Below are 132251 nucleotides of genomic sequence, written 5' to 3'. Positions count from 1 at the left end.
GCCCACGTCATACTGTGAAAGAGGCATTATGAGCGCTGGGAAAAGAAGCCAGATGACGTCCGTTTTACTTTTCTCCTCTATTTCCCCTACAACTTATCATACTGACAAGGTTAAAGTTACTCCACCTTCAAAATTGCACATGTACTTAGGCGATGGCCAGCGTTTTATCAGCGGGACATAGAATGCCTCCCCGCTCCCCCATCCAATCTGATTTGTTTGCTCTGCCTTTCATCTTGTCTTTCATCTTGTTTATTTTGCGCCCCCGCTGGCTTTTTCTTTTTCCTCCTCCTCATTTTTCGTTTCTCGGCAGGTCTCTCCAGGCACTGCTGTGTTTTCCATTTTGGCCGCAGAGTTCATGATTTGTTGATAGGAAAGGCCGGCGGAGGTCTCGGAGGGCTGGTGAGACAAAAGCTGCTTTTCAGCTCTCGTGGCTGATATCTGGCTGCGGGGATGCGGGGCCATGCTGGACTAGGACTGTGGGGGAGGGTGGCGGAATAGAGGGGACGGAGGTGTAAATGACTTTACCTGCTGAGGAGGCTGGCACCGGTTCCTGTTACACATGCAGCGGGTGGGCTGTCGTTTTTTTTGTTATTTGGCTTGTGGACTTTAACTTAATCTGAAGCCTGATGTTATTTTGAGATTTTAACTTACTAACTAAAAAGTAATTGTCCTTTTTCTTTCCAGCAAACAGCTTACAAGTTGGTGACAGAATATATGTGTGTGTGTGTGTGTGTGTGTGTGTGTGTGTGGGTGTGTGTGAAAGAGCGAGAGAAAGACAGAGACAGAAGCTGCTCCAAGTCCAGGTGAATTTAAGGGTTTTTTTTTCCTCCTTTAAGGGCAGCTGGGAGTATTTTCCCCTTCATTTAGCCAACCACGAAATAAACCCACATGATGCCAGATGTGACAGAAGGGGTGCACCCTACCCGCTCACTGTGAACACACACAGAACACAAATATAGATGGGAGTCCGTGTAATCAAGTACGAGATATGAGCGAGAGTGTTTGTCCATATCACTGTATATGCTTCCAAGTCCAAGGCGGAACCGTATCGCTGTGAATATCACCCCCATTCAAATGGGCGCCAGGTGAAGCCAACAGATGGTGCAGCTATCAAAGTCTTCTTCTGATGAGGTTTGTAATACCATTTAGGCCTGAAAGCACCTGAAGGTATTTCGAGGCTGGTTCTTTTCGAACTACTGAGAAGCTGGATAGATAAACAACCTTGCATTTTTAGTTGTTTTCCTGTGTTGCGGTTTACGCAAGCAGAGCTATGATACATCAATCCATTTTAATTGGATTTATTTTCTTGTATTTGTGGGGCAGATAGCTATGACATTTATTTGTTGTGCCAATTTGCTTTAGGTATGGTCCCCACAAGACAGCGACCCAAACAAACTAATGATTCATCAGATAATAGCTGCGATATCAAATTGTACTGTGCTGATTGATATTTGCATGTTATTTTAAGTTACTGTTGGCAGATAATTTGAAGGTACCTCCTGTGCCAGTTAAGATGCCAAAGTCAAATTAGAATTATATAAATATATATTTTTTTATTTATTTTATTTTTTTTAAATGCCACACATATTAAATAGCCAACATGGCTACCCATGAGAAATGCACTTGCCAGTTGTCACATTGGCCCTACCTTTGGCCCAGAGCCGATCTATATCCTCCTTTATTTTCCACACACATCTCAGTGCACTTTAAAACCACAGGCTGCTAATTGCTTTCACATTATATCGCAGCTGAGGGGAATTTGGTGGCTTTCCAAGACCACCTCAGTGACGCAGGCTACGCTCGCATGCAAGCACAACCGATAATCCCACGTCTCCTGCATTACAGGGCTCAAGACTAACTTCTAAAAGTGGTTGCCAGGCATCAGCTTTTGGTTGCCGAAGCTAAAAATATCATTGCCGTTTTAAGTCACCTTAAATTTGGAGTAATTAAGATACTATGCAGTTATGTCAGCTTCATAAAGAATATGTGACGTTAAAGAATGTTTGAAAGCTTTATAACAGTAACCGACGAAATACTTTGTAGTTAGTGTTTTGTCTGATATTTTTACAGAATTTGAATCTTCAGAGGGGAAAAAACACAAGTCAAGACAGACAAGAGCTGTGATAACACCAACTCCTCTGGTCACACTCGGCCTAATCACCCTTATAGCCCGTCTCTCTTACACCCACATGTGCTCACCACACTGACAACAATACTGTTTTTACATCAAAATTACCAAGGTTCCCCGTAAACCCGCTAAAAATAGGTGATTGACTCCTTTCCCATTGCCAGGAGCAATGCCATTTTTTTCTGGTGAGTCACGTTCGATGTCATAAACACATCTGAAAAGGGCGTGTCATGGTTCCAGTTTGATCGGGAACGTAACAGTAGAGAAACCAAAACCAAAAAATAAAAGGCTTTTGAGCTGTTCGTAAAGAATTGGATCGTTCATGAATGTCCCAAGCCCAAAGTAGAAGCAACATGAAGCACCGTCAGCATGGAGTCACGGTCGGTGCCGCACCAGTCCTTCGGCAGCCGCTCTCCGGGAGACGGTCCTCCGTTTCGGGGACCGGCTTGGGGCGATGCTGGAATGACTCAGAGCCCGGCAGGGAGCGGTGAGGCGGTGAGGCGATCCCCACACTTAAAACGTTTCATGGTCCCCCCGGAAAAAAAGTAAATAACTTCGATTTTGAATTCTAAATGGGATATGAAATGATGGAATGGCACACGGATATTCCTGTCTATTTATGCACCAGCGTCGGGAACTTCAACGTACTACACATAAGGCCGGTAAAGAAGCCAAAATTAGCGGGTCGACCCGGATGTCCTGTTCACATCAGACCTGGTTGGAGATGGAGCCAATAAATACCCATGTCTATTGCAGGGTCATTTTACCTGGGACTGAGACCCGGGTTTTTCCGTTCCCACTGATGACAAATGGCGGATGTAAGCGGTGTTACAGGGTTTTCGGTGCAGTGAGAAAGGGGTATAAGCGTCTCAACAGTCCTGTTTGTCCCCTCATTGTAAACAATGGTGAATTCTAATTTGCATCTTTCCATTTAAAAGTAGCTCTTCACCAGATGAGGCCTGAGCCATGCTCAACATTAATGCTGTGTTGTCTACAAAGATAACAATTGGTTTTTGTATTGCAACGGCTATATGTTGATAAATTTGACTAAATTAACAGGGAAAAAAGACTAAAACTAAAGACATTTCCTGTATATTTTTGTTTTAGTTAGTTTTGTAAGTACACAATATCCTTTCAGTTGGTTTATAATTTTCTGTCTAGTTTTAACTAAAATATGTTTTCACATCTAGTTTCAGTTTTTAGTTTCGTATAAGTGTAAAGGGATGCAAACACATGGATGGTGAAAAAAGTTCTGAAAGGTCTACTTATCGTGGTAGCCCATGGTTTTCCGGGTTCCAGTGAACGCATCACTTCCGATACGCATTAGTTTTCCTAGCCCGTGAACCTAGAAGCGATTTGGAGCACTTTCAACTAGAAACTAGAGCCGTTTCCGCCTCTAGTTCTAACATAATATCAGAGAACGAGTCCACTAGATAATTGATTGCGGATGGCGTCGTTCTCTCGGACTGATAATAAAAATAAAACCAAATTGAAGTGTGAAAAAGCGCATTTGCCGAAAAGTGAGCTGCTTGCATCCCTGTTATAACCTTGCTTTACCGCCGTCCACTGTGAACGACTCCTTGGCTGACAGTGCTGTCAGCAGCCCAGCAGGAGAGACGCTCCGCGGTGCGCTGAGATTTTATAACTCAACTATGAGCAGGACGCACACTTTTACTTTCTGACTGTGTGGGTGTTTTCACATCACAGATGACGAAGAAGGGCATTAAAGTGTTAGTGAGTCTTACAGGTAAAACATGAGATCCATGTAGGCTAATATAGGAATCAGGTACAGCCCTATAAAATACTAAGATCGGACATTAATCTTCCAAAGTGTTACTGTAAATGAGCCTATAATAAGTGCATAGAACAAACATTACCGCCTACATGCCTGATCAGTCCTGTAGCTTCTCAGTCGCACTAAATCAGATTGGCCTCCGAAGACTTGATAAATGTCCTCTTTAGCCCCTTTCCCCACATTGAATCCGTAACGTTACTGGATTAAAAAAAACAAAATCTGGCAAAGGCAGGTCATTCCCACATTGGCCTCCTTTAAGGAAAGGTTTCGTATGGAGTCTGTTCCCACATAGATGACTAACGGATAAATTATGTCATGCTTGCGCAAGAGGTGTCTAATGTCACGCAAGACCAGATAACAGAATCAGTTTTGTATTTAGAACAGCACTTCGCTCAACGCCTCCACGCCCCTCAAGGATGGTCTTGTTCCCTCCACTGACAGAGCCCGGGACCCAATAACCCTAACCCAATGTTATTAAATTTGTGTGATCATTTTCAACCTGTTCTACACTCCCTGCCCCCGGAGAAGGAATTTTATCCATCTGTTCTACCTCTCCCTGTCCCCTCACTCCCTCCAGCTCCGCGCTGCAGCCGGCAGGCACATGTTTGCCCGCCCTACATGCAGTCCTTTTCATTGGCCCATAGTAGAGCAGAACACAAGTACAGAACACAAGCACAGAAGTACAGCAGTGTATTGGTCCTTTAGCAGCAAATCTCAAGCAAGCCTCAAAAAAAACCTTGCAGTGTTCTTTGGCCAACACATTTATTTTGAGTTGCATATAAAGAAAGTGGTCCAATCCTGTTTCTTTCAACTAAATAACATTGCCAAAATCAAATCTGTACTTTCCTTTTACGATCTGGAGAAAGTCATTCTTGTTTTTGTCTCTTCCCGTCTTGATTACTGTATTGCGCTGTTCACCACAAGTCGCTCTTCTGTGTCTCGGCTCCAGCTAGTCCAAGATGTGACCGCTAGACTTGTAACTTAGGCGCAATGCAGGTCACACATCACTCCAGTGTTGGCCGCCCTACATTGGTTACCCATCGACTGCAGCATTAAATTTTAAAAATTATTATAATCACTTACAAAGCATTACACGGGCTGGCCCCTCCCTACATTTCAGAACTTTTGTGTTCCCTGTCTTCAGTGAGATCTGAGGCCTTCTTATTGTCACAAAATCTAGGCTAAAAACCAAGGGTGACGGAGCCTTTGCTGTTACAGCTCCCACTCTCTGGAACCCTCTTCCCGCAGTTATAAAAAATAAAATAAAAAATCTGAATTTGTGGACATATTTAAGAAGCTGTCAAAAACCCACCTCTATCGTAAGAACTTTGTCTTGTAATATGTGTTTTTCTTTCAGTGCAATGTTTTTATATTGCTATTTTTTATATTTCTGTTTCAAACTTTGTTTTTGATTACAATTTTTATTAATGTCTATATTGTATAGCACCTTGTAAGTCTGGTTTTGAAAGGCGCTTTTTTAATAAATGTACTCACTTACTAACTCTAAAAGACATGTCTAGGGTCTGAGTGTCATTTTTTAGAAGAAAAATAATTTAATTTAAGTAGGGCTGCCGCCTGAAAGTCAAGGAGTCGGAAACCCATCAGTTGACTGAGATTTTCAAGTCGTGCAGTCATGGGGTTTTTTTGGAATTCAATGTGCATTACAATAACAGGATGAAACAGAAGCTTACGAAATGCACAAGGATATAATTCCAATGGGGAAATATAAATAAGGGGAATCATGAATATATTTTTATTTGTGTGAACCGTGCCGTTTTGCGTCCGGATGCGGCTCTTCGCCCCAATCGCCGTTCCCTGTTCCTCCAAATAAAACAACTAAAAACAGTGTGGGGACGGGGCACGGAGGAACGCCGCACCACTCATAGACTCATTAAGATATTTTCTGCACATATCGCATGGAGAGGGTGTGATAGGGGAGAGAGTCACAGAGGAAGTGTCCCCATTACGCACGCTTTCGTTCCATACACACTTGTCTCGTTCCATAGGGAGACGTAAAATAAAACAACCTACTTATAAAATAAAAACATACTGCTTTGCCTTGCCGATCGCAGGCACCCCCATCAGTGGCACGCGCATCTTCAGCACCGTCCGAGTGGGAGACAGGTGCGCAAAATGAACCCCAATCCCTCCCACTCCTTGCCACCCTCAAATAGTAGAATATTCGCATTGAACAGCCGAATCCAATTCGACTGACAAATTTCAGAGAGTCAGAGTCAGATACAGCCCTCAATTTAAGAATATAAAGACCTGTCTTCGTAGAGACCGGACATGTTTTGGTTTCTCTTCTTTGCAGCCGAGCTCCACGGTTCGGACTCAACATTTTTCTGAATGTTTTTTTTTCCTTCCTGATAACAATTATATATTTTTTATATTTGTACGAAACAAATATTCATAAAAACCCGCTATTTGTGCTTCATTTAGATTTGGCTCCACCCCTATTATTATGGCAATGTTACTGCATACACACACACTGCATTAACAGCAGTAGCGGCATTTTCCCCAGGTCCAGAGTGGGAACGTTTACGGAATGACTTTTACGGAACATCGAGACCGGACCCTTTCCTACATGACGAATATTATGGAACATTGCCAGTAGATTTACAGCTTTCAGAGCAAGTTGAAAGGGGCTTTTCTTTTTCGTTCAGGTTCTTCTGATTCTTTGTCAGTTGAATCAATTGGCACATTTGTTTGTGTCAAACAACTTAATTTGTCCCTTGTTTGCCATCGTCACTAAACAGGTGCCTGCGTGCACCGGTGCGTGTGTAAGTAAATACACCAATGCATGTGCAGATTTCTGCTTCCAACTGTAACATCATTATATAAATATCACCTGAGACTAGCAGTAGGGAAACCAACTTAAAATGTTATCAAACGGGACAGACTAAATATTGTTAATAAACTAGAGAACTGTTGTTTTATTGTTTCACTCCTGTGTTTTAAATGAGGGAGGTTTACTTGTCTGCTGTGTTCCTCCTGGAGCACAGAGAGAAAGTGAGAGTTGTTAGCAGCAGCCATTTTTAGTAAATAGGCGAATCAGTCAGAACAGGCGATTGCTCAGTAATTTGTTGGTTGGTGATGTGGGCCAGGGGCACACCGTTAACCTACACAACACTAATATGAACAAAGGACCATGTCCTTTCTCCACACACAAGACGGTGAGTTAGCATGGCAGCTGGCTACAGCTAAATCAGTTTTAAATTAAGAGAATAAGTGGGACTAACAAGCCCTGTGCACGGTGGGGACAGAGGGTCACAGCTGCACGGCACTGGTACAGGACACACAGACAGCTGAGGCAACAAACACAAACACTGATAGAACAGAACATGCTTCAGGATATCGCTGGATTGGCACCACTAACTTTTCATAACAAACCTTCTGCTTTATTTGGACGTTCCATGGCTACGGAGAGGGGGAAAGGAAGGGGTCAAGAGAGGGATGGAGGAGTGAACAACAGAAAAGAAGAACGCTCAGACAAACGCCCGCCGGTCTGAAAGTAGTCCAAACAATCGAACAGCGCCGGCCAAGCAACGATCCCACGAGCCGCACTCTTCATACAGCGATGAATCACAGCCACAGCGCTTTGGCCCACCAGAAATTGTATGCAATGGACCGCTCCAAATCAGTGCACAGACAGACCACGTCAGAAATAATAAGCCTTCATGCCTATAACAAGGAATGGAGGCGTTCTCATCCACTCTGCTCTAGGAGCTGATTATTTATCATACATCTCCAGGAACAAAACTCCATCGCACAACACATGTGCATGTACACGGTTGCTCATGACCTCGCTGAGAGGTTGAAAAATTTTCAAATACGAAACCGCAACGGTGGTAAAAGTTTAATGGAAAATGACGGGCATTCTTTCTGACAAGAGGGGTGAAATGAAGGTTGAGACAGCAGTTCACTTTCTAAAGGCGAATGCCCTGTTATGGTGAGACTTGTGAGACTCACCATAAAAAAATATTCTAATAATAATGTTAATAATATAATATTTTGGGAATGACTATCGGTGCCTTCATAAGAGATTTACGTACAATAAATATTTTAGAAACAATCATTAATAATGTGGATATATAGCCAAGTAGGTAGAGGCATTGATTAGAACAGCTAGAACAGTCTGACATTCAGAAAATTGCATGACTTTACTGTAACGCAGCCTTAAAGACAACATTTAAATACGTCATGATATTACTATAACCAAAATCCCAAATGTCACGACCCTGCGGCCCCTCCTAGATTAGTTGTAATCGTTTACCTCTTTATAACTACCAGTAACCTCAACACTGTTGTACTGCACAGTGTTAAAGTATGTAATGCATGGATTTGTCATGGCTGTTTTGGCATGGGAGTATTTGTACTTCGTCAAGTGATGTCGTCTCTGTTATCAGCGTCTGCTGTGGTGGCTGGCCAAAGCATTCAGGGAGGCAATGGGGTCCTATAAACAGAAAAGGGTTCCAGAGAGGTAAAGAGCCCTCATGGGCCGAGCTTAGCCCCGCTGTAGCAGCCACAAAGAGGTTAAGCAAACAGGCGGTGGGATCACGCGGGCCTAAGCCTCTTATACAAACCCCTCCGAGAAGCAGATCATTGATTTCTGATAGAGGGATGAGGGTGGAGAGGTGTTGAGGACGGAGGGCCAGTACTCTGCTGCGTACATTCCCCTTCCTGGATTTTCCTTTTTTCCCCTGGGCCTTGGACAATTGTGTTTTTGTATGAGCTTTCATACTCATTATTTTAATTTTTTTTTACTCACCCTCGTGTTCTTTTATCCCCCCATTTCCCATGTGGATTTGTGATTGACACGACTGGTTGGGGGTTATATTTAAACTGATGTCAGCTAAACGACTCCAGGAAAAATATTTTCACATCACATAGCACAGATGCTCAGTCTCTGTGGCCAACTCCCCACTTCTTCCGCTAACAGTCAGTGAGCGATGCTGTTTCATTCACGGCCCCGACGAAAGCAATGCCATTCGAGAAAGGAGATTAGTGTGGACAGAGAGAGGAGGATGCGGAAGGGCAAGAGAGAGAGAGTTATGGGGGTGCAGGGGAGAAGAACGGGAGTGAGTGTGTGAGAGGAGAGGGATGTTGGCGCACACCGGTCACAACCGCACCAATACGTAAACATAAGCTTGGGACGATTCCAGGAGGGGGGGAGAGAAAAAAAAAAAAAAAAAAGTGCCACCTTTGCTAAACATCTAGAGGGAAATTAAATAACTGTCTAAAGTGGAAATATGAATGGAGGGATTGGTGGGGGCTGAAATTATTCAACTCAATTTTCCCCTCAATACTCGTATCATTCTTGCTCAGATAGAGAGGGAATCCGCAGAGAGGAGAGCACTTCATTACACATCCCGCAGATTAAATGTATGAATCCGTGGCCAGAAAAGCCCCTGTTGACAGGACTTCTTCAGTTTCCCTGCGTGAGATAACCGTCACAGATGACCCTTTATTTTGCTATTGTTGATTGTTTCTGCATCACTTAACTGAGTCTCTTGAAAGAATACAGACCTTAAATTACCATTGATTTGACAGGATAGGGTAAACGTCAGTATGACTATTCTGTGCCCTTCCGTTGGCGTTACGCTACATTCTGCCGCCATACCCACAGCCACTCAGACATCAAACAAATGCCACGGCACTCCCTCAGAAGCTCTTCTGGTCTTTGGCTAACACATCTGCACAGCCAGGAGGATATAAAATGGTGCGTGCCATCGTGTACAGTTAAGAGGTTGTAGCAATACACCTGGACTTTACATCACGCCGTTGAAAATCATTTTTAATTTCACTGCGTCTTAACTGTTACGTCTGAGCAGTTGTGACAACACTGCCCGTTTTCTCTATTGCCCTTCTTTGTCTCGTGCAAGGGTAGCGGTTTCTCCGTTTGGAACATAGCTGGGCAGGCGGCTCACCAGTCGTGGTTGGCTTGGATGGACGTTTGGCGAACAATCCCCGTGAATTAGCCCCAGTGAGACCTCTTAATGTTGCATTCCTCTGCCGGTGTGGTCGACGCAGAATTAGAATGGCGAGAGAAGACCTTTACATGTCAGCTGGGAAAGAAAGCTCCCAAATGTTCATTGAAGTCAAGTGGAGATATGAGCAGTAGCCAGTTTATATTAATGTTCTTCGGAGGCTTCTCATTTTGGGGCAATTTATGGAGTTGGTTTGTCAATTGTAGACTAAACTTTTAGATTTACCAAGACAGATAGACAGACAGAGATATAGACTGAGGCCCCAACTTGTAATACCAAGCTTGGGGAGACTCCCTAACGGGTTTGTCTTTGAAGTCCAAAAACAGTCAAAGAAAGCTGCATGCTTGTCTGACTAAAAAGTTATGATATATGATATGCTGCTGTAATACCAGCGGTTCAATTATTTAACACACATTAGTTTGGTTTAGCTGCGATTACGTCACTGTTACAACTCCTGAAACAGAAGCAGCATGTTAGACGAGAGCGATATCTTCGGCTACCGCCATTGCCGTGCTAAAGCAGGACGTCTGTCACAACACGGAGAAAAGAACCAACGCAATCTCAAGTGGTCCGCCCCCCTCCCCTCGCCAACACAATGCTAAAAACTAGACGACTGAGGCGAGAGGCAGTCTCTCGTCGTTCTTTCAGTCTTTTCTTTGTGAATGAAGTGGCTGGGCAAACAGTGGCTGCTGGTTAATGGAGGGCCAGTGGTGGGAACAATCTGACAAAGCCCCTGGTTAAACAAACAGGACGAGTCTGGCTCGTGGCGGGACGGCAGTGCAGCGAACGGATGCTGGAGTCTATGGCTCCCTGAACAATGATCCTCACATTCATCTAAAGAGACTGGGCAAGGGTCGATGCACTTCGAATTTAGTCGATTCTCATTATGAAAAAGTAAAACTGCAACTGAACATTACCCCCCCCCCCCCCCAGTATTTAAATAAGAATGCAGTCATATTTACTTGTGTTGAAAAATCTGTTGCTCCTATGTGCAATTATGCTTGTATTTCTTTTATTTTAAGTCCGGTAAAATGATCAGCAACCAATTTCCCCCAGTACAAAAACAGCATTCATTCACCTTTCTGGTTGCAGTTGTCTTTTTTATTACAGCCATAAACTACACCAAGTAAGACTCAGCAGGGCTTGGATTTTGTGGAGAAAGTGGATAAAGACACAGAGGAAAGAACAGAAATGCTGTATTTTAAGGAGTGAGTCACTGTAGAAAAATTAAAAATAAATATAAAAACAATAAAATTGCCTTTAAAAAAATATAAATAAAAGAAAGCAATACAAAAAACTGCCTTTCGGTTGAAACAGTACAGTTTGTGTATTCATCTATCCATCTCTATCCATTGTTTATCCTTATTTTGTTGATACTTGATAAGGAAGTTTTTTGTGTATTGTATTTTTTTCCAGTTCTTACAAAACTGTGTGGTGTATTTGGTGGTCCAAGTGGGCTTGTTAAACCAGCGGCTTAGACTTAAACCCATTTAGAGGAACTAATCTTCAAAAGGCTGAAGAATTCCTTGACTCGGGAGTACAATGGGATTATAGTTTCTATGGCTACTGATCGTAATTATCAAGCAATAAAAAAGCCATATGGAGCCAAACACACTTCTCTGTATGCTAAACACACCGCGGAAGGTTCACAGAATGTTCGATGAAAAGGCAATCAGAATTGAGCCCTGACCAGCAGAGCGAGCACACACACACACACACGCACGCACGCACGCACGCGCGCCTCGTAAAAATCCATTTCCTACATCCAAAAACCTCTGTTTTAATAATTTTGTGAGCAAGCACATCCGTCCGTCTGTCCGTCCCCCCCCCGCTGGTTTCCACATTAGGCAGCAATGTACAGGGCAAAGTAGTGTCTCTATATCATTTGAGTTGGAGCAAACGCATGAGGAAGGAAAACAACAGTTTAACAGAAAAATAAATAACTGAATAAAGCCTCGCTTTGAACAGCCGTGGGAAAAAAATAAAAAAAACACGACCGTGAAAACTACATGTGATGACACGCTATTACCAACTGTTGAAAGATAAGTTTATACAAATCCGTCAATGGAACTGATGCTGCATTGCTTTCCTTTTGTAACTAGAGGACTGTGGGAGAAAATTAGCGCCAGGCAGATAAATGTAGTGGTGACAATATACATACAAGTAGTTTGCCAATATTAAAACTAAATATATCGATCAGTAATCGCTCACAACGGAACAATTGTCTGTGGAAAACGACTGTAATACGTGTTGCAACAGCAACTCAAGTCAATGGATTACATCGATGACAGCGATATTTAAATAAAAATAATGTAAACCAACCAAAGTACCACCAAAGAGAGGTAGAGGGACAGTATGCGATGCACTTGCAGAAGACAAAATGAAAGCCTCGAGACAAAGATATGGAAGCCATCCCAGCCACGAGAAAAACAGGCGAGAGGAGAAGCTTCTCGGGGATGACCGTTTGACTTATTGGCTGACAGTGACAACAACACCGCCATAACTAAGAGAATCCACACTCCTAACTCTTTGGATGAAGGATAACAATTCTCCACTGCAGCCCAAAACACAATACAATTCTAAGAATACTAATGACAGGAGCGGTTTCCCTTGGACATCTGGCTGTGGTCTTCTTATAGCAGTAAAAATATTACAAGAACCATGAACATGTAGTTACTAGTTAACTACTTCACTACCTACTTCATACAGAGAGAAACCTGACACCTGTGTAGGGGAGTGCTAATGATGTTAAAACAAATCCAAGCATTGGCCGATAAGTTGTGCGTGGTTTTTTTTTTTGTTTTTTTTTTTTCAAAAATAAATATTAATCTTTTTTGGCTGAGAAGTCCATAAAAGGTGGAAGTATTTATTAGCTCGGACGGAGTTTTCCAGGCACAAAGACCCGATTGTGGGCGGAGAGAGGGATCAGCCTGTCTGCGTGTGCAGGGGTTTCTGAAGTCCTTAATGCAATGCAAACAGGGTTTGAAAAGATTTACACTGACACGTACGGGGAGTTTAAAAAGCCATGTTTCATCCCAAGTCGCCTTTAACTGAAACGCAGCACGGCCTCCTCGTGTTAAAGTCATGGGGGGGGGGGGGGGGGGGGGGGTAGTAATTTGATTTTTTTTTTGCCTCTCATGAAATGTAGTGCTCCTTTATTCCCTATAGCATGATATTAAGCCATGCCAAGTCCTTAAGGGAAATCATTATTGTTATGTTACGTTGCATCACATTACGTCAATTAGCATTACGATGCGTTTGTCCTTGGTGACTATCATTCCATTTGTGAGTCGTAGTTATGTGCGGCTTATTCCATTACAGTCATTCAAATGCCACTCTGTCATCAACACACTCACTTCGAACTTATAGCAAAAGAGCCATTGTATATTAACTATACACTAGAGAACAAACAAAGTTTTATCTTTCATTGAGAAGTATAAAAACAATTATATTGTTACATAGGCTTGGGCCCATAGAGTAGAATAGATATATTATATTTTAGTTGGATACATAATGAACAGATTCATAAGTACCAAAGAAGATGATTGACCAAAATAAATATCGACCACGAAGGGAAACAATCTTACATAAACAAGTCAGGTTTTTTATGCAGTGCACTCCCCCTCCCATCAAAAGTCATTCACATCATTCATCATCCACAGACTTGCTTTGCATTTCCTATACCCAGAACTGAAGCCAGTGTTGTGATTTACTGTACACTGTGCACATTTATTTTACTTTCCTTTAGAGAAGCCAGAGCTCCTTCGCTGACAGTAAATTGCCGGAAAAGAGTTTTTCATGCTTGGTCTCGGTTTGCAATGGCAGAAACTTTATCAGATGTCTCAAAGGAGGATCTGAGTGAACTTCACAGAGCCCTTGATGAATCTGCACCACCCTGAGAAAGCCTGACTGGGAAAACAAGCTATATACGGAGAAGTAATACAGAGGAATTTTTCCTAAATTTCCTTCCAACCACCAAGTCAATGAAAGTTTAAACGCCATTTACAGCAATACACTTATTGGGGATAGAGACTCTCCACCTTGTCATTTCTGTGGTGCCAAATTATATAATTCTGCTAAAAGAAACCATTCAATGATAGCAGTTATCACTTAAATAGTGCATTTTCCATGTTTTAAATTTAAAAAGGATAGTGGCAAGAATTTAGCCCGACACACTGTTGGGAGACTGAGCAAATCATATATTGCCTGCTTATTGCTACTGTGGATAAAATCTCAACAAAGTTACCAGTGACTATATAGCAATTCAACAATTAACACACGGCATCCCCAAAACAGTTTGCCCTCGGCAGTGCTGTGCCCACACGGAAATCCGGAAAACACATGTGCTTAATAACAAATGGGAAGTGGGTAATTGCTGACGCCTGACATGGTTTACATACTGGCGTTTTGTGACAAAGCAGAATTGGGACACATGATTTATTGCCATGTTCTGATTGAACGAGGGAACTTTAGATTTTCACACGCTCAACATGGACTCAAGACTGTCACAAGAAAGCCTCCATCACTCAACTTTAGGAATAAATAAATGTATAAATAAAGACCATACATCGCACACATATAGTTCCTGCCACATTCTTCAGAGTCGGCCGAAATCTTTCAGTGACCTGTGTTATTGGCGAAAAACAGAGCAGAGCCATCTATTTGTAACGCTGGCCTAACAGTTTCCAGGGCTCCTTCATAAAACGGTCATTCACAAAATGATGCCTTTCCTTTAGGTTACAATTAACACTTATAATCCTGCTTTTAGACAACATTGTGTATAAAATAAACTAGGCTTGCATGTACGCACAATTTATTCCCTTAAAATGAAGGGCTATCAAGAACCTGCGTGTAACAGCAGAGATCCCACCTTTTCACTCCCACAAGTGTTTCTTCTTACGAGAGGTTTAATAAAAGTTGGACATTTCCCACTGTGCTGGATGGAATGCTTTGGAGCAGAGAGAGACGTACAAGCTACTACAGACTATGGCCAGACGTACTGAGGGTCAGCCCCCCCACTCCCAGAGGTAAAGTGCCTTTAGTGTCAACAGTGTGTCTTGCCGAAATCCGTACTGAGGCAGTTCCTCCCGACATGATTTATAGCCTTCCTGACTGTTACTAAAACTCAAAATGCACCGTTAAACAGATTACACTTTTAGCTGATTCAGAAACTCCAGAAAACGTCAAACGAAGACAAGAAAGGTAGTAGCTGGCGTGCCTTCTCTTTCATCACGTGTTTTTGACGAGTGTACATTTTGTTACACTCATAATTCCGGCCATATCACAAGAAAAAGAAAAAGGAAACAGAAAAAGAAATCAGAGGGCAGAAAGGGGCGTGACGCACCTAATGCAAAGAGGTATCTCACGCCACCTGGAGCTGCACTCAATCAGAGGCCAACCCCAAGCTGTTGGCTGATCAGTCAGGCATACGGCAGCAAAAGAGCAACAATTTGGAAACTTGAATGAGTGTTCCCTATAGTTTCCTTCGAGAAACGTTTTTTTATTTTAAACACTAGGAGACTTCATCCTTTGCCTTTACATGTTTGATTATGATGCAATCTGCCCAGCCCCCCTCAAAAACAAAACACGGGACAGGGTAAATCATCAAGAGACACTTCCTTGAACTACCTCATCAGTAATAAACCTGAGCTGTTAAATTATTTTATTACCCTGCCCATAACTGTAAGTGCTGAAACAACTTGAATCTCAGATTCTATCTGTAAATCATAGATTAAAGAGCAGAAAATAAGTCAAACTGCCTTGGCTAACGGCATAGACAATTTATTTACTCTTTAAAGGCACAAGGCGTATGACAGGGGATTGAGCTGCTTCCACCGAGTCTTCCTATCCAGATATGAAATAGTTATTAGGGCTTGGCTCCATCCCACCCCACATCATATCATCAAACTCATCGAGGCCAGTATTGCGGATTAAAATTCCAACTCCATTCCTCCAGAAAAAAAAAAAAAAAAAAAAAAAGGTTGATACCAAAAGAGCTATAGAGAGGAGAAAAAATGTAAAGTGAAACAATTAGGGCCATGCCAGAAGGTCTTTCCTCCACATAGGCCCTGGAGCCCACACCTCAGCTGTAAATAACAGCCACAAGCATTTAGGGAGGACCAAGGTAATCCAAACAAACCCTGAGAAATCATCCAGAAAATAATTCATCATTAGCCATCTGGGAAAGGAGTCAGTTTCTAACATGCTGTAAACCTATGAACCCAGGAGAACCTAGACCCACTCCCTGACCATACTTATCCATGTCCGTATGATTGCATATGCTTATATTATTCATCCTGTACGGAATAGCCCATCTGTGTTTTTGTTTATACGCACAAGTCTATACGAGCAACCACCCCGCATTGGCCCCTGGCATGGCCCTCTCATTTGCCCTGTGCATAGAACACACGCTGTTTTATTCTGTATATTTCAAGGTAAAAGCAATATATCCCGCAGTGGTGTTGATTACGCCTCCATCAAGACTACGTCAATAAATAAAAGAAAACGTCATTGATCAACAACTTGCAAAATGGACGGAGTGACCGTTCAACGCGGAACTCAAACGTCGTCCACACATGTTTGTGTTGGTTTTTTTGGGGTTTTTTTTTTTTTGTTTGTTTTTTTAAGTTAACGTGAGCGTGACCACGGTGAGCCAGCTCAGAGAGCTTCGGTTATCCATCAATGGAGATTTAAGCCTCCGCTGTCGTCGTCCCCCCCCCCCGCTGAACGGCTCCCTTGAGACGACAATATAAAAAACAAAATAAGATCATCTCCAAAACAAAGAGTGCGTGCGTGCGTGACAGCGGGAGCGCCGTCTTCGCGGGGACGCTCGTTGCCGGCGACCGCGTCCGCCCTCACGGGGGGTGAGCGGACCGGGGGTTGAAAGCGGGAGTCTTAATACTTTTTATTTTCTCCCCAACTCCCTCCCTCCCTCCCTCCCTCCCGCTTACCTGTGCTCGTCCCCAGTACGGCCTGGAGCCACAGGACGGTCCACAGAGCTCTGGCTCCACATCTCTCTGCTGCCCGGGTGGGACGCATTCCTCCGGCTGGACGCTTGACCCGAGTCCGCCTTCACATCCACACACACGTGGAAGAAAAAAGAAGAAGGAGGAGGAGGAGGAGGAGGAGGAGGGGAAAAAAAACAAACCAAAAACGAATTCTTTAAAAACGAAAACAAAAACTCCGCGGTGTCGGTGTTAGAGATATCCAGCCCGAGGTCCTTTTGTTGTTGTTTGTGTGTTTTGTTTTTGTTTTGTTTGGTTGTGGCGGGGACAAGCAGCTCTCCTCCTCCTTCCAGCGGCGCCCTGCTCCTCTCCTCGCCAGGCTAGAGCCCCTTCTCCCTCCCGCTACGACGCGCCGGAGCCGGAGCCGGGGCCGGAGCGCGCCGCCAGCTGGCGCTCATTAGGGAGCCACGCGGCGCCGCCGTCCGGCGGGTGGAGGTACTGCTCCGGCCGCGGGGGCCTTTCCTTTGTCGTTGTTGTTGTTGTTGTTGTTGTTGTCGTCGTTGTTGTTGTTGTTGATGAGGGTAAACAGCGACGATCCCGACGGCAACGGACACAGCATGCCGGGGAACACACATTCGATGTCTTCCCACCCCCCCCCCCCCCCCCCCCCCCCGAAAAGTGATCAACTAGAGAAAAGTATCAAATATGGGATTTTATGCGTTTGCCTTTCAGTTGTTTCGACTCAAAGCGTAGAAGCCAGCGTCATAATGCAATTGTAGATAAAACACATTGAAAGTCTGATACTTATGAGGTAAAGCTAAAAATCAAACACAGGCTTAATATCAAATATGGGATTTTATGCGTTTGCCTTTCAGTTGTTTCGACTCAAAGCGTAGAAGCCAGCGTCATAATGCAATTGTAGATCAAACACATTGAATGTCTGATACTTGTGCGGTAAAGCTAAAAATCAAACACGGGCTTAATATCAAATATGGGATTTTATGCGTTTGCCTTTCAGTTGTTTCGACTCAAAGTGTAGAAGCCAGCGTCATAATGCAATTGTAGATCAAACACATTGAATGTCTGATACTTGTGCGGTAAAGCTAAAAATCAAACACGGGCTTGATATCAAATTTGGGATTTTTCAACAACAGGCTACCGCTTTAGTGATGAATATTCCGTTATCATTAGTTTACATACCGACGTGTATGCAAAACTAATATGGGTAATCTGTTTCATTGGCTATGTACACTAAAATGGTACTGGATTGTATAGTATTGTAAATGATCCAAACTCACGCAGGGTCTTTTTGCATGCTGTGGCCTCTTCCAGCCTTAAAGGTGCATGGAATATTATTTGGAATTATTAAGCGTCTGCCAATAGAATGACATTTACTAGTTAGCTTCCCGATGTTTTGGTCTTTTTTTTTTTTTTTTGCACGTATTGTGTATTGAAGACGTAAAAAAAAAAAGTCTGTCTGTGCCTGATTCCAATTGCTGTTTTTTTTTTTTCCGGAAACAATGGTGGCTCTCTGAAGACTCCACACAGTTCTGCGCACGAAACGATCTGTATTTGTCCAAGTGCCGTGCTTCCAGGGGCGCTAACAATGAACAATGGCCTTTAAAGAGACTGTGTGCACTCCACCTTTCGGGGTGAACTCTGAACCCTCAACATGAAGTCGGTGTCATCGGTCGGGTGTCTCGGGCCCCCCGCGTACGCCGACACAGCCCCTCCCGTTAAAAAGAAACATCGCCATTTGAAGTCTGCCTGGAGGAGAGCTACAGAGGGTTGAGAGAGGGAGGGAGAGAGAGCGAGAGAGAGGCTGGGGGCCAGAGTGTTTGTCCGCTCCTCTGCTGGCACAGGGAATGTTCAGCACTTGAAACCTTTTATCTCGGCTCCTTATCAGGCCCTGGACACGAGGCCCCTTGGTCCCCCGGGGCCCCTGATCAAAACCTTCCTCCTGTCTGCATGCCGAAGCACCCCTGCTGCTGCTGGCCTAGGCTGCCTATACATAGCAAGAGTGTGTGTGTGTGTGTGTGTGTGTGTGTGTGTGTGTGTGTGTGTGTGTGTGTGTGTGTGTGTGTGTGCGCCCGTGCGTGTGCGTGTGTGCGTGTGCAGTATGGGACTAAATAAATCTCTGAAATGATCGTTGGCTATGTCCAACGTGGGGAAGTTTTTCATCTCAGTCATTGCTCTTACCGGCGGCAAATTTCAAATTTCTGGCTTTTTCAGTTTTTTTCCCTCTAATAAACGCTAATGATAATAATAATAATAATTCCTTGCCAACGCCCCCCGTTCGGCCATTAGGGGGTGGTTGCTCAACCGCACAACGGAGTAATTATGAGAGCTGAGCGATCTGTGGCAGCACACCCCGATCACTGCCCAAATCGAATAAAACGTTTTGTTTTTAAAACAGTCCGTTGCCAGTCTGTGCACTGTAAGTCAGCACAGACTGATCATCGGTCTGATCGTCATTTGCTGATGATGATCATGTGGTCAATGTGATGGTGATTTGCCCGTGCCAGGCAACCTCCTTCCCACACATTCTCTGCAACCAGGTCTTTTTCGCCTCCCTCGTCAAAAGGGAGGACGCAAATGACCGCTCACTCTCATTGGCGTGTTGAGCTGTCAATCAGCCTGCCAGGAGCGCGCAACTGGTAAACGGTCCTGACTGCGCAATTACGTCCCTGTCTGGCAATGTGTCTTTTCAACAAAGACATTATAGCCGAAACTTGATGAGTTGTATACGCTCGAGGCATTGATTCGTTCAGCGCTGCCTCTGATAGCTCCAGTTCACGACACCCCTTTGTCTGTTTTCACTCTGTTTGCCTGGGGAATGTAAACGATGACAACACCGGCGTGTGAGAGGAAACGGAAGTATTCGTAAACTAGTTCCCGGGCTGGCCAAGGTCCAGAGAAGCTATCTGGGACCTATCTGGTCAAGCCTACTTTCCAGGCGATTCGAAGGAGTATTTGATGTTTTTGGGGGGTGATATTGGCTCTCGTCCCAAAATGGATAAGGGGTCCACCGCTGTTGGCCACTCGCGCACACTCATACATCATTGCCATGGAACGTCATTGTTTAACACATTAAAACAAAGTTGCGTCCTTCTAACTCGTCCTAGTGTGTGTTGGAGTCCTCTTCCACTAAAATACGCTCAAAGCACAGAAAGTTGGAAGTATTTGTGCGAGTGTGCGTGTGTGCGTGCGTATGTGTGTGTGCGTGTGTGTGCGGGAGAGACGATACCCAAGCATAATGTTTCAATTAAAACAACAAAGGGATTGTGTTTTTGCAAACGACATCCTCATCACACAGAGAGACGATCCAAACTGACCGGCTCCTAATAGCTGTCGAATCAGATGAAATTATTCTGGACTGATTGCGATTCAGAGATGTACGCGAGGGGTGATGTACACCATATGCCAGCTTTGCTTTTTCATCGCTCTTTTTTCATTTGGTTTTGAATTTGACCATATGTTGTCTGTTTTCTCTGTATTTAGGGGGTCTCAAGGCTGGGGGGGGCGTTCAGATGGGGGTCTATAGCTTGAAAGGCTGAAAGCACATACATACATAGAGCGCAGATCAAGTAATAGCAATATTTATGACGTAGGCCTTAACTCCCTCCCCCCGCCCCCATCGGGTTTTCTTTCTTGGTTCGTCGGAAAAGTGGGAGACGATTACTAAAACTGCAACCATGCGCAGCCAAACTCATCTGGGGGGGGGGGGGCGGGGCCGGAGGGTCCCGAAAGGTCTCTTTTGAAGCCCGCGTCCCTCAGGCTTTTCTGCCGTGCCCACAACAGATGCAGACGGACTCCAGCTCCTCGTCAATTTGATCACAGGATCTCAGCCGGTAGAGAAGCAAAAAAGAAAAAAAAAAAGAGGGGGCTGACAGAGACAATGGGCTTTTCCAAAAAAAGAGTGGCCCTGTCACCCACCACCCCCCCCCCCGTCTCTATCTGCAATATTCTCCAGGGGACGCCAATCACAACATCTGTCCGGTCGCCTGTTCATCCCGCCATGCCGCTGGGAAATGTGTTAGCACTTTACGCGTTCTCCAAATCAGCGGGGAAACGTGGGACGGTTTTTCGCCACAATTCGAGATATCATTTTAAATGGCTGACACAGAGTTGTGACCTCACAGCAACAGCACCCGCTTCCACGCACACACCTCCCCCTCCCCACCCACAGTGTTGCTTCTATTCCTCTCAAGCATCCCTGCATCAAATCCTGTGTAAATTTAAATAAACAATTAAAAACATTGTGTAACGCTAAATGCTGAATTGGTCGGTTTCAGTTTAGTTCAGTTACAGTTCTGGTCTCCATTCGATGTATGACATTTGAAAGTGTTGTGATATCCCCGCAGCAGCGATTCGTTTCTGGAGAGCAATGCCGACCGTTAATCGATCCCAGACATCGATCCAGTTTTTTTTTCCGTCCACATTTGGTTAACTGAAAAAAAAAAAAGGAAAGGGAAAAAAAAAGCGCCATTTTTTTGGTCTTCACGTTGCCACATGAAATGTGGTTGTTGATCCACATTTGATTAAAAATTAAACAGTGGGGTTTGACCGGTAGAAAGCGGTGCGTGCCTCCGGGGTCGGGTGGTGTATTACTTCTGGGTGGTCTTTTTTTTGCGAAGCGTTTTGTCAAACCCTGTGAATATAGAAACATCGGTGTCTGACGGACAGCTTCAAACTATCTCCTGATGTGGACGTAAGAGAAGTTAACTTGGAAAGCCGGACGCGGGCTTGGCTAAAACAACCTCCATTTCTTTTTCAAGGACTACTTTACAGCACATGAATAACTGGTATTTTATAGGAAACGTTGGTATCAAATTTTTGAGTCAAGACAATCCAAAAAAGAAACACCCCTGTACAATGACCTGGATATTTAAGTGGGGACTCCCTGAGATGATTTTGTTTGTTTGTCGCAGGGATACACTCACAGGTGAGTGAATCACTCTTCTCACTCAAAAGATTTGAATCGTTCGCGAATGTCACACGATCACGGAGCCAGAAGAGGCCGTTTTCTCTGGAATATCGCACTTAAATGGTTTAAATAAAAACCGTGCATTCATATAAAAGTTGTTTTTTCTTTTCATTTATAAATTGCATATATTTATATTGTATTGTATTGCAGGTAAATCGGTGCATCTGTTGTGGCTCAATTCCGTAATGTGGCTTTGGCCTTTCGTATTTTCCGTTTATGCGGTTGTGTTTTTCGTGTTTGCAAAGCGTTTTGGTATGCAGTCCGTGCGACACGTCTGGATTTGCAGCGTGTTTTCGAAATGCTGCGCATGTGTTACAGTATGTTCTGTCATATCAGTGAAGATGTATTCTTTATTTGCTTGTGTGTTGTCTATTTCCAAGTGTCTCTTAAGTCGCAGTTATGTTGTGGCTTTTGCATTTGTGTTTTATCTACTGTATTTGCATTTGTTTCAAGTTGCAGTGCACTAACTGCAACCGCCATAACTGAAATACATTGAATCACTGCAAGCTAAATAAGCGTGGGATAAATATCAAATATGGAATTTTTTTTAAAAGGAAATAATCATACGGGTTGCCACTTTAACCGATTGCAAAACCTTTTTCAAAAATACGTCTCATAAGCAAGTATCGGCCAACTGAGCCAGTGATAGCGTCTGTTTTAGTTTATGCCTTGTGACTCTTCTTTTTGTTTACGCTAAATGAAAACAACAGCTCCCTTCGCTCATCGACCACATTAAGGAAAATATGCATTTGACTATAAATACAAACAGTTTAAATCTTCAGTGCCCCCCGGTTGATATCCTCACAATAGAGGGCTTAAAAGTGTCTCTTTTACAACTACACCCCAGAGGGTGAGCGACAGCCAGACGGAAAAAGAAGAACGGAATGAGTGGACGAGAGCACGGAGCCGTGTGTGGACGTGATCCAGCCTCTGCTCTGTTCTGTTCAGCCGTGCGGTCAGACAACAATCCCATTCATCTCTACACAAACACACACATATACACCCCCCCCCCCCCCCCTCGCCCCCAGCTTTACAAGGCCAATGATCATCCTGAACACTTCAACTACAGAGCAGGGGAGGAGGGGGGGGGGATGGATTTAATGGTAGTTTTACATGTCTTTTTTTTCCCCCCTGCCTTGTCAACCTCTTGTACATTGTCAAGAACCTTGTTATGACTCATTCATGGCTCGTTTCTGTTACACAGCAGATAATAGCGCCACCGCACCGTTTGGTTTTAGCCCGGGATCTGACTAATGCTTGTTAAGACCGAACAGACCAAATGCATTTCTCAGTTGAGGGGTCATTCGTTTTCATTTGGATTTCTTTGATTCTACTGTTTTAACGGTTACAGCTGTCTACAGACAATTTCCTTGGTGGAGCTTGTACTCTATCAGTTATATACATAAACAATACAATGAAGTGTGTAAAGTGTGACCAGTGAATATATTTGACTTTACCTGCATAAAGTATAATATATTTGAATATATTTCCTCTACCTGTGCCTCTGAAGCGGTACTTTATTCCACTAAGCTCCAAGCCTACCATGAAAAATAGCATAAAAATGCAATGTTCTCTGCAAAGGACCTGTCCCACCCAGTGACCCCACTTATCAACACAACTTGTTACAACAGCCCATGAAGGAGATTCTCCTGAGAGTTTGTTCTGAAGGAGATGTTTTTGCAATATCCTTTTGCTGTCTGTAAACAGAGCAGAGAGACAACCATGTGACACCAACAGCCAATCGCATAGCAGGAGCGGCACTCTCCAGCCGGCAGCACGCAGTGGGGTGAGGCCACCAGGAACACCAACTTGAACTCAAACTGGCCCTCCTCCCACCCCGAGCCGCCACGGCCCCCGCCCCCACAAAAGGAGAGAGTTAAAGAAATAATCTGCGATTATTCTCTCGGAGAGAGCCCCTCGGTCAGCTTGAAACGTCCCTGCATATACTCAAGGAGTGCAGATTCGGGAACTTTGGAAACCTGTAATACATACTTAACGTGACTAAACTGGACCCTGTGTATTGCTGCCTGCAGCTATTTGTTATGATTACTATTAGGGGTCCGTTTTTATAATTTTTATTCACAGCCTTTTTCGGACTAAAGTATCTCAAACACGACAATGGCAGAACACATAGATATGGTTGAGTACTTGTTATAACCGGGATGTTTCAGATGACTTGTCGCTCAAGTTTGATCAATATCGATCTACATTTGGAGATTGTGATGACTGGGACTCAGCGTCGAGGCAGAGGGCTGCTTCCACGTATGACCACTTCAGCTTGTTGACCCCTCCTGGCCAGGATTTGTTCTCACTGGCAGACCTGCAAAACCATCAGCAACAGGATTCAACCATTTCAAGAGTGTTTTACTATGTAGATAGGAAGCGCAGACACTTCAGGCACGAGTGCTGCAACGAGACCCAGTGCATTCTGGGGGTTCTGACACAGTGGGAGAAGCTCACTAGACTGAATGGAGTTCTCTTCGGGGTCACCAGAGATCCACTGACAAAACACAAGTGGTTCCAATGTCTCCTGGTTGAGTCCCTGAAGTCACAGGTATTGTCTGGTGTTCATGACCTGGCTGGTCACCAGGGTCAGCCTCGCTCCGTCTCTCTTGCCTGTCAAAGGTTTTTCTGGTATGATATGGAGAAGGATGTACGCAGTCATGTACATAACTGCCACAGTTGTGTCCTCACCAAAACCCTGGAGCCCCTCTAGCCCCCTCTAGAGCATTAAGACCGCTGACCCTCTGGAGCTTGTATGCATTGACTTCTTGTCAGCCGAGGATAGTAACAACAAGTCTGTGGATGTGCTGGTGATCACTGACCATTAATCAAATTAGCACATGCTTTCCCCTGCCAGGACCAGAGGGCGAATAAGGTGGCTAAGAAGCTCTGGGACAACTTGTTCTGTGTATACGGCTCGGCTTCCCTCAGCGCCCGCACTCTGACCAGGGTGTGAACTTTGAGAGCGAGCTCATCGCTGAACTTCTGGAGCGGGCTGGCGTCAACAAGTCTCGGAGCACCCGCTACCATCCCATGGTGAACCACGGTACAGAGGGGTTCAACCGCAACATGTTTAGGCCTCTCTTCCAAACAGAAGTGGCCCCAAATTACCCAGACAATGACATTTGTCTATAGTTGTACGGCACATGAGACAACGGCCTTTCGCCATTCTACTTTATGTTTTGGAGGGTCCCTCAGCTGCTGGTTGACGTCCGATTCGAGAATGTCCTCTGTGACGAGACAGTGTGTCACTATGATGCCCATCTGAATTCTCTGGCGAACGACTTCCACTCTGCTATGCTCCTGGCTCAGAAGAACTCTGCTATTGAGCCGACGCACCAATCTGACCAGTACAACAAAAAGGTCAAGGGTCTGCCTCTCTCCATCGGTGACCAGGTTCTTGCGGCAAACAAGGGTGGCAGAGGAAAGGGTAAGCTTGCTGACAAATGAGAGCCAGTTGTTCACACAGTTGTGGCCTCCAAGCCTCTCCACATCTACAGGATCAGGGAACGAGACAGCACTGAGAAAGTGGTGCACTGGAATCTCCTGCTCCAGGTCAACTTTCTTCCCTTGTATGAGAGTCTGGATACCCTGGGCGTCAACAGCGTAACTGATGGTTGCCCCATGTTAAACTTACCTGAGGAAGAGGCGTCAGCAGTTGAAGCAGATTGTGGTGCAGTTGAGCCCTCTATGGCTGTTTTGCTCTCCTCTGCCAGCACAGGTAATGATGACCGTATGGCCTTGTGGATGCAAGAATAGTTCCCAGGGATCAGGATGCCACTGGCAGTCGTGACCTACCTTCTCAGATGATCTCTCCTGCATTGGATGGGCTTGCTGTTGATGGTGCTGGTACCCCCTTGTCCATCCTCCTCTCAGAGCCCCATGTGGCCCCAACAAGAGATCACCACACTTCAAGGTTTGGGAGGTTTATCAAGCCAGTCTTTAGGTTAATATGGCACAAGCAGAAACAGTTCTGGGCAATTCATCCAGAATCCGCTGTCATCCATGTTTGAGCTTATATGAAAGGTATTTCTTGGCATTACCTATGGCAAGTGAATAAGATTTTTTCTTGACAGCTATTGCTGAATGTTTGTTGTGTCAGGTGTGACATACTACCATTGTGATGTTTTTTTTCATTTATAAAAAAACGTATGGCCAAAGTATGTGTGGTGTCAATGGCACTTCTTGTCTATAGTGTTCACAGGGGCTTAGCTAACCTCTGAGTACTCTTTGTCGGGTGGCAAATATTGTCAAAGTATTGTGTTCTTGTTGCCAGTTTACAGTCTGTTATGGGCAAGTTTCATTTATGGTTCCATTGTTTGTGTAATTCTTGGGGGTGAGTGTAACAGGGTGTAATTACCCTTTAATTATAATTTCAGAAAATTGCCTTTTATTGCAGTTGTATTACCTGAAGTTTAGCTTTACAGCTGCTTTATATGCCTTTTTCTATTTGATTTTGTCCAGTGATTTAGCTCCACATTTCCTGTTCTCCCTCCCATAAGCCTACAGTTCCCCCCTGCCCTCTTCCCTTTTACACTGACCCTCTCGGGAAAAGGTGTGTGCATTTTCTTTCCCCCATTTCCTGATCCAGTCTTTAGTCATCTTACAGTTTGACATTGTTGATATTAGTTATTATGACTATATATTGACTATAAATTGTTTAATGGAACTGTCATGTAAAAAGCAATGCATAGATTGCAGTGTTTGGGTGCTACTGAGAAGATTGTCCTTTGATATGATACGCAAGCATGCACCTGATCTTCATACCCCCCATTTGCTTTGTATAGGAGTTGGAGAATTGTTTTATTGGCATTTTCTGAAAGGACACTGATTATTTTTTAATTTACCTCAAGCGATGTCTTTTATTTCTTTGATTTTGAACATTTTTGTGATTAAGTTGTATGTACGTAATGTATGAAGGTGTTCGTTCCACCTTGGTATACTGCTGTGAACAACAATGCAATGTCTGTTAAGCTGCTAAAAGTACTTTATCTTGCCCTTTTGAGCTGGCCCTCTCGGGAAGAGGTGTTGGAGAATTGTTTGATGGGCATTTTCTGAAAGGACACTGATTCTTTTTATTTAATTTCAGCTGCAAGCAATAACTGGACGTCGGATGTCCAGACTGAGATCCTTGGTCACGTCTTTCCTTGAATATCGCTAAAGAAAAAGAATACATAACGCACATTCAGCCGGTTACTCATGCTCTACCCAGGCTCTGTCCCTCGCCCAAACCAAACAGAGTATTTGCAGTAGGTGTGAAGACGTCGGACAATCTCTGGTTGTGTGCTACATGTGTGAAAGGGCAACTCGGGACAATGTCCAGACCTGATGATGTGTGAAAACAGCTCTAGACAGACAGCTTGAACTGGAGCTGCGTTTTAAGGAAACTTGGAAAACTGTAAGTTGTGCTGCATTTTCCAAAAATCTGGAAACTATAATCATTCAAAGAAGATGTTTTCGCACTGCAAGAAGTTTTTCTTTTGTGTCCGCACTGCGTCATCCAGGAACGATCATAATTCTTAAAACACCGTTCTTCAGGGATATTTAAACTGAACGCCAGAAGAGCAACATGCGGTGACGTAAGTGCACGTTGATTGGTCCAGATGTAAGTCCACAGTGTTTGAAACTTTTGTAAATAGTGCAAAGATTCAAAGAACACGGAAAACTTGAATACGTATCTATAACGACTAAACTGGACCCTGTGTATTGCTGCCTGCAGATATATTTATTATTATCATCATGATGATTATTATTATATAAAAACAAAAACAGACATTTCGTTTTTTTAATATAATAATAATAATAATAATAATAATAATAATATCTATCGATCTATCTATCTACTGTATCTATATCCATAGTAGTGTATATTATTTTGTACGTAGTATATGCGGTTTTGTTGCTCATGTTTTTTATTAACAATATTGTCTTCTGCTTACCACTCGGCCCTGTAGCATCCGACACAGACACAATTATTTGTTACAAATCAAAATAATGAACGCTACTCCGTACCTAGACGTTGTTTTTCCGTTTCTGCTTTGCCTTCCAGCTGTGTTCTTTCTTTGAGGACGTTTTAATGTCTTTGTCATGCTTCTGCCGTGTTCCTGTTCTACATGGGAGAGAGAGATCTACCGGCTGCTCCAGAAACACAGGGGATCTCCTGCCAAGCCTGGAGAAAGCCATTCGGACATTAATGGCGGCCGACCCAGGCCAGCTTAACGTAAGCTGTATTGTGATTACCTGACGTAATGACAGCCAATCCAAATACAACCTGTAAACCATTACCGTCCCAACTCTGTGCCATGCACCATGTCAGCATCGTAGTTTGAACAACGCAGCGTCCCCAAAAGTATTACACATTTTCCCCCTCCCGATTGTATTGGAGTTTTCGGAATTCTGCATCCCACCTGCCACAGTTTGTGTCTGTCAGCCGGCCTCAAAGGCACAATACGGGGGAAAAAAAACACAACAAAGAATGATTCACTACACGGAAGATTATAAATCTACATATGTTTCCCATCAAAATGGGATTTAAGCCACAGGAAAATTGTTTCTTTGCATATGCTTGTAAAATAAGGTGTATTTGAAGTTCCTGGACATTATCCATGTTGAAAAATACTTAGTTTCCCTATGAATGAATGAAACTTTTCAGATATCCATGAGAGACTACTGAAAAAGGTCTTTTTTCCCTTTCAACATTTGTTTTCGTTCAATAGCTTGCAGCAGGTAAAGGGTGTGTCGGTCAGTGTGAATGATATTGCCACATGTGACAGAAATTGGCAGAAAAATACCTCCAATCTGCGGTCCCGGGCAATTTTCCTTTCAGCCTTCATGTTCGGCGAGGAACGCGGCGCACATCCTGTGTGTGGGTGCACCTGATTTTCTAAGCCCCATTACCTAAATTGTCAGCAATTTAAGGTCCGGAGAGATCAGAGTCATGTCAAAAGAAAGTGAAATGACGTCAATCCACGAGCGGTGTGTAGTTTAGGAGAAAAAAAAGAAGCTCATTCGTTTAATATACAGGTGGTGGATAAAATGACAGAAACACCTAGATATGTATCAAGGAGCTAATAAGGAGTAGGGCCATGCCTCTCCTTCAGAACGGTTGCAATTCTCCTTGGAATGGTGTCGAAACAATTCCTGAACTGCATGCAATGGGATGTTGAGCTGGTCTTCAAGAAGAGAAGCCGCCAGACCTTGGAGGGATGAAGGAGGTCAAACTCCACTTTGCACTCTCTTCGCCCCTGAACTTCCCATAATGGTGCGATAAAGTTCCGATCAGGCGATTATGGAGGCCATGACAGACGGTTGGCCGCATCCTGGTGCTCCTGAAATCATTCTTTAATTTGTTCATTGTTCGTGTGGACGAGGGGGGCATCCTCATCCTGAAAAATGGAAACGTCACGAGGAAAAACGATGTTCCCACCACAGTGTGCACGTGGTGTAAAACGGTAATGGTACAAGGGCCATCGTGTTTAAGAGTTGCCAACAGATATTGTGGTTTGAAGGCGTCCTTTGGATTTTTCCAAACATAAACCAGTCTAGATTTATGAAATAGGTTGGGAGACTCATCAGACCATGTCACGTTTTCCCCATTGCTCAGAGGTCCTTGCACCAAGTTCCGAGTCTTTGTTTGTTTGTTTGGGCCTTGGATACAAGCGGTTTCCCAATGGTTGCCCTGCCATCAATTCCAGCTTTGTGACATGAGGTTTTTGTTGAGACTGGGTCACAGAGGTCCTGATTCTATGGCAATTTGTCCACCATCCTTTAGGATTCTGCGTCACGCGGTCCCTATATCTATCTATCCATCTATCTATACAGATGTTTTTTCCAAGTCTATTTATTTATTCAGCCTTGTGCAATTCTCCCAGAGCCCTGCTTACACTTAATAACTCTAATCCATTTATCAGGATTATGGTGGCTATCCCATTACACAAGCATACTTTCTTCACAATTCATCACTTTGCACTTGGCCGTGGGCCTGTGCCGGGTCTTTGGAGAGGCATTTACCTTTTTGGAAGCACTTTGGCCTGTTTTGCTGCTGGAGGCCAGGATCTCTATACATTTATCCACCTTACAGAATTCCCCCAGCAGAAAGGAACCATAATATATTTTGTCCCACTAATATCCCACATCTCACACTGGATTCCATATGCTTATGGTTCCAATCCAAATCTGTTAAAGCAATTATGTCCAACACACTGTGAAAAAAAGTGTGTGTTAATGTCCTTTTTTACTCTTGACATTCAATTCCTCACGTATCCTGACCTACAAAAAAAGAAAATAAACAATTCTATAACAGATTACAATGAGACGGGTTTTTTCAGAGCGCGTCTTTTATTCATGGTAGATATATTCGATCTCAAGGAAGTAGGTGTTGTTTGATGGTACAAGTCGTGAGGCTATTCAGTGAACTTTCAGGAAGGAAGGCACCAGGTCAGTAAAGGGTCTAGTCGGGACGGGGCGGTGGGGTGTGTGGGGTGAGGTTTCCCTTCGGTCGCTGACTTTTTGGCAATTTTTGGCAAATTCTCCGGTTACAAGCAAAGACCCGGAAGAATCCTGGATTCCGACTCAGTCAAACCAAACAGTGAAGCGGGAGGTGGGAGGGCGGCAGGTGGATCATGTGATTACGGTGGGGCCAGTGCGTCCGGTCGTCTCCTGGAGCTGAGAGACCTTCAGGGCGATGTCCACCAGGGGGGCCAGCATCACCTGCACACGGAGACCAAGGAGATTTATTAACTATATATCCGGGATTTCATTACGGTCCGAGAAAGCCTCCTTTCTGGGGAAATAAATGCTGAAGGCTACTTCTACAGTACGTCCATTGCATGAAGAATGAATTCCACGGCACTGTGACAACAGATTATGCCGTCTGAAGTCTTTCTAAGTGGAGGGGAATCAACAATTTCGGTATCGAGTAAACAGAACAAGTTACATAACCTCCGCAACGCAGCCAAAAGTTAGTGATCAGCTTGAAAACCTAGGAAAATCAAGTTCAAATTCACGTTTCTGTAGCTGTAGAGATCGCTTGGTTTGGTAGCGGGTGAGTTGGTTTCTACTGTTATAAACCGGGATAAAGCCTTGGATTTAGAAAAGACAGGCTTTGGTTTCAAAGATGAAGAGAACTCCTCCACTGTTTATGATGGTTTCGGTCATGTCCAAAAGCAATTCATCAGCAGGAGTTGCACAAACTACCCGCTGTTCCAAGACCTATTCATCCATCAAACATGACTTTCTTCTGGAATCATCAAGCTTTTTTATTTTTATTTTTTTTGAGAGAGAAAAAATAAAGTAGGCCTTCCAACATTTTTAACCTCTTCCGTCTTTTTACTTTTTCCCCCCACCCCTTTCATTTCTTATCACCTCCCTGTCCACGTCCGCATCAGTCAAAATGGCCTTTTAATGCTTTGATGCTGAATGTCAATAAAAAATAAATTACAAAAAAAAAAAAAAAAAAAAAAAAGCTTTTTATGAAGTGCCAAGTCAGAGCTCTTAATCTTATTCTCCCCTTGGTGACTATCTCCCCCCCCACACCCCCTTGAGCTCTGATAACTGGCCATAACTCAGGTCTCTCACACACACACACCAAATCCAATGTTCTGGAACACGTACCGGAGCCCTTCACACGCCTCCAACAGCTTTTTAAAAAATCTGTGTGAGGCAGGCCCCCGTTCCACTCGGACCGCAACGGGAATAGTAATTCTCTGCTTCCTGTGTGTGTGGGAGTTGTAGAGTGTCGTGTTTTAACTCGACGTGTTACAACTCACACACACACACACACACACACACACACACACACACACACACACACACACACACACACACACACACACACACACACACACACACACACACACACACACACACACACACACACACACACACACTCTCTCTCTCTGACGCCGCATATGCAGCCGGCTGTCAGCGCCAATTCTAATCCTGAGCTTTACCTGAATTAGAATTATGTTGGGAGAAACTAAATTGAGAGCTCTTCTATTTATCCTGGGACCATGCCACTTGCCTTTTTTATTTGATTTTTATCCCCCCACTAAAGGCAAACTTGGAAACGTGGAAATGATTGTCACTGTTTTGACATTTACTAATCTCCACTGATATGCCTGCAAAATATTACATTGGCATTTCCCACCATCAACTTGACAGAGGTTAACACAACACAGCGGCTCCCATCATTTTTGAGATTTGAGCGGGGAAAAAAACTCAAGGAAAATTTGGCTCTCATGAAGGTAAAATATCCTTGTCTTTGTCCGATGGATTTAAATGTTTTAAGTCAGTGCTGAGTGTGTAATAACCTGTGGGTCCTGGTAGATCTTCTCGGGGTCCTTCTCATAGCTATCTATGTAGAGCCTGATGGTGGCCCCGGCACTGCCCGTACCGCTGAGGCGGAAAATGATCCTGGAACCGTCCGAGAAGATGATCCTCAGGCCCTGAAAGAGATGGAGATGGATGGAGAGAGAGAAGATGGTTTTAAATATAGGTTAAAAAAAAAAAAAAAAAAAAAAAAAAAAGAGTGGAGGAGAATTTATTTAAAAATCATTGCTTTGATATTATGTAAATGTGTTCTTAAATATATGTTTATATTATGTAAATATAGGGTTTATATTATGTAAATATAAGGGAAAAAAATAGTGAAGGAGAATATTATAAAATCATTTATTTTCTATTATTTCAAAAAATATATATATTCTTTATAATATAATGTACATACAGGATTTAAATTAGGGTTTATATTATGTAAATATAGGGTAAAAAATCTATTAATTATTATTTTATATTATTACTAATTAATGAATACCAATTAGTCTTAAATTACAAAGTGACAATCACTCATTAAACATTTTGGATTTTAAACACTAAACGATCAACACTTTCTAAAAAACATATTTCCTCCCAATTTCCACTTTTAATTCTATTGAATGTAAACCACTCAGAACCTGCATTAATATATGATTTTATCGCCATACACTCCCTCACCTGGTTTTTGGACACGCTCCCGTCCACCGGGTCGGTGTAGGCAAAGTTGTCGGCGACGGCCACCTCATACGTCTTGCCGCCCGATGAGAGCTTCTTGCCCACGAAGGACGGCTCAAACATGGCCGTCTCCAGGCCCTTGATCATCTTGTTGGCGGCGTCAGAGTCGACCTCTTCATAATCGTACCTGTGAAGTGGATGCAGGTTGGAATGGACCAGCGTCAATGTTTTCTTTAACGGTTATAATCAGCACGCTATTAGGTCGACAATTGATTTTGTGTGTCATGACTATTGCAAGTATTGTTTATGATTTTGCTTTAAGAAAAAGCATTTCTTAGAAGAGGCCAAATTAGTAATGCCTTCCCACATGTTTCCAAGCGTACATACGTATTGCTTTTGCCATTTATGAATGAGGCCCAATTCCTTTGCATTTTTAATCATAAATAATTAACTGTTTAGTAATTCAAATAAATATAATAGTTACCCGTTAAATAATCAATCATCAGGTAACCATTAAATAAAAGATGGCCGCGCGTTTTTATGAATGACGCCAAAAACAATTAAAACATTTAATTATAACAAATATCTATATCTATATATATATCTATATATATATATATATATATATACATACACACACACACCTGTTTAATAATGAAATAATCAACTGTTAAATAACCATTAAATGATTGTAAAACTGTTTAGATATTGGTCAATTGAACTGCTCAATAATGCCCTATCAGTGTTCTCTTATCTCTTAACTCTAATCGGTAATTCAGGAATTTTGAATTTGAACAAAAATCCTTGGCAAATTAATAAGTTGTGGCACAGAATAGGCCAAAAAACACACTTTAGAGATGACTGTTTTTGTTCCCCAATGTACCGCAGAAAACTTGATAATAAGCATTAAGAGTCAGGGAGTCCGTTTTGCAGTTCCGTATTCCACCACCCGGTGGCGCTAACGCACAATCATTACATTGCCAGCCAGTCGGGGACTCCTGAAACTGTTGGTTTCGCCCCTCTGGAAGACTGAAGACTGACCTGGTGAAAAAGTTCCTGCCAAACTTCCGCCAGTGGTCTTTCATGATCTCTTCCACGCTCTGCTTCCTGACGGCCAGGATGGACAGCCAGGCGAGCACCGCCCACAGGCCGTCCTTCTCCCGGATGTGATCCGAGCCTGTTGAGTTGGCGGCGCGAGAAGAAGTGAAAGGTGGAGGAGGTGGATGAGTAGAGAGAAAGAAACTACGATGATTCGTTAAAAGCGTGTGAAAACACGTCTCAACGACCGCAACGTGTTGCCTAACTGACTTCCCCCAGTGGTGGGAAGCTAGTGTCTCTCTATTGGTGGTTCTTCAAAGAAGGTGGCGTGGGCGTTCTACAACATTATCAAAACTCAATTTTAAAGAGACCAGCCGTAGGAGCTGGCCGATGCGAACGGGACCAAAACAAAATTCACCAACCGGTGCCGAAGCTCTCCTCTCCGCACAGCGAGAGCTTGCCAGCGTCCATCAGGTTCCCAAAGAACTTCCAGCCGGTGGGGGTCTCATAAAGCTGCATCTGCAGGGCTTTGGCCACACTGGGACACACACACACACACACACACACACACACACACACACACACACACACACACACACACACACACACACACACACACACACACACACACACACACACACACACACACACACACACACCTTATATGATGATGATATGATCTACAGAACAGCTGTGATGCTTGTCATTTGGTCTTGGAAGCCCTGCAGCAGACACCGGTGAAGGGCCTACTCACTTGTCCAGGGCGCCGCTGGTGGGCATGCTGCGCGCCAGGCCTCTGACGCCCGTCTTCTGGAAGTAGGGGATGCTGGTGATGTTGGCGGCGATGACGGCCACCGAGTCCGACGGGTTGACGAAGAAGCCGTGCTTACCCAGCACCATGTTGCGATCCTGGGGGAGAGGAAGGAAGGGCGAGATGAAAGGATGAGGGATGACACGCACGTGTAATATTTTGAACATTCACACAAGCAGGCCCCTTGGAAGACAGTGGGAATAAAATAACTGTCCTGCTGGAGTGCCCTTGAGGAAGAAAAATGTATCGCTTCCAGATTCCGTGGGTGACGCGGTACCGACACTACACATAATTAATAATGACAACAACTTTAAGGCTGATAAAAGTTAAGGTTTAAGAAATGGTCAATTGTCAATTCAGTTTTTCCATAATGATAGTATGCAATGTACTATATATGTGACCCACCGCAGACTTTAGGGTCATTTGGCGGCTTTTGAGTTTTTTTTCCCCACATCATTTGAAAGTGGAGAATCAGGGTTTCCAAACAAGGTGTCACGTGTGCAAATCAAGCAAATATTTTTAAAGCGATGACTTGTTAATGACAAGGGTATGGCGAACCGCGATTCTGAAATAATCACCTCCAAAGTTTCACCCACACCAGGTTCATTCAGCCAGCTCCCAGAATGCAAATGGCGTTGGCAGACAAACAAAGCCTCGTGGCTTATTAACATAATGCTGAATGGGCCAATCACGAACAGCGTTGAACAGCGTCAACAACACAACACTATTTTTGTTTTTGAAAAAGCCTATATTTTACAGTAAGAATATACAAGTTTTATAAAAGTGGAATAGTTTTGGAGTTTAAAAGTACGGACAACCTAACAAAATTTTGAGTCTATCAATTATGAGTCTCGGAAAATCTGAAATCTGAAAATCTGCACCAACCTCACCAACTTCGTCACGTCATCAACGTCTGCCGTTGTAACAACGGGCGTATCGTCTCCTCCGGTGGCTCTTGAAAATATTCTGTTTCATTGCCACATTAAGTTTGAAATCCGCTGTTTGAAATGTTCTCCAAGTCGGGAGAAATATCAGATTCAGCAGCACTGTCGTTCTCCGCGTTGCTGTCGGAGAGCTGACCATCATCGTGGAAAATCAAGTCCAGTACGTGCTGCTAACACTGACTTGGATCCATCGCACTGGTCAGATTAAGGTCCGCGGTATGGTTTAGATCTTCCTCCACCCGCTTCTCGTAATCCATGACAACACAGAGTTTTCACAGACAAGTGAAACCGGATCCTCGTCTTGTTTACGGAAGTGACGTCAGAAATTCTCATTTGATGATACACGTTGGTACACGCCTCCTCCACAACGTTGTCTCCGTGCGTGTTTAAAAGTAGTACGATTTAAAGGTTTAAAAGGTTGAACTCTATCAAAACAATTTCAGATTGTGAATTCACATCACATGGAATGTGGATGAATGATCTTCACCTGGACGCTCACTTTAAAGGAAACGATCGATCGGCGTTATTCAGCGCTGTTCAGCATCTTGGTAAGTGAACTGCGTTTCCCCATGTAATCTAACGGGAATATTTAACTCCACGGTTTAATATTTTTCTACTATTTATAAATCAAACTCGGTTTTGAAAATATGTTGAGATAAAAAAACAATCTAGAAAAATCTCGTTTTCCTTCAAGAAAGGTTTGTTCTGCTGCGGTGGGTCCCACATTTGTTTCAAGCTCATGACATTCATGGTGTCATCCGGGCAAAGTCCACTTACACCGTCTCCGTCAAAGGCGGCGCCGAAGTCGTACTCCCCACCCTTCATGGTGTTGACCAGGTCGGCGGCGTAGGTCAGGTTGGGGTCGGGGTGGTGGCCCCCAAAGTCCTCCTTGGGGATGCAGTTGACGGCCGAGTTGGCGGGAGAGCCCAGCTCCTCGCAGACAATCTTCTTCACGTAAGGACCCACCACTAGACGGGAAGAAGGGCAAAGCGTCATTCCTCGCAGAGGCCGTTTGCGATAGAAGCCGGCAGGTGCGCAGGAGACTGCCGGGGGGGGGGCCCCGTACCTCCGTGCATGGCGTCCAGACGGACATTGATGCAGTTGGCTCCGGAGAGAAGCTCTTTGAGGGCGGCAAAGTCAAAGATGCCCCGCAGCATTTCAGCGTAGGCCTCCACGGAGTCCACGATCTCCACTGGGACAAAGAGAAGAGAAAAGTCAGAAAACTACAGATGAGACACAACACAGACATTTAAGTAAAACAACAACACAACACGGAGAACAACCCTTTAAAATACAAACTGGGTCAATAACTCAAACCCTGAGCACCTGCTTTCAGAACCTCACACACACACACGCACGCACGCACGCACGCACGCACGCACGCACGCACGCGCACACACACACGCACACGCACACGAGTCCCCAGAACTGTTTGGTCCAAAAAAGCCTGATGTCTCTCTTTCATTAGGAAAGAGGCTGTTGGCTACTTGCCAAATTTGCCAGACTCGCTTTTCCCGGGGGAAATGAGCCGTGCTCAAGCTAGTTGGTGGTACTGAATATCCGCGGCTGTAAATAGTCGCACATGTCTTAACATTAAAACAGCCATTGCATATGATTGCATTCGTTACTCCATAAAAGGTCAACCTTGTGCAGAGGACTGCATGGAAATGGAGATTTCCCAACAGGACACACACAAACCTTTATAAGTGATGAACGAGCAAACACAGGCAGACATTCAGTAAGCCCCCCCCCCCCCCCCCCCTTTAAAAAACGGCAAATTGCCTCCAGTGACATTTTCTAAATTCACACCAGTAAGATGTGAATAATTTGTCCTCTGACTCTCCTGCCCCCGCTGTACCTGTGAAGGGCTTGAAGGTGTCCACCTCGAAGGTCTGCTTGCCGATCTTGGACAGGTCCGCCTTCAGCTCTGGGCAGATGTGGAACTCCTGCAGGCTTTTGCTGATCTCAAAGATCTGGTTGGTGATGCCCTCCGGGGCCGGTCCTGGAGACACGGCGCAATGAGGGTTACTGGTTTTTTGCACCCCCACCACCCCAAAAAAAAAAAAAAAAATACGTCATTGCTGCTCCAGCTTTTAAGAGGAACCTAGTTCCAATAGTCCTTTGAGACACCAAAAAGTAGCCCTATGGCCATTTCTCAGTCACGTTCTTTCTCTCCCGACCACGGGCACAACACCCATGAGCTGCGTTTGTCTTGTGAACAGCTTCATCTCAAAGGGGCCTCACAAGCCGACACTCAAAAGACATCTAGCGCGACTCCCTGCTGTCGTGTCTTAACTCAACGTCCATTTACCTCCGCTGGAGATGTTGTACTTGATTCCAAAGTCCCCGTTGGGGCCTCCCGGGTTGTGGCTGGCAGTGAGAATGATGCCCCCCACCGCCTTGATCTTGCGGATCACGCAGGACACGGCCGGGGTGGACATGATGCCGTCCTGCCCGATCACCAGGCGGCCGATCTGAAGGAGGGACCAAGTCGGTCGAACACATCAATCAAAATGGACGAGAACAACAAAGAAGAAGGGATCGCCCAACGTGCTTGGCCAATGCTCAGACGACCTCTCCGATTGGATTAGATAGAATTATCATTATTCAGAAGTGGGCATGAACGAAAAAAAGAAAATGCATATTCCGTATTTTCACTGTTCATTTTGCATTGCTGAACCCTCTTGAGCCTGAAACAAGAGATAACACAGATTGCCCCAAAGGCCGACCTGTCCACAATGTCAATGTCCTTCCTACTCATGGAGGAGAGAAACACTTGATGAGAGAAACGCTTGATGTTACATCTGTAACATCTCCCAAATAGGAGCCTTTCTGTGTGGAGTTTGCGTGTTCTCCCCGTGCTCACATGGGGTTTCCTCCACCTACCATCAGTAAGGACCCCCCTCAAAAACATGCACACATCATGATCTGACCTGCGATGGACACTTGGTACCAGGTCCCCGGGCGCGTCAACGAATGCTGCCCACTGCTCCTGGCTGTGCCCCCGGAGGAAGGACAAGCCAGGATGGGAGAAATGCAGAGGCCTCATTTCACCGGCCACCACCCAAAGCATGTGCACAATTAAAGATTCTTCTTCTTCTATATACAGTCGAAAAAGTGAGAACGTAATTTTTTGGAGAACAGAATGCGGGGTTGCTGTTCATTTAAGTGATCGAAAGCAATCTCATCTCATACTAAAAGCACTTTAAATGCTGAGAGTGAATATGATATGTAGCTTTTCCAGCCGGTGTCATCTATTTGAGTCACCGTACTCCTTTTGGTTAGACCGTGATTGGAGGTCTGTGCACGTGAAGTTTCTTTTTTCCCCAACCTACTCTCATGTCTCTACTATAACTAAGAAGTGTTTAATTTCACCAATTTCCTCAAGACCAACTCTAATATCCGTTAGAAACCTTAACTAAACTGCAGTCAATCCAACTGTATTTATACAATAGCATACACGTAGATAAGAGCTGAATGTCAGTATTGTGTGAATGTTATTTATTTTTTACTATTCTCTTCTTTATCGGCCCGGGGACCAAATCTGGGTCGCTGGCCCTATCTTTGACACCCTGGATCTGAGTGATGTGTCCCTCTATTGGTCTTTGGACCGCACTGGACAGCCTTGGCCGAGGTTCAGAAAGGCCCCCTTTCTGCCCCCCACCCACACACACACACACACACACACACACACACACACACACACACACACACACACACACACACACACACACACACACAGCAAATCCCATTCGATCAGAGTACCCATGGGCATATATTGCATTATTTGCACATCTGAAAGACAGTCTGAACGTGACAGTGTGCACGTAGCACGGCACCGCCCCCCCTGACGGTCGCATACAGAGGCACTGGATCAGAACTTATTATGAAACGACACAATGCGACGGGACTTCCTCTTGGTACAGGTGGTGAAATGAGAACGAACCAAAAAAAAAAAAAAAAAAAGCAGCACTGGGTCACGGCACTGACGCCGCCATCATCATCATCATCATCATACATGGAGCCTGTGCACTTTCCCCCAAAAGATCAGTGCGGCCATTGCCTGGGGACCCCCCCCCCCCCCCAGTGACACCCGATCCCTAGCGACACCCTTCTCTCTCTTTTGAATCCACTGGACGACCTGGGGAACTAGTCCTTTTTGTCGTCGACGCAGCCTGTGTTATATCTATTCGAATGACTTGCTGCCGGGCACGGGGGGGGGGGGCAAGTCATCCCTGCAAAAGCACGGAGCTAAAGGTCAGGTGTGGATCGCCGCATTGCACAAGCAAACCTTAGACGTCAGTGGCAGCTGCACCAAAAATAAAAATAAAAAAAAGCAACTCGCTCTAAAGTTGCAAATATCTACAATTTGAACTCGGATCTCGCGTCGCGGTGAGGGGGGGGGGGGGGGTTCTTTTGACAGCCCGAGCGGTTGGGACGCTAAACGCCGGGCTAGCTGGGGGGGGGGGGGGGGGAGCGGCGGAACGCCCTGTCGCGGGTGAACGAACCCTCTCCTGTCCCACTCACCCCGTTGGCGGCGGCGATCTGCACGATCAGCTGCACGGCGTCCCTCATGAAGAAGCGGCCGTCGCCCCCCACCACCAGGGCGGCCTCCTGGCGCTCGGCGGCCGGGATGACGGCGATGGTGCTCTGGATGAAGTTCTCCGCATAGTGCTGCTGCTGCTGGAACACCGACACCCGCTTCCGCAGGCCGCTGGTGCCGGGCTTCTGGTCCGCGTACGGCTTGGTCTTCACCACCGTTACCTTCACCATTTTTATTATTATTATTATTATTTATTTTTTCACCCGCGTACGTGAAGCGCTGGACCGCCCGCGCCCCGTGTGGTCCGCGGGTGGGCCCGGCGGAGGAGGTCCGAGCGGCCGCCGCGTCCCGCACGGAGCCGTGCCCCCGTAGGGCCCCGCCCACTTAAAGGGGCAGCACGCGTATTTGAGGGCGTCCTCGGGTTCACTCGGGTCGGAGAGGACGCAGCGGAAACCTTGCGAGGACGCAACGCACAGCATTACATGACATGACATCACATGACATCACATTGCATTTAGCAGACGCTTTTATCCAAAGCGACTTACAATTGTTCAAACACCGACGGACGCAGCCATCAGGAGCAATGAGGGGTTAAGTGTCTTGCTCAAGGACACTGCAGCGTTGCTAGCAGGAGGAGGAGCCTGGGGTCCTGGGCCAGCGACCTTTGGGAAACGCCAGTGGGAGTTAGAATGACACTTGGGTTTAAATTGGGGTTTGGGTTTAAATTTTGGCACGTTACACACTGGACAATGAGGAGACGGAGCATTCATATTGGAATAGCATCGACTACGCAAATATGCGACTGCATTCTGTCGGGGGGGGGGATTTTCAACTTATGGGCTTCACATTCAAAGAGCAGTTTTCAATTTTTTTTTTTTTTTTAGAGGTTGGGCTGCATTTCAAAAGCCAAGAAAAAGAAAAAAGGCAAAATCACCTTCATCTTCTTCAAATTGCCTTGAGCAATTTTGAAAAGAAAAGGCTTGAACAAATACATTTGCGGATAGTATTCGCTCAGGTTGTGAAATTGTTGCCTTTGTGAAACAATGGAAGAGTCGAACAGTTGAGGCCTGTAATATTTGCTTTTTGCGTCATACTGTTTGACCACTGTCTTGAACAGAGCGAGGCTTTGCGTCATAATTTACAGTATACAGTAAATAATGATCTCTTTGTTTATCCATCTATGGCCTTATATAATCAGCCCAATATATATATATATTAAAAAAAAAATATATATATATATATATATACACACACACACATATATATAAATATATATACATACACACACACACATATAAATTGTACTGGATAGTCCATAGGGGAAAACATTAATTATGTAAAATTTCAAAGAAGACTTTGAAAGGCCTCTCCAGTCAACAGTAATTACTTTTGGAACAAGAAACATTTTTTCGTGCAACATTAATTATGTGTGGATTGCTCAGCTGCTCAGTGTTAGTAGGTTTAATGGTGTTCATCTACATACAATACAGTTTCATCCCTGAAACGCTTTAAGAGCTCGAGCAGCTCTCAGAGTTCGGCAGTGAACCAAGGCTTTTGTAATCAATTCACTGGCAATGAGAAAATAAGCTTTGCAGTTTAACTGCAAATTACAGTCTGGTAAGATCCATAAACCAGTCCAAATTGACAACATTTCTAAATCAAGAGATCCCTATTCAAAAGCAGCTCCAGGCTTTCCCTAACTAATACACACTTACTTCCCCCATTTATAGTTGCTACACATGCGTGTTGCAAAAGGAAGAGCAAACAGGAGCTCGGCAGATTACATACATCTCACATGTCATGTGACATTTAGCGTGGTTGTTCTACTGTTTCAGCAGAGAAGGTCAAAGGGCAAAAACATGGTGCGGGAGTTAAAAATAGGAGGTCATGCCTGCGCTCGCCGGGAAAGGCCAAGGGCGAATAAAGGTCAGGGCCGAGCGCAAGGCAGAAGAATGCGTTCGACTGCCAGAACGACGCTCTCCAGCCCAGGCACAGACACACACGGTGTCGCAAAGCTGTTTGACTATCTCTTAGGTTTAAAGCGAAAAGACTTGACTGTCCAGCCTGTTGGCAGAGGATCAAGGTGCTGATTTCATGGAGTTGTGCGTTGAAGGATTCCTGATATGTACGCCTTTCTCAAATGTGCTCCTCACAAAGCCCCTTGGTGTTTTTTTTCAGCTGTTTTACGGCAGCCACAGGCTCCATGAGCAAACAGTCTGCAACTAGACCCACGCTACAGCACCACTGAAGAGGAGCTAAAGCTTTAGATTAATTGTAATTAATTCTGCAGAAGTCATTAATATGTTGAAATTGATTTCTGGGTTGGTCTTTCTGGGTTGGTCCTGCTGGGTTATTCTGGCCTGATTGATTTTTTCAAGTTCGTTCATTGGAGTTTTGTTGTATTGTATTTATTTGTTTATTTATTTATATCCCTGTTATCTTATACATTTGTAAATATATCTGTTGTGAACACTACGGTATTTCAATTCCACTGTCTCTTCAGCAAAGTAATATTCATAGAAATATTTCTCATAGTTCCCTCATGAATAACTTTTTACATGTTTTACATTTAGAATGGTTGCATTCATGATTTGATGAATTCATTCATGATTGTATTCATTATTTGCTGATTTATTCTTAAGACTGGAAAAAACATAATAATCGGCCCTTTCATTTAGAAATTTCAACATTTCTCCTTAGTGTAAATACTAAGATAAAAAAAAAAAACAGCAATTCAGATTGGACACTGAAGAAAGCGAATGAAGAACAAAATTGCAATTTTTCAAAGCGGAAGTAATAATAAAAACAAGAAAATAACAAAATTCACTGATGAACAAGGTTTTATACAAGGCACACAACAAAACATTTAAATAACATTAAATGAACATGTCCCATAATAAAAAAGAAAATAGATCATGAATCCTTTCATTTGTTTGGCTACTACTAGCGCCAAAGTCATATCCAGGCATCAGACACGAGTGAACAGTTATTATGTAAATAAACGGGAAAACAGAGGCGCTCTTTTAAGACACAATTCCCAATAATAATAGTAATATTAGGAGTCCTGTGGGCTGGACCCCGAATAAATATAATGGCAATAGCACACATAATCTCCCAATATGCGCTACAACGGGTCTCAGAGTTGACTCATAAGTACGGCGTTTGAGCCTGGATGTGTGAATCTCAGTCTGGGCTCACTGGCAGGGCAGGATGCTCTCCACGCAGCAGTAGGTCCAGTCGTTCCTCTCGTTGATGGACAGGACGTGTTGACACACCTAGCGGACAGGACAGGCATGACGGCCAAAACATCCAAGAAAGTAACTCAATGTAGTACATTTTTTTAGAGTATTTTTCTACCCATAATTAAAGGTGTGGTGTGTAAAATGTTGTGTTATCTAGCTGTAAGGGTGCAACAAACTGGACCCCCCCCCCCCAACACACACACACACACACACACACACACACACACACATCCCTTTCCAATGACACGGGAGAAGCTACGGTGGCCGTCGAATGCTGCGAAAAAAAGCGAAAAACACAAAAGTCCCTCTCTTCCGTGGAAGCGTACCCGCTCCCTATATGGATACAAGGGGCTCTTTCTCAGGAAAACAAAAAAATTAAAGAATCTTCTTTTCATGGGATTATATACTAATTAAAACATACTTGTGAATATTATATTCCATTTCTGGAATACAGGAAGTCCGTCCTGTAAATTCTACACAGTGCACCTTTAAGTATGAGTAGATATATAGTGATTATAGTAGATATATTAAAAAAAATCCAGAAATCAGTGGTTTAGCAGAGTGTATAGATATGGGTTTTCACCTTAATATTGGATAGTTTACAGTACAGTATACTCATCTACCAGCCAAGAAGAAGGGAGTTAAATTATTTTGGCGTTAGCCCTGCTATTATGGTTCAGTGGGTATTAGGTATACCCAGCTCACAAATAATTACTACAGGTCTGGTATACATCAAAATGATATATAAATCAACATTTTTGAGTCGAGAGAACTAGAACAGACTTGTTAGTTTAGACCAGGGGTCGGCAACCCCCCGGCTCCGGAGCCGCATGCCGCTCTTTCATCCCTCTGCCGTGGCTCCCTGTGGCTTTGAGAAAATAATGTGAATAAATAATGGCTATTTAATTTAAATACATTTTATTCTATTTAGTTAATTCTTTCAATGTAATAGTTATGATTCTGGAGATTTAGGTGATCTTGTAACATTGAAATAAAATGTGTTTAAATATTTTGTCGACCAAAACATGCGTCGCACCTTGTATGCGTCACCTGTTGCCGACAGGATAAAACATAAACTAACATTTTTTTTGGCCCTTTTAATTAAAGTTGAATATTTCTAATTTTTCAAATCCACAAATAAGTGAAGGACCTGCATTTTGTATTTTATTTCAAACAAAAATTATACATGCCAGTATTCTTTTTTTTAAAGTCAAAAATAATTGTGTTTTGCTGTGTCAAGCACAGAAATAAAATGACAGTCCTTATCAGTTTATTGTTCTTTTATTTCATAAATGTGGCAAACTACAGTTCTTATATACATAGCATAAGTGTAATGAAACTATATATGCGGTGTTATCTTCATTATAGCGGTCAAATAGGTTTTGCGGCTCCAGGTGGGTTTTATTTGGCGGGAATCGCGCCCAAATGGCTCTTTTAATGCTGAAGGTTGCCGACCCCTGGTTTAGACAATTACATTTCTGATCCAATATTGCATAGCAGTTGTGTGCCACATCTCTATTTTTCTACTAATTCCCTTTAAACAGACAAAGAGCCTTTTCATAGAGGAAAGTTGTTGTTTTTTTTGATTGAAATTCCGTGATAGAGAGCAAGGATCGGAAGGGAAGTCCGGAGTTCCTCACCGTCTTGGTCTTGGCTGGAACCTCCACAGCGAACACACTCAGGCCCCGGCTGCTACAGCAGTTCCTGCTCTGCTCGTTGTTCACATGCACCGCCACTTTCTGGTTGGTCTGCAACACAAAGGTGGAGTATCTAGTCACGGAAATGTTTGGAATATGGCTTCAGGGATAACATTAGATATACTGTCTCCACAACATTGTATGAATATGTAATGTGGATGTTCATCTTTTTCTGCTAGTTAGACTTACTTCACAAAGCCATTCCTACAGGGGAGATCCTGTTGCTCAGAGAAGGAAAACTCAGGCTGCATATCAATTAAACCCTAAAACTAGTGAATTGAAGTCTGAGTTCACTTTACTGAGAGTGAATGTCTGGCAGGAATCCTCCGGCCATGCAATTATACAGGATACACAAACATTATCCAGCACTACAAAATATATACTGTCCATGTACATATGTCAACAAATGTGAGAAAATGTGAGATTTCCGAGTTCAAATTGAGCTCGGCACTTCTCCCACTAACTACATTCATCATCATCTGGATCATCTGGTCTGATTAAGAAGGAAAACAAAGGTGCAAGTGTTGAGCAATACTTGAAAAAGTAGTCAATTAAGCCATTCAACAGTGTATAAATATCCAGCCGACTACCCTGTTGGCTACGAGGGAGGATATCCTGTGCTCCCCACGGTAGGTGTAGACCAGGACGTTGTCGTGTCCCCTCAGGGCCCGGGGCTCGGCCGGCGAGGCCACGATGGACCTCTGCAGGGCCTGGTTCAGCAGCCGGGCGCCCGAGTCCAGGCTGAGCGGCTCCAGGGACGGCGGCACACCCTCGCAGTGGACGTCGATCTGGAACGGACAAGCCTGACGGCGGCGAGCCCGGCGGGATCAAACAGATTGTGGCGGTTAGTGCTAAGACAAGGGAAGCATGGAAGATTAATACATTTTTTGATTATGGATTTTACACAATATTAATAAACGGTATATCATATACTGTAGTGGTCTGGTAGTGTCCGGCATCATATTGTGAACAATTGTAGGTCATATATATTCCATCATTAACTTGAATGGAAGAATAGATAGATAGATAGATAGATAGATGGATAGATGGATAGATAGAAACAGTAGGTAGAAGACTGTTTCTGTAGCTTACATCAAAAACAATAGAGATAACAATAAAGTAATAGAATAAAAATGGAAAAAAATGGCAATATGCAATAGGCCTACGAATTAACAATAAAAAATATATTGAGAAATAAACTTTAAAAAAACAAAACAATTTCACAATGCATAAAAAAAAACTAAAAATTAACGAACAATAGCAATAAACGGAAAGATAAACAATAAAAATGGCAATCTTCAATAAACCTCTGTATTAGAATTAACTATAACAAAAATAGAGAAAATACATTAAAGGTATATGAAAAGAGAGTGATGTACATGGTTTGGTCAGGAAAATGGAATGAATACATTTCCGCATGCTTGAAACAATAAGAAAAAAAAAATGCAGAATTGTTTGAATTGCAAAACAACAAGATCTGAAGCTTTCATTATGTAACAACAGAGACATTATCGCCCTACAACCGGCCGAATCGTTTTGTTTGCGAGCGCTTACTTCCACCAGCTCCAGGGCGCGGTTGTAGCCCATGGCTTCCAGGGAGACCCACAGGTCCGTGGGGTCTCCGTCCTTCTCCGTGGCCTCCATCAGGTGGAGCTCCATGAAACCCTGCCGCGTCAGCTGGTTCTTCCTGGTGTCAAAGTTCTCTGCGGGAGGGGGACCGATCAGAAAGCCGGGTTGGGAAGACACAAATAACCCATCAGAGCTCTAAACACCTACACATAGGGAGGGATGTATATCCGGACCACAACAAAATGGCTTTTTAATAAGCTGTGAATCAAAAACACATTCAGTTTCACTCGTAAATATGTGTTTCAAGCCTTGTGCATAGCTGCTACGTTGGCCAAAGAGCGTTTCCACCATATTTACCGATGGTGGATGCGTTTTCTCTTTTGTTTTTCAAACACATCCTATCTAATCTCTGACCGTTTTCTATTTAAAAACACTGTTTGGTGACCACCTCCATCAGTTTTTATATACAACCTTTCTACCAGACAATACACATGTTGGTTCTTAGATTTGTTCTCAAAAGAAACAATGAGGGAAAATAACAGAAATTATCTATTATGTCAATGAAATAAGAAACTAACAACATTTTGCCAACATGGCGGTGGCATGGAGAGCTGTGTTACCTTTATTTCCTCACATGAATGGGAATAACTAAAGGAAATCAACACTCAGCAATGACCCAGGGATGCAAATCTTGGCATATCCAACCGTGACAGTAACAATTTCCTAAGGGGAACTTTTACCTTTACAAATGGCCCAGGCCTCCTTGTCGCACTTCTCTCCGCTGGTTCTCAGCTCAAAGAAGTTGTACTCCTCCAGACTGATCAAGCCGTTCCCGTCCAGGTCGATCACCTCAAAGATGTCGGACAGCGCCTCCCTGTGGTAGCAACACGGAGCAACATGTTACAGCTGGTCCATGCGTGTGGATGCGATTTCACAGTTGCAGCAGGAAGCTGGGGCAATGAACAGAGTTTCCAAATTGTGTTTGTTGTTTTTATGCTGACGATACTGACTGGCTCATTGGGATTTGTGAAAAAAAATTGAAAAATTGCATTGCTATATGTATATACTGTACATATATATACATATAGCACATGCTGGGTGTTCTGCATATGCTCAATAACACTCGACAAAGCTCATTTTTTTGGTTTGTGGGCCTACTGAGCCTAGAGTCCAAAACTGAACAGTTGGGTGTACAGTAAATACAATTATCGTTACAACTGCCCAAGTATCGTTAGTAAATACATTTATCGTTACAACTACCCAGGTATCGTCAATCCATAGATATATTTTGCCTGCACCTCTACAGACACACCTGAACTCCCTGGTGAGGTCCAGCTCTTCAGTGTCCCCTCCAGAAAGCAGCTGCACTGGTTTACTGGGCGGGCTCTTCCTGCTCCTCTTCCTCAGTCTGCAGCCGCTGGTGAAGGGCAGGAGATAGTAGGTCCCGGCGGCCATCTCTCCCTTCCACACACACTTCTGGGGTGATTTGGGGTGAGGAATGTCAGTTCTCTTGACTGTGGACCATGTAGCATACGTAGATGTAGATCAGATACCGACGCACACAGACGAACCTCTTTGTCTCTGGACTCCGTGAAGCCGACCAGACTGGACTCCTCTGGGGTTTCGGCGGAGGTCATGATGAACAGAGCCGTGTCCACTGTCATCCAGGGGGAAGACTTGTCTGGAAAACAGAAAAAAGAAAAAATTGAAGAAGACCACAATAACACACCGTTTTAGCTGCTGAACTACTTCACAGATCTCTTGTTTTTGTGTGAAAAAAACCCCCCAAAAATTCGAACTGGTTTAAATGTGATCATCAGTGCAAAAACTGGGCATTTGAACCCCTCACATGTTCAAAATCGAAAGAATTTGGATTTTTTTAAATATATGGACAAAACAAGGTTTTTTGAAAATGTGAATTCAAAATATTTAATCAAATATCTGGAAAAACATGAAAGAAATAATTGAAAAAGATTTAAAATGTAAATAATAAAAATAAAAGGAAGAATAAATGGCAGGATTACAGATTAAAAATACTGAAAACTAATACTCGAGACCATTTGACAATTAATATGAGAACCGATTTTGAGCTTATCCTGTGTCAGTTCAGGGCAAATTCTCTTCCTTTCAACAAAGGCACACTAGATTGTTAAAAACTAGAATGAAAGCACAGGGTTAGAACGCAACCGACTGCATTGTAACTTTATGAACTGTCAAGTGGCACTTTTAGTGGCACGGGAGATCACAGCGTCCTTACCGGAGCTGAGGCTGCGGGGTTGTATGGTGAGGTAGACCACCGTGGTTTGGGGCAGGTGAAGGACATACTGCAAAGAACTGGTGCTCCCGTCGTCCTCAAGGAAGAAACATCCCTTCATGCAGCTGTGATGCCACTCCTGCGACAACGCGGTCGGACAAAAAAAACCCCCAAAAAACGACATCAGTAAACATTCAAAAACACACGAGACAATCTAGATATCTCAAAATAATCTACAATGAACGTCATGTTGGGGCCGCGTGTTGTGGAAAAAAATGATCTTGAGGCTGGAATATTACTTCGATCCCTGACCAGATTTGCAGCGTGTCACAATGTTGTTATACTGCCTCATAACCGCTAGAGAGCACTGGTGTTCCTTTCCTGTTGAACGTGAAGCTGAAATAAATCAGATGGGAAATTAGTGTGCTTTCTACTTTGATGAACCGCTGGCTTTTCACTGTAACCGTACGCTTACACCGGGAAGCGATGGCTGTCGCTTGTGGGCATTCCCGTTCAACTCATCTGAGTAGTTACCTTAGCAGCGTATAAACAGATTAATGTGGACAGAGCTGCATTCATCTATCCAGATGCTGTTCGCAAATATATTTATTTTTCAGTGATGTGCTATTGGTGCATACGTTTGTACGTAACAGAAAGTTTCTAATGCAAAATAGTGTGCCGAGTCCAAAAAATAAAAATAATAATAATGATAATAATGCATATTTGGTTCACATCGGACCGAGCAGTTACATGCCACGCCTACTTCCTGTCTGTGCCGTGTTTTTGCCCAAACAAGTCCGTCAGTGGCGGCCATATTGTTTGGACTTTTGGAACCCCTTTGATAACTTTATACAATAAAGGTTCAAAGAATCCAACAGATCAGGTTTGATAAAAAAAAAATGGGTCAATGGCAGAGGAGAAAATAGAAAAAAATATGACTTTCATAAAAGGGAAAGTCTAAATATCTGAAGATCTACCCCTCTGGTTTTTTTTTGGGCACAGTTGGAGGCCACGACAAGCTGGATCATCAGACACTAAATTCATGATCGTATGAAAATCGGACGTGAGATATGGCCATGTGAAAAGTGGGATTCATGGAACAACACGCGCGCGCGCTCTATGACCGTCAAACGACTGGACCTGCGCAAAACAAATTGTATATCATGCAAAATAGTGCGGAGAGTCTAAAAAACCTTGTTTGGTTTACATCAAGACCTGCTGTGTTGAAGATGCTCTGACCCAGTCGTCCAGCCATCACAATTTGTCTTTTGTCAAAGTCACTCAGATCCTTACGCTTGCCCTTTTTTCCTGCTTCCAACACATCAACTTCAAGAACTGACTGTTCACTTGCTGCCTGATACAGTGGGGCAAAAAAGTATTTAGTCAGCCACCAATTGTGCAAGTTATCCCACTTAAAAAGATGAGCGAGGCCTGTTATTTTCATCATAGGTTCACCTCAACTATGAGAGACAAAATGAGAAAAAAAAAAATCCAAAAAATCACATTGTCTGATTTTTAAAGAATTTATTTGCAAATTATGGTGGAAAATAAGTATTTGGTCAATAACAAAAGTTCTCAATACTCAATCTCAATACTTTGTTATATACCCTTTGTTTGCAATGACAGAGGTCAAACGTTTTCTGTAAGTCTTAACAAGGTTTTCACACACTGTTGCTGGTATTTTGGTCCATTCCTCCATGCAGATCTCCTCTAGAGCAGTGATGTTTTGGGGCTGTCGCTGGGCAACACGGACTTTCAACTCCCTCCAAAGATTTTCTATGGGGTTGAGATCTGGAGACTGGCTAGGCCACTCCAGGACCTTGAAATGCTTCTTACGAAGCCACTCCTTCGTTGCCCGGGCGGTGTGTTTGGGATCACTGTCATGCTGAAAGACCCAGCCACGTTTCATCTTCAATGCCCTTGCTGATGGAAGGAGGTTTTCACTCAAAATCTCACGATACATGGCCCCATTCATTCTTTCCTTTACACGGATCAGTCGTCCTGGTCCCTTTGCAGAAAAACAGCCCCAAAGCATGATGTTTCCACCCCCATGCTTCACAGTAGGTATGGTGTCCTTTGGATGCAATGAACACCATGCTCAGCTTTCTTTCTCCTCCAAACACGACAAGTTGAGCTATTTTGGTTTCATCTGACCATATGACATTCTCCCAATCCTCTTCTGGATCATCCAAATGCTCTCACTGCAGGATTTGAGTAGTAGTGTGTTACTGATGGTAGCCTTTGTTACTTTGGTCCCAGCTCTCTGCAGGTCATTCACTAGGTCCCCCCGTGTGGTTCTGGGATGTTTGCTCACCCTTCTTGTGATCATTTTGACCCCACGGGGTGAGATCTGGCGTGGAGCCCCAGATCGAGGGAGATTATCAGTGGTCTTGTATGTCTTCCATTTTCTAATAATTGCTCCCACTGTTGATTTCTTCACAACAAGCTGCTTACCTGTTGCAGATTCAGTCTTCCCAGCCTGGTGCAGGTCTACAATTTGGTTTCTGGTGTCCTTTGACAGCTCTTTGGTCTTGGCCATAGTGGAGTTTGGAGTGTGACTGATGTTGTGGACAGGTGTCTTTTATACTAATAACGAGTTCAAACAGGTGCCATTAATACAGGTAAGGAGTGGAGGACAGAGGAGCCTCTTAAAGAAAAAGTTACAGGTCTGTGAAAGCCAGAAATCTTGCTTGTTTGTAGGTGACCAAATACTTATTTTACCGAGGAATTTACCAATTAAATTCATTAAAAATCCTACAATGTGATTTCCTGGATTCTTTCCCCCCATTCTGTCTCTCATAGTCGAATTGTACCTATGATGAAAATTACAGGCCTCTCTCATCTTTTTTTCTTTTTGCACAATTAGTGGCTGACTAAATACTTTTTTGCCTCACTGTATATCCCACCCCTTGACAGGTGCCACTGGAACCAGATGATCAATGTTATTCACTTCACCTCTCAGTTGTTGTAATGTTGTGGCTGATCGGCGTAAATCACCAAGGAACAAAGAAACAAAGTGCCATAAAAACGGAGGGTGTCACTCCTTCTGAGAAAGAAAAAAGCCATTTTCTCAAAAGTATTTATCTTGGGTGAAGAGAGGCATAAAATGCCAAAATAACAAACACAGCACTTCTGTGGTTTGTCCAGACAATATTAGATGACGAAAATTGCCGCGAGGCTGCATCCACTACTTAAAGGCCTGAGAAATAATGCCCCCGTTGAGAGGGGTCAGCTGGCGGGCTAATACAGACCGCTGTCGCCCTCACCGGCCGCAGTTCTGATTTACGACTCCATAGATGCACAACAACACATAGAGCTGACCACCAACACACACACACATTGCCCTGTGTTTGCAAAGTTCCACAGGCTTGAAATCCCAAACTCTTAATTGTGCTCATTCAAATTCTAGTTCTCTAATTCTAACAGAGCCCTAACAACCCATTATCTACGATAACTTTTCTTTCAATGGTATCCAGAAAACACCTCTTGCAGGGGATACACAATTTTTGTGTTTAGTATTCAACACAAGAATGTTACACCGCCATAAATGTGGTAACATTACTTCAGCAACACACACCTTCACACACACACACACACACACCTTCACACACACACACCTTCGCATGCACACACACACACAGACACACACACACAGACACACACACACACACACACACAGACACACACAGACACACACACACAAATTATCAGCCCTGGCCATGGCAATATAGCAGCCAATACAGTGTGGCAAACTCTCTGCCAGGGTAGTCTCTGGACACACATTATTTTTCCTCAATGACATGTGGCCCTTTCCAATCTCACCACAGCGCCTGTTTGTTAGAGATGGCAGGGGCAATTATTTTTCTTTATTTATTTACAGTTTTCTTTTTTTTCTTTTATTTTGCTGTAAAGAAAACCGGCCCAGGTTAAGCCTGGCCATCAAAGGGCCGGCTGACATGTTGGGTCCCTGCCGCATTCTGTTTCCCGTGATTGTCAAACAGTGACTCCGAAGCATTGGAAAGAGCTCAGGCAAATGAAGAACAGCTCCATCTGAATAGTATTGAAGTGTGCTAGCAGTGCTTACATCTTATTCTTATTAACATCTTATTTGGATTATTATTCCAGCCCCCAGGGCTGTAACCCTATTGTTTTTGTTCAGATTTTTCATTATTATTAATCTCCTTGGCATTTTTCCGGCTGAAAGTGTCTGCAACCACCAAACCCATTGACATAAATGAAGTGTCATTGGATTTGGTGCAGTTCAGATATTTTGCGATGCTGCATTCCATGGGAACTCGGAAAATTGTAATTTGGGTCGATAGGAAGTGATGGTGCGTTTCACGGGTACCCAGAAAACTGTAATTCTTGACGAAGGCGACTAACCTGGATCCTGTGCATTGCTGCCCTCAGCTATATATATATATATATATATATATATATATATATATATATATATATATATATATATATATACATACATTTACGTATATACACACACACCTACACACATATGTATACACACACATATACATACATATATATATACATATATACTAGCTACTGTGTTTAGTATAGGACATATTGTGTGTAATCACCGGGTGCGTTGCATTGACATTTCACTGCATATATGTATGAAAGTATGTATATGTATGTGACGAATAAACCTCTTGAATACATATATATATATATATATATATATATATATATATATATATATATATATATATATATATATATATATATATATATATATATATACACACACATATACACATACATACATACATATATGCATGCACACACACACACACACACACACACACACACACACACACACACACACACACACACACACACACACACACACACACACACACACACACACACACACACACACACACACTTTGAGTGCACCCCAACACCCTCCTGGTTGCATTCCTCTCCTTTCCTCCCTCATTTACTGCCATAACAACGATAGGAAGGGGCCACGTGACCAATTGTCGTCCAATGTTTATGTTTTTGTGTAAATGTTGTTTGTTTCTATGTTTAATTGTCTCACCCATGGTGATTCTCCCCCTCTTGGAGTAGTGATCAGTTGTTGTCTCACAGCAAGAAGGTCCTGGGTTCGATTCCCGCCTGGGGCGCTGTTGGCACCGTGCTCCGGCGGGTTATCTCCCAAATAGGAGCCTTTCTGTGTGGAGTTTGCATGTTCTCCCCGTGCTCACATGGGGTTTCCTCCACCTCACGTCAGTAAGGACCCCCCTCAAAAACATGCACCCATCATCGTCTGACCAGCGATGGACAATTATCACCTGGTCCCCGGGCGCGTCCACGTATGCCGCCCACTGCTCCTGGCTGTGCCCCCGGAGGAAGGACAAGCCAGGATGGGTCAAAAGCAGAGAATCCATTTCACCGGCCACCATCAAAAGCATGTGCATGTGTGTGTGTGTGCAAGCATGTGTTGTAGTGTGGTGTGTTGCGTGACTAATAAAGACTGTTTCTTCTTTCTTCTTCTTCTTTCTTTATAGACCCAAACATGGTGAAATAGTTCTCCAAAGAGGGGGGTTGTTGGTGGTTCTCGAAAACCAAAAACTGTGCTCCTGTCATCTTATAGGTCATCCACAGGACAGAGTTATTGTAGCAGTTCTTGATGATTTAAGAATGAATTAAGAGTTGCAAAAAAAAAAAAAGTAAGTAAGTTAGTAAGTAAAAATAAAAAACACAGTAAAATCTCAGCGGGAACGCACGCACGGCACAGCGCTGTCTGAAGGAGAAAAAAAACAAAACTCCCCACCAATTCTCTATGTGTTATTACCCTTTCCCAATGCACCAAAAACCTGGCAACACCCGCTTACATCAGGCATTTGTCATCAGTGACAAACTCAAATGACCCTGCAATAGACACAGGTTTTTATTGGCTCCACCTCTGATCCGCTCTGATGCGAACAAGACACCCCCAAACAGATCAGCTCAGAAACAGATCCATGGACGACGTGGTCTCCCAGGTACTGCACACCACGCTCACGTACATTGACTGTTGGAAGGGGGCCTATGTGAGATTGCTGTTCATCCACTATAGTTAAACTTTCAATACCATAGTCCCTACCAGACTGGCTGTCAAGTTGCGGGAGGTAGGACTGAGCACTCCGCTGTGTGCCTGGATCCTGGACTTCCTCTCATCCCGGCCCCAGGTGGTTAGGGTGGGGAGGCACATGTCCAGCTCCCTCACCCCGAGCACAGGATCCCCCCAGGGCTACGTCCTCAGCCCCCTACTGTGCTCCCTGTACACACATGACTGTGTGGCCAGGTCCGGCTCCAACACCATCATCAAGTTTGCTGACGACACCATTGTCGTGGGCCTGATCAATGACAACGATGAGAAGACCTACCGCGAGGAGGTGGCTGACCTTTCACTTTGGTGTCAGGACAACAGCCTCCACCTGAACATCAGCAAAACTAAGGAGCTGATTGTGGACTTTAGGAGGGGATTACAACCAAGGAGGCACACGCCGTTGGTGATTAATGGGGCTTCTGTCGACAGGGTGAGCAGCTTCAAGTACCTGGGAGTCCACATCACGAAGGATTTAACATGGACTACACACACAGACACTCTGGTGAGAAAGGTGAGGCAGCATGTTTACCACCTTAGGCAGCTGAAGAAATTCAGGGTCTTGGTGGGGATCCTCGAGTCTTTCTACTCTGGAGCAGTGGAAAGCATCCTGACAGGCAACATCACTGCCTGGTTTGGGAACTGTACTGCTCCTCTCCCTGCAGGACTTATGCACCAGGAGGTGTAGTAGCAGAGCCAGCAGGATCATGAAGGATCCTCACCACCCCAACAATGGACTGTTCCAGCTGCTGCAGTCGGGCAAGCGCCTCCACAGTGACACAGCGAGAGCAGAGAGACTGAGACGCAGTTTCTTCCCACAAGCCATAAGGACTACAATGCTGAACTCACCAGGGTCCCCCACTGAGACACTCACATCGGCCCCACTGCCTTACTGTACTGTATGTGGCATACTGTACTGCATACTGTATCACTGCTCTGGGTTACTGCATACTGGGCTGCATTGCTGTTCTGTTCAGTGTTACTGTATTGCTGTGTCGTACTGTTGTATACTGTACTGTATATCTCCATACACATTTTGTTCACATGCACTTTACTGCACATATCTGTATATACAAATAGCCTATCCCATATACATAACTATACTCCCTTTACTTCTATTGTGTGCCCCCACTCTGTATTACCTTTTTGAATCTTGCTTTATTTTTATTTTATTTTATTTATATTATTCGATTCACTAACTGCATTACATTTTAGGAATCGCTTTGTTTCAGTTAATTAGCCAGGTGGGAATTAGATTAGCTATTATGTTCATTTTAGTAACTATTGTGCAAAATCTCCGGGTGCGTTGCAAAGACATTTCACTGCATACTGTATATGTATGATGCATGCACATACATGCACGTATGTATATGTATGTGACAAATAAACCTCTTGAATCTTGAATCACCCGGGTCAACCCGCTAATATTGGCCCCTTTACGGCGCGATGCAACGTGCGTTGAAGTTCCGGATGCCGGAGCATAAATAGACAAGAATATTCGTGTATCTCTGAATCATTTCATCATTTTATATCCCATTTACAATCCAAAATCAAAATCAGAAGTTATTGATTTTTTTTTCCAGCATGGGGGACCGTGAAATGTTGTGAGTGTGAAGATCACACCATGGGGAGCATCGCCAAGAACCCCCACGCTCCCTGTTGGACTCAGTCACTCCAACATCACCTGAAGCCAGGTTCCGAACCAGAGCAGTGTCTTCGCTCCCCGCCACCGAAGGACTGCTGCGCGCACCGGCCGCATGGATACTTCATGCTGCTTCTACTGTAGCGTTGGGTTCATCGATCGATGAACGATCTGATTCTTCTAAACGGCTCAAAATACACCCCCCCCCCCCCCCCCCCCCAAGTTTTACAGTTTTGTCATTGTTTGTTTAAGTCGCTGTGTCCTCTACTGTTTTGTTCACACTGGAATTTTTTCCGACGTGTTCATGACGTCGCACCAGAAAAAAAAAATGCATTTCTCCTGGCAATGGGCAAGGTGTCAATCGCCGATGTTTAGTGGGTCAACCCTGTTCACAATGCCGATTATTTCTTAATGTGCAAATATCGGCCCAATTAATCGGCCAACCAATTAATCAGCCAAACACTATTTCAGAGGATCCAGAAAACTGTTATACGTACCGAACACTAAACTGGACCCAGTGTATTACTGTCTGCAGCTATATTTTTACATTATGTTTGGTATAAAAACCTTAAATAATGCAAAACAATATTTTTCATCATATTGATGGTTAAAGAATAACTATCCTAAAACAACACCCTACTAATGAAAAAATATGGTTAAAAAAAGAATTACACAACTCTATACAGCCACATATATTTCAACAAAAAAGATTTCTGCTCTGTTTAAAAACTGTATTTGTTATTGGTCATGCATTTATTTTTAATATTTTAATGTCATTACCAAGGTGAGACGTTCCTGGATCGTATTGATCAAATACACTCAAGGATCATCCTATGATTCTGTCTTGTATTAATTTATAAAAAAAAATCAGCTTTCAGACGGGAGGCGGCTCCCATCATTCACAGAAGCCGGCTCATAGGGCCGACTCGTCGTGACTGACATATCACTACGCGGCAATCCAACTGGGAAGTTGCGCGTGGGCGTTCACGTAACCTGCGTACGGAAAGGACCTCCCAAGTGAGGAAATATATACGTAGAGTAACATTTTTTAAAGCAATTTTACTTATTTTGGAGAGAGAAACTGTCCTAGTTGCCAGGATCAGAGGGGTCGGTGGGAAGGCATACAGGAGGCCGTCCGGCCAGGCAGGCGGCAGAGCATCCTGGTTCAGCGGACTGATCCTCCCCATCAAGATGAACCAAGTGGGACGAGATTTCTGAGGCAAAAAGGCCCCGTCTCTGCCTTGCCGTACAGACGCCAGATTTTAATCAATGTTTCTGTTCCAGGACATTACAATATATAAAGTTTCTTTCTTATTTTTAAAACTATTCAGCTGCGTTTTTATTTTTATTTTTAAATTAACAGGTCGAGTTGTAAACTTTGTGCGATTAAGGGGTTTTCTTCGCTTAAAACCTGATACGGTGATACATGGAAATCGTGATATTTCGTACAGGTAGTCCTCACTGAACAACCTACCTGTTTATCCACCATTCGGACGTACGACCAGCTCTCTGACCAGTCTGTATTGTACGCTGCGTACAATACCGCGGCGTGCGCGTTATGTGCGCAGCGGCGTGAGTGCTACGTGCGCAGCGTCTCAGCCTCAAGCATCTCATCGTGCATCGCCGTTCTCAGTCTTGTTCTTGCAGTCTGTCAGTATTCACTACACTAGCGTACGCAATGGCCACGCCCCCTTACCGTGAAATAACGCGGGTCCTCACTTATCGACCAATTCGCTTAATGACCTGGGACGGGAACTCAGCCGTTAAGTGAGGAGTACCTGTAGTACGATTATCATATGGCGAAAATATCATACCGTCACGTCCCCAATTTATACCGTAAGCTCCTCACAGAACAAGAGAAAGGTTTCTTTGTCGTTTTCGTGACTTTGTTTATGCAAAACGACTTCTTGACTACTCGACTGCGCCTGCGCAAGGTGGATAAATCCAGTATCCAACACTGCCTCTGGCAGTCAGTAAGAATGAAATAGAACCAGTAGTCATGAAAACAGGGGAATAAGGGGAATTCCCCACATGGCCCTTATAGTACATACTGTACACACACATACATACTGTACAGACATACACACAGGGCAAGTACACTTTTACAATTTCACCAGGAATAGTTTTGTAATTATCATTATCGTGTTTAGACTGTGGTTGGAGTTACCTGTAAGGCTTTGGGCTCCACGCTCTGGCTGCTGGCCTTCATGCTGCTGCTGGTCATGGTGATGGCATTTGACAGGGATGACCGTCGGCTGCGGGCTGACGAGCTGCGGGAGGACAACCGGCTTTCTGAGACAAACAAAACAAGACAAAAAAAAAAAAATCAAAAAAAATGCATAGCTGGAAATGAAGACAGCAGAGGATAAGCAATAAACAGACTCTTGTGGCGGCATGTATGCAAAGATATTATAATCATGTGGGAAACCCCTACAGCACACCGTGAAATCTGTTTAATGAGGCAGCCAGTGTTAAATTTAAGCTAAAATTAGGAACTTTCAACAAAATCCTTCATTGAACTCTCCTCAATTAACCATGGAAGTGTTACAGATGGTATGATCCACGGTATTCTCCACGGTGAAAGGTTATCTGACACAACCCCTCCATACTCTTCAATGCTGAGTGAAGCCATAAAAGGCAGAGTGCAACAGTGGGAGGGGCTGATTGTTTTCAAGATGGAGGAAATCAAGATGCAAAGTATTATGACAGGTGTGGCAGACGACGGGGCGTGGTGAAGCCACGGTCTGCAGAACATAGTGCCGGCGCAGCTTTTCCCGGTTGCCCTGATCAGACCCACAGGCACCGGTTGGTCTGCCTCGGCTGGGAGGAGATTCTGGGTGTGTGTGTGTGTTTTACTTCCAGCGGGAGAACCACGGAGCAGTACTGTGTACGGGGACGCTCGAGCAGAGCGCTCAGTGACCGACGCCGGAGAAAGTCGGATCCTCATTATCATTATTATTATTATTACTATTATTCCCGTTATTTTCCCCAGTTGAGCGGTTTTATGTTTGAATAATGAAGCCCGGCGAGCGTCTCCTTTCCTGATTCCACTGAAACCTGTGTAACCAGCCTGCAGGTTACACCTAATTCCTAGCCCAGGAACAAATAAACCCACTGTGAGGGAATCCGCCACAGATATCAGCTATACCAGGGGTATTCTATTAAAATTCAAAGAGGTCCCGTTTGAGAAAATTTCCTCAAGCAAAGGTCCGGAACATCATAATGTCTAACTTGCTTTATGATTCAGTGCCATATTGAAGTAGCCTGGACGTTGTATCGACGTCTGTATGTAGTCAACTGACTGTCAAATCAAATAAAGTACAATTCAATATTATTTAAACAATGTTTATTATCAGTTTTCACATTGAACTGGAGGGATTATAAATAATAAATAGTCTAATAATAAATAAATATTATTTTCATTTAAAAAAAAAAATAAGGGTTGCATTTAAAAATAAAATACATCACAGAGATTTTCAAAGACGTGCATCTCAAAATAAAGTGCTTGATTTTAAAAAGTGCGGCTTGAGTTTACCTTTCCCTTCTTTTTTGTGAACTTCACATCTTAACTAATAGAACTAACTTACTAACTTATCTCAAATGTTTGAATAAACAATCCTAACAGCTGAACAGCTTTAACACTTTTCTCTTTCTTTCCCTCGTATATCACACTCCGCCATTTCCTCTGGTTCAGTGAGAAGAGTGAGCTTTAGCTTGTCCTGCCAGTATTTTTAATCTGGGCTGGAATGGTGTCAGGGCCATTCTCATGCACATGTGTTGGTGCTCATCGGTGAGCCTGGAACCATAGTTGGTTTTAATAATGTTCATTGTGGAGAAAGCTGCCTCACAGCTGTATGCGGAGCCAAACATGCTCCATATGTTCAGGGCTAGTTTCCTCAGACCTGGGAAAGCTGTCTCTGAGACTACTTGGAGCCAGAAAGTGGCAGGGTCAGTTCCTCCAAAATGCTCTTTCAGGGCCACATTTGATTGGAGATCAACCAGTTGCATTCGGAGAGGCCCAGCATTTCCCCACCTGAAGTGCTGTGTGACTTCCTTTGAGAAGCCCCTGATATCCCTGACGAGGAATGGGTTCTGAATGCACAGGGCGAGCTGCTGTCCGAGGCTGAAGCTGTCAAAACGCTTTGCTGAAGTCTACGATCAGCTTGTCAACAGAGTCTAAGAAAGTAGATACCGCTCTCTCACCCTGAACCTGTTCCTGCACTGTTGGACATGTGAAATGACTTCTCTCTGACTGACTTAGTTCTCTCCCTGTGTGGCTCTCCTCTCCCGTCTCGTCTCTCGACTGTGCATGACAGCTTGTCGGAATGCGCAGATTTGATTGGCTGAGTAACATCACGTGAGATGATTTGCAACGCATGCAATTGGTCCGTGACGTTCCTGGACCGCTCCTGCAGTACCGTAAAGGCAATAAAAGGTGTGCGGATTAAAATAGAAGCGCTCCGTCAAAATGTATTCATTCTCAATCATTTTTGGGTTAAAGGTCCGGGTACGGAAAGGACGGCGTCTGGGTCCGGATCCAGACCGCAGTCCGCCAACTGGTGACCTCTGACTTATCATGGTGTTTGAATTTGAGCAGACCAAAACCTTTTCTAAAAGTGGACAAAGATGCATTGAAATGCGGCTAGTGAGGGCTCCCTTGTGAGTTTATACAGACACAGAAATTTCATGCAGCGTTCATTCCACATTTGCTCAATTGTAGTCGCTCCCAGCTACTTGAAAATTGGCACACAACCCACAAACAAAACACAGTGGCACCATTTGTCCACATCTCATCACGTTATCCAAAGAGCAACAGAAGCCACACGGGCCGCTCATGTCAGAACCGTGTTGGAATTGAACAGGTATAATCAATAATGGGTAGAGGCGCAATAATATGATAATCCCCGCCACGATCTTGGAGCTCATTTGTTTTTGAAAGCACCGTTTGGCCGTAACCCTCGCCTGGATCATTGTCTAATCTCTCAGCAATCTGTGTGATCCCCCAAATCAATAACATGAACACAGGACGGCTGAATAAAGAAAGCAAGCCACTCTATCTTCCCCCTCGCCAGACGTTCTCTCATTAGGGACTGCTGATTCTTTGAGCCTCTCCTCTCAACACTGGTTCCATTTGTTGCCGGTTTCAATGTGCAAAAACCTGCTTTTCACATGGCCAAAAGTCTTCTTTGCTGAACGTTGAGTCCGAATTGTGTTTTCTTTTTTTTTTTTTTTTTTTTAATCTCAGGTGGTTGAGGCACGAAGGAAGTAGGGGACTGATCATCTGGAGCACTGGGAAGAACCGATGAGTTCATCTGAAGAAGTTATCCATCTCTCGTTCCAGCGCTGCCCTTTAGTCCACGTAGACACCTCCAACCCTGATCCTCCTCACACACTCACAGAGGAGGTTATGGCACAATTGCCACAGTAGTGAAAGTTGGCTGTTGACAGTTTGTTGTTTCTGTGAGTATTCAATGAAGTATGGGATGTTTTCCAACTGGGACAATTCATCAGAACAGTAAGTCTCCAAAGGGTGTGTGTGGGTGTGCGCATGCAAATGTGCGATGTAGGATGGAAGCTGTGGAGTGTCTGAGCGCCGGGTGTTGTGCGGCGGTCTGGGGTCAAAGTTCAAAGCTGTGTTTTTCCCCACCCTGGCTGAAGCGAAATGCTTGTTTTTTCCCCCCATCAGAAAAAAAAACATCTACTGGTGAGAGACAAATGTATAGAGAGCACTCTGTCGTTGTCTTAATGTGATTAAACTGTAGAGGCATGAAGAAATTATATGATAATAACTGGGGTATATATCACCTACACCTTGTGACTAAGGTCCAATTTCCCTAACACTGAAAGAGACAATCACAATATCATTCTCAACAGATGCACCCCATACATAAACACATGCAATGACCAGAGACAGTCAATTTGAGATTTCAGAAGGCACAATTGGTAAAACTGGCAACCAGTGAAAATGTCCAGAGCGACTAAGACCATAAAACACTAACATTAATCTAGTTGTATTCCTATTTGAAAGAGAAACACTCGGAAAAACCTGTCGCCATACCTTTCTTGAGTGAAGTGTCAGATTCAGCCCTCTGCGACTCTGGCGGATGGGGGAGAGCCGTAGCCGTTGCCATCGCCGTCGTCGTCACTGCTGCTGCTGCTGAGGAGGACGGCGATATGGAACTCTTCAGTGGGCTGTCCACCTGGCTGCCAAAGTTCTGCCTCTTCATCTTGCCGTCGGCTTCCAGCCTCTCCAGAGCCACCGCCTGGCACTGCTCCGCTGTGGATGCCAGCAGTCTGCAGAACTGACAGCGACCATGAGGGAGCCGGGGTCGCTTTATTGATACTTTTACAAAAGGTATGATGAATAAAAATGCTTCTGGCAAAACAATCTGTTTAAAGGAGGAATTTGTTCTGGTGAGGATTGGTACAAATATACAGCATACATACAGTATTTATCATTTATACCCTACACACCCACAACAATTATGAATATATACATATTTATCATTCATACCCTATATATACATAGTATCGCATTTTGTATATTTTGTATATTTTGAGATATCTGACTATTTCTGCTTTGTATTTTAAGCTATTTGTATACTGTATGTTCGGCAATTTTTATTTTTACTTCACTTTCTATTCTATTTTATTTTATGAGTGTGGCAGTTCTGCCTGCCACATGCCGCCCGAGTGGCGTTTTCAGGGCCCTCTGACACAGAGACACAGGCAGAGATTGTTGCAAACACACCAGTTTATTGTATAGAGTGGAAAGATAGGAAAGACAAGCCGGGAGCAGATGGACACATGTCATGACAGAGGCTCCTCCTGTGTGTGTGTGGGGATGGGTGATTTACCTGTTGCTCATTGATTGCTCCGAAGAGCAACAGGCGTACAGCCACTCTGGTCCCGGGCCCAATTACCTAGACCCTAGACAGGTGTGGCTGCTTAAACCACACCACCCCCACACCACAATTATTATTCTCTATTTTTTCAGACTGTTACGTTTTTTTTCCGCTAATCATCTGTAGTGATACGCACCAAACCTCACCAGAGCAAATTCCTCGTATACAGTATATAAATGTACCTGGAGGAATAAACTGATTCTGACATATGATATGTGGCCTTTAAATTGGCAATGAATTGCCACGATTAATCAAATATGTGCATAATCTGGCTGTAGCTGGTTGGTTTTTGTCAAGTCACTTTGGAAAGGGATAACTATGATTATTATGATTCTGACGGGAGTTAACAGGATCCAAGAAATCAAATATTTAAAGGACTGCTGTATACACGGCTTACCTCAGTGTAGTCTAACTTGCCGTCTTTGTTGGCATCGGCTATCGAGAAAATGGCGTTGACTTCCTCGCTCGTCATCTTCTCTCCCCGCTGGAAGATTCAAAACATTTCCTTAATTAGTCAATATACGCAACACCGTGACACCAAAGAGCTTGTTGGTTTTGATCAGAACAGGGAAAATCACTGCTCAAAATCATTTTTTGTAAATCGAGCCTTTTGCTTTAGGCACTCTATGCCAAAAGCCTGATCATGCTCAAGACAGCTGATGAAGCCGACCGCGGCCCGGAGCCGTCAGCTGATCGCGGCGTCCAACAACCAACAAGCTTTGAAAGCACGACAGCTTATCTCAAGCAACGATCCAACTGCATGGGTTTCTCCTCCAAGAAAAACAAACAGGCCGAGTCCATTTCATTCAATAACAATATGGGATTCAAACATAGAATTTGTCATTTATACCCATTCCAACCATCTATCCTGTGCATAGAATCGCATTTGTATATTATCTATATTTTTATATGTTTGACTATTTCTGTTTTATTTTTTGGCTACTTGTGTATATTTCGCAATTTTTTATTTTACTTTTTACTTCTCCTACTTGATTAGATTTTTTATGAAAAAATGTTTTTTTCTCAAACTGTTAGGTTTTTTAAATGCTAATTGTCTGTAGATAAGCACCAATAATCACCATGACAAATTCCTCGTAGATGTAAATGCCACACCTGGCGAAATAAAATGATTCTGATTCTGATTTGAATTCAGGGAATTCAACAACAGAGTTCTAGATGTAATAATCTAGTTTAAACGTAGAACAGCAGTTACATACGGTGGTGAGGGCCTTCTCCAGTTCACCGTGGGATATAAAGCCGTCACCATTCAGGTCCATTTTTTGGAACGCTCTCAGCAGCTGGTTTCCCTCCGTCTGCTTCTCACTCTTGAGAATCTCGCAGAAATCATCGAAGTTCAGTTTGGACGTTCTCGGAGTCCAGTACTTATCCAGAGTTTTGTGCGATGGGTTCCTGCCGGCCTGCTGGAGAACTGGCGTAGGAAGACATAAGATAACAATGTCACCTGGTTGAAAGGGTTAAATTAAGAAATTTGAGGTTTACCTGGTTGTATCTTTTGTGCTACAACAAAATAAATGTCCCACAGGGGTCAATCAATCCATCAGTAATCTAAAGTAATCTACTTTAATGCTGATACAACGGTCTCATGGTGGCCTAAAATAAATCTCATGCCGGAATTTCCTTCGTCGTGTCAAATATTTAGAAGTTATTCATTTACTAGGCACCGTTGGTTGTACATGGGGAATCTTATGAAGACCAGTACTGCTGGGGAAAAAGTAGAATTCTTTAAAAGAAACGTGTTGCTTGGCGACTTGCTACTAACAGGCGGGTTCACTCACCACGACAAAGCTGTTGTTTTGAAACTATGTTTGTCAAGCTGGATCTGAACACAGCCAGGTACGCAGCTCTGCACCGTGTGTAGAAAGTCTCCTCGTCATCGGTAGCTCGACTCCTCTGCAGCCCGAAATGGTGCGATGAGGCTCGGAGGGACATTCTGGGAAGAAAATGCATCAAAGTTATGTAATGCCCGTATGCCACTGTACAAAAACAAGCCTGTGGATTACACCCTCAGTGAAAACCCCCTCGACTGAGAATTTATTGACCCACCACTGCAAACTACAATTGTATCCCCCCTATTCCATCCCCCAAAGTTAGCTGTTAAAACAGTCATCTTTTGCAATCCTCTATATATATATATATATATTATTTTTTTCATATTTTTACCCCCACCCTGGTGCACACACAATTTGTAGAGCTCATCTTACATGTGTGTGCAAACTTGCAAAATGTCCCATTTTTGACACTGAATTGATAGAGGTTTATCGTACATTTTTTGATGAGGTGTATATTTATTGGCGTTTGTTTCTGTGGGTTTACTGCATATTTAGAATTGAGAACTCTTATTGCTTTATTAATATTGCCTACTGTTGTGAACTGCTATAACGCTGCAATTTCCCACCGGTAATGAATACAGTATCTATATATATATCTATCTATATATATCTATATAGATATATATAGATATATATATATCACAGCGTCATGGTGCATTTAAATTCCCCGGAATTTTTTGACTTAAGCTATGTCTAGCTATATATGTATAGAAGTCAAACCTGGACCCGATTATAATATGAAGCCCATATCGCATTTCTGATTCGCGAACGCAATATTCATCTTGTGGCAACGGGAACCTTGCAGTTCCGTCGTGAGCGTTGCCAGGGTCTCGCATTTCACACACTGACCAAACGCGTCGTCGCCTGCGGCGACTCGCGGTTTTCTTCGTCAGTGTCGTCAGTGAGACGCTGAAACGAGCGCAGGCGACGACGTTTACCTGCGAGCAACACGGCGGCGACCCTCCCCCGCTGTTGCCAAGCAAACCAGACCACAGGCGCGGTGCGCGGGGGAAGCGGCACCGAAGAAACACAGCCTCGTAGAGCCATGGTTCCTAACCCGATCTTTTTTTTTTTTTTTTTAACTATGAAATAATCCCACGGCACACTGTCGTCCTTAAAACGTCACAAAACGTCACAAACGTATAACTGTCGCCGTAGTTCGCGCTTTCAGTTCGAGCTTGTTCTGACGCTGGTATACCGGCGGCAATTGTGACATGGTGACGCTTTGCTTTTAAACATGGCGACTTTATTTCCGTTACTTATTCTGTTCAGCGGGATTTGAAAATGTTCCACTGGAAATTAAATCTTACCACTTAAGGCTTTATAGCTCAATATATTAGACTAAGACTATAAAACGATTAATCCCGAAGTGAAATTCAGGACATTACAGTTCGAAGGGGCGGGGCGGGGGGGCGGTGGGTTATGTCCCTGTTACTCTGATATAATAACGTTCAATGATGCAACAAAAGGTGCAGTTTGCGCAACGAGAGGCTTTTCCTCCCGATTTTCAAAGCATAATAATAACAATGTCATAATGATACATTTCAGTCAGGATTCACAACCTCCGGCGAGAACGTGCTATGCGCCGGTGTGGAACTCTCGGAGGAGGAGGCCTTGTTTGCGGGGGGAGGGTTGAGCGACGCACACGCGCCAGTTTTCAATTCTCCCCAACCTGCGGCAGAGTTGCCTTTCATCGAAAATGTCGTGAGTAGCACATTTTTCACGTTATGCTATTGATTGTTGTGAGTTTGAGGATCGTGTATAATATATCTTGCATTGTAGAATAACAGCTGTGTATATATTTTGTACATATATTGCACACACACACACACACACACACACACACCGGTCTATAGCTTCCCAGTGTTTACTTTTATAAACCGAGATTTATTTTCACCAGGTTACACCAACCACTGTCGACTCGCATTGGAACCACATTCAAGGGTTAAATCCAAACCACTAGAAACGGCTAAATGATAATAATAATAACTGTTGAATCAGGTTGGCAGCATAACCACAGCGGTTAGATCACTAGAAACCCATTTCTTGGTGGAAATCAAGAGATAAAGGTCTTTTTCGGGGCCGTTTTGTGAAGCTCGTGAATTTCCTTAACCGTTTTGCTTTTAGCAAAAAAAAAAAAAAAATCCCTCGCAATGATAAATGGAAGAATTGACACTGGGACCAAATATCAAAGCAAAGGGATTTAGTTCAGCTCTCAGTTACACTGAGATTATCTTTTTTTCTTTTTTTTTCCCCCCTCGCCGGGTGATAACCGTTGGCTGATGGTGACCTTTTCTGGAGTCCATAAATCAAACAGAAGTAGGATTGTCCAGAAGCTGCCGTGGAACCGAGGCCCTCCGCACCCCGTCCCCTATACACAGGGACTGCTTGGTCCTGCAGAGTGCAGTCACATCCCAAAATGTACCACACTAAGCTTTAAGACCGCCATAATCTTTCTTAACTGTGACATTGTTATAAACAGTTACATTCCATTTATCCTGAAATGCTGCTGTATTTCGGTCTGTTGATTCAAGTAATACATGTTTCTGATATGTTGGAACATTTAAACCGCCCCATCTTTGTCTTGACACTATGTTATATGAAACGAGATCAAAATCTAGTAAATGCACAGAAAAAAAAATGGTCAATCCTGTTTTCATGAATTCTACTCTCTGATTTTGTCTGGGTTTTTTTTTTGGATTATGTAAAAAACAGAACACAAAAATAATTATAGTACATAATAAAGAGACCCTTTCTTACTTTAGACTTATATAATATACATATATGATAATGATTCAATGAATTCATAGCTCCAAGTAACTTACAATTTACAGAGTTTAAGACTAAATTGAGCAAAGTGGTTGAAATTAAACTGGTCAACATATCTTCTAAACTCTCTAAACTCTGTTTTAATTTTTTCACCAAACCATTGTTTCCACTTGCATGCTATTAGTTATTATTATCCATGCTTCAAAGATTTGACTGTATAGATAGCAAGTTCTTCTATAATTATATTGGAGGCCTTCATTGGGACTTGACTCTCAAATCTGTTTTATTTTTTTTTAATAGTTCCAAAAAAACACTTTGCATGGACAACTCACAGAGTGTAAGTAAATAAGTTCACCTCCATTTCTTAAGCACAACTGAGTCATTCCATGAGATCAGCACCATTTGGCCTTTCTATTTTAAGATTTGTTTTAATAACAAATCTTTTTTTTTTTTGTTAATATTCTTCTTACCAAAATGTCCCAGAAAACATGTTTTCCCACCTCAGGCACAAAAGCCTTATTTTTATCATCCATTACACATGCATTACTTATCAGGGGAGGTGTGACGGGGTGGAACATTTCATCCTAAAATGGCCACAGGATATACCCAGGGTTAAATTCATTAGACAATAATTAGCAGTAAATAACAATTTTCTTTTTCATAAATATCACAAAAAATTTATTTAAAAACAGTTTTCTTTATCTGTGTCAGTGATGGGGTGAATAGGTTATGCTTGACAGACCCTATCAAACATAAACTTCATTAAATGTTGTGGACAGAAATGACACTCCTTTCATGGAATGACTCAATTACCATTTATAAAGTGACCCTTGATTTGACAAATACATACGTAAGTACTGGTCATAATGCATTTCATGTTATATTATTCATTTCTCTGTCCCATATAGAGCAGGACTTCCAAAAAACAAGCAAGGGATGCAATCTACTCTCCCCTGACAGGCACTGCACGTCTTCAAGCAGGTTTCAGCTTTCATTTCAGACCTCTAAAGATGTAGGCTACATTTAGCAAAGGTTTATATTATGCGTGGCTGAATAAAAGGCCAAATACTCTGAAAATAGCCCCTATTGTGCTCAAGTGCTTGAAAGTCCCTGAAAAAACCTGTGAAGTTCCCCCTGGTTTTGTTATTCAAATCGCAACATAATAAAACTTTTCCAGAATCACTTTCCCGACATGTACATTTAATCCTGTATGGTTGGAAATAAATAAAAGTAGATTACAATGAGATTGATTAATTATATACAGGTACTCCTCACTTAGCGACCGAGATCCGTTCCTTCCACCAGGTCGTTAAGCGAATTGGTCGATAAGTGAGGACCTGTGTTATTTCACGGTAAGGGGGCATGGCCATTGCGAACGCTAGTGTAGTGAATACTGACAGACTGCAGGTACAAGACTGAGACTGAGAACGGTGATGAGATGTGTATATATAATGTATATAGTATATAAAGCATGATGCGCAATGAGATACTTGACGCTGAGGCACCGCGCACGCCGCGGTATTGTCCCCAGCGTACAATACAGACTGGTCGGAGAGCTGGTCGTAAGTCTTAACGGTCGTTGAACGGGTTGGTCGTTAAGTGAGGGGTACTTGTACACCGATCAGCCACAACATTACAACAACTGACATGTGAAGTGAATAACATTGATCATCTGGTTCCAATGGCACCTGTCAAGGGGTGGGATATATTAGGCAGCAAGTGAACAGTCAGTTCTTAAAGTTGATGTGTGGGAAGCAGGAAAAATGGGCAAGCGTAAGGATCTGAGCAGCTTTGACAGGAGACAAATTGTGATGGCTGGACGACTGGGTCAGAGCATCTCCAAAACGGCAGTTCTTGTGGGGTGTTCCCGGCATGCAGTGGTTAGTACCTACCAAATGCTGGCTATGATAGAAAGGTGTCAGAACACACAGTGCATCGCAGCTTGCTGTGTATGGGGCTGCGTAACCGCAGACCGGTCAGGATGCCCATGCTGACCCCTGTCCACCGCCGAAAGCGCCTACAATGGGCACGTGAGTGTCGACACTGGACCATGGAACAATGGAAGAAGCTGCGTGATCTGATGAATCACGTTTTCTTCTTAATTATGTGGATGGCCATACAAATGCTCTGATCGAGCATTTGTGGGAAGCATCTGCTGTTAACGTCTTGGTGCCAGATACCACAGGACACCTTCAGAGGTCTTGTGGTGTCCATGCCTCGACAGGTCAGAGCTGTTTTGACGGCACAAGGGGGACTTAGTGTTTGTGTGTGTGTTTGTGTGTGTGTTAAAAATAAATAGACCATGAGACTAAGATAAATTATATTTTAATTAGTGAAGTTGAAAATGTGTTATTTGTTTTATGTTAAGTCCTTCAAAATAAAAAAAATACTGCTTTTAAAAAGTACTTGAAAGTCATTGAATTTCATTTTGTAAACCCTAAATAAAACAATGGCTATTTGTCATATGACTAAGAGAAATGCCAGTGCTATACAAAGTTTATATTATCGACAGGCCTTCTAAGGGTTTGGGGAATCCAATTTCTTCATGCTGTGACTCACAGAATGTGTAAACTATAAGTAGGGTTAGTGCAATAGAGGAGGTTACAATGTAGCCCTTATCCTTCATGATAATTAAGTTTGGCAATTATTCCACTCACGTGGTTTTAATTCATATAACTTTTAATTAATATGAAATTGTCTTTTGTTTGTCATCAGATCATACAACAGAAACAAACAGAACACTGTCTAGAAATAAAAGAAACGCTTATTGTAGTAGTTGCAGTATTTCAGCACGAGCCCTTCTCCAAGATAAATTTAACACAAAATTCACCAAAAAAAAAAAAATCAGATTTATTTTTACCCTGTAAAATTTGCCACAGCTAAATAAGAGCTACATATGATGGAATGATTTTCACCAAAATGGCATTTGCAGGGTTGAGCACTGTGTTGTGAAGTGTGGGACTCCAGTGGGAGGTGCTGCCCGCGGCTACATCATTTCAACATGAAACCGTTCCAAAATTCATTGAACCCACGGTGACATTAGCGAGACTAATTAACATGGGGCCAAATGGTTGGAACGAGACCGAGTTAAATATGGGAATCTCCAGGGCTGATGAGGGGGAAAAACCCTATTATTGTTTCAGAAGAAGAAGGAGCCGCATTATATCTTGAAGTGAAGTCTGTACAGCATTCTGCTGAAATTCAGACCTAGGAGATCTATTATCCATATTATATATCCCAAACCAAAAAAAAAAAAAGAGTTATCAAAGTTGGATAGAAAACGGATGGAAATGACCTCTGGAAGCATCAATACGGTCCTATTCCAAAAGAAACATTGATTTCAACTTTAATGCCCAGAAAAACAAGTCAGAATGAATAAAATATGAATTTCACCCTTGCTTGGCAATCTATTGCAAATGCAGCGTTATCCCCGTATAGCTATAATGTTTCGAGCACAGTGTCTCTGATGTTTTGGAGATTTCCTCATAGAGTGTTTGTGCTCCCACGCAGCAAGCGCAGGTGAAGCGAGCCCTGGAAAACGGAAAATCCAACAAACAGAGAGTGAAAAGTGAGTACGTCCACAATTTATTCATTCATTCATTCATTCAAGGGCCATCAAGAGCCACTGAGAGCTTGATTTTCTTTTCTCTTTTTTTTTTCTTTCTCAGTTGATATATTTCAATGGCCGCACTTTCCTGATGGTCACAATGACATATCAGTATTTAACGGCAGGAGACATCGAATGAGGAAGATTCATAACTGGCTAAATTACCAGTGATTTACATAGCACTAAAAATAGTTGTGTAAGAGCACTTTAACACGAGAACCATTTCCTTTAGCCAAGGCAGACATTTGCTGTCTGGCCACATCCATCAAGACAAGCATTTGTTTAAAATTTTACAATTCTTGTCCTCGGTAGTTCACGTGAACCAGAGTTTATACTACAACCATGAACATCTGAATGTCAATTCCACAGCACTTTCCCTAATACTTAATCAGCCCCATGAAAAAGACAAAAAAAAAAAGTTGATCTTTTTTGTTCTGGTACTGAAATTGGCAATCAAAAATTGCTAATGAAAGTGGTAATTGGCAATTACAATTGACTATCCTTAGTCTAATCTGAGTGAACCTGTGTGGAAATACTACATTCAAAACCCCAACTTCACCAATCTGCCCAGATTGAGTTCCCTGAGATCCGCCGTGGAGAAATCGTCCGGGGCATTCGTTAAGGCCCGACAGAAGCTGGAGAAAATAGTGGTGCGTAACTTCCTTTTTCTTTTGGTCTCCATCCTTGCAGAGGGGGGGCGGGGCGGTGTGAAGTCTTCCAGGCTAACAGATGGTGTTATGACTTCACCGGACCCCAAATCTCCACACGTGGAATGGCTCTGTGTGTATTTTTACCACAGAGCTATTGATGTCAGTTTTGTCTCTTCGGTCTTACTTGCTGTTTGAAATACGCTTCATTCCCAAGCCACCACCGATGACGTTGTTTTCCATTTTCCGGCCCTCACTCCTTCTCATCCTGTGGTTTGACCAGGCAGCAGAGGGCAGCGCTGAGTTGGAAAGTTTCCTCTGCCGAGGTTCCGCCGATCTGCAGACTGAGCTGAGGAGGAACAGGGAGCTGAGTGAGTGAAAGGGCGTCGGAGTCTCATAGAAATTCAGCCCAGTAAACGGACCCGTGTCCACACAGTAAACAGCATTTTGGTTGGGTTCCTACCAGGTCCTTGAGGTGCTTGAAGTGCCAGAATTTCGTCCTCGGAAATGGAAGTACTGGAAAACCCTTGAAAATAGCCCCTTTTGCGCAGGACTGCTTGAAAAGTCCTTTGGAAATAAACGTGGTCATTGAAAACCTGTGATATTCCCCCTGGTTTTGTTATAAAAAAAAAAAAAAGATATAAATACTTTGTGCATAATTAATGTTTTGGCAAGTTTTGCACTACAGTTGCATGAGTTTATTTTTTTCTTTCAGTGTCTAGAGCAGATTCCTGTTTGAGGCAAAACGATTCTCACCAGAGACACAAAGGTGAGTGGACTTTTGAGAGGAACACACATGAACACCCTGGACTTTAATATTTTGTGGATTGGAAGTTTTCTTTTTATTGGAGAAATTATAATAGCCGTAAATGCTGACATGGATCATTATTATCTGAAAGGGCTTTCATAAAGTGCCATAATATTTAATTGAATTGGCTCTAGTTGATGTTGACTATATGCCCACGGGATCACTAATAACTTGTTGACTTTCCACTGTTTGTTTACTTTCCAAACCGTCGTGACAGTGACCTCGCCCTGGCATCTTAAAAGGAAACAAACCTATCGTGAAATGTTTTGGGGTTTTTTTTGTCGTTCCACTCATTTGTTAGTGTTTATCGATTTCAGGCTGAGCCTAAAGAGAATACGGTCATAAGGCCTGACTGCTTTCCATTCACTTCCACCCGCCACCTAATTCCAGTTTGCCCGCCCCACGCCACCTTTCTCCCCGGCCACTACAGCGACAAGCGCTTCAATGGCTGCTTGTCTAAGTGGCTCGCAAAATCCCAGGCTCCATGAACTTAGGAGAAAAACATTTCTTACTTTCTTTTTTCATGGTAACAAAAACAGCTCAATGAGCAGATTTCCCAGGGATAGAATTAATTTGATTATTTTAGGCACACATAATGCCTCCAGCGAAGCAATTCTTGTGATCCAATCTCATAATGGCGACTTGTGGGAGCTGAATGGGCGGCATTGTCCGGCGCGGGGCTTGTTTTTCGATAAGGTTGTTAAAAATTGTTTAAATTAGTTCCAGTGAGACTGGCCGACATACGTGTCGCATTGTCGATCGGCACCGCAGGAATGTCACATTTTATATCACATGGTATGGCCGTGAAATTTATCAGTGGTGTGTAAACCTCCTTACAACAACAGCGCTCACAACGTCAAGGCAGATAACTCGGGAGTGAATCGGCCGCCTTTGTGCCCCGTGACGAGCATTTTAAATGAAGGAGCTGTTACTCCAAGCTACGGAAGAGCCCGGGCCTACAGTCGGAGGGGAGGGCAAAAGCCAGACAGATGATGTTATCACGAAGCGTGGTCCTGCTGTGATGGAGTTCTCCTTTTTTTTTTTTTTTTTTTTTTTGGGATCCGCCACTATCGCACTCAGGCCTACTTCCTTATTTGCGCTTTGTGAGGAACACTTCCACGCCATTCCGCCGGGTGACGTGGCATGGACGTGGAATTTCAACAGTGACATCTGACGTCGCACAGTCACAGTTGTTTTCCAGTTATTGTTTCCCGCAGCCACAGAGTTGTGGTCTGTAAAGATATAGAGTTGATACAGCTAATTCTAATAAATATGAAGACAATTCCAGCCTCTGCGGTTCACGGTATCCGGGGCCGCAGAGGCAGTTCAGTTCTGGAACTAATTTTAACTGACAAACAATACGTTTGAAATCATGGGATTGCTCAAAGTATTAAAAATAAAAGGGGGGTGGGGGCAGGATGAGATTTTCTCTCTCTATCTCAAGGTTTCAAAGTGAACTGGCAGAGTTGCAGTTCGCCAGCCGACACGTTGACACGTTTTCTTTTTATAAGATTGAAGAAAAAAAAACTTTGGCCAATCGATAACGGCCGTATTGATCTGACCCAATTCCACCACGATGACAGAGGCTTTCCCAAACGACACACTTCATCGATTCATAGATCATATTAATTCACTGTTTAGCAATTGCGTACCTAGCTCACTATACTTACTTTCTAAGCATTCCAGGGTATGGTTTTCTGACCCCTGACCGCTTGCTCTTATGCACCGATGGAACTCCAAAAAGCACCTTTTGTCAAAGTGGGCAGGGCAGCGGTTTCCATGTGACCGAGGACGACGCGTCACGGCCTTGAGTTAAACACACTGCCACGCCTCCCGGTGCGGGATTCTTCCACTCTTAGGATGGAGAGTCACGTGCCCCCGTCAGCTCACATCGAGAAAAAAAAAAAAATCATCAGGTTCGGGTTCAACGGGCAGGCGACGCGACACTGTAGACGGTGAGGCGGCACACCGCAGGAGGAAGGCCGCTTGGCACAGTGTCGCCGCCGTGGGCTGGGTCCAGAGGTTGGCTCATTGGGGTAAACGGTTGAGAAGCTTGTCATCCCAGGACCGCCATTGTGTGTGTGTGTGTGTGTGTGTGTGTGTGTGTGTGTGTGTGTGTGTGTGTGTGTGTGTGTGTGTGTGTGTGTGTGTGTGTGTGTGTGTGTGTGTGTGTGTGTGTGTGTGTGTGTGTGTGTGTGTGTGTGTGTGTGTCTCTGTCTGGAACGCGCATGCACTTCAACATCGCTCGCTCAATGGGTCGCCCGCGTGGTCGGGTGCAGAATCTTCCAATGCGTTTCCCGCGCCACGGATTCATATCGTCCTCTGTTAAGTAATTCATTGAAATACTGTAAATTGATGTGAGCCACCCAGTTCGTTGGGTTAAGGACCTTCTGTCACTGTCGGATGCCGAAACCAATCCCCCCCCCCCCCCCCCCTTCACCGCCACCGTCCCGCCAGGGCACCAAAGTAAATCCACAAAGACGTCTTTACTTTCACCTCATTGTGCATTTGATCCCCCTTTCGTTCGGTTTTCTTGCCAAACTCTTCCTCCGTTCCTTTATGTGTGGTCTACCTTGGCCTAATGGTCCTACGCTGGTCTCGCTGTCAAACTCCTCTCCTTGGCCGGGGCCAGGGCGCGGTGTTAAGAAGCACTTGCTGCCGTCCTTAAAGGTTAACAAAAGTTTCAGTGAAGCATTCCAGAGAAGTCACTTTTGTTGAGCAATCAGGCTCCAGCCTGGAATAAATCCTCTGGGACGCAGTCCAGACCTTACAAATACCCAGAGCGCCTGTATGTGCTGATGACTACAGAATTGAAAAAGAAAGGCCATAATAATTCTGAGGCAAGTTTCCCCCGGCAGCGGGTATTGATTATTCGCGTGCGGTGAGAGATTTGGAAAATTAAATGAAAGGAGTTGTACAAAGGATTCATAAATTCTGTCCGAGCAACCCCACGCGGAGCCGTGGTTATGTGTTAGATCAATGTTTCACTTCATAATATATTTTCTTAGGAGCATAAAAATAAATAACATTTAAGCATTTCTGCTTACCACAGGAGCAAATTTTATTCTCAGCGACGCTTTTCAGTCACGGCTAAGCACTGACTTGTGCACATCTTCGGCTCGGTAATGTATTTTTATTGCTTATTTTTTTCCATAAGAAAGTCCCCCACAACATGAATTTTGGAGATGACAAACCGAGGGTGGGGCGGGGGGGGGGGGTATATGGTATGGCTCAGCAGTATAAAAATTGATCAGGCTGTAGCTGCGGCCACAGCGGGGGAAGATTTGTATGTGGGCCGTAATGGGCTGTATTAAAAGAGAAGATTCCCTAAGATGTCGTAAAAGTGATGGGGTCCCTCGGTCGGGGGAGCACGCGGGATCCGGGGAACGCCTCGGAGAGGATTCCACGGCACATCAATCGCGGGAGGCCCGACGGACAGCTGCCGGCTTTTTACGCGTTGGGATTAAACACACAGCCGCAATCAAAGCGGCGGAGCTGTACATTAAGGCTGCGTCGGTCCAAAGTGAAGCCCGCCGTCTTCGATCGAAGCTGGGTGGGGGCGGAACACGCGGCGGTCGCTCTGAGACATGATTTCTGCCGGCCTGGCGACGGTCACCGGGTGTCACAGAAACCCGAGGCACATTGAAGTCTTTGTGTTGAGACGTATTGACCAGGGTCTTGTGTTTCCACGCTGATTCAAACTTTCGGTTCTCCCTAGGGGCCGCGAAGACGGGCAGCTCCTATGAGTTCCTAAAGTCCATCATGGGCTGAGGTAGGCCTAATAATCATTTATTTGTCAATTAAATGTTAAGACTGCTAAGAACCGCAAAAGACTAAGGTGTGCTAACACGTTGCTAAACCGCAACTAAAATGTAAACGTTGACATCCATCCCGTTGACTATGATAATATCTCTGGGTACCAGTGGGGTTACAATCATGTTTTCCTCTCCAATATTCCCCCCAGGTTTTTTTTTTTTTTTTATTATTATATATATATATATATTTTTGTTTTTTTGCCATCAAGGCGTTTTGTCTGTTGACAGCTAAATGGAATTGCTCGTCTGTCTCGCGGAGCTGACGTTCCCGGGGAGAAAATACAGGAGACAAATGTGGAATCCGTGCTGTCAGTGCCGAGGCAGAGAGACGTCTCGGAGGCTGTCGTTCATCGCTGGCGGTGACGGGTGTTGGAAAACGGCGAGGCCTCGGAAGCACTTTGCGTCGAGGGCTCTCCGCCCGTCCCGCCGGCGGAGCCTCTGCCTCGCGGCTGACAAATGTTGATTCTGCGATAACCCGCCGCGCCGCGGTGCTAAGAAAATGATGTTTCCCCGGAAGACAACCCTCATCCCAATTACTGCAGATACCGCATGATGCAAACCCCTTCCACTGAGCCAACTTTGCACATTTAAAAAGGACACAGGAAAACGCAGGAGAACATGCGCACACACAGTAGTCTCTTTATTTGGCATCGCCTGGGAAGGCCGAGACCTCTCCGCGGCCGAGCAGACTGACCTACGCAACAGCTGCTGTTCACGGGGACATTTCCTATTTGGGCCCAAGGTAGATCGCGTAGCTCTCACTTTATCACCCTCAGAGGCCGTGTGAAGGACGACGCAAGCGCGGCCATAAACAAAACTAATGTTTTCATACGGGCTCCTCCGCAGATTGGGAAGACCTGCACACCACCTCTGGCAGTCGCTGCTCCCAATGTGGGTCCAGTTGGGACCGGGAGAGCCCTGTATAAACACACACACACACACACACAGCTCTTTAGCACTCAGTGTTCCCGGCCTCTGCAGTGTCCCTCCCCGACTCGGAGCTGACAGTGACCCGCAGAGAGAAGACGACCAAGCGCCTCCAGACGATTAGCCAGTGACGGGCTGATGACAGAAGCCTCATTTCCTTTTTATTTTCCTGCGTCTCCCTCCTCGCTGTTGAACAACTATTATGTCCGTACCACAGTGGCGATGACGGTTCTGCACAACACGACTAATGTCTGGAAGTTTCTTATCAAAACTTGTGACTGAACAGTAAGAACAGGACTGGTGGTCCCAACCACTACTCATCGCAGTTAGCACTCGCATGGGGATTCTGGCTTTCCTTTAGTTATCAGGAAAAATCTAAATGCTAGGAACCGTTTGAAGTCTTGGCTGCTGGATGGGTCGTTTTCTCAACTTTTGTTCCACTTGACAGAATAGCACGGACGGTTTCATCAACAAAAGTGGTTTGTGGTATTAAGAGACCAGCACCTATAATCTGTCCTCTGAATCACCCTCCCTCACACACACGCTGACCCGATAACATTTATTGTTGTAATAGGTTTTTTTTTAATGCCCGTCATTAACTCGCAGGAAGAGGCAAAGGAATTGCATGTACCTTCTTGTTCCTGTGATATTTCAACTTTATGATATCATGTTCTGATATGCCACATCCATCATTTATTTTCTTTTAAGACCACCTGTCCCGCTGCGGGTTTTATTTAAAATCTGCCGTCCTTTTGTGCCAGACCCCGAGGAGTATTTAGGTGCTGTGTTGAATTATTAATGGAGTAAAAACCTTCAACCGTGTATTTTGTCTTGTAATTGCCTTTGTTTCTGCCAGAGATTGGTTATGAAAGTATTTTGTCATGGTGGTTTATAGAGTTGGTTCAAGACTTATTATTGTACAAAATACTTAAAAGCATTGCCCAAATAAATTCTTACAACAAAGACTTCAAATCTGTACAAAATGTTTTATTGATGAGTATAAAAAAAGGTTTGAGTGTTAGGGCTGCATTGACAGTATTAAGTATAGAAACATCCTATACATTGCATTCAGTATCAAAGTTCTCTACCTAAGTCGTTTCTCTTCATCGATTCAGCCAAAAATTAAACCAAAGGTTTGTTCAGTGATTTGAAAAAGCAAGGCCAGAAATGCTTCATTGTTCTACAGTGGAATATGACCTCCAACTCGGTTATACCATTATTTTCAAAAGTATTGTTTATGGATGGATGGAATGTTTGGCAAACCACTGATGTACTGTACATGATTTTGAGCAGATCCCTGTGTAGGGGGGGAAGAAAACCTGAACCTTCTCTTGCTTGTGTCCAGCCCTCACCGTCACCGTCACCCTCTCCTGCCTTTCCTAAAAACAGCCACCCTCCAATTACGTTATTCTGGATGTTCCCATACAAGTTAAGTCTCGCGGACTCCTTCGAAACACCTTGAGATGGTACCCCCGTCTCTTCAGTTGGTCTTTTTCTGTCCCTTCCGGCTGTGCGGCGCGGTGAACTGGACCACGTGGAAGTAGATCACCATTCCCGGTAAGTGCAGGAAGGAGAAGGCAGACACCAACACAGGGAACAGATCCGGCAGCCGCGGCGGAGGGTCGACTGCAACGCAGGCGACGCTCAAACAGGCCATGGCCGCGACGCTGATGTAGAACTGTGGCAAGGAGAGGGACAGTGTGTCAAGTGGAAATTATGACACTGTACCATGTGTTGCACGGCACGCGCAGTACGGTGCAGCTGCAAAGCATCGTATCGCTCCACCCGGTGGTCAGCGCCGCGCCGTTATGAAAGACGCAATAAAGTGAGTGAGTCATTGTACGCTCAACACGTCGGCCCACCCGCCTTCGCCAGGCAGAATGAGCCACGAATACATTGAATCAATGCGCTTTTGATCACCTTTCACTTTGGTGTGGTGATTCCCAAAACCTGTGGTGCCAGACCCCCAAAATGTGGTTGCCAGAGATCGAGCCCTTGGGACGATTTAAGGCATATGGTTCCTACTAATCCAATTTTGGTAAAAAATAAAATACACAGAAACTGTAACAAGACCCTTGACTTTATGTTCAAATGCATTGTATGCCTCATGCACTACATACTTTTAAATAGGGGGGTCTCAGACTGAATCAAGTTTGATTTAGGAGTCTATGAGGGAAAAAATATTGGGACCCCCTGTTGGGGTGAGTGAAAGCTAGTGTCTGTGGATCTATTCCAACTTATGTACTATGTGAGTTAAGATGGCTTGGCCTCATACGCCTTCACGATGACGCTCGTGTCCTGACATTTTGGCAGCAGGAGCTCGACAAGGAGTGCATGTGGATTGACTACCTGCCAGCCCCTCTCTGGGGTATTTTGGCTTGTTAACGCTCACCAATGACTGCTTCCGATTAAAGGATACAAAGAGTGATTAGGCTTGGCGAAAACAGTTGGCTTTTCCGCTGAATTTGATGAAAACCGAAACCAAAATATGGGATTGCCGATTTACCTTGTTAGAAAAAAGAAAACCTCCCTAAAATGGCGTTGCGCATGAATTACTGCACGACTTAAATAAAATGGAGCTCCTACTTTAGAAATTGTTTGCGCTGTAACATAAAAAAAGAAAACGGGCTGTGTATAAAATCGTATTTTAGGGTTACAAGAGTGTGGATTCATAATCTACGCGTCTGTTTGGGATCGACAGCGGCTAAGTGGAGAGGAAGGACGGAACACCTTATTCAGCACCGCCCTCCTCCACCCGCCCCCTCCAGCAGTGAAACCCTATCGGCATGAGCGGGCCTCGTTATTTATGCCGCTTGTGTAAATAAATATATGTAGGCAGAGCGGTGTTAATGACGCGCTCTATAAAAAGACACCCTACCGGTGCCGCACCTTCAGACGCCGCGGAAACCTAAATAAGTGAGAAATAATTCCTTTTGGCATCGGTCCGGGGGGGGGGAAGCTTATGGCAGCACATGATCTTTATTTATACAGTTGGGTGTATCTTCTCGCACCGACGCGATGTAGGTCAAGTGGCGCTCCGCTGCAGTGGGAGCCACGACGCAACCTGCGACAGAGGACAAGGGTGGGGGGAACTTGAACCAAGCTGGCGGTGGTGGGGGTTAAGTTTAGTGTGCGTTATTAATCTTTGAAAACATAGCATTTTTATTGTTTTTGCTATTCATTTATTATTATGTATTTTGTTTTATTATTTACATAATTTATCTTTGTAAATATCTTGCATCTTTTTATTTTTATTTATTTTATTTTTTTTACGTAATTTATTTTTGTAAATATCTTGCATATTTAAAAAAAATATATATATATTTTTTAATGTAATTTATTTTTGTAAATATCTTGCATCTTTTTTTATTTTATTTTATTTACCTCCTCACCTTTTATTACTTTTCAAAATGTTATTTTATTCTTGCAGGTCACTGGGTGCATTATGCCAATAAAACCTTGAAATAACATTGAACACTTACATTGACATATTTTTCCGATGGGGTATTTTGGGTTCATTTTCTTCCACTTATATTCCACTGTTTTCTGTACTCTTCCATTGACTGATTTTGAATGTGACAACGGTATTGTCAATTATCCTAATCATTGCAACAACGGACATATATGTTTCTACGTAGACGGGTCTTCCAAGTTGTGCCGTTTATGCCTCGGTCACTGGAAACTTGGTGTGTGTTTGAGAGCTTTTGGTTACATCACCTTTGGTTTACAGCGGACAACTTCGTTTTTGTTTTCTCTGTAGCAGCTGCTCTATAGCACCTCTCTTCCTCATATTTGTAATACTGACACTCGGAAGATCCAAAGGGTCTCATATTACATTGGGTTGATGGTTTCATATGGGCTTTCGAGGCCAACTCCATTCATTTCAAAGTGAATGTTTTAACTGGAAATTTTCTCGAGTGTCGCTTTAGATTCCGTCTCTGCTTTTTCATCTGGTTGAGTTGCACGTACCTTCCACCTGACGACCCGCGCCAGGTCCAGTTTGGGCGGCACGAAGCAGAGGCGGCGGTAGCCCTCCAGCTTCAGCTCGGAGGCGGAGGAGCGCTCCAGCGCAGACAGCAGGTATATGCTGAGGACGAGGAAGGCCAGCGAGGTCACGGCGTAGGGCACCAGCAGGCCGTCCTTCAGAAGCAAAGGCAGCATGCTGCGGGGAGGAACAATGCTACGTTTAGAGTTGGCAATTTAGCTCATTTTGGCTGGAATCCCTATTAAAGGAAACATACAATGGCAGTTATCGGTGTTGTGGAAAGAGCCATATATTCAAGTAATCTACAATAATCTAAGATTTTTGTTTAAAAAAATAAAAACTCGTATATTTGATACTTTATTTCGTCGGCACTTTTAAAGAAAAAAACATTCAATGTATCTTCATTATGCATGTGCTCCTCTATATGTGCTTTCCGTTGTAGGTGGCGGGGGCCGCCTTTACCGGAATTTTATTTTACTGATTGGGTAGATGCAAGTAGTTAAAGGCAGCGCGGTGAAACTGCTACACCAGTTTTCAAATGTATGTTTCGCAGTTTTGAATTTCAATTCTGGGACTAACGTAACCTAACACAGATGACATTATGGTTCGGCACTTTAACTACAAAGCAAATCCTAAAACATCGCTGAGAATTTGGAGGACAGTGGCCACAGTGAACTTTTTGGTATTTGTTTGGCTCCATCATCGGTCGGGAATAAGATAAGACTTATAAAACATAGAAAATACGTTTACAAAGAAAAAAAACCTAATTCAATCAGCTTTAATGGAAATTCAACAGAACGATGGAGCCGGTTCATACAAACTACATGCAGCCTCGGGAGGATTGCATCTCAAATTCGTGTTAAGATTATCTTTGTTTAGCAAAGGAACGTGGACAAGAACAACAGTTGACTCTCACTAAATCACATTTCTCCAGCCCATTAAAATCCTCGTAACCTCGCACAACAAACCAGGGATTCTCGCCACGAGTCTGAAAAGACTGGCCCTATTCAGAAAATCTATTAGGAAATTGTAGAAATACATACTTCATCTATTTAATACAGAATGGGCCGCATTCTCTCCTCGGAATTACTCACTAGGGCATTCATTCGGCCGATTTTTGCAACAAAGAAGTTTGTTTGTTTTTTGCCCGTGTTGCGGATGTAGCATATGCCGACGTCTATGTTGGACTGTACGGAGACACTGACACAAAACCATCCCCTGTCTTCACACAACACACACACTTAGCCGGCAGGCACGCCAACTATGCCGTGTAATCCACAGATATCCTTATACTAAACCACGCGCACAACAATTAGTGCTGCCGGAAGAATTTACCAACAGCTGGTGAAAGTTAGAGAGAGTGTGGGCCAAGGCGCGGGACAGCCCTCCGCGACCCCGTACCTTAACCCCGGCCGCACGTCCATTTTTAGCCGTCTGCACGGATCCCAAACGAGAATAAGGGTGTGTGCGCGGGGACCTTAATCCCAGACAAAGGCCGAGTGCACTGCGGTTTTGTTTTTAACTTTAAATCGGGTCAAGAAATGAGAAAAGGGTTAAATACCTGAAACCATGACAATGTATTCTCTTTTTTTTTTTTTTTTTTGATTGTTCTTGGGTATTCTTACCTGAAGGTGGAGATCTGCAGGAACCAGATGGCTATCAAGGGCAGGTCGTTGAGCAGGAGGCAGACCGGCCTGCGGAGGTGGAAGGTTCAGTGTACTTAGTGTCCGACCTATCCACAGTAACATAGCATTTCTAGATCATTTTACTCGTAGGCAGAGGGCTGGGGGGGCTGGGGGCATGTGTGTTCAGGGCCGAAATGGAAACTGCTTGGCATCGGGGCTGCGTGGTATTAAGCCTTAAGCTAGCGAGCCGATGGGACACCCACACACAATGCATTCCGATGGTTAGCATTTAGATATGATATGACAATGCTGTACGCATGGATGTTGCTGCAAAACTCCCACTGGAGGCTCGGGGAGTTTGTGTGTTTCCATAAATGAAACCACCTTATCGAGTCTAAAAGTCCTGCCAATACGCTCTGTTTGCAAACGGCATTTAAACCTGGCGTTTTGAAACCAATCTACCAGTCTTTCGTTTGGGATCTCACGGCTGCACGGCCTGGAAAAACCTGGTTCCCTGCTCCACCGCTATAAAGCAAGCGGTACCCGCACTGTTTGTGGGGACAGGCAGATGGGGAGGGGGCAGCACTTTCCACCAGTCCCCGAGCCCATAATTACAGCCGCTGCTCTTCGCCGATCCTGTTACAGCCCAATAATTGATCCTGCGCAAACAGCACGGCGAGCCGCTGCCTGCCGTGCCTCCCTAATCCCTGGACATGCATTACTGATTGATTCGGGAGGACAGGTGGGTGAGGTGGGTGGGATATAACTCAATACTTAATAAAGACACAATCGAAGCCAGATCTAGATTAATAGATGAGCTCAGATCTGGAAACCCAACCCCGCGCCGGCCTTCTCCTTGTTCTACCTGAAGCCTCCTGTGCACAAGTTATGGAAATGGAGATGGAAAGCGACCGCGAGGCCGCACTCGCTGGCTTGCGTAGATTTTCTGCATTCAGTCCGTCTTTGGGTTAAAAATTGCCTGGCTTTCACACGCTCACACACACACACACACACACACACACCCTCACACACACACACATAAACAATGCGAATAGCCGCTCCGGGGACGTTCTTTGTGTCTGCGTGGCACAAAGCACGGTGACAGAGGGCCATAACCCCCCAGTTAACGGCTCTCTACGGAAATAGACCTTCACGTCAACTCCTGGAATACAGTGGGAGTAGAATGTCCGTTTGGCAAAATCTAAATGCAGGCAGAGCTGTACACAGTCTGTAGGACCCAGGGGGGGTTGGTGGTGGTGGTGGGGGTTAACTATATTCTCATGAATATTTGCAGGTTAAAGGAGCGGGGAAAGTGCTTTTTCGACATCCCCGTTTCAGCTGAATTTGAGCTAAGTGACCACTGGTGCCTCTACTCACAGGGCCGGCAGGAGGATGGACTTCTCGTGGACGTGATAGGAGAAGAGGAAAAAGGCCAGAGAGGAATTGACCTGAAGATAACATCAAAAGTTAACAATTTGCGATGCATAGTCAAACTTTCTTTGTTTAAAAAAATTAATAAAAATTCTACAAAGAGTAAACAATTACTAAAAACAAAATATTGAAGACATCATCAACAAAACACAAAGAACCAGTTATCACATGGGCCATGGGAAGCCCCAGGGGGTCCCCATTCTGGGGGTCCCCAGCAAGAGTATAAATAGTTCAACTTCGCCATCAGAAAATGTACAATAAGGACTGTTTGGATCATACTTATCTGTTATCTCCCTAACTAGAGCATGGACAGGTACGGAAGTTTGGACTAAATCATATCTAACAATAAAAATCTTCTCAGATTGGGATCCGAGAGAATAAAAATCCTATTCAATGGGGTCTGTGGCCTAATGGTTATCAAATTTGGGGTCTTTCATGTGAAAAAAAAGCTGCAAATCACTGTTGTAAAGGACCCCAAATGGATATGTGTGGAGGCGTTTTGGGAGAATTCCATTCAGATGTTTCAAGGGCAGACGTATGAATACCTTATATTGTTACCGTTGGCATATCGTAACATTCTTATTCTGAATATTCATATCGATAATCCCATCTTGGAGACACTCACCAGGGCCAGTTTGAACTGCCAGAACGTTGGCTTGGTCAGAAGCTTGATGGAGGACGGTAGAACTGCCAGGAGAGTCATGGCGAAACTGAAAGAGGAAAAAAACAGGAGCATTCATGTACTTCAGGGAAGGGCATCTGATACTGAATCAAACCTGTAAAAGTATTCCTTAAGTATTTCTTTAGAGCTATTGTTCTGCTAATTCATCAGCGCATATTGTTGATTTGACCCCCCCCATCGTCTTCCTGAATTCAATTACGACACTGTTAGAGGAAGCAGCCATTTGAATTTCAGGCTCTCACCCAATGACCTTTTAGGTTGACTGTGGATGCACATGGCTGATGGGCCCATCCCATCCTAAAGCTGCACACACACCGCAGAACCCAGCTGCTCCACCTGCTCGTTCTTTTTCCAGACGCAGGTCAGTTTGGGCATGTCACACCCCGACCGTGGAGGAAATGCAGAAATCCAGGACCCCCCACCCCCTGTCCCCCATGTGCTTGGGGGCCAACCAGGCATTAGCGTAACCCTTCAATTGACACTCGCTGGGGGTGTGAGGGGTACGGGAGGAGAGTGTGTGTGAATGTGTATATGGGGAAGGGCAGGGCAACCATGTCATGCAGAATCATTAGCAGTCTAAAGGCGCCCCAGGGACCTGGAACTGGGAAACACCGTGACTTTCTACTGTGTCCTATAAGTTTGATTAACTCCCCACAGGATAGATTTATGGATTGATAAGACGTTTGGTAGATATGTCTAGAAGAGACTATCTGTGTGTGTGTGTGTGTGTGTGTTATATGCGGGAGGCAGGGGTTTTGCAGTCCCGGAAGGGCATGGATTACTCTTCAGAGCTGATTTGTTCTAAGGACACAGTGTGTAAGCATTTCCAAGCATTTCATAATCCTGCTCTCCCCTCGCCAAAAAGACCAGACTTGTTCATTTGTTTGAAATTCATCGCAGTCAACAAAGTGTGATGTGACCTCTCGCAGCTTCAGAAAAATCCCAAATGGGTCACTTCTTCTCTGGGTGTTCAACCCCCTTTGTTGATTCCCAGTAACTCTCTGAGTGCCCGGAGCAGCAGCCTTCAGACGTTGCCTTCAGAAGCTCCTTACGAGAGGGGATGATCTTATTGTCACGCGGCAGAGCTGTCTTTCCCCAAAGAGTAATAAGTAATAAGTGGAAATGAGTGGAGATGGCAAGAGGAGAGAAAAAGAGGGATGGACCGACAGAGAGAGATAAGGAGGGACTAAGAGATTACCTGAGGTAGAGCTGGGAATCTGTGGACAGAATGCTTCTGATCTTTATCAGGACGTTCAAGCTGCACCATGTGTTGGCCACCTTATCCTGTTTCCACACACACACACGCACACGCACACACACACACACACGCACACGCACACACAAGACTGCAGTTAAAAACACAGATGAAAGATTTTGTGGTTCAACATGTGAAACCAGGAGTTTTTAATTCAATGCTCATCCCTTTTATTAGAGGAAGCAAATAAGTGGCATCGCTCTTTGTTATCATTTCCAGGGAATGGAGGGATTCCTCGGAGCACTCGCACAGGACCACTTGGGAAGAGGACAGACAAGGTGATGAGAATCTGTAAACTCGGGGGTGTAAATGTGGAGATGGGAGTTGTCGCTACAAGCCATCCACTGATGCTTTCAAGTGCTTTTATTAGTTTATAATGCGTTTTGACTCGTGCCAAAACTCATAAAGCATCAATAATATGATGACAGATTGCAATTGGAGTGTAAAAAAACAGCGAAGATAAGTCACAATCCCCGGTCGCCACTCCCACAGAGTCCTCCCCAAAACAACTTGTGCCTCAGCGGTGGAGATTAGACGAGGACCGGTTTTGTAATTCACTTTCGCTTTGATTGCCTGAGCAGTTGTGTTGGCGCACTCTGTCGCAACAGAACACGGGCCCTTTTTTTTTTTTTTTAAAGAGAGCGTGATCCTGTCCAGAAAAAAAGTCAATTTCGATCTCCCCTTAAAAGACACAGCTGCTCCGGACACAGCTGTGTGGATCTTAAGGGGCGGCCGAGTCAGCACCAGACCGTCCCTACGCCGTCTGAGCCTCTCGCTTCTCTCACTTTCCCTCCTCCAAATAACCGCTACCGGAATGTTCCTGGATGCCGCCTCAGAGCGACACATGAATGGAGGCGGGGGGGGGGGGGTGGGGCGTCTGCCGCATCGGCAAACGCAGGAGAGAGGGAGGGCTGCAGCTCCTTCACCTATAAGCCAGCGTGGAATTTCACAGGCAGGAGCATTTGCCGCCGTTTTTTTGTGAGCAGGCAGCAACCTTAGACAGGGAGAATGCTGCCCAGTGGGTAAACTTACAACTCTCCCTCCCTCCATCTCTCTCTCCCGATCCGCCGCCACCCGTCCCGCTCACTCCACTGGCGTGGACACTTTTCAAATTGGTTTATGAAGCCCACCCCAAGGCCCTTAGGGAGTATAGTGTCTCTCACACCCCTGTGTGTCTTGTCTTTGCGTCAATTCATTGAACATATACTGCTGCCGCTGGCTCCCCCCCCGGTAGAATTTTCAATTACTTCTCACTTCCATGACGCCTTGTGGTGGTTGCCACCTTTGGGGAGCGGGACGAGGGGACACAGTACTGGGTTTCAGAAAAGCAAGCGGCGGAGCTTGGAGCTCAGAGTTGTCCCGCACACACGGCGTCAATCTCACACGCACGCGCACACACACTGGGTTTTTTGGAGAGAGAGAGAGAGAGAGAGAGAGAGAGAGAGAGAGAGAGAGACACACACAGAGACGAACACACACACACACACACACACACACAGACACAGTGTTGCAACTCTAATCCTCTTCTCACTCTCTCTAACCAGTCACAGATCAATCGCTGCCTCTTTTCTTGTAGGAGCTGACTGGGACAGGCCTCGGCATGGCTGCATTTTTATATGATAACTAATGTAGAAGTATATGTTTGCTCTGCAAAGCGGCGGCTGGCCGGTCGTGGCTGCCAGCAGCTGTGTCTGACAAGCCACCATGTTCGTGAAGTGCAGAGCCGGCACCATCCATCAGGTCCTCGCTGTGACGCGCCGAAAACACAGCGGCCATAAATTAGACGGATTTATCTATATCCTCCCCGCCTTCCCTAAACCCCCCGAACGCGACCATGAAACCGAGCGAAACTGATCTCTCGACCTCACGGCATTTTATTCCATCCGCCGCGGTGTCCGTTTCAGGCTAGTTCAGCGAGGGGGGAATGATGGAGGGCGGAAGTGTGGTCGCCCCCTGAAAAGAGTGTGAAGGAGAAAAGTGGCCGTGTGCTTCCGACGTTCCAAAAAGATTTCAAAGAGAATGCCAAGAGAAGTATCAAAGCCTGTTTTGACCTATAAGACCGAGTGTGTGTAAATATCCAATAGATCACCTTATTTTTATACATTCTTAAAAATGGATGGAGCTGTGCCGCTTATAGTACGGCAATGTCTGTTAAATGTCTATTTCCACAGATGCTGGAAATGGTTGAACATTCTGCTTTCATCTGTGAATTAGTGGGTTATACATTTCTTCAGCTTGAATTTGGACAAATATTAAACGTTGCCGTTAGAGCTACACCGATTATTACCCTTTTTCCACCAGCAAGCAGCCTAACAGAATCATGACCTGGGACATGTGTCTCAAAGTGCTAGCCCGTTTATTTTTAGATTCGGAATCCGAAACTGGGTTTTTGTCCAAAGGAAAAAGCAATGGCTATACCTCAAAGAGTCCTCGGGCAACGGGGAAGATCCTCCTGATGACCTGCGAGGCCTGGCCGGGGTCAGACAGGAAGGGCAGCCAGCAGAGGGCAAAAGTCGCCAACACGGTCACAGCAATCCTCCCCAGCAGGAGCAGCCTTTGGTGGTGGAGGGGGGGAAACACAACGTTTTATTCACGTGTCGTGGGGACTGCGAAGGCGTTTTCAGAAGTACTTCAAATGCCACATAATACTTTTACTGTCACTTAGCGAGAGTTAGCCGAAACACGTCTGTGACTTTCACCCCCCTACAATTAATGGAGGAGGAGTGCGTGGGGGGTGGGCGGAGGAATGTTGGGAAAGCCATGCATCAGCTGAAAGTCTTTAGTGGAGGTCGGGGTATGTTGTCAGCTGTAGCCGTGAAGCTGCTGGTTGAGTTGCACACACAGGAATAGCTGAGGAGTTTGGGCACGGTGAGAGTGTCATCTGGACATATCTTTGCCCGGGCCCTTCTAATCCAGCTCTCCATTTGCTACTAAATACCCTCGGTACACTGTTACTAGATAAACAGACACTGGACATGCCGGTGGCAACATCCACTGTGATTACCATGTGGCTGTCCTTGAGAGATTTTATAGATTCAAATGCTATATTGTAAGGCGGCGCGGCGGCTCAGTGGTTAGCACTTTTGCCTCACAGAGGGAAGGTCCTGGGCTAGATCCCGCCCGTCCCAGATCCTTTCTGTGTGGAGTTTGCATGTTCTCCCCGTGTTTGTGTGGGTTTCCTCCAGGTGCTCCGGTTTTCTCCCGCCATAATAAGACATGTATAATAAGGTTAACAGTCCTGTCGGTGCCCCTGACCAGGCACTGGCAAAAGAGCTGGAGTTGGTCCTGCTCCTAGTTATCGGATCGGTCAAATGCAGAGGACAAATTTCATTGTATCCTACTTGTACAATGACATTAAAGAGATATTCCATTGAACTTTGCGATTTTATTTCTATCATTGAACAACTTGCAAGTTAATAAAAAAATTTTTTGGATGAAACACTGTGCTTGCATTTCACACATACACTATGAAAGCAATAATTTCAGGAAAAATACCCTTCCTAGTAAAGGAAGTTGGAGCAAATCAGGCAGAAAAAAAAAAGTTCAGTTCAGAGGCTTAAAATGTGAAAGAAAGCTGCAGTGAGACAGAAAATAAGTAAGAAAGACAAAGAAAGACGGATGAGGTTTCATTGAGCGAGGGGGACTCACCCTCTCCCCGCCAGGCCTTGCTTGGCACACTTTCCCAACAGGTAGCAGAAGAAGGGCAGGGCGTGGTACAGCTCCATCTGTTTGTAGTTGAGCGCCAGGCAGAAGGCCAGCGAGCCCAGAGCGTCCCAACCCAGACCCACACCCAGCACCCCCCACAGTGCCAGGCCCAGGCTCACCCCGTTGTATCTGACCAAGGGTTAAGGCCGATGTGGGACCGAGTACGTTTCTGTGCAACAGGTTGACTTTGGAATTTGCGGGAAAGACAGAACTTACTTGGCCGACGTATTGACTGTTTCTTTGTTTGTGTCCCAAACAAAATCCCAATAAGCAACAGATTGATTTTCATCAATCAAACACCAATATTCTATAAGTCAGTTTTTATAAAGTATTTCTGTATTTAGGATTGTTTATTCAGACAGTAGTAGGCCATTGTGTTTTATGTAAATATTTACTGACATTTTTATTTTTATTTTTTACTTCTGGTCCTTTCATGCACAAAGTGGTTTATTTTGAGAGTACAAGGACGCTTCATAAGAGGCTGAAAGGTCTGGATGACTTTAAGCTTAACAAAGTTAATAAATGGTATTTAAGGATACTGGAAGTGTCCATAGTCGATGAGTATTAATCCTGGGTATAATAATATGCATAGGAGGGTGCAAACCTTGGCAAAAGAGGAGTAGAAATACTAGTTAGACAAAGTTCAAATAACAAATGGGATCGTGATATAGTACTTCAACCAGTCGAACATTGAAAAATAAAGTAAAGTAAAGCTGCAATTTAGTGTGTTACATTTTTATAAGATTAAGAGGGTGTTACAAATAAAATAGAATTACAAACAAACCAATGAAGTTTAGTTTCACTGCCTACGTCAACATGGACCGGTTTCTTATAACAGTACTTTATTTTTTTACAATGTTCCAATCAATTACAGCAAATAACATGTCAAGGACTAGGTTGATCACATTGGACTATATTATAATGCAACGTATGATGCGAGACAAAAAGGGTGGATTCCAAATAAAACTCCCATTTCCCATCATATGTTATAATTGCATTTAAATAGTAGTCTTACCTTCTTGTTAACAGATCCATTGCTCAGGTAGAAACAGTATAAAACCACGGCGGGAAAGAATATCAAAAAGTCTGCAACCAGGACTGTAAAACAAAGTGTGTGGGAGAGAAATCAACATGAATAAAAACACAAAAATAAATGTATATTTATATTTTCACGATACATGAAACCCTTGTGCTTTGCTGATTTTCTCGGAAACTTGACGTCCAATGAGAAGAACTAGTATTGTGCTCCTTGCGGTATCCATTACAGTGGAACTGATAAATGCTAAACTCTCACCCACAAATCACATCAACTTTACCATCTTCGAGATCGATTTATTCTCGTGCTAAAGAAGAAATTAACCACAAATCTAGTTGTAATTGAGTTCTCATCTCTCTGTTGACACCTGTGGTCAGACCGCTTCGCCGTGGTTCTTTCAGGCTCACCTGTGGCTCTCATGAACAACTTGTGCGCTTGGCTTTCGTAGCCTCTGGATTTGTGCAACTCCACCCACTCTGGGTTTATCAGCTTGGCACTGTGGAGAAAAAAAAACCACAAACACACGAGGGACATTTTCATTTTTTTTTTCAAGGTTAATACACATTTTATTGTTTTATTTTTTAAATACTCACATATGCGCACAGAGCAGGCTGTGATAGGCGGTCAGAGGTGGGTAGTCCAGACCCCAGTAGTTGAGGTCATTGTCAGTAGTGTTAAAATACCTAGTGAAATTTAAATCTGATACGATAAATCTGTTACGGTGGAGGACAACATGTCTGGCAGACAGCCAGGCGGGTCGTTTACTCCTCAGAGCCCCAGAGTGTGCGGACAAATACATAAGCAGAACAGCAGCCGAACATCCTTTCTCATTAAAATACGAAATACTGTTCTTTTCGCCAAAAGCATTTTCCCTTTTTTTTTTTTCCTGTTGGTACCAGCCATATGCATATGATTTGATCCAGAGCTTAAAAGACACAGCCGCAATCGGTTGACATGTACGGCATATTTTGGGATGGCTTGGACTCTTGGACAGAACAACGCTCTCTGGGCGAAGCTAACCTTGCGGTACATGGGGGGGGGGGGTGGAGGAAACCAAGAGCCTACATCAATTTAAACGATGCACACAAACGGATACTGACCATTGGTGAACGGGGAGGTTGTAGGTCACTTCCTGCCAGTGCCTTTGAGCCTCATAGTCACCAAACATGGGTGCTTTGCCTGCCCCTGGAAGAAGAAGAAGAAGAAGAAGAAGAAGAAGAAGAAAAAGAAAAAAGGTATTAGGCTGTAAGATTTATTGAGAAGAGATCACTCTTCATTGCAATCGTTTTAGTACAAGTAAACAGGGTCTCCTTATTACTATTGCGTACTTGTTTGTGTAATGGCAGTCCTGTACATACAAAAACAAAACAAACAGTTTTCATTCGTCACGCAACACACCACACTACAACACATGCTTGCACACACACACACATGCACATGCTTTGATGGTGGCCAGTGAAATGGATTCTCTGCTTTTGACCCATCCTGGCTTGTCCTTCCTCCGGGGGCACAGCCAGGAGCAGTGGGCAGCATACGTGGACGCGCCCGGGGACCTGGTGATAAGTGTCCATCGCTGGTCAGACGATGATGGGTGCATGTTTTTGGTGGGGGTCCTTACTGACGTGAGGTGGAGGAAACCCCATGTGAGCACGGGGAGAACATGCAAACTCCACACAGAAAGGCTCCTGTTTTTGGAAGATAACCCGCCATATCTATATTTGTATGGTCGTTCATTTGATCGTATCCTTGTTAATCTCTGTGCCAGATTACAGCCTACCAACAGCGTTTCTCACACACACACGCACACACACACACAAACACAAACACACACAAACACACACCTGTCTTCCTCCCATCCCACGTTTCTCTTTATCTCATCGCGCCGGCACACGCGCCCTTACCTGAATAAGGGTTCAACGAAACGCCCCACCTCGCGGTCAGACCGAGCAAGAGAGCGATCGACACCAAGCTCCAGGTTTCCATTCGCCCGTTTTACGGTTTGCCGCCCTGAAGCAGCTTCTCCGGGGGCTTGATTCATTCGGACTGTTTTGGTGCCGGTCTTCCGGTTTGCGTCATCCCCTCCCGAAGGCGTCGTATCGGGCTCGGATTGGACGCGATGCGTGACGTCATGACGCCGGAGCTCGGGTCGAGGCGCTTGAGAGCGCGAGTTCATAGTTACTGTACTTTAGTACAATTATCTTTCTTTCTTTTACTTCCCGCTTTCACTCCACTGCGTTCCAGCGCAATGATATATTTAAAAAAAATATATATTTTTTTCGTATGTGTTTGTTGACCGACAGCGAAGACAAAATATGTTCTACTCATAAAAAGAGTGCGATGCAAAATGTATTTTTCATCTTAAACAAATAAAAAAGGGACCCATGACAAAAATTCATACACACAACAAACAACACATACAAGCCAGTGTACAGTAATTGGCTGTCTAGACAATTTTTGGAAACACATACTAGTTCATAGTATAATATCATTACGTCATCACTGCATTATTGTACAAAAACTGTTTCATTATTATTATTATTAGTATTATTATTATTATTATTATTTTTATTATAGAGACTATCCATGAGGTGTAAGAATGCAATTTTCAGATTTTCCTTGTTTTTTTGTAGTTACAAATCAGGATGAAAGACATGGGACAATTATTATTATTATTTTTTATTTTTTTTACCTCAGTACAGGAAATACAATTATCCAGTGGAAGTTTCATGTACTTGCAATCTTCACATGAACAAAATTCCACTTTACCTTTCTTAGTATTGTGGCATTGGTTTCAAAGGAGGATAATAATCCATTATCTATCCGAATTGATCCACAAATAAATCAAATAATGGATTTTTATCCACCTTTGACACGGCTAACAACAGAAGTTCTTTATTTGTGTTTAAACAAGCACTTTGTAACAGGGGCAGGAACCAACGCAATAAAAACACAACAATTAAATTCACATATTTGATTATAATTTAATAGGAGAAATTCGATCATGGCAGTTCTCCCGCTACTTTACGTGGGTGAGTCACTATAGCATTCTGGTACAGGAGAAAGTTTTGATGGAATTCTATTCATGCCTCAGATAAGAAAGGCTGCTGTAACTATCAGTCAGAGAGGGACATGCTTTTGACAAATTCCTATATTGTGTTCTAAATTTGACAAGAGATGGGGCGACAATGGCCTCTAAACTATCCCGAGATGAGGTTTGGATATATTCTTCAGGATTGCCTGCGGCTTCATATATATTTAAAAAGTACAAAGTAGAATACTTCATATACAGATAATCAGATCTCTCTTTATATACACACTCCCTCCCCCCCTTCTCCGTTCACCCCCTTTCTGAGGTAAATCACAGCCTCGGGGGGCAAATCCTTCCCTGTGACCTTTCCGTCTGTTGACTTGGACCATCTCTGCTCCTGAAGTGTTGGGAGTTGTTGGGCGTGCGACATGTTCCTCGTGGTTTCTGTCATCAATTATGTATAAATAATAATAACCTTGGCGGACTGGCTGATTTGCAACGACACTTTCATTACAACGAGAGCGGCCCTATAACTCACTGGTGCCCATTAGTTATTAATGTCCGGGCACACCAGCTTTACTTTGTCATTTATTGCTTCATCTCTATGCCTTTTTAAATATTCAGCAACCGCTGTAGCTACATTTACTGTCAGTGATCTGTGCCGGGAGAAGGAGGCCTCGCATGGCGGCGGCTAGGGGTGGAGGATGACCAGGTGCTGGTGGTGGTTGTGTCATGTCCAGGTCAATTTCCTGTTTGATATCGCAAGGCTTTTTGTTAGTGTTTGTTCGGTAGGGTACAACTAACTTTGTACCATACCATTGTTTTTGGTGCGTCTCAGAATTTTTTATAACAATTTGTATTTTTTTTTTTACATTCAATTGTTCACTATACATGTTCCCAGGAAACATATTTTCCCACCTCAGGCACCAAAGCCTTGTGACGGGGGGAATGTGACGGGGTGGAAGATTTCCTCCTAAAATGGCCACCAAACAAAAAATATACTCAGGGTTAGATTAATTAGCTAATAATAAGTGGTAAATAACATGTTTGTTTCAGAAATATCACAAACGATCTATTTAAAAACTGTTTTCTTTATCTATTATCAGCGAGAGGGTCCTTAGGTTTCGCTTGACAGACCCCAGCAACACATTAGAAAACATCAAATTATCAGTAGTGAATAATAATATTATTTGCCAGCATTTGAATTGAGCTCCTCTGAAGGCTTAAATTATGTCACTTAAAGCAACAGTTCATTGGTTTTGGAGGCAAAATAAGTAAAGCAAAACTGAGGGATGCAAATAAATTATCATATTCTTATTAACAATCATTATTTTATATTTTATTAATATGTGCAACATCTTGGCAGATTATTGCATTTTATAGACTTGTTGTGGAGCCAAATGGCCCTCCCTTCATGGAATGACTAATATTGCCTCAATTAGTTCATAATCTCTGTTCATGGAACACAAAATATTTTTCAGGCAAACAACTGACACTTAAATTGCCTGTATCCCACTCATGGGCGCCGGATTGTACCATGTAGTGGGGGGCACACGCCGGGGGGAACAAAACAAGCACGCACCATGCTTGTTTCATTCCATAAGGAAACGGAGTAAAATAAAATAACCTACTTCTAAAATAAAAACACACTATTTTGGTGCACTGATTACGGATGCCCCATCGTTGGCCCACCGTGGGCACAGTCGGTACCGTCAGAGAGAGAGCGATCGGGGTGCAGTCTGCCCTGCGGGGCTATTTTAGATTGGGGGCTATTCATAAATCATTCGGGGCTGAAGCCCCGGATGCCCACCCCTAACGACGCCCCTGTCGCCAACATTCTATTACCGTAATACCTGAAAGCGGGGGGACAAAAAATCTTGGTGTCCCCTGTATTCTAGTGCCCCTGATCCCACTGCTATTGTATTGGTTGAAATAAAGCGTTCTACCATGCATTCATGTAGGTTAAATATTTTTTTGCAACATATTTGGACTAACAATTACATACACAGAACAGGTGGGAGCTCATTTGGATGAATGAAGACATAGAATATCCCCTTATTGTCCAAGTAGGCTACATTGAAATTTGTCCTCTGCATTTGACCCATGTGATACCTAGGATAGAAATGAATATTAACCCTAAGAAAGACAGGGAGAACATGAGAACTCCACACAGAAGGAATGACTGGGATTTGAACCCAGGGCCTGCCTGTTGGGGGGGGGCAACAGTGCTAACCACTGAGCCACTGTGCGGCCTAATGGCTAGATCTGGATAAACAGCAACAATCACACACAAGGTCAAGCGTAACAGCCAGTGCCACTTGATACATATTTAATACGGGTTGGCAGCTAATTCCATTTAAAATGAGATGTTAAAAACCAGGGACTTCAAAGCTTGCGTCACAACGCAGCCGGTTGTAGCTTGGGTCGGGGCGGTTTTGTAAGACACCATTTCATTTGAAGCAAGAGTAGATTGGCCCCATTAGGAGATTATTAGGCAGTATGCAGCCATAGCAAGTGTATTTTTCTTGCACAAACGGTTCAATTCTATTTCACTAATCACTGGGGGTATCAACGTAATTCAGTTTGGGTGCACATGATAGTGTAGATAATGTGTAGAAGTGGATCCATTTAGTAAATGCATCGGGAAGGTGACCCTGGTTGCCACCTCCTCTATTAGAGCTGGAGATCTGAGGGCAGATTGCACTGTTTGCAAGATCATGTGGATCCCCAAAATAACGGAATAAAGGAATAAATCCAGGAATAAAGATCAGGAAAATGTCTTGCTCTTCAGTGCATTTTGCTTGTATGCCAGTTGTATTGCATTAGGTGAAATAGGGCAGACCAGTGATACTTTGTAAAACTGTTGCGTCCTTGTTGCATGAGTTAATGCAGATAAAATTCCAATAGCCAAGATGTGAATACAGTTCTTCATATTAAGAAAGCAATTCCTTCGTAAAAGTTGTTTCTGCATTCGTGACTTCCCTCATCAGTCCAACATTTAGGAACACATTGATCAGCTTACAAAACTGTCTAAACGAACGAACTAACTAACTAACTAACTAACTAACTAACTAGCAACACCATTCTTTAACAATTGCATTACCTTCTGGAGTAATAATGCCAGGGAATAATTAGGGAATAATTGGCCAGGGATGAAAATGAAATGGGTGACGTATAATTAACTAATAACATGACGTAACGCATGCCATTTGTTGTCTACTGGTGTCTCCTTATGCCGACCTGACTACCAGACATTCATATTGTTCCAGTGACTGCAGCTTGCCGGTACTTGTGAAGCCTTATTTACATTAAAGAAACGTATTAGACACCGATTCATGTTTGCCAACTCACGACTCGTTATGCCATTCACTGCAAATATCAATCAAGCTGATCGTGAAGCTTTTTATAAACTGGATGTCGCCACGTTTTATTAGACTGTAAGACTTTCCATATCTGAGAAGCGAATTAGCAACTATATATAAGTCATGAGCTATGTTAAACTAGTATAACCGATATATTATTCATGTCTGTATTGTTTTATTTGTTTTATTTTTTTATTCATGTATTTATTCGTGTATTTATAATAATATTTATCATTATAGTATTTATATATTAGTATTATTTTGGATATTATTATTATTATTATTATTATTATTATTATTGTTATTATTATTATTATTATTATTGTTATTGTTATCATCACAATTCTCATCATCATTATTGTTATCATATGCGGCGTACATAAAAGTAATAATAATCTTTTTCTTAACTTTCATTCTTTAAACAACGTGGTCACGTATAAAGCTACTTACGGTGACTGCAGGCTTCTCTCCCCCCGTGCAAAAGCATACGCAGCTGCTCGGCTGCCCTCGACTTTAAACGACGTCAAACCCTGCGAAGTCAACAGACCAATAATGAAGTTGATATTATTTTCGTCACTATGAAGAAAATGCACGGTGAAGGTGCGTGAGCGGAATTATTCTTTGCCTCGTTTTGAGTGAGAAACGTGATTACTATGTGGCGTTGAATTGTTGGTGTCATTTGTTTTACTATTTGGGCGTGAAAAGGAGATCTTTTTTTCACTTCGGGGTGGGATTTTATGAACAGAATTGTGTTAAAACAGGCCCATAATAATAATAATAATAATAAAATAAGTGTCTGCTGTTTAGGTTGTTCTGTATTAAACAATTCCGTCACGTGTGACTGGGATATATTACAGCATATTTGATGATAATGTTTACTACAATATTGATAATGTAATGCAATATAATGGAATTGTTGTCTTAGACTTTTCTTACTATATGAGAGCAGCGTCAGTAAACGCCCCCTAGCGGCCGTCTGTGTCTAATACGTCATTGAAGCAGCAAGAGCATAATAGGTAAATAGGTAAATACTATTATATATTTAAACTATTTTTTTCTGAACAAACAGTGTAATCCCTGTGGTTTTTTTTTTTTGTTATTATTATTAATTTATTATATTATTGTGAGTTCTTCTTCTTCTTCTTCTTCTTCTTCTTCTTCTTCTTCTTCTTCTTCTTCTTCTTCTTCTTCTTCTTCTTATCATTATTATTATTATTATTATTATCATTATTATTATTATTATTATTATTATTATTATTATTATTAGTAGTAGTAGTAGTAGTAGTAGTAGTGGTAGGAGTATTAGTAGTAGTAGTAGTATTGTAGTTGTTGTTGTTGTTATTATATTGATGTTGTTATTGTTGTTGGTTTGCGTTTGCATTCCACAAAAGTTACTATGAAAACGAAAGCTTCTATTGTTTCTCAGCCCCCTTGAATGAAACAAACTATTTTAAAATCACAATTGGAGAAGCCGACAAACGGGCCAAATATCGATACCGTCAGTTTTCTGTATAAAACTAGGTATATACATTTTTAGAGCGCTCTTAGGCCACCTTACTTTCATAATAATAATAATAATAATAATAATCATCATCATCATCATCATCATAATGATAATGATAATAATAATAATAATAATAATAATAATAATAATAATAATAATAATATTATTATTATTATTATTATTATTATTATAATCATCATAATCATAATCACAATCATAAGAACAACAACTGCGGTGACACTGAGACTGCTGCGCTGGTTGAAGCAGAACGCCTTTCTCTTTCTCTTTATGGGGATCAGACAAATATAGCTCTGACCCCTGGTAGCTGTTCACACACCGCACAGATCACCATGTGTTGTTTGTGTGAAAGTGATTAGGAAAGACACAACTGCCAAACTAAGTGTTACTTTCCCACCCGCCCGCAAGTGTAAGCTGCTGAAGCGATATGAGCCTTTTCTTCTGGCATCACTTTTTTCATTCATCCTTTTACCTCTCCCTCATCGGCCATTGTCGTGTTATTTATTATAATTATTATTATTATTATTATTATTATTATTATTATTGTTTTCACTGAAACTTGCGTTTCATTTGGACTTCGCTTCAAACGGAATTGTTTCTCATCCATGTGCATATGATAATACTGCAAAAACAGGTCAATTTCCTAATATATATGATTTTTTTAAATTAATAACTGTGCAAATGTGTGCAGGCTATTATTGTGTTTTGCACGAAGTCAATGACGCGGGTGCTGAAACAAATTCAAATCTAATTTAAAAGCGCATGTGCCCCCTTTAAAAAAAAGACGACTGTAAGCCGATTGGAGATGGGAAATTATATTTCCTAAAGATAATACTGAAAAACTAGTAATCATAACCACATTTGATAGGCCCGTTTAGGACTCGGCCCCGGCGTTTAATCGCGTCAATTATATGTGAATGTTCTTATGATTATAAAATATACAATATAACTATTGTATATTTTAATGCTGAATGTTTCCGGTCTTTCTGTGTCTCAATAATATATCCTTTGCTTTGTGGTGGAACGGATCATTCACAAGCGCCAAGTTAAATTGATTTCATTTTCATTTTCCACAGTTTTAAATACCTATATGGCAAGAATTGGAGAATCTTGGTGGTGAAAATAGATGTTAATTCTCTTACATTTATTTACAAATGAATCAAATGTACAACACAGTGTCGCTACATAGAATTACATATTTATGATTTTTATAAACAGGCTTATTTCTTCGGAGCTTTTTTTTTTTTAGCTCTTTGTATTAAATTGATTACGCACTCATTTATAATCCTCCTCCGATACAAACAGAACATGTAAAATGATTATCACTTAATGAACATTTCGAAGAAAAAAAAAAGTAAAATTCCCACATGTAAAATTCTGTTTTTAAACAAATATTTACAAATATTACCTGTACAGAAATATTTCCTTTCCTTTTTACTTTTCTCTCTATCTTTTTTTTTTTTAAAGTCTTGTGGCTTTTTAAAGTCCAGTGCTGCCTATTCATTCGTGCTTTTCGTCCTCTCCCCCAACGATAATGCCTCTGTGTATAAAAAATGTATAATAATAATAATAATTATTATTATTATTATTATTATTATTCGTTTTCAAAGTCATTGAGAAGGCCATTTGGACACCGCCGCCGTAGCCGTGGAGGGTAAAAACTGTCCAGATATGAGATTTGAGGGCACACTGAGGAGCGGCGCGATAGCGGCGGAGGTCCGGGTGAGCGAGAGGGACTGGGCGCTCAGCAGGGCCGACTGCACGGTCACCGGAGGCCGCAGGAAAGTCTGCGCCGCGCCGCCGGAGGACGAGGCGGAAGAAGCGCTGGAAACCCCGATGATGTTCTCTATGCTGAACGACGGTCTGCTGGACGGCTCCGACTTGATCATGGAGGCGGCGCTCAGGCTGCTGAGCTGCAGCTGGAGACTCGGGCCGAGCTGGGAGTTGAAGGCTTTCCGGTTGAGCTCCGCGGAGGGCAGCAGGGGCACGGTGGGCGGCAGCATGTGTCCCATGGGGGGGATGTACGGGTACTGCAGGGCGGCCGGGTGGTGCGAGTAGGCCGGGTGGATCCCGTAGTGGCGCCCGTAGGGGCCCCCGAGGCCGTACGCCCCGAAGCTCTGCATCATGAGCGCCGTCTGGTCCCGGAGGACGTCGGGCTGGTGCCTCTTGAACCTCTTCCTCCGCCGGAGGAAGCTGCCGTTGTCAAACATGTCCTCCGACTGCGGGTCCAGGGTCCAGTAGTTGCCCTTGCCCGGGTTGCCCGGCTCCCGGGGGATCTTCACAAAGCAGTCGTTGAGGGACAGGTTGTGCCGGATGGAGTTCTGCCACGCCGGGAACTTCTCCCGGTAGTAGGGGAAGCGGTTGCTGATGAACTCGCAGATCCCGCTGAGGGTGAGCTTTTTCTGCGGGCTCTGTAGGATGGCCATGGTGATGAGGGCGATGTAGGAGTACGGGGGCTTCACCAGACTGTTCTTGGGCTTCTGCGCGGAGCCCCCGGACGCCGCGTTCTGCTCGCTGCCCGCCTCCCCCTTCACGGCGCCCATCTCGCCCTCCCCGGAGCTCTCGCAGGACGGACTCCCGCCGCCGGAGCGCATCATCATCATCTCCTCCTCCTCCTCCTCCTTCTCCACCTCGATCTCCTCGTCGTCCGCCTCCTCCGAGGAGCGCAGGACGCCTCCGCCTCCGCCTCCTCCTCCTCCTCCTGCTCCGCCGCCGCCGCCGCCGCCCAAGCTCTCGCAGTCGCTGTCCCGCTCCATGCCTTCCTCGTCACCTTCGCCCACCACGTCGATGTCCACGTCCTCGGCCGTGAGCACGGTTTGGCCGGACATGTCGCTGGATCCGGACAGTGTCATGTCACCGCCTCGAGACCTTCTCGCCGAAAGCCACGGCAAAGTGCGCGTGCGGGGGCGAGAGGGGGGGGGGGGTGGTGGTCGCGGGAGAAGGCGCTCGCGCCGCAAGTTTACCGCGCGTTCCGCTTCTGGCTCCGGGGACCGGATTTCGGCCGACTTCTTGGGAAAACTCCGGTCGGAGCGCAGCGTGTCACGCCGGGTCGGTCACCACGGGAACTTCAACTTCTGGGGGAAGCGAACCCCCCCCCACACTCCTCCCCGTGGAGGAAAAAAAAAAAAAAAAGAAAAGAAAAAAGAAAAAAAGAAGGAAAAGAAAATCCCCCCCCCCTGCCTGCACGCGCTTGGGAACGCGGGGCTCGGAGCTCGGTGTCCCCGGTGCTTCCCCGGTGCTTCCCCGGTGCTTCGCCGCTTTCCTCGGAGTGATTTTCGTGACCGCGGAGTCGAGGTGACACGCGTTTTAAAAGCTTTAAAGGACTTGTCTGATGGATTACTTTTCCCCACTAAGAGATATACTATCGGCCCGGGACACGTGATCGGCTCACGTCACGCCCACCCACCCGCCCGCCCGCCCCCCCCCCGGGCCCCCCTCTCCCGGTTAAACCGCGCAAACTGGAGTTGTTTCACGGATTTGTCAACAATGGGACAACAGCGACGCTGCATCCGCCGGTTCCTGCCACGATCCGTCCGTCAGAGAGCGTTTAAAGGTGGGAGGCGGAGGCGGAGGAGGAGGAGGAGGAGGAGGAGGAGGAGGAGGATGAAGAGGAATATGGGGGTGGAGGGAGGGGTTGAAAGTGTGATTGAAGGATCTAATGCGCGTTGATCCGATCTTAATTTTGCTTCATAACCTGCAAAGTTCGTCGAAAGCGGCGGAACGAAAACGACGACAGCTAAGTTAATAAAATCATTTTTTTTCTCTTCTTCTTCTTCTTCTTCTTCTTCTTGTTCTCAAATTGTTTTTGCACGTGACGCCGTGGAAGCAGTTCATTACATTTATTTTTCACTTATTTATTTAGTTCATTTCGTTTTGTTTCTTTTATTATTATTTATTTTCGATCCCAGTCGTCCGGCTCCCTTGTCAGCCGCCGCACGGTTGCGCAAAATCGAAATGTGCTGATCACGGCGACTGATTTGGGATCTATTTACCCCCGCAGGATTATTATGGGTTAGAATTATTGAGCAGCGGCCGGCAGCAACAATGGGGGTGGGGGGGGGGGGGGGGTTAAAGAATTTCTTACAGAGTTTGGAAGAGGTGCTAACGACCGCAATCATCGCACGCTTTTGCATTTGAAAAAGTAGGAAATGCGACTGAGTGAGTGCCGGGCGAGCTCTCATTCACACGCATGAAGCTGGAGAGGGTGTGGGATCCCATGCAGCCGCTGTGGAAACGGCGCCCGCGTCGTGGGAGAAAATGTAGGCTTCTCTCGATCCAATTGGGAGGGTCGATAAAAGAATAATAATAATAATAATAATAATAATAATAATAATAATAACAATAACAATAATAACAATAATAATAATAATAATAATAATAATAATAATAATAATAAGGATGATGATGATAATAATAAATAAATAAACAAATAAATGAATAAATAAATAAATAGATAGATAGATAGATAGACAGATAGATAGATAGATAGATAGATAGATAGATAGATAGATAGATAGATAGATAGATAGATAGATAAACAAATAAAGTAATAATAATAATAATAATAATAATAATAATAATAATAATATACAAATATAATATCATTGGTTTATATCATTCTACATATCGATCGAGGAGCAGGCAACATTCAAGTACAAATGTAAATTTCTTTAAACATTTTTGAAATAAACCCTTGTTATATAACGCTGTAAGCACTTTTGACATTCAATTGATTTTACGCGCAAGGCCCCTGCGTTGGCGCGCGTCTGTAATTGACAGCTGCCGATTTTAAATGAAAAATGTGTAACGAAAGCCATGCGAAAGCGGAAATAAAGGCAGAATTCTGTGTCTTTTGTGAGAAAGAAATAAATGCCAAATTGCGTGCCGCATTATTACAGACGGAAACGCGCGTTTTATCGTTGCGGATTTTACTTTTCGTCCAAATGATTTGATTGCTGCAAAAAAAGCGAGCCAGTCACAATGCTGATTATTATTCACATTATTCTGATGATTCTGATTAGTATTATTTATTATTATTTTACCTGTAGACATTATGTATTAATTACAGTTTCGTTTTGTGGCGATTTGTATAAAAATAATTCAATCTATATATAATTTTGTTCATTTTGGGGTGATTTTCATTCTCTCGTTTAGAAATAATTCCAATCCCAGAGCAAGTGGCTGTGCGATCCAATCGTTTTCAAGTGTGCGTTGATTTGACGGACCACCTCGACTCCCCGTCTCTGCGCCCTCTCCGTTTTGAGAAAATTCCAATTAATCTAACTGTGTTATTAAAACCGACTTCTCGAAAAAACGAGGAACACGTTGGCGCGTTCCACGCGTCCCTCGACGAAGCGTGTGATCGATACACACTATGCCGTCATGCGATATGAAGATGTTTTTTGTGTGTGGAGATGTTCTCTTTATCTATACACTCATAATTAACTGTTTTGCTCTATTTTAGGCTCTTTGCACCCACACTCCAATGTCTCTCCCAGGACAGGCGCACGGTGCACCGTGCGTCCCGGAGCTGAAAGGCAGAGTCTAACCCAAGCCAAGAGGATCCCAAACCCCCCAGCCCTACCTTGTGATCTTTGGGGATCCTCGTAAATCCGCTTTCATACCTCCGCAGTTTGTTAATGAAATGTACGTTTTGAGCACACACACACACACACACACACACACACACACACCCACACACACACACACACACACACGCACTCGCGCGCGTACGCACACACACGCACACACACGCACGCACGCACACACACACGCACACACGCGCGCGCACACACGCACACGCCCGGCACGCACGCACGGCTCAGCCCGACTAAAGCTTTAGAATAATACGCATGAAGCCATCAGGGAGACAGAGCGGATCCACTGGTGATTACTGCAACTCCAGGAGTGCAAGGTCATGATGCAAACATCACGCGGAACCTGTGCCTCATTAGAGCGTCCAAATAAAAAGCCAGAAAACGAGTACTAATGGGAGCGGATAGAGCGAAAAAATAGTGGGTGTGTGGAGGCGAGTGTCTTTCGGTGGGAGACTTATTGGAGGAGACGGATGCCGCGGTGCGTCATGGTCGCTTTACGCACCAATATTAACAAAACAGTCTTTAACTGTGTCAAAGTCTTATAGGAGAAAAATAAGCGATGCTGACCATATTAGTAATAAGAGGATGTCTTTGTTTTTACAGAAACGAGTCGTTTGGAGTCGCGGAGGGGGGATGTGTGTGTGTGTGTGGGGGGGGGGGGGGGGGGGGGGGGGGCTCTCCTCCCTCTCTCCTCCCTCTCTCCATCCTTTCTCCATCCTCTAGAACTGATACTAACACAAATATGGGGCAACGTTTTTTAATAAGTGGTTGTTAAATCCTCTATCTTACCTTTTGGGGAAGAAGCACCGCCACCCTAGGAAAAAAAATCAAAAAATAAAAAGTTAAAATTATTCGTAATGTTATTTGAAAATAATGACATGCAAAGCAAATGAAAGGGCCATTGCTGACCACGTGGGTCTTGATAATCGTTCTGTTCGTTCAATTTAAGTCGCACAAAGTGACTTACACCCCCCCCCCAAAAAAAACATTTCGTCATGGGTTCCACCTTTAAATTATTAGTAATATGTAATAATTTGTACAAACCTAATTTTATAGGTTCCATCAATGCTAATTAAGAAATTAAGAAAATAATTTCAGAAAAAGGTTGAGAAAACCTAAAAAATATATAGGTTTTTCAAATAACAGGTTTTTTTTCAAGTGGAACAATGACTCCAATCAAATATTATTTTCCAGTGAAAATGATGGAGGGGGAGGGGGTGTTTTTGGGGGCAGCAGCAAGTGAAACGGTGTGATGAATTAATGGCATTGTTGGCGCGCTTTTAATTGCGGCTATATATGTTAATTATTTTACACCGGCAGCCGAATTATCAGCATGTCATAATTAATAAAAACGAGACAGTGTCCGGAAAACCATCTCCCTCACATCTTCAGAAGCTGCGGTGTCCTGTTTCACAAAAAACGGGAATTTATTGCATTGCATTTTCCTTTAATTGGCTTTTCCCATGGTCTAGCTCCGCGATTCCCCTTCAGGCTGGACCTCACCACAAGGCAGGCATCTGGAGATATCAGAGGGTTTTTTTGTTGTTTTCGTTCTCTCGGTCTTTTTGGCAATCACCATTTTCATTCCCTTGCAGAATCCACTCTATCAAGTCGAGAGATTCTGTCAAACAATATGATGAAGCTCATTTTTATCCTTCCCCCTTTGTAGGGCTCCAGGAGCCAGCCGTCACAACTGTGAACAGAGGAGGCCAAATTGGGAGACATCAGGGTCTGTGTGTGCTTGTTTCCCTGTGTGCGTCCTGTCCAAAGGCTGTCCCTGCAAGCCATCATGTCGTCAGGCTTTGATTAAAAAAAATAAAAAAATTGACAGGACTCAACCAAACCAAAAATAAAACAAATAAATATATTTGTTACTATGTGTTTGTGTGTGTGTGTGTGTGTGTGTGTGTGTGTGTGTGTGTGTGTGTGTGTGTGTGTGTGTGCGTGCGTGTGTGTGTGTGTGTGTGTGTGTGTACATATTTGGGCCTTCCAATGCAGCTGTAGGGCCTCTCGGTCTCATATGCGCAAGACCGACAGGGCCTACAGCCCTAAAAACAGATTTGTCTTTTTTTCGTGTTTTTTTTCGTCTATTGTTCACAGTGCAACTGTTTTATTTCATTTAATTTCACAAATAAAAAACGAAAAACCCTTCCCAAATTAATTCAACTAATAATTGCTCTTCTACATCTTGGTCAAAACAAATTGTAAGAAAATCATTGAAGATTTATTTTTAGTCTCGTTTAAAATGTCCATCAGTCCAGTGCAATGCAATGTATATTGTCGCATGAAGCTATAGCCTATAAGTACAATATAGTTTATAATTGTTCATAAGATATATTATATCGACCACAGGGAACAATTACAGAGATCCATGCTCACTTATAGAATAATGCGTAATTTCTCCCTGCTGTTATTGAAATAATCTACATTATCATCATATCCAGGGGGTTGGGTTGGAAGACCCATGCCTTTTCTCAAACGAAATGTTGATCATATTTTTTCCCATGTCTACCATACAGAGCATAACGAAGAACTGTTTGGATGCATTATTATTATTATTATTATTATTATTATTATTATTATTATTATTATTATTATTATTTTAGATGAATGGGCCCACGTTTTACACAAATCGAGACCAAGCAATTTTAATATTGTACTCTGTTTCATCCAATGTTTTTTGTATTTGGCCCGTGCATCTGACAGCAGCCTTGTATCCATTCAGGCCCATGTTGAAACAGAATGAACGCAGTCCTGGCTGGGTGGGAAAGTGACACCTCCAGCTAAACGTGAGACGGATTACCATGCCAATGTGTCCTGTTAAGTATGTGCCATGCATGTTACTCGATTTATAGGGTCGATTGTCATTGAGATCAGGGCTGAAAGTTGCACATTAGCACAAGGAAGAAGTGTTATTCGAGCGCAGTGTTTAGGTTGTTAACAGTACAAATTAGCCCAGTAAAGTGCTTGAGACGGGTCCCAAATATAATCTGTGCGTGAAGTGTCAAGGGGGCTGCAAATTCGCCTAAAACAAGAAATATCTCGGTGCAAGAAAAAGAAAACATACATTAAATAAGTCCCTATGGGTAATAGTATAAATTTGCAAACGTAAATGTGGGCATTTTTCTTTTTTGCATTTACCTTGAAGCACAACCTATCGGTCTATAGTGAACTCGCGGGCCTGTGTTAATGTTAGTATTCGAGGAAGCCTTTCTTGTAATTCAAATGCGACAATAGCCTGTCGTGACCCCTGAACTCAATCTCTTTCTAACTATTGATGCATACATATCAGAAAGATAACCCTAAATTACCTTCCACGTGCAGGTGCTGCCATAATGTCCCCTCCGCCCAATCTGTCGACTTCTTCCAGGAGACACTTTACCTCTTCCCGAACCCAACTAGACAACAAGAAATACAAGAAGTAGGCGATGGAAACAAGGGGAAGGACTTGGTTTTGTACCAAACAAAGCAGCATTAAAAATAAATCCAAAGTCTCAATTTCACACACCCGGCTTATAATATTATTATTATTATTATTATTATTATTATTATTATTATTAATAATAATAGTAATAATAATAACAAAATAACAATAATAATCATCCTCATCATCATCATAATATTCATAATTATAATCATAATAACGATTATAATAATAATACTATGTTTTTTATTCAATAAATTGGTGTAAAATAATAAATCAAACATTATGTAAACACACGTTGCCTAAAGCGTCGTTTCTTTGTGCTACATTGTCTGTTTTTACAACGAAAGGGTTCACCAGCCTGATCACTGCACTGTCTGTTCCAATTAGGGAATGGACCTTTAAATTGTCAATTACCTTGAGGTTAATTGGATTGAAAGACCTGCTGATTCAAATCAGGTGTTATAATTTAGCGAAGAGAGAAAGATTTGCCTGGGATTCCATTTCTCTTGTTGTTATTACACCTCTAACCAGTATTAGCGACAGCATTAGGTCAATATTTTACAATTGCCAATTCTTGGGAATATTAAAATAATTTTCTCACTCGTACATTTTCAACCCCCCCCCCCCCCCCCCCCCCAGGTTACATAATGAATATAAGAAAATGTTGGAATAATTAAGTCATAACATGGTAATAATTTAGGCCTACTCATCCATTATTATCCTATTACAGTATACATATGTGTTCCTCCTGGACCGAATACCAAATCCATATTTATATTTATAACAACAGCCCATACTAGCAACCCTGCCGCCCCTCCCTCAGCCCTTTAATCCAATTTATAACACGTTTTGTATCTTTGTGGATATTTCTAAATATTATTTTTTGACACTGCTACGGTTCTGCACCAACCGTGACAAATTCCTTTTAAAAGCACGCATTGAAAAAAAAAAAAAAATTATATTTATAAATATAAATATAAATATAAATATATCAGGAAACGCCGCGTGTGCGTGCGTGTGAGCCGGGCAGCCGCACCGCACCGGAAGTCCTCGCTGCTCCGGAGCCGAAGCGACTTCCTGCGGCGCCGTGCGGCGGGCCGGCTCATTATTGCATGCGAGGGGGGGGGGGCTTGTGATCTTTTTAATTATTCCGCACTCCATTTCTATCCCGGCGTTCAAAACGCAACACGAGAATTGATTGCGTCGGAGATCCATCTTTATAACCCCCCCCCCACCCACCCGCCGCCGCCGCCACCACCACCACCACCCACCACCCCCCCCCCCCCCCCCCCCCGCCGGACCCATAAATTATCCGACTTTGGAGCAGGGCGGACGAGGCGCGCGGGACGGAGCCGTGTGCTGCGCGGCGGGCGGTGCGGGCGGTGCGGGCGGTGCGGGCGGTGCGGGCGGTGCGGGCGGTGCGGGCGGTGCGGGAGGGTAGTGGGGGGCGCGGGGGGTCTAATTGAATGGACCGCTCCGAAAAATGGGGGGGGGGGGTAAAAAAGTACACTTTTTACCTTGCGGAGCCTCCGACGTGTACGATTGGCGTCTCTTTGAATGTCAGCGGCAGAAACGGAATTAACGAGAGGTCTCGTCTTTTTTTTTTTTTTTTTTTTATTATCGTCGCGGAAGGTCGTTAGGGGCTGCCCATCACGGGTAATTATGGAAATGGTCTCGCCGGCTCTCCGGGAATGTTTTCCCGCTTCCATAAGGGGGCTGGAGCGCGTTTCAATCAGCCTCCCCTCGTGGGAAAGTTCAACCGTAACTGCGAGTGTACCCGCGAAATCAAATTAAGCAAAGAGATTTCATTAGTATTTATAGCCCCGAGGCATCGGCGAAAAAGTGCTCGGCGGCGGAGTTATGCGGGGACCGCGGACGGGGCGGCGGCGGCGGGGGGGGGGGGGGGGGGGGGGGACAACGATCGGTTAACGGCGAAAGGCCCGTAACCGATCGCGTCTCTCAAAGGAGGATTCCTGCCCGACTTTGGGTTCACGGTGTGTTGCGTTGTGTTGCGTTGTGTTGTGCCCGCGTCATCGGGCCAATTAAAGTCCATTTTCAAATCCGAGGGAGGGCTTCTGCGTTGCTCCCGAAGATAGTTTACGTCAAAAAAAGATCTGAACCGTCCAGAAAAAAAAAAAAAAAAAGAAGGCAAAAAACAAAACATACAAGTGGCAGCATGGTTGCCTGTATTTACCGTGGGTATAAATATAGTTGGAAATGCTGTACAGGATTTATAAATATGCATACAATAATAGGGGGGGATTGATAACAACAGATGAGTGGATTCAAATTATTTTGATGTTATTCCTAAATTAGGTCCAAGTTACTAAGATACCATTACAGTTCGATCAGAATAAACTGAACAGTTCTTATTATATAGTAGTTATTATATAGAAGTTAATATAGTAGTTATTATATAGTAGTTAAGTTGTACTGTGTGTGTGCGCGCGCGTGTGTGTGCGAGAGAGATTTAAGCAGATACCGTTGGCAGCGCTCATATTGCTCGGCCGTCTAAATCAGAGTCGTGACTCACGAACGCGAACAGGAGAGGGCTGTTTTTAAACATGTTTCGACGGCACCACAATGTTCGCAGTGTTCCGGTGCTTTTGGACCGAAATAAAACCCTAACCAGTGTCGAATGTAGCGTCCAGTCCTCTGCGGCCGGGACTGTGGGCTATTGTTCCTCCCAACGCCTTTTTATACGTCTGAATGCATTACGGGCTAAATGTGGCCGTTGGACGGGGCTTGAAACGCTTCCCGCCGCATGTTCCCCATCCTATTTGCATTTTCCAACTGTTGAAAAAGTACTTTCCTCATAGCGTGGCATTCATAGTTTTATTTGTGCCACGGCATACATCCAGACCGATTCAACTGGCGGCCAAATGTGGCCCGCGTGTGAACGCAGACCGGCCCTTTGAATGAATCTGAAGGTTACTTACATTCATTTCAGGAATGCGAGTCGGGGCTTAAGCACCAACGACCAACAAATTCACGACTATGCAGAAGCGGTGTGCGTTTAAGAATATGAACGCCGGAGGAAATATTATCAAGAAATGTACTGGTTCATTTTAGGCATTTTTTTTTTAAATAAAATGATGAAGTTAACTTGGAGAAAATGAAGGTGGTTTCGCATTAAACTTTTCTTTGCTTTCCACTCTGAATTTAAGTACGCTGTAGGTAGGAAAGCTCCAACTCCGCTAGAACTATAATTTTCCAATAATTGAAACCACCATCAACTGCAAGGAAGAAAATTCTATATAGGAGTTTTGTTTTTTTTCTGCAAATATGGCCGTCATTTATGTTTTTTATTATGACCTGCGACCGTATAATAATTTAAGAGGTGTGTGCACTCTGACCACCACGCTACACATGACATCTCAGAGGAAAATTAGACAGATTAGCGACCATAATATGAAGACCCCCTACAGCAACTCACCACGCACACGCACGCACACACACGCACGCACGCACGCACGCACGCACGCACGCACACACACGAACACACACCGGCACCATCGGCACTTGATTACACAGAGTGTGACAATATAAAGTGGAAGGACACAGCGGCGTGTTGGCCCGTGCGCCTGGCGGAAACAGATGGCGGCACGTGTGACTGCGTCTCTCCCGCGCTGGAAGGGGAAGGGTAATGACACCTGACAACGGCCTCACATCCGATATCATTTCACTGGTCACTTGGCTAACTCAACATTGGCACACCGCAGACAAAGCCAGGGAATGAGGCTGAGAGGGGGGCACCGTGTGTGTGTGTGTGTGTGTGGGGCGGGGGTATTTGTGTGTGAGAGAAAGAGGAAGAGGCAGAAGGGAAACGAGAGACAAAGATACGGGGAGATTAAACGCTGCTGCCGCTTTGTATCTTGCAGCAGTTACAAGGACAATAATGTGGGCGGCTGTTAATTTAGTGCGGAATGCCCCTTTAAAGGTATTGACATCTGGTAATTGGTAACCTTAGATTGATTTCCCCTGCAGAGGAGGCCCGAGACGTCATCTGCTATGAGACACTGGAAACTAAGAATACAGAGTGAGTGTTTGTGCGTGTGATACATACAAGGTTGTAACACAACGCAATGAAAATTTTGATATTACAATTCATCTATGCACATCAGATGGATTAAATGGTTTTTCCTGCCACCCCCCCCGTATCTCTTCGTTAGACACACAAAGTTCAATCTAACAATGTCATTTTACAACAATACGGCCATTTTAGTACCATGTGCCACGTAAGCATTTTGAGTCACCCTCCAGCCGACAGTGGGAGCCATTGTTTGGATCTCAACACAACACATCTGTCCTTCCTTAGTAAAGTAAAATTTATCAAACAATTGGGGTCAGGCAGCAGAGTGACGGGGGTTTCTGCAGACGGTGTTATGAGCTCTGTGTTGGAGGATGCTCTCTTGTATCTGGTGTTTTTAACCGTCTCACGCATCATTGCATGTATATTATGATGCAGAGGCCCGTCAAACAGATGTGAAGACAATCTAACGTGTATTTGTGCAATGGCATTGTGGAATGTCCATTTGTCTGTGTTATGGACACGGTGATATACCAACAATCGTCATTTAAACCACATTCCAATCCCTATTATAACTTTTCTTTCCACTCTGAATTTAAAGTATGTTTATATCAGGATTAATAACTTGAAAGAGCTTAATATCTTATGTGTGAAGGAGTAAAATTCATGTGGGAGTCACTTCTTTTGGAAAATACAAGTGTATAATATAGTCTACATCGTTACAAAACGTTAACAGCCACCCAAAATATGGAGAATTCCCCTTCAAAACTTGATTTGAATGACTTCAAATAAGCATGTGGCTGGCCTGGGGAAGTCTTTGTTTCAACTTGCGGGCCTCTGGTTAGCTGAAGGAACTCATGAAGAATCAAGTCATTTGTGTTATTTCAAAATGTTTTCAGATCATCAAAGTGCACTGCCAAATACTTATTTGGCCGCCGTTTCCCCCTGGCCTGTAATCTCACAACTCAAGGCATTGAACCAAAGGCCTATCTTAACTGGCTAATGGGGCCATGTGACGCACTTAGGAGAGGAGTTCAGAACAGCAAATTGAATTATCATGTTAGAATTCTGCATGAAAACAATCTATACTAGAAATTAGAGGTATTCCTGTCAAATGACTTGCATTAGTGGGGCTAAATCCTATTAAGAGGAACCATACGCCTTCTTTGAATGTTATCAAATGTTTACAAAGAGCTTAATGTGTTAAAATTAAATCATGGATTCATTGGTGGTTCTGTGCCGGCTTCAGCACCCGGGACACACACACACACACACACACACACACACACACACACACACCACACCACCCCACCCCACGGCTACTGCGCGGCTGTTGCATTACGGTTACTCAACGCGGACGTGCCAAACCTTCACGCCTCCAGAGCCAAAAGTTCCGTGGTCGCCATCGACTCCGCTGTCGGATGCGCAAACTGCGACGAAAGGCAACCGGACGAACGCGATGAACGTCTGCCCGCTCAGGCTTCACGTCCAAGACCTAATTCGCTCGTGATTTACGACTTCTTCCATATTGTTTTTCTTTCATTCCACTAAGGTTGGGAGGAAGTGATGCCTCTCCCACAGCCCGGGCACACCACACCACCTTTCCCTGCAACCTCAGCGACCGCACGGCGTTCCGCTGCCGCTGCGAGGTTGACAAATTACCCCCTTTTACCTAGGAGGGTGTAAATGATAATGTCTTGGACATGAAAAAGTAATGACGGTATAGATTAGCGCGAGGAGGTAAAAGCCTTTAATCCTCGCCTCTCCCGTGCCTCCACTCCATGAACGTCGTCAGATCCGCACATCTCATACGTTGCTTTTCCTGTCCGTTGCTCTGTACCCTTGGAGGTGCCTCGTCTCCTTGGCTCCGGTTCCTCCCGCAGCCTCCGAGTGAGCCTCCAAACTTTTTCGGGTGTCCCACAAAGGGCTCATTCTTTGGCGTGTTGCTCTTCTCCATCGCCCGGCCCGGGGGCACGGCAGAGGAAGCTCAGACCCCGGTATTGTCTGGACAAAACCACATATTAAATTTGCCCCACATAAGCCGGCCCATTGAGCTGTGGCAGGAATTCCTTTGCTGGGTCATCCATCTGTGTACATGGTTTGGGCACACATTTGAAACAAAGCCCGCCAGTCAAGGATAATATTGAGGAAGTTACACACATTTTTACATTGAGCACTTTATGTCATCTCCATTCTAAGTTTTTGTGCTCTTTTCTTTGGGCTGATAGAGCTGATGGAGCTGCTGGTGCGGATTTGACTTTTTTTTTTCGGGGCGCATAGACAGACTGTAGCTGCAAGCTATCCCAACATTTCTCCCCGCGTATGTAATGTTTTGCACTTCATTAGGAATTCTGGATTTTCCCCCGTCAGGAATGTCAACTCGGTGGATGGAGTTGGGGACTAAGAGAGCCCTCTATCCACGCCTAACAATTAACAATGAATAATAAAGAGACCAGAATCTGTGATTCAAACCCGACCAGCGGTTTTGTGGAAAACTAATCTTTTTTATGTTAAAATTGGGGGTGATGAGCTGATGGCTTCCTGTGTCATATCCATCACGTCATCTGTTGAATCCAGCATGGCTCAAGTCTTTGATTTATAACCATATTAATGATGTTATGCAGTGGCGCTTGGCCTGCATGTCCATAGCACCCTGGAATGTGCAATTCCAGGGTTCCGTGCACTGCAGATTACCGTCAAACTTGCTCACACTTAATGCAATCCACAAACATATCAGTTCACATCTACAGCCAACGACCATTCAATTTGCAACCGTAAACAGCAGCAACTCTTCGATAAAGCCAGGGCCAACAGCTGTCGTTGATGTCCGTCTTTTTTTCTGTCCGTAGGGATAACATGTAAGATAAGATAAGACTTTACTAATCCCTGGGTGGGAGGAATAGAAATGTATATGTTTACATGTCTCAATGCCCAGTTGAATGCGAGCAGGGTTCATGCTGACAGGAGGGTCCACTCACATTTCCACTATCAATCAGCGTTCAGTGAGTCCAGTGCTCTGCCCGGTGATAAGGGCCCAAGCGAGGGTCTAATCCGATTTGTTTATCCAGCGGTGGAAATTAACTGTTGTGACTAGTTATTGACCTACTTTATACAATGGCCGCCTATTTCACCAACTTTTTCCGTCTAACCGTACATAGACCGCACCCTCCGGCCACAAATCTCTGTGACCCGTGATGATTGTCCGGAGAGTCCTCGCATTCAGCCCATTAGGGGCCCCGTAAACATCCGATTCATTTCAAAGGAGCTTTCAGTCGTCTCAAAATCGCGTCCCCAACCCCCCCTAAAATGCCTTTTCACCTACTGCACAGGTTGCTGCCTGAACGGAGCTCCCACGCACTCTCCCGCAGCAACCTCTGCATCCCATCCCAGCACCAGATGTGTGTGGGGCGAGTTGGGCGGCGGCGCACGACGCACCGCCTCTGGTCTCAGCTCAGCCGCACCAACAGTGACGCAGGACTCGCCGTGGATTCGCTCGGCGCGAAACGAATCCAACTGCATTCCACCGCAATAGATAATTTTGACACAAGTGAATTACTTTTGGGATTCACACGCAAATGACTTTGAGAGAAGGAGGCTGAAAGATTTCTGAGATCCACGCTTTGCAGTCCTTCCGCCTCAATCATCAATCTTGGCAGGATTTAAACATTTCTTTGCTTATCTTTGCTGAATCGACTCTTCTGACTGCGGATGAATCTTAAAAATGAGTCAAACTCTTCGTCACTTGTTGACAATGTCGTTCTCTGACACGACGGATTTATGGTGATGGCTACGCTGTTCTACAATGATCATACTGAGTAAATATGGAGGAACGATTGTGGTGCTTTTGAACCCTTATGTCTCGGACTTGATTTGATTGCGAGATGCAATTTCAGCAATTTTGGGTCAAAATGGGTCAAAATGAATCGATTTTCATATTAATGTGAAAACCATCAAACGGTAAACCAATTTAAAGTTGCTGCACAGACGGAGTCGTTGCACGGTGAGTCTTACTTATTTACACGGTCGCTGCACTGTTATGTCATCTCAGGTCTATTGAGCTGGCGTCCGCCCCCCACGACTCTCAGAGCGGCAGAGTTCACTGGGGGACCGCGTGAGGCGTGATCTACATGAGAGAAATCCCAAGGGACTCGTCTGTGCATATGTATGTGTAAATTAGTTATACTGTATGTGTGTGTGAGAGTGAGTGAGAGAGAGAGTGAAAGTGACGTACGTCTGTGTGTGTGTGTGTGTGTGTGTGTGTGTGTGTGTGTCTGTGTCTGTGTGTGTGTGTGTGTGTGTGTGTGTGGGCGCGTGCGTGCGTCCGCGTGTGTACGTGCAATGTATTCTAGGCGTCTTACTCAACTCTCACATGAGGATGACATGCCGGCTTCTGGTTTCACTGTAAAATTAGGATGACATTGGATGAGTCTTAAATGTCGCACCCTCGGCCAACTGTGCCCACACTTTGCCACGATTCGCGACTGTATTCACCGAAAACAAAATGATGTGTGTCTGTGTGTGTGCGTGTGTGTGTGTGGGTGTGTGCCTGTCTGTCTGTCTGTCTGTCTGTGTGTGTGTGTGTGTGCGTGTGTGTGTGTGTGTGTGTGTGTGTGTGTGTTTGTTTGTTGGTTTGTGTACTGCCGCAATACAGTATGTTGGTTGTGATCAGATAAAAATGATTGGATTACAGAGTTTTCGTGCTGTGCTTTGCTGTCCAACTGCGTCTTGTTTTATGCGTTACAAAATGCTCAAATCCTTCCCAGTGTTTCCAAACCCCACCCAAATGAAAGCAGTTCTCAGATGAGTGGGCTGAAGCGCTGTCCACTCGAGTGATGTCAAAGACTGATACGAAATTATGAGGAAGCATTTGGCCGACGTTAGCGTTGCTAAATGCGATGCAACTAAGGGGGCAATAACTTAGTTACTAACCAAATTAGTGTTTTTGAACTTTTTTCATTAAATACATGAAATAATCATTGAAATGATGTGTTTTGTGTTTACTTAGGCTTCCGTTGTGGAATATTAGAATTTGTCTGGAGATCTGAAACCAGTGAGTGTGGCAAATATGCCAGAGTAGAGTTGACCAGGCAGGGGGACCAATACTTTTTCCACACCTGAATATGGGTTTGTACAGACCTGAGGCGGAGACGGGACAATAACAAAAGCTCCTAAAATTACAGTGAAATTGGTTTAAAAATCTACATTTTTCAACCTTGCCACACCAGTCTTCTCTGGTTAGAGCGATACCACGGACCGCGGTGAGGAAACGGCTTGAAAAAGAGAACTCATCTTCTTCTTCTTCTTCCTTCGAGTGCTGCCGTTAGGGGCCGCCACAAGCGGATCGTCTGCCTCCAACACCTTCTGTTCTGCGCACCTTCCTCCCTTACACCAACCGCCTGCATGTCCTCCGTCACCGCCTCCATAAACCTTCTCTTCGGCCTTCCTCATTTCCTCTTGCCTGGCAGCTCCACCCTCAGCCTCCTTCTCCCAATGTAACTCTCATCTCTCCTACACACGTGTCCAAACCATCTCAATCTTGCCTCTCTCACTTTTTCGCCAAACTGTCCAACCTGAGCTGTCCCTCTAATGTACTCATTCTTAATCCTGTCCATCCTTGTCACTCCCAATGAAAATCTCAACATCCTCATCTCTGCCACCTCCAGTTCAGCCACCTGCCTTTTTGTCAGTGCCACTGCCCTTTAAACCGTACAACATAGCTGGTCTCACTACCGTCCTGTAGACCTTCCCCTTCACTCTTGCTGGAACCCTTCTGCCACAGATCACTCCGGACACTCTTCTCCACCCGCTCCACCCTGCCTGTGCTCTCTTCTTCACCTCTCTCCCGCACTCTCCGCTGCTTTGGAGGGTCAACCCCAAGTACTTGAACTCATCCGCCTTCTCCGCCTCCACTCCTTGCATTCTCAGCTTTTTCGCCGCCCTCCCTCCCATTCAGGCACATGTAAAGAAAGAAAACAAGAAATCAGAAAAGGAGAACTTATATTGATCTTTATTTTCAAAAAAAAACAACAAAAAAAAAAACGGCTGTTGTAACCCACGGCGATCCCCCGCGCGGTTCTGTTTGTGGTGAGTTGTCGCCGACGCCCGGTGGGGTCATTTTTTCCCCGACGCCTGAAGGTCTCTGTTTCCACATCCCCGGCAGCAGCGAATGAAGAGGTGCACCGGCGATGGATGAGCGCTGAGCGTGCGACGGATTGGCGGCGGGTCAGGATTTTTCCTGTTTCTCTCTCTCTCTCTCTCTCTCTCTCTCTCCCTCTCTCTTTCTCGCTCTCTCCTCCCTTCTCCTTCCTCCCGTCAGATGGATGAGATGAGAGGGGAAATATTGTTTGAGCCGTTTGCCCCATTTGTTTTGTGTTGGGAACTCAATTTCTTAATGTCCGCGACAAACAGATGTAATTCCGCAAGGAAGGGCAGAATCTTTTGCACTATTGTTCAAAAAGAAATTATTGGACTTAATTACAAATGCAATGACCAAAATGTGGAAAGTGTCGCGATAGAGAAATAGTAGAAATATAATTTTTTTGTCAATTTTGTATTGCACGTTTCATACACAGTTACAAGTGCTTTACATAAGGTGTACAATACATTATATAAACGCAAAGAACAATTAAAGCATAGAAATACAAAGCTAAAAACACATAAAAAGATAAATAACAAGATAAAATAACAGAGATAACAGGCTTAAGTGCAATTAAAAATAGGCCCCGAAAATATTCACAAGGACCAGGTTAGTCGGTAATAAAACAACGCGCGATCCCCATCAAGAAGACGCAACGTAAAAAACAAGGAGAAGGACAAGAGAGCAAACACGGGTGAAGGAGAGGGAGACAGCGAGAGGAAGGTAGGCGTCAATTGCCGCCGACATTGTGACAAGTGTGCAACAACTTCCCCTCAGTGTTTACTGCCCCGAGGAGTGACAGGCCCGGGCTGCTGTCGGGGTCGGAGGTCGCGGTGCCGCTCGGATTAAATACTTCATCGCTGGTAATCTCCCACTTGGAGGAACAAAGGGCCCCAGGTCTCTGGATGGATATTGATCCGCCAAAGTCACACACACTGTAATATATCACAGAGTCTCAGATGTATCACAAGTCTCTAAATAAAGCATAATAATAATAATAATAATAATAATAATAATAATAATAATAATAATAATATTATAGACTACAGTTAATACATGCAGTACATTTAATACATATTAATTCATTGTAATTCATTCATTTTTTTCTACTGGGAATATTCACCTTTTTGCATGGTCTTGAACCAATATCTGATACCGGTATCAATATCATTTGATTCATCCCTATTTTTTTTGCCTAAAACTTTAGCTTAAAAAAATTCTTTTACAAAAGATTTTATATTTCTCGTTGCCTTCGAGAATCGCATCAGATTAGATCCTGTTCTATTAACATCCGGTGTAACATTTAATTGAGACAAAGTGAAATGAAGGGAATGAAAAATGTGCATGTGCATTTTGATTTGTTTTAAAACAAACTCTGCACTGTGCGTTACAGTAAGTTGTAATGTATATGACAACTGTGCAGGCTTTTCTTCCCAGAAATCTGACAAACAGGTCTCGTGCAACAGTGTTTTTGAGTGCTGCCATTGAGTCAGAGCGTGGAGTATGAGCTCATCCTATAGAGAAGAACAGAACACCCTAATTACCAGTGGTCTGGGTCACGTTCTCCACCACACCAGTGTCTTTATTCCCATCACGAAGCCCCAGTTTACACCCCTCCCGCGCCCGCCCCCGCCACCTCACCACCACCACCATCACCACCACCAATCTTAGCTGGTACGGGCCTTTTCCCCATAATAGCCAGTTAAATGCCTTGGCGTTCGCCAAAATGGCAAAAGAGTTTCTTATCAGCGTTCTTGGGGTTACTTCTCTGGGAATGGCGGCTGCTTAACATTTGGTGGCATTTGGGGGTCCCGATCAGAGGATAAGTGCTGGTCATTTGTATGTTAATAGCTCCGTGGCATGTAGTTAAAGTGTGTGGTTGAACGCCTCGCTGGAGTGAAGGGAAGTGTAGATTCGCAATGTGTACAATATAATATGATAAAATGTAATTAAATACAATACAATAGAACAGAACAGTCAATGGTCTATCACAAATGGTTGGCCCAGGAATTCTTGGCTTACTCAATGGTGGATGGATATTTCTAAAGTTATATATGGTTATATATATTTCTAGAGATTTCGCTAGAAAACAGTAAAAATGTTACTTTTGCAGTTGACACAACAGTGCTAAAAATGCGGCTTCATATAACATTCCATTCGTTTTGGAAAAGATAAACACTTTCTTTCGTGTTTCCTCACAGGAATTGCCTTGAACCTAGCGATGTGAAATAAAACGGCTTTTTGTCCGAAAATATGCCGCCGTTGTTTGGTATTCCGAACAATTGCCCAGTGTAATAAACCTTTCACCCAGTAAACGGCCGCGTTCCACGGCGCTCCTAAAGAGAAATGGAAAGTTTTGCGAATGTTCTATGCAAATGTTTGCCATATTAGCATACACAGTCGTAATTAAAGCATAATTAGAGAGACAAATGGTGCCGCGATGCTCTGTGCCGTGGCTCTGGAGTCTGTTTATCAGCAAGCCCCTGTTTAGTCGGCTAAAGCGGGTTTGTATGAAACCGGCGCCGCCGACTGCTGCATTAATTGTTATCATTGCCTTGGAAAGCAAATAGGTGCCCTAGCGCCGCGGACGGCGGGAGGAGAAAGCCGGAGAGGGACCGGGACAAATTAGTGTGGAAAATGAGAGTGTCGAAATTGGAGAGGGATTAGCGCCGGCGATAATGAAGCAATTAAAGAGTAAGCGCTCAGCACTCAGGTGCCCTCACCGAGCTGCTCCGCTCTCCAGCTGCTTTCAGACGCTCCAACGCAAATACATCCCCAGCGGTGGGAGCAGGGAAGGATCCCCCCACTTTGGGGATGAGAGGAGAACGGGCAACAAATAAGAGGTCGCACCTCCGCAGCGGACTCAGGACGCAGCACATTAAACCATCACAAGGAAGTGCACCCCGACACAACATACCACGACACCACGCGAAATGAAGCAACACAACCCTGCACGACGGAGCACAACAGGGCAACAACGCAATAAACTACAACAATAAGATATGCAACACCAGAAAACAAAACACAACGCAACACAACGAACCATAACAACAAAATACACAACACAACACAAAAAAACATCCGTATACTTCTTCAAAACAGTGGCCAGATTAAGCATACAGTATATGGATATGATACATATAGTAGTTTATAGTAATTAGAAATGACAACAACACATTTTTTTTTCACTTTGTCACTAAATATTGATCTGAAGCCCAAAACCTCAACAAGCAAATCAATATTTGTCAGAAAAATAAATCGCAAATTCTGGCCGAATTAACCATAACCAAACAACCCCAACCCCGCCTGAAGAGATGACCCAGCGAGGGAGTTTTTGAGGTCAAAATCCCAAAAGCCAACCGCCGAGCTTTGGGAGACGAGAGGAGGGGAGTCGGGGACGAGGGGCTGTCTGTGGCGATGCCAGACATTACGGTTGGGGGGTAATAAAGCCCCTCTCAAAGTCAACAGTTCAGAAACTCCTTTGTCCTCCTAAGAGAGCCTTTAATTTTTAACACAAACTTGCACTTAGGTATGCATGAACTTTGCTAAAATCCTGAGACATGTGTATAAAAGGGTTTAATAGATGACGGTCATGTGCCCTGCTGCCGGGTAATGATGTCAGTCTCTCCACCCCCCGACCCCCACCCCCCGCCCCCCCCACCCTCTCTCTTTCTCTTCTTGTTCCTTGATAGAAGAGGGTCTAATGTAAATTTAATTTGGAGTGATGTATGGCACGGGACGGGTGAGTGAGTCAGAGGGGTGGGTGGGTGGGGTATTGGGTTTTTTGGGGGGCTGCGGTGGTTCAAATGAGCCAGGGAAGGGGCTGGGTGGCGGTGCAAAGGTGCGACTGTCAGGCCCGGCTCTTGGGCTGTCGAGCGGGGAGAGGTGGGACGGTGGGGTCCGGGGTGGGGGGTGGGGGTGGGAGGGCAGGTGGGGGTGGGGTGAGCGTCAGGGGTGTCTGAAGAGTCTCCATCTGGGGGGGGGGGGGGGGGTGGTGTAGCTTGATCGGGGGGGGGGGGGGGGGGGGGGGGGGGTGCTGCCGCTACCCCGCAGTGCTGTCTCCCTAAGCAGGATTAATGACTCTGAATGCCCCGTACTCATTCATGTACACCCTACGACCACCCCCATACAGGCACATGCACATATGTAGGCACGTGCACACACACACACACACACACACACACACACACACACACACACACACGCACACAAACACACACTCTACGCTCCCTTTTCTCCACACACAAGCTGCGCCATGCCACGTTTACCCCCGACAATGCGGGAGGGTCGGGTCGGTTGATTTTTTTGCTTCTCCGACGAGAGGGTGACATCTGAATGGGAGGGGGCTTCACACTCCCCCCCCCCCCGTCGTCCCCCTCCACAAAAGAACCCCCACCTGCATCCCCGCCACTTCCCCCACCCCACACCTTGTCCTCTCTTGTCTCACTTCAAATGAAGTGGACAAATGCTAAATCAATGTTTTTAGTGTTGCTCATCACCGTCTTTATCCGCCCCCCCCCCCCCCCCACCCCCACCCTTCTCTCTCTGTGAGAGGGTATTGATGGCCGTGACTGTGACTCTCGAGACCCCCCCACCCCACCCCACCCCACCCCAACCTCCTGAGGTCCCGGGGTCCCTTGGGGAGTCGGTTCAGATCCATGCTAACCAGGGGTGATTAGGGATTCGAATAGATGCCTCTCCAATTGTAAGGGATGTCGCGGTACAAATCTACTCATCTTTTATCCATTCCATGCGTATGCCGTGGGAAATTTCTTTTACACCCACGGTAATTTTCCATTAGGAACTGATCAACAGGCAGCATCGCAGCAGCAAAGGTCTATATGAAATGTATCTACGATAATCTACTTATTACGGCAGTGATGGGTTGTACATAAAATACAGACATTCTAGGAGAAGTCTGACTATATACTATATACAGTCTTACTGTATATCCTCTCTAAGATAACGCTCAATTCCTCACGCTCTCGGGCCAGCGGTGTTCCTCGGCCTGATTTCCCTCCAGGAAGCATGTCCGTGAGCTTTATGGCATCTACCCTCTCGCCTCTAATCCCTCCCTCTGTCTATCTAAGAACTTCATAACCCCGCAGCGACCCGCCGCAGCCCGCTCACGCCGCGCAGCTTGTCCCGAAACTCAGCACTTTCATCTTTATTATCCTTTGTGTGTTAAACTAAGCATTGAATGAACACCGAACTAATTCCAAATTCCCTCTGTCATCATCATCATCATCACCATCATCATCACCATCATCATCATCATCATCATCATCATCATCATCATCGTCGTCATCGTCGTCGCTGCCGCCGCCGCCTTCTCCGGCGCCGCAGCCGGCTGTAATGAATACTGGGAAGAGGAGGATGAGCGGAGGCCCAATGAATAGTGAGTGGTATTCATCAGACTAGGGGCAGAGCGGCAGCCAAGATCCAATTATATATATTCATTAAGTGATAATGATATCATGGTCTTTTAACTGGGAAGAAAAGGGGAGCGTAATTGAATAATAACAGTTGTACAATCCCAAAGGATTGGACACCCCGCCCCTCACCCCCCCTCCTCCACGCACACACGTGTGTGTGTGTGTGTGTGTGTGTGTGTGTGTGTGTGTGTGTGTGTGTGTGTGTGTGTGTGTGTGTGTGTGTGTGCGTGCGTGTGTGTGTGTGGAGGAGGGGGGTGCACACCCGCGCACACATAGACATGCGCTCCCCCCAACATGGTGACCCCCTGAGGGGTGTGATGGTGGGTCGTGGGGGAAGGATTGATGGAATTCTATTACTCCCTGATAGATTTATTATGAAGGCCTGAGTGGACTCTCTGCTCCACTTTGTCACTCACACTAATCAGCAGAGGGCTAAGGCTGCAGTGGGGGCTGGGGGGCTACACACCTCATGCCTCCTTTTGTGTCAGTACCCCCCCCCCCCACAACCCCATCCCCTGAAGACGAAGCGAGCCGCCGTCTGACGGGCACGGCGGCCATGTTGGACACCCCGCGAGTCAAGAGATCGCCGCCCGCAAATGGGCCAGCTGAGCTCCCCTGACCTCCTGGCCGAGCCCTTCATTTGTTTATTAATGGACGGCCGTGTGCAACAGCGCGAGGCTGACGTGTCACGCAGAGATCAACAGCCTTTATGCCCGCCCCCCCCCCCCCGATGGACCAAAAAACAATTTGTAAACACTTAGGAGGGAGATGAGGCGTTAGGTCACGTTCCCCTTCACTTAGCGTTTGGTGGGAGCCGTGCTGACGAGCCCCGGCTCCGGAGGCAGGTGAGGACCTTGTGTGCGGTTGTCTGAATTATGTGTGTATCCGCACCGATGTCGACGCTCCTTGGACCAATTTGATTACAGACAAAATAAGCTGACACCCACACACACACACACACACACCCACACACACACACACACTGACAAGTTTATGTTTTTTTTTTGGCATACGGTTTTATTAAGGGCACATTTTATAGTTAGTGATCCTTTAAAACAATTGTTAGATAGATAGATAGATAGATAGATAGATAGATAGATAGATAGATAGATAGATAGATGGTAGCACTGTGGGCTTTGATCCCTGGATTAGCGGGAGAGACTTGGGGAACCTCATTATCGAGAAACTCCCCAAAGACCTCCGCTGCTCTCCGTCCACTCTCTCCCTGCACTGTTCATTTCAACACTTCAACAGAACATTACCGGCCAAACTGCAGCCCGCGTTGGTGTCACTCCCGTTTTACGATCACTTCACTTTCCCTACAGGGCCGTCCATCCAACTGCCCCTCCATACCGATGATCGCTGATAGGTTCAAGACTTTTTGTTCTGCTCCTCCTCCTCCTCCTCCCCCCCTCCTCCACCCTCGCAGGTCGCCTCACACCTCCGTCACGACGTGGACTCAGGGGCCGTTCGCCCCAGTCGCGAATCTTCTCATCCCTGGCGCCCCAGTGGCGGAACGGCAGAATCGCTCCCCGTCTTTCGGAAAGACCCATCCCTTTAGACTACACCTGGACCCTACTCGCACGGACCTGTCTCAGGATCTCTATCCCCTTCTCTACCTCTACGTCATAAGGATCTCTGTCTTTCCTTTACTCGTCTCACCCCCTAACTAATGAGGATCTGGGTGACACATTAAAAGAGGAATCACTAGAATATCTGCTGTCATGTCTATGAAAACATGCAGTATAATGTTTGGACTTCAAATGCATTTTTGGGGAGACTGGAACAATAATCCAGAGTCTTTGCTCTGAACTTCTTTCCCCTTACTTTTTCGCGAGGAAAATGCCTAAAACTGCTTCTGTCTGCAAAGGATTAGGGAGCGAGGGATCTCTCCGTTTGGATCACCACTCAGAACCGAGTCCTCTCCCTCCCTAAAATACCATCAAGCACCATCACCCTCACCCTTGGGCGGTTGCACACTGCCCTTGCCTTCTGGTGTTTACAACTTGCCTGCCTTTGATACAAACCGTTTTTTATATTCTGTGAGGCCTCCATGACCATGGATACCATGGAGCAAGGTAAATATTTTGGAGCTGTATTGGCATAAATAAGTGATTTATGTCACACAACAAAAGCATGGCATCGCACATTCACACAGCGCCTCAGCTGCGGCTGGAGGTTTGACTGGCAAATACGGAGCGGGGCGATAATGTTTATGCCGTCGCTTTTCGCAATTATCTAAAGAGAAAAAAGGAGGCTTTGTGCGTGTGTGTGTGTGTACCACTTGGCCGGGGTCTGTCTTCGATCAAAGAGTATTCACAAACAAGTACAAGTTTTGTTTACTTGCGCTAAACACAAGCAGTGAGCGATACACAAGCTGTGTTTTACAGCGATGAATGACGCTGTTGCTTCCACTGGAAGAAAAAATTATGACATTCAAATGGAAATTTTGAGATTAAAGTCATAAAAGTCCATTTTTTTTCATGTTAAAAGATGGAGTACTACCTCAAGATTAAAACAAAAAATAGGGGGAAAAGTAGAATTTTTGAGAATAAAGCGATCTAGCCTTTCTAGAAAGGCTCTTAGCCTTTCTTTTAATCTCTCCCACACAGATAGACACAGACTCACACATACTGTAGACATTCACATTCACACACATACACACACACACACACGCACGCACACACACACACACACACACACACACACACACACACACACACACACACACACATTCTCATTACCTCGTTAGTGAAGGCAGCTTTCATTTAGCTCCTTAATGACGGTTCTAGATGAATGGGCCTGGTTCTCATCCCAATGCTGTGACTGGATTAGTGATAATGACTGATGTGTGAGAAGTGTGACAGCCTCATCTCACCTCTCCCCAGGTCTCCTCCTCTAGCCCAGGGCCAGCCCGAGCAAGCTACGCACGGCCAAGTCCCATCCCATCACAGCAGCTGGACATCAATACCCCAGCCTCCCACTTCCCCTCTCTATTTTACACTATATCTAACTGTTTAAATATAATTAGTTAAACCCAGTGCCATCAGAGTTTTTTTTTTTTTTTATACTCAGCTGTGGTGTTGCTGATCAATAAATTCACCAAAAGGTGAATCTTAGTGATTCAAAGGGCAAACTCCTAAGGCTGTGTAATAAAATAATAATACAATACAATAATACAAATAAAACATTTAAAAATACAATTAAAAACAAACACAATTATCTAAATCAGGAAAATATATATACACAAAAAGCAAGGAAATATAAGCAATAAGCAACATTATGGGCAAATATATAAGCAAAGCATAATTCATAATCGAAATATATGTACAGTATGTATGGGCAGTATGCAACAGAATATGTACAGTATAGTCATCAACTATACTTCATAATCTGCACAACAAATCTTTTAAAAATTAAATTAATTAAATTGAATTATTGATTATGATTATTTTACATTTAATTTATTAAATATTGGCCTTAATTTGCTTAGATAGACTGCAGACATGTGAGATTTAGGTACGCCATGAATTTTATGTGAAAATGCTTTTGGTGTGGCAAGAAGATTTTCATATAGGATTAAGGTGTAAATGACTGCAAACTGACAGTGTCTCTGGTATTATAAGTATCAATTTAACTATTACGATTGAACATGCAAATGTTGAAGGAATCCCGATCTTAAAGCAGGGGGTTGGGAAAAGTTTATCAACCCAAAATGAACAAATATTGTGAGCTCCTTTCAAATTAGAACCTTTTTAACTGCTATACGAGTGATATACTCTGAATGACTATGAGGTATGAGGTATGACTCAATACCTTTTTGTTTTTCAAAGAACCTAAATGGCATCACTGAATATTACGTCCCCTTCATTAACCCATTTATAATCGGTTGTTACTCCCTTCTTAAATCACAGACTCCTGATGCTGTACAGGTAAATGGTGTCAGAAAACAGAAAAAGTGCAAGTACTACAACAGCAACAACAGCGACAACAGTAACTGCTATGACGACTACAATTACAATGATCAATTCTACAACTAATGATAATAAATGTAGTCAGTGGGTCTGTGACCGTGTTCAAAACAATCATTAACCTTACTCTCCTCTCTCTCCACAGAGCCTGAGGTTACGGCATCACAGTGGGAACCCGCTCAAGAAGCAACCTGGGAAGCCTCACAGCCTGACCGAGAGCCTAACCTGTCCTCAGGGAAGTAAGAAGACCGGGGGGGGGGCGGTGGGGGTATCACACAAAGACACACATTCTTCTCGGCAAGTGAAAGATTAAATTATGTTTCAGCGAAAGAATCATTCATGTCAGGAGTCCCCCTGTTCCCTCACCAATTAAGCGAGATTGGAATATGAAGAGAAACAGGAAGGATGTCAAACCAAACTCACAAGAAATAGTTGAAAGAGATCAACTTTGCAGGTTCCCATACGGTGGTGGTGTGGGCGGGGGGTGGACCTGAGGGGGTGTCACAGCCAGAGAGTCCCTAACCTGTCCCCCTCTGTACTCCATCAATCTCCTCCGCCGCCCCCAGACTTCCCCACTAACCCCATCCAAACTCGTCTTCATCGACTGCTGGGGTACCGGGCCGAGCCCCAGGACCTCGTACTGATCCCCTGCAATTGACCCTTTGGCAGATCAGCTGGGAGTCCAGACTGGAACTGCCGAGGACCACCCCCCACCCCGAATAAAACCCCAAAAGGCTCTTAAGGACCACATAAGAGCAGGATCTCCGTCTGGAACCCTCAGCAAGACCACTGGGAAATCACTGGGAGGTCGCTGGGAGACCTTTGAGATCCAGGCAGGCCAAATTAGATAGGGCTATTACGCTGCTTAAGAACCTTATTAAGACCTCATCAGGGGTGGCTGGTGTAGTTGTCCGGTGACAGTGTGAGCATTGTACCGGTTGAAGTGACAGTTTTGCCTTGTTGCCTTTTTGTTGCCCTTTTTAGGATTATAAGATGTTACAGGATATAGGATTTTAAGGTACCAACGACAATCACCTCAGGCAATGATCAATGATGAGCATGGCTAATCAAAATAGCATGGACGAAGATGCAGTTTTTACAAACAGTACAGGAGAGTTGGGGAGGCTCAGAATACATCTACATTTCATTTATTGGATCATTTCAATAAATGGAAACAAAACAATCAAACAACAGACAACAACTGCAATCCCTTACCGTTACCACAAACTATGGAACGAACAGGGACCGATTTTCACTCTTCCCATCTTTTCAGTTTTTCTAAATTGAATGGATGAGAACACTTTACGTTCAAAGGTGAAGAGAGCAAAGCGAGCCAACTTTACACAATGAATTGGAGTGAGCACTTGCGGGTTAAACCATGCCCTGTCTTGTTGTCTCCATAATACCTCAATCCTCCAGGATTCTATACATTTCAGACCCCCATGAATATTCTCTGGGCCCCCTCCTTTAACCGATGCGATTAACTGTTGTTATATAAAGGAATTCATCACCTTTCTGAAAAAGAAATACACATACGCTCTACTCTTCCTTCCCTCTCCTTGCTTTCCTTTGTTTCCTTCCTGGGTCATGTTCTCTGCTTAAGACAACGCTGCTCATCGAAGTAAAACCTGACCTCCTTCCAAGTCATGACAACCACTTATTTATCTCCAAGTCGGAGAACCCGGTTAACCGACCTGCGTGTGTTCATGTGCTTTGCGCTTGGAGAACAGAAACAATGGTGGAGACGATCGATTATCCGCCGTGTCCTTGATGACGGCGCTCATGTGGCACTTCCTGTTGAGAAACTCATCAACACAAGCCCCACGAACATCTAGCCCACTATTTAGTACACCAGTATAGACTTTACTACATCCAAAACTTTAGGATGCACAGGGAATCAGGATGACATAGGGCATCCTGTGAGACATTGCAGAATGCAAACATTGCACACTACCCAGACAAGCGTATCCCACAATGCATTGCAAGGCAAGACAATGCAGCGTCGTCATCAACCCTCAACGTGCTGAAAGGTGTGTAAAGTGGGAAAGTACACTGAACGTAGAATGCAGAACGCCATTCCAGGCACAGGGCCTAAACTGCCCTCTATTTGTACAGAGGACACCTACCACCTACACCTAACCATTTTTTTGGAAGGAGAAGGAGGAAACCTTCTTTCATTGGGGACTGTCTTCAATTATTTCTCAAATGCCTTTGTGCAGGATGTGCACAGCACAATGACCAAATCCATCCATGAAACTTTCTGGGCCCTCTCCCTGGAACCAGAATCACCTTTTACCCCCGCCATTTTCCACCTCCCTCCGCCTTCCTTCACCTCCACCCCCCTTCTCACTCCCCCGTCCTCCCTCCCCTCCCTTCCACCTCCGTTTCCCCCCACGGTGTGTGTGCCCAAGGCAGTGGGCGCCCCGGCTCCTGTGACTAGTGGGTTTGCTCCCTTCAGCGGCACCACTCATCTCCCTCTTTAATGTCATTTAGCTGCGGGGTGGCCGGCGCCTTGCTCGCCCATTAATCCTTTTCCAAATGCCATAACATTTCCCAAAAAGACCACGCTTCTTAAAGCCGATAATTAGAATGTCTATTTAAAGTTCACCGCTCTCCCTCGCCGTTATCAATTAGAAGCCGCTTAAAGGAGATGGGTGGCAATTGTCAACAAATTAAATTCCCTTCTCCAGCCTTTCGACTTGAACCCTGAGAATGGATATAGGAAGGGTCAAACACCCTCTTAAAGAAGACCAAAATTTGAATATTCAAAATAATTCCTCGGGCCCGATAGTGCCCTGGTGCTTCACTGTGGAATGCAAGATGAGGTGAGAAGAGTACGACAGATACATCTATGGATGAGACATGAATGAGGTGGGAGTGGGTATCAACACAAGGGGTTAAGCAAAGAGCTCATTATCTAGAACAAATTATTGATGTTAATGCCTTTTGGCACCAAAAAGGGCTGACGCAACTCCTGGTTTTTAGTTATGCAATGATCAAAAATTACCAAAACTGCATCTCCAACCCAACACAATTATGTGTTTCTAGGAAACACATAATTGTGTTTCCTAGAATACTGCATCAGAGAGTGTTGAGGGCATAAAGAATCACAGCGTTGGGCATTTGCGGAAGCTTTTTGCAGAGAAACTGTTTTTCGCCAAACATTATAGACGCCTGTTTTTCCTTGCAGTTATTTTGTGATTTTTGATGCAATCAGGTCACCGAACATAGCATACAGTCTGCTGACTAAAAGTTAAAAGTAATTACTGCCGTTTATTAGAGGTTTCAGACCTATATTTAAAAATAAAAATCGCTCTCCCAAGTATGCCCTATTCATTCATTTGTTTATCTATTTGAGGAAGTAGAAAGAAGAGGAAAAAGACACTGTAACACTGCTAATTCAATCCGATTCAAATATGAAAATGCAATTTTGATAACTCCATTTTTGCGTCCCCATCCCATTAGTGGCAACTGTCAGGCTGACAATGACAAAATTAGCATCACATACAGGAAAATGATCTTTTTTAGAAATGAAACAAACCTTATTGTTGGGAACGTACCATCTGGATCTCAGAGGGCTCGTCTCCCACATTCATCTTCTCTGGTGCAACACACAGGGCCTTCATACGGAAACAAGCCAGGGTGGACCAGCCATGAATTATGTAGACTTTTAGTAAATCAGGATACTCATCTGGCGACAGGACGTTGAAATCAGCACGCTGGCTTTGGAGCTTGTGGCGGGAGATAATTTCTCGTCATGTCACGGTGAGCCTGGATATTTAAATAGTTGAAAATGAACCGTCATGTCTTTCAGTGCTGTCAGAGGCACTTTAATGATAGAAGGCCTTTGCTTGGGTGAAGCTTTTCATTGTGGGCAATTGCACACACAAACACACACACACACACAAACACACACACACACACACACACACACACACACACACACACACACACACACACACACACACACACACACACACACACACACCATACAGTATAAATACACACGTG

General features: G+C 44.2%; 4 protein-coding genes across 5 annotated transcripts; all 4 read right to left on the bottom strand.

Moving 5' to 3' along the window:
* Positions 1-30165: 30165 nt before the first annotated feature.
* On the bottom strand, positions 30166-40537 carry pgm1 (phosphoglucomutase 1). The gene is made up of 11 exons (XM_080011003.1): positions 40157-40537; positions 37941-38103; positions 37488-37631; positions 36696-36821; positions 36407-36597; positions 34629-34783; positions 34297-34412; positions 33878-34013; positions 32840-33023; positions 32158-32292; positions 30166-30556 (listed from the first exon to the last, which is right to left on the bottom strand). The coding sequence occupies exons 1-11, from the start codon at positions 40400-40402 to the stop codon at positions 30467-30469; spliced, it is 1686 nt and encodes a 561-aa protein (XP_079867129.1). The 5' UTR covers positions 40403-40537; the 3' UTR covers positions 30166-30466.
* Positions 40538-42994: 2457 nt separating this feature from the next.
* Positions 42995-66410, bottom strand: efcab7 (EF-hand calcium binding domain 7). 2 transcript variants are annotated; one of them, XM_080017014.1, is made up of 15 exons: positions 66379-66410; positions 65387-65541; positions 64808-65019; positions 63988-64074; positions 62744-62987; positions 58853-58977; positions 48938-49073; positions 48252-48361; positions 47993-48156; positions 47421-47554; positions 46666-46814; positions 45702-45914; positions 45301-45315; positions 45055-45162; positions 42995-43447 (listed from the first exon to the last, which is right to left on the bottom strand). In XM_080017014.1, the coding sequence occupies exons 2-15, from the start codon at positions 65538-65540 to the stop codon at positions 43367-43369; spliced, it is 1932 nt and encodes a 643-aa protein (XP_079873140.1). In that variant the 5' UTR covers position 65541; positions 66379-66410; the 3' UTR covers positions 42995-43366. The 2 variants fall into 2 exon arrangements, with proteins under 2 accessions (XP_079873140.1, XP_079873141.1); XM_080017015.1 differs by lacking the exon at positions 45301-45315.
* Positions 66411-78984: 12574 nt separating this feature from the next.
* alg6 (ALG6 alpha-1,3-glucosyltransferase) lies at positions 78985-114655 on the bottom strand (the record flags this gene model as incomplete). Its single annotated transcript, XM_080011367.1, has 18 exons — positions 78985-79691; positions 81983-82175; positions 83624-83692; positions 85001-85071; positions 85680-85764; positions 86935-87020; positions 89410-89545; positions 90640-90825; positions 91236-91300; positions 91712-91794; positions 92140-92228; positions 92326-92415; positions 92833-92917; positions 106031-106055; positions 108553-108639; positions 110186-110219; positions 111151-111179; positions 114539-114655. The coding sequence occupies 18 exons, from the start codon at positions 114653-114655 to the stop codon at positions 79494-79496; spliced, it is 1728 nt and encodes a 575-aa protein (XP_079867493.1). The 3' UTR covers positions 78985-79493.
* foxd3 (forkhead box D3) lies at positions 100793-103061 on the bottom strand. Its single transcript, XM_080008288.1, has one exon. The coding sequence runs from the start codon at positions 102494-102496 to the stop codon at positions 101255-101257; it is 1242 nt and encodes a 413-aa protein (XP_079864414.1). The 5' UTR covers positions 102497-103061; the 3' UTR covers positions 100793-101254.
* Positions 114656-132251: the final 17596 nt, after the last annotated feature.

The sequence above is a fragment of the Zeus faber genome, assembly GCF_960531495.2.
Source record: "Zeus faber genome assembly, chromosome: 1".
NCBI lineage: Eukaryota > Metazoa > Chordata > Actinopteri > Zeiformes > Zeidae > Zeus > Zeus faber.
Note: the sequence above shows the minus strand (reverse complement) of the source record. Positions and strands in the feature narration are given on the sequence as shown.

Bases quoted from the DNA above. Each gene is read 5' to 3' on its own strand.
- pgm1 (XM_080011003.1), bottom strand. From the start codon at position 40,402: ATGGTGAAGGTAACGGTGGTGAAGACCAAGCCGTACGCGGACCAGAAG. The intron at 36,822-37,487 runs GTACAGCGGGGG...TCTTTGTCCCAG, and splicing joins CACCTTCAAGCCCTTCACAG to TGGAGATCGTGGACTCCGTG. The intron at 36,598-36,695 runs GTACGGGGCCCC...CTTCCCGTCTAG, and splicing joins TCTGGACGCCATGCACGGAG to TGGTGGGTCCTTACGTGAAG.
- efcab7 (XM_080017014.1), bottom strand. From the start codon at position 65,540: ATGTCCCTCCGAGCCTCATCGCACCATTTCGGGCTGCAGAGGAGTCGA. The intron at 62,988-63,987 runs GTAAGCCGTGTA...GGTCGCTGTCAG, and splicing joins GCAAGTTAGACTACACTGAG to TTCTGCAGACTGCTGGCATC. The intron at 47,555-47,992 runs GTGTGTCTGTAG...TTGCTACCACAG, and splicing joins GACCTCACCAGGGAGTTCAG to GGAGGCGCTGTCCGACATCT.
- foxd3 (XM_080008288.1), bottom strand. From the start codon at position 102,496: ATGACACTGTCCGGATCCAGCGACATGTCCGGCCAAACCGTGCTCACG.